Raw genomic sequence first — 107,898 nt, 5'->3', positions numbered from 1 at the left:
TTGGCATTCCATCATACAGATTCTTGATGGTAACATGTGTGCTCTTACTGATGTTAAGTACTGCATGCAGCATTCTGGTGTAGCACCCATCTAGAGACTTCTGCAGAGTTGGCTTCAGGGTCCAGCACTCACTGCCGTATAGGAGAACAGACTCTACCGTTGTGTAGAAGAAGCTGAGTTTGTGTCTGACACTGACCACCAACCTGCCACTGACCACCACTGACCACCAACCTGACACTGACTAAGGCGACATGTTGCGAACCGATTTGAAAGTTTATTGCAGATCTCATTGTCTCTCATAACGTACAAAAGTATTGTCATCAAAATGTACTTATTGTACCAAAAGTACTGTATAAGTAGCCTACTCAATATATAGAATATGTACAATATTGGGATTCGAGATGTAGTGGAGTAGAAGTAAAAGCATTGGAAACTAGATAAAGTGCCCATCGGCACAGGTCTCCACCAGGGCAGGTCAGGTTGTGGCCTCCTGGTGGCGCTATAATAGGCCAATGTGAAAAGGGTGCCATTTCTTCTTGCCTTGGATTGCAATTGGATGATTTGAGGCTTTTTGTTCAAAACGGGCCAATCCTGCAAACGTTGAAAGCCAATGTTAGCCAATTAGGATGGAAAATGATATATCGGACAGATCCGTCTTGAACACATGACTATAGAGATAGTGTGTAAGCCAATCAGTGTAGAATCTGAGAAAAAAAGACTTGTCTTGATCACATGACTACAGAGATCATGTTGACCGATTCGCGTGAGATTTGGATGAAATCTGTGCGACTAACATAAGCATTGTGTTTTACAGAAATCGGCCTCATGGTGGCGCTATAACCGGCAGATGTGGAGGGATGCAGGGACAATGTTTTTCCATGGCCTCTAGGGAGTGCGCATACATAAGTTGTATACAGATCGATGCAGTTATAGCTAAAAACAGGAATTGGCCTGTTATAGCACCACCGTGAGGCTGATTTGGGGGGGGGGGAATTGTGGCATGTCGTCCTCGGCCTAGTGGAAATGTGCGTGTATAATTTCACGGAAATTGCACACTGTGTTTGTGATTTGTGATGGGAAATGGTGCCGCTCCATGTTGATCACATGACTATGGAGATAGTGTATACCGAATTGTGTGATGTATGGATAAAATTTGTATGAGTAATCTACAGAAATGTGTTTTGCCTAAATCGGCCTCATGGTGGCGCTATAACAGGCGGTTGAGGAATATTTGGGGCAGAAGTTCATCGTTGGCATCCAGGGAGTGTGTGTGCAAAGTTTGGCATGGATCGGGCCAACGGTGCCGGAGATTAGCTGGTAACGGACGGACGGCCTTTGCCCTGGTGGAGACAATGACAAATGCTCAAGTAAAATACCTCAAAATTGAACTTAAGTACAGTACTTCAGTAAATCTACTTTGTTCCTTTCCATCACTGATACCTATATGTTAAGCCCTGCCTCTGATCAGGGTTTGTGAAAGATTACATGATGTCGTAATCTGGCACAGGGGACGGCACTGCACTGTGTATAAAACCTAACAACTGGACAATGGATGGAGAAGCTGGGGGGGGGGGATTGTTAGACAGAGGATGACAGTCATGAGGGCTTCTTTAGACATACAACTGTTTTCATACTTGATGATGTTCTCTTCCTTCTCTCCTTTGTCTTCATCCTCTTCCTCTTCTTGCGAGTTGCAGGCACCGTTTAATCCTGGCAGAATGTACAAGGCTGGAGATGTGCTTCTGGGTGGTTTGTTTCCATTCCACCTGGCTTCTGTGTTCCCCGAGCTGACGTTCACACAGTCCAAGGAGCAGAAGCCCTCTTGCAGTCGGTGAGTATCACGAATATCCAGCAAGACAACACCAACCTTGTTTTGATGTATAGAAACATGATTAGTTGATGTGTATATTTCTACAGAGATATAGGCTGTCGGGAGGAAACCTTCTCAGAACATGTGTTTGGATGGACCTAGGGTAGTTATTATTTAGTCACAAGCACTTTCACTTAAATATTTTCTTCAAAAATAGCAAAAGAAAAATTGTCACACTGTAGCATGACAAAGTAAGTAATATATTAAACAAAAAAACAGAACGTTTAAAATGGAGATACAAGGTTTCTGCCCGACAGCAATGATATTCAAGGCTACAGTGTAATTGTGTGTGTTAGTTTTTCCATTCCAGCGTTCAGAATGGCACAGATCATGGCTTTTGCCATCACTGAGATCAACAGAGACCCCAGCCTGCTCCCCAATGTGACTCTGGGATACCGTTGCCATGACACCTGTTTAACGCTTGGAGTTGCAGTCCCTGCAGCGTTGTCACTGATCAGTGGGAGAGAGGAGCAGTTTACACTCGATCAGAGCTGTGTTGGGTCTCCTCCAGTACTTGGAATTGTGGGTCCTAGTAGCTCAAAAAGTTCTATTACCCTCTCTAGAATATTAGGTGTATACAGAGTGCCCATGGTAAGTTTCCAATCCCCTTTCACCATAGCCTGTTTTATTTAATTTTGCTTACTTGGCTATTTGCAAATCTATAATATGATCAATATTAAATTTGGTCTTTTTGCCGTTTGAAAGACATAATCGTTACTGTCGAGAAGAAACCTTGTGTCTCCATATTTCAACTTGTAATGCTTTTTTAAAGCCCTATTTCTTCATTATGCTAGTGTTAGACAAAAGTATCAAACACAGCCGATCAACAAGGTCACAGTGTAACATGTTCTGAGCTTGTAGTCTGCAATTTTGTCTTTCTTGTTCTGTCTTTTTTCCCCCTTTGTTTTAAGTGAAAGTGGTAAGTAACTGCCCTTGGTCTGTGTTGTTGGTTCATGGTACAGAGTCAATCACCTCTGTACAATTAGAGCCTGTCCTTAAAGACAAGGCAGGTCTAACAGACCTACAGATGTGCCATTCCAACTCTTCACACTTTACAGATCTTTTCTTGAAGGTTTCTGAAAATGCATGTTTTCCCTGCAGGTTTAATTCACTGACAATCTACTGATCTGTTCTGTTTCTGACAATGTACTGCATTCTACTGAATTGCCAATGGCAGGACATGTAAAGTTCTCAAACAGCACATCCGAATCTCTCTGGCCAGCATCCTCTCCACAGTATTGGAAAGAATCATGTTTGTACATCTGGACATGTTTGTCTTTACTGCAGATAACCAGTTCAGATTAAAAAAGAAACCCGGGCACATGTATTATACAAAGATTTTTGCCCCTCTAAATTAAACCGGAGGCTCCCCTAGGGCAGGGTTACTCAACTTAAGATGGCTAACGCCAGGGCTCCACCGGGCGCGTTGCGTCTCCGTCGCGTGCGTCAAAAAACGAACCGGGGCAATTTTAATGGTGACGGAGACGCGACGCAACGCGGGCAGTGGAGCCACCCTTCATTGATTAAAAAGGGAACATTCTGTGACGGTGACGGAGACGCGACGCTGACGCGCCCGGTGGAGCCCCTCAGCCCTGGTGTAAGGGGCCACTCCAAAAGTCCAAGGACCGCAAACTAAAAATGTCAGTATTATTTTGAAACATTTACAAATGTATTTTGTAACATAATACACAAGTCACGACTAGTCTAAAGATGAAGGAAACACAGAGTAAAAAGCCACATTTCAATCTATGAGGCCCAACCTCAATGAACAATGCATGTATGCTCTATAGTGCTATGTCTACATAAAAATGCTATAAGTCTACATAAAATGATATCTATAGTCTACATAAAAAATGGGGCTAGGGCAAGTGCTACATGCCATGATGGAGTCTGAAAAGGTGGGTTTTCAGACGACGGCGGAAGATTGGGAGTGAGGCTGCAGTTCTGATTGTAATGGGAAGTGCATTCCATAGTTTTGGAGCCAGAAGAGTTTGGGACGTGTGGAGCGTTGTCCCGGTGTTTTTAGTGAAGGTACTTCCAGCTTCCCTGCGTTTGTGTGAAGAGAACATATAATGAACAGATTATCACAGGTGATGAAGTACAGTAAGTGGTTAATACTGAGTTGACATCAGGCCATACAACTCTTTACAATACAATAACTAAAATCTTGTTCAAAACTTGTGAAAATAACTAATATTATATTTTCATTGTTGGCCGCATAAGCAGGGGCCGCGGGTTGAGTAGCACTGCCCTGAGGGTACGAGACGCACTGTTGAATACCTATGATCTAGTACATTACAGAATAGATATTTTGTATTTGTTTTTATTCTGTTTTTCCAGATAAGTTACTATGCTGGTTGTTCCTGTCTGAGCGACCGGACTCAGTTCCCATCCTTCTTCAGAACAATGCCAAGTTTTGTTTTCCAGGTGAACTTCTATAACAATAGATGTGTTGGTATCTAATAGTTCATGTTTCACAAACTGGAATACTCAAACCCATGGGGTGGGCAACTTTGATGTAGGAGAGGGCCACTATATTTCTACACTCACTCCAGAGGGCCACTATATTTCTACACTCACTCCAGAGGGCCACTATATTTCCACACTCACTCCAGAGGGCCACAATTATTTCCACACTCACTCCAGAGGGCCACAATTATTTCCACACTCACTCCAGAGGGCCACTATATTTCCACACTCACTCCAGAGGGCCACTATATTTCCACACTCACTCCAGAGGGCCACTATATTTCCACACTCACTCCAGAGGGCCACTATATTTCCACACTCACTCCAGAGGGCCACATTGTGTATACCGTTGGGTAGAAATAACTAGCACGCAACACGTTTTGAGTTTGGGATCTTATATTTTAGCTATTTTTTAACAGACTCCTGAATTATTATTTGCTATTTTTGCTAAGATTAATTGAAATCCTGAAAAGTAGGCCTAACATTTTTTTTTTAATTTCAAATGCATGTATTTATACTTATGTTAACTTAAATTAAACATACTTAAATTCAAATACATTGGACATAAAAAGACAATTGAAATTGTAATTATGCTACTAATATTGACCATTATAGATATAATTAAAGCGGGTCATGTTTGCGTGTTTGGAATTAAACAGCTGAAATCAATAATATAACAGTATTCCAATATTAACCTGCAGGCCACATAAGTGAACACGGGGGCCATTTGCCCATGTATACTGTATGATCTAACCTAAGTACATTTCCGTCCATTCTTCGTCCACTCAGGTGCGAGCTATGCTCCAGACTATGAGGTGGTTCAAGTGGACGTGGGTAGGACTGTTGTTCAGTGATGGTGACGCTGGCCGTGACGCCGCCCGGTTGTTCCAGACTGGCCTGGACCAGTCTGGGCTGGGCTGTGTGGCTTATTCAGAGGCTCTGCCCTTCCACAATGACCTGGATAAAGTCCAGCGGATCGTCACTGTGATGAAGACGTCCACAGCTCGGGTGGTCATTGTGTTTGGATACGGGCCCTATATTTATAATGTCCTGGATGAGGTTTGTGTTATGATACATCTGTGGAGGATGTAACACCCAAATTAATTTCTACTTGCAAAAAAGAGATTTCAACCGTATTACTACTTTTTACTACTAGGACTTATCAGAGGAAATGATGTAAGAAATACAATTAAATAAAAAGTTTTATGCAAATTGTATGCACATTTATAATAATTATTAAAATAATAATAATAAATTAATAATTTACATTTGGGGGATATCTTTCACAATAATAAATAAAACATGTTCTAGACATTCTAATGATCACAAAAAATATATATATTACAGGCATTTTAATTACTTTTATCAGGGTTAAAGGTCAACGGTCATAGGTAAATATTCATAATGTTGTATATGTCCAGAGATTTTGAAGTTGTGTAAATTTATCTAGGGATTCGTAATTAGAAGAATCTAAAATGATAATGTATTGAAAGACAGACATGCCTTTCATTTCTTTCGAAACGATGAACAGGTGGTTAAGCAGAATGTGACAGGTCTGCTATGGATCTTACCTGCCACTTCAGCTTGGTGGGGAGACGGTTATCTCCAGTCTCCTCACTACCTGCCATACCTCAGAGGCACCCTGGGTTTTGCCATCCGTCGTGGAGAGATGCCAGGTCTCAAGGACTTTTTGTTAAAATTACGTCCTGACAATGACCATGAGGATAACATAGTAAGTATTTTTGTTTAATTTGATTGTATATTTATTTAATTGTATCTCTTTAAATGTCTCAATAAATTGAATACACAGGACCACAATGGACACAAGCCCTTAAAGGACATTTTGTGTTATCCTTTTTGCACCGTTGTATAATTGTACCACTGTAGTATCTGCAAACTGTGAATGAAGTGAATAATCAATACATTAATCAATTCATTGTATTTACCGGTATATATGAATTAATTGTGTTCTTTCAGGTGAGGCAGTTTTGGGAACACACATTTCGTTGTACATTTTCACCCCTTCCACCAGAGTGGGTGGACGCTGGTGGAAGGGTGTGTACTGGACAAGAGGACCTGGGAACAGCAGAAACTACCCTGTTGGATGTGTCTGATCTCAGGGCACAGTATAATATATACAAGGCTGTGTATGCTCTGGCCCACGGCCTCCATGACATGTTGCAGTGTGTGCCAGGAAGAGGTCCTTTCCCTGGGCACAGCTGTGCCAGTTTGCAGACAATACAGCCATGGCAGGTGGGATATATAAATGAAAAAAATACATATTAGTAGTGTGTAGGTGTCACGGTGTGAATCAAGAGGATTAGGACCCAAACGCAGGACAAAGGCAGAGAGGCAGAGCAGTCGAAATTGCAGGCGGTTCGCGCCGGTTCAGTCTCTATCCTTCTTTATAAATACAGAGGGAAAACAGGGCACAAGTGAACATAACTAATTAATCAACACTGGGATAGGCTGGGGAACTAACAGGACAAGGTGGAAACACTCCTAATCGTGGTGACACAGGCAACAAAAGCAACAGAAGAAACCAAGAGACAAAACGTACTACACACTACACATGTTCTTCTGAAGGTGGTCTGTATAGTGTATTCTTTAAATAAAATACACGTTTACCACTGTGTCTTCTTGTTTAGAAATGCAGTCATGCCTCTCTTCATTATGCAATAGTCACACAAGATACAGAAATCTTCCTCACTCCTAATTCTCAACAAATGTGGGTGATATTCTGAATATGGTTTTGTTCAAAGGCAATGCATAATGTAAGGGGTAGAGCACATGTTTTAGTAATGAGGCTGGTGGCGGAAGATAGCAACTCAGCAACAGGAACACCCCTTGCACAATGCTTAAATCCCCAAATAGTGTGTAGCGTGACTTGGGCTGCACATAATATAGCCTCGGTAGCCTACCAGGCTTTCATTTTTGTTGGTGCAAAAATTGAAAGCCTGGAGGAACGCATTGGCCGCTCTGGTCTAAAAGTGGGAGTCAACCCTTCCGGGTGGGCGTCGCTCCAAATGATGTGACGTAGCCCTGCACTAGGGGGGAGAGGAGGGGCCGGGGGTGACGGACAGATCGATGAGATCCAATCAGGGCGTGCGCAAATCTGAGCCGCGACCCGTCCCTCTAGACCAGAAACCTAACACGTTAGCTCAGGCTACACATAATAGGACCCTTAAGTATGTTTTTAAAGTCTCTTGCTCTTCATGATTCTGCTCATCATCATTTCTAGCTTCTCTATTACCTGGAAAATATCAACTTCACCACATCTGGTGGTGATCGTGTATACTTTGATGAGAATGGTGATGCTTTACCAATCTTCGATATATTGAACTGGGCGTGGCTCCCTGATGGAAGCACAAAGATGCACAATGTAGGTGTGGTCAAGAAGACACCCTCCGGAGATGAAGAATTCACCCTTGATGAAGACAGAATCTTCTGGAACTTTCAATCTGCAAAAGTAATTTCAACTTTCTAATGTTTTAATTGAGCTCATGATGTGATTGAAATTTACATTTAAACTGATCATTTTTACTTTCCTCTGCAGCCTCCTCGTTCAGTGTGCAGTGAGAGCTGTTCTCCTGGAACCCGTGTGGCCAGGAGGAAAGGAGAACCGGTCTGCTGCTTTGATTGCATTGCTTGTTCTGAGGGAGAGTTCAGCAATGAGACAGGTAGGGTTACATAATGTAGCTACATATGTACAGAAGGTTATAAGAAGATACGTGTCTGTCCCTTTAATCTTGTCCTATTTATTAGACTCTACAGAGTGCACCAGTTGTCCAGAGGACTTCTGGTCCAGTCCCCAGCGTGACCACTGTGCCCCTAAGAGCATTGAGTTCCTGTCCTACCATGAGGCGCTGGGAATCTCCCTAACAACCATCTCATTGCTAGGAACATTTGTCTGTGCTATTGTCCTGGGGATCTTTGTTTATTATAAAGAGACGCCCATGGTGCGCGCCAACAACTCAGAACTCAGCTTCCAAATCTTGCTTTCACTCAAACTATGTTTCTTGTGCTCACTCCTGTTCATTGGCCGTCCCAGACTTTGGACTTGTCAGATGAGGCATGCAGCATTTGGGATCAGCTTTGTGCTGTGTGTCTCATGTATCCTGGTAAAGACTATGGTGGTGCTGGCTGTGTTCAAGGCCTCCAAGCCTGGGGGTGCAGACATTATGAAGTTTTTTGGTGCTCTACAGCAGAGAGGAACAGTTCTGATTCTTACTGCAATCCAGGGAATAATCTGCACAGCCTGGCTTGTGTCTGCCTCACCAACTCCTCATAAAAACACACAATACTATTCTGAAAAGATAGTCTATGAGTGCAATGTTGGATCAACAGTTGGTTTTGCGATGTTACTAGGTTATATTGGCTTACTAGCACTCCTCAGTTTCCTCCTAGCATTCATGGTAAGGAATCTTCCAGACAACTTCAATGAAGCTAAGTTAATTACTTTCAGCATGTTGATCTTCTGTGCTGTGTGGATAGCCTTCATACCAGCATATATCAGCTCTCCAGGCAAATATGCAGATGTAGTGGAGGTATTTGCTATTCTAGCATCTAGTTTGGGCATTTTGGTGGCACTGTTTGGACCAAAGTGTTATATAATCATTTTGAAACCTGAGAGAAACACTAAGAAGTCCATCATGGGTCGAGGTGCCACCAAGACGTAGAAGCAGACATTTTTTAATTCACATTGTGTGTATTTTATTACAATATGTGTATTGGATATATGCGCAAAGGTCAGCATACATGCGGTCAATGCAGGTCCAAATGCCAAGAATACCAAGACTGAGGATGCAGGGGGCCTGCAGAATGTGTTACAGGGCCCATTTCAAATGTTCCTTCACAGAGAAGCTGCATGAGATTTGACAGTTTGAAGTGGTCGACAGTAGGCTACTTAATAGGCCATACTAGTGTGCAAGAAGCAAGTAGGCACTCGACAGAGTGCAGTTCTAGTTAAAACATGTTTTTATATGTTTTCTCTCGTTTTAAAGAAATGCATGTGAATAAAAGTGTGCCACATTGTAAATAAATATCCTCTGACATTATTGTTATATAAAACTTTCTCGGAGAGAGATTGGCGGAGTTGCGGAGTTTGGTGTGATTCTGTTGCTGCAGGTAAAAATGGACAATGGGTAGGGCAACTCATTTATGCAAATGATATATACGGGATGCCAGAAATGAGGAACAGACAGAAATCATGTCAAGCAAACGGCAAATGCAAAGATTGACACTGACAGGCAGCCTAATGAAGATGAAGTGAGATGTTACTTTCTCCACGTTCACGCTTAATCAACCACGTCGTAATTGTTTATCACTGAAGAGCTGGTGAGTTTTTAATCGGTATTGTCAAATATTATTAACTTCGTACCGGAAACGGTGAATCGCGAGCAGTAAACTACGAATAGCGACAATAACCTGTTATAACGTTTCAATATCCTGTGTTTTATACATACAGGTTGTTCGTGTTTGACCAGTGTTGCTGTGGAAAAGTTGTAGCTGTTGTAAGTGTTTTAGCCTTTTTGTTTCAGCAACTATTTACCACCACTATCCCACACACGTTTACTATTCTAGTCTAAAACATCTTGGAGTTGGAAAGAAGGACATTGTACCAGTCGCGCTAGTCAACAAGTGAATGTTGAAACAATGTGTCCACTGTGTTGTGTCAAGTGTCATCATCACTTAGTGTCGATCATTGGCCGTGACTGGCACCCGAGACGAGAGAGCTACTGTCAGAGTAATGATGAACTCACCGCCGAGACGCGCGTATGTGCGCGTGTGTGTGTGTGTGTGTGTGTGTGTGTGTGTGTGCAGACTGCAGTGCAGTGCAGTGTGTGAACAATTTCAATTGAATCTTATTTGCGTCTTCTCTGTTAGCCTACAGCCCTACTACACTGTACAGGACAGCGGCCCTGTGGAGAAGGAACACACCATGGGGGACTGGAACCAGAGCATTGGGAGTTTGGGTAATAGGGCTTTGGGCAGGCTCTCCGAGATGCTGGACAAACCCACCTGTGGATGGAGGCAGCTGGCTAACGTAGTGACCGTCGAACAACCTCGATTCAGTTGCAGGTGGGTGTCGTGATCGACTAGTCCAGCAGCCTGGGGTTGTGGGGTGGGAAATTTGGTATATCTTTTTTTTATTGGCCTAAAATATTGTCTATATAATACATACATTCATGAATCCACTTGCTGACCGACTGTCAACATTAAGCAATTATTTTTTATAGGGGTTTATATGTGATCCTATACCATTAACATCCTATATAAGGCAAAAATGTCAAAAGTCAGAAATGTCAATTTCAGTATGCTTTAAGTAGCATATGTGACATTGATTCTGACCCATAGCCATAGCCGTCATCACAAATGTGATTACTAAATTAGTTGACAACTAATTGAATAATCGATACCTTGAATAGCAGATCTGGCATCTCAATCACTTTCCTTGAACTGTACTACAAACTGTTAATAACATAATAACATTTTCAACCAATTACACACGTACGCACGCACACACACACACACACACACACACACACACACACACACACACACACACACACACACACACACACACACACACACACACACACACACACACACACACACACACAAGTACTAAGGTATAAGTACAGTGAAGAGAAGAGAGTCCGCACACAGATTTGCTCCAATGGTGTTTTCTTTTATTTAAAACACCATAATATAAGACACGATGTTTCAGCCGCAGGCGGCCTTCATCAGGTGATCCTGATTGAATAGCCTACTTTATTAACAGTTTGCATGGACGGACAGGCACAGGGGAGTAGGCCTACATTACAATACCGGTCTCAATACTTTGAAGATGAATTGACCATAATATAATTGGCCATATAATGAGACTGATACTTCCCGGTTTTAATGGGTTCAAATTATTATATTGAGCTGTTCCTTATAGTTTCAGAAAGGAAAATAAAACTAAATACATGATGAGAATGATCCCATATCCCATTGATTATTTCCCCTGGCCGGCCTGCAGTGAGACCGAGCTGACCAGCTGCTCTCTCCAGGTGATGAGTCCTACTGGCAGCCCAGGACGATACCTCTTGGCCAGGCTGGCTGACCGCGCATGCTCCGTGGGCTTCCTGCTCCACTGTCTGAAGAAGATAGACCACCAGGGGGCAGTGCAGTACCTGACTACCACAGGTTGGTGCGCTATAGACCGATTCCGTACCGGTTTCATGGTCGCAGCCTACGTATTTCCTGTAGGCGGACTCGACGTAGCTGCGGGGGTAAAACCCTCACCAGGCGCATCTCTTCCACTACAGTGAACGGCAGAGTGACTGATGTTAGTTTGCCTCAAACTTTACTCCTTTACCTGCTTTTTTACTAACACTAACATTACAAAGATGCCCAGAACATCGAGATGAACCTGTGTAGTTTATGGCTGCTCCAACAGTAGTGGCAACATAACAAATAAAATAAAACGGAATGTCTAATATCCACCGCGATGGCTGAGACCAGAGCCATTGAGTAATGGTTGAGACAAAGCAGTGAAGAATCCTGCAAGATACATAATTTCAGTCTTACCCAATACCCAATCTTTCTGTTTTATGAACACAAGGCTGCTGTATTTTATACCTCATACTAAGCATTTAAAGTATGAGGTATAAAGTACAGCAGCCTTGTGTTAATAAAACAGAAATATTTGGTATTGGGTAAGACTGGCGTTATGTATCTTTCACTGCTTTGTCTCAACCATTACTCAATGGCTCTGGTCTCCGCCATCGCGGTGGATATTAGACATTCCGTTTTTATTTTATTTTTATGTTGCCACTACTGTTGGAGCAGCCATAAACTACAAAGGTTCATCTCGATGTTCTGGGCATCTTTGTAATGTTAGTGTTAGTAAAAAATCAGGTAAAGGAGTAAAGTTTGAGGCAAACTAACATCAGTCACTCTGCCGTTCACTGTAGTGGAAGAGGTGCGCCTGGTGAGGGTTTTGCTCCCGCAGCTATGTCGAGTCCGCCTACAGGAAATACGTAGGCTGCGACCATGAAACCGGTACGGAATCGGTCTATACGTATTGGTGGAAAAGGTACTAGGCTACTCAGATTTTTTTAATAAATAGCCAATCTACAAGCTTGTAGATTGGCTATTTATTAAAAAAATCTTTATTAAAACGTAACTAGTATAACTCAGGTTTTCAAATAACTGTAAAAAGAAAAGTATTTTTTTTGGAATCGAGATGTAGAGGACTCGTCTCAAATACTCCAGTACCAAGTACCTCAAAATCATGTTACTTCAATTAGTACAGTAGGCCTACTTGAGTAAATGTACACCACACCAAAAACACACATAAAATTCAGCATAAATTCATGTGTTCTGAAATATCAGATTAATTCAGCTTTCAAAGACGTATCGGCTAATGGACCCGGCCTAAGCTAACACTCAGATAAAGTGCAGCTGTTATATTAGTCACCAATGTTTTCATAAAGTGCAGATGTGGCTGCCTTCAGGTCAGCAGAAGTTAAGTATTGATTCCCTTGTCTGTTGAAAATTGAGTACTTCATGTTTTGTGTGTGTGTGTGTGTGTGTGTGTGTGTGTGCGTGCGTGCGTGCGTGCGTGCGTTGAACAGTGACAGAGCAGGTTCGAATCACTGTGCAGCCCCAGTCCCAGCAGGTGTCGGAGGGAGGCAGGGTGCTGTTGACGTGTAAAGCATGCGGTCCGCCTGGGCTAAGTTACCAGTGGTTCAGAGGCAAGGAGGAGGTCAGTTTACATTTTGAACAAGCACCCATACACTTGGAATGAATCCAATATTGTTTTTGTTCATTTTTCATTTTACATCAAGAGCAGCCCATTTTACTCATGCAGCAACTTGTGTCACGACGACAATAGGACTTACATATCGGTTGTCTGCATGTGTGCAGAACACATGCACAATCCCCCACCTACACGTCCTGTCACTTATTTCCCTTTTATTTTTACACACTACACACACTACACAGTCACTTCACTTCTTCCCTCCCCCCACTTCCATTATGACTACTGAGTATGTGACGAATATTGTTGAACATTGTTGTTAAAAAAGAGAAGTTTAGACATTCCTCACCCAAGGGGAAAACAATGACCTTTATTCATTAGTCTTCCACTGCCATCGTTGAAATCTTTTTTTATCTTCCTCTCCACTTCTTCTTCCTCTTCTTCATAATTTGCATAATGTTATGGTCTACATTTTGAAAGGCATATTGTTATTTGACCTTCATTCATGTTATACAACACATATTTTGTATGTATGCATATTGATGCTTTTCCAAGCGCTTTGAGCACTTGGAAAAGCCCTATAAAAATGCAATGCAAATTATTATTATTCTTTTAATGTTGGCTGTAAAGATTTTTATTTTATGTTTTTCTCTGTAGATATTGGGCGGCACTGGAAGTGCTCCAGAGTTGGTCCTGTGCCCTTTGTCCCCGTTGCACGTGGGCCACTATATCTGCAGGGTTAACCATGGAGAGCACTGCATCTTCTCACAATGGGCCCAGGTTCGCTTCCTCCACAACTCAGACACCAGTCCAGGTACCGTTCTGTGTAGACGGACGGGTTCATGTTCTCGTAAGGTGTTCTCTTCTTCATTATACTGTCAAAAGTTTAGTTTGAGTTCTGGCATGAGAGAAAGGACAATGGGCAGGTCCGCCGCGGAGGGTGCCCCTGGGCGTGGCGGTCGCTGGGGTGCGCACTGATTTGCTGCACCTGGCCGGCAGGACACTGCCTTCCCTGTTGGCCCGGGTGTGGCCATAGTGCTATAGCTGGTGCCGGTTGCGCCTCGGTGATGGATCTGCCCCCTCCGCAGATTTGTCTATAGCTGGAAGCCTGGAGGAGAGGGGCAGTGACTTGGCCAATCACTGCTGACCCGCCAACTGGAGAGTGTAGTGTCTGAGGGTTGAAACACTCTAAGAAGGTTGGAGACCATTAGAAATGGATTATAATAATCGCATCTTTGATGTGTTAATACAAACTCAGTTCTGTTTTGTGGTTCCTGCAGGCTGCAGCAGCAGTCTGTTCCCGGGCTCGGTGAGTGGTCTGCGGGTGGTCTGTCAGCCTCAGAGCCGGACCCTGTCCGAGGGGGACGCTCTGGTTCTGAAGTGTTCCGCAGACGCCAACCCCCCGGCCCAGTACCAGTGGTACCACAACATGGAGCCCATGGCACAGCAGAAGCAGGGCACGCTTGGGGTATGTCTTTCTCTTCTGACCGTGACCAGTGGTGGAAAGTAACACAAAGTACATTAAGTACTGTTCTTAACTACAATTTTGAGGTATTTGTACTTTTACTTGTGTATTTCCAATTTACAATACTTTTACTTCTACTCCACTACTAAATCTACATCTTGGATCCAAATATTATACTTCTACATTTATTTGAGAACTTTAGTTACTAGTTGCTTTGTTTCTTGGCCAATGCATACCTCAAAATGTTCAATTAAATTCAAAACACATTGATAACTTTGACTTGGTGTTTTGTCAATAGCCCACATATATATCGCGTCATTGTTGGACTGCATTGTTTTCTGTGATTGGTGTCTTGTATAGATCCCTTGTGTGACCACGGCATACAGAGGACAGTACAGCTGCAGGGTGTTTAACCTTTACCATGAGACATGGAGTGATACGGTCCAAGTCTACATTGGTAATATACGTATACACTACAGTATATATCTGTATCTGTACAAGTAGAGTGTTGTTCTAAATTTAACCCATTTTGACCTGACCTCGAAATTAAAAAAATAATCTTCTACAGTAAATCCTCCAGTTTTCTGAAATAAATATTTTCACGATTTATCAAAAATAGCAGACCTACAAGCTCGTGACCTACGCGCCACTCGGTGGCGCACTATGAGCTTGTAGATCTGCTATTTTTCAATAGCTCAATTATAACATAATGTTTAAAACAGCAAAAGGGGTTCCCGCCCAAAATGGGTTTTAATTTAACTTCTGTCATCTGTTCGCTCCTACCATATCAGTTACTAGTTCGCTCCTGTACATTCAATTCAAGTAATATTAACATTCTCCTTTACATACTGGATGTTGTATTTATTTTTCTTTCTTTCTTTCTTTCTTTCTTTCTTTCTTTCTTTCTTTCTTTCTTTCTTTCTTTCTTTCTTCAGGCCCCAGCTCTATCAGTGATTCCTCCTCCTGGTCAGAAGTTGACCATGGCACAGGTATTCCTGGAACCATTGTTGGGGGCGGCTGTGGCTGTGGTGAGTTTAGTGGATGGTTACATGAATATATGTCTCACCTCTTTCTGTTTGTTTGTTTTCTGATTGATTGATACTTTATTAGACATAAAATATGTAAAACAGCGACAGAACAGTCCAGCACTGGTCAACCCAGCCAGCCCTCACCCCGCCAGGCAGAAAACTAGTTTCCATGGTGAGTTTTCAACCGTTCTGGACACAGTAAAGATCTATCTCCAAACATCTATTATAGTGAATACAGTTTAAGCATTCAGTGAGCAATTTTTGTTTAATGATCAGTCAAGTCCTTCCTTCCCGTCCACAGCCACAGACAAAGTGGCTCTCCTGATAGGCAACATGAACTATCATTACCACAACCCGCTGTGTGCGCCCATGGCGGATGTCCACGAGCTGGCCAACCTCCTCCGACAGCTGGACTTCAAGGTGGTCTCCCTGCTGGACCTCGACTGTCAGGAGATGCACCGTGCGGTGACGGAGTTCCTCCTGCTGCTGGACAAAGGAGTTTACGGTTGGTCTCCGAACCATTCTTTTCTTTTTTTTTATAACTTTGTTTATTGGTTTTTTCACAGAAGCATTATTTAAATACAGGAGTTGAAAAATAATGAATGGTGGCATTAACAGCTTCTCTTAAATAAACCCCACAAGTATGACATACAAGAGTAAACACATTGAATTTTCACCCCAAAGAAAAAAGACAAGACAAACAAACCTTAAATACAGGATCAGTAAAGGTTAAAAATAAAAGGCAGACAAAAACAGACAAAACAACAGTACACAACATCCTATAAACAATCATAGGTACATGATACATCCATAATCTGCATTACATCACAGCAATCCAATCACAGTATAGGCTACTTCTAAATCAAAAGTCCAGCAGACCTCACCCATCCCCAAGCAGAGACGGATTCAAATTCTGAATGAATTGAAAGAATGGACCCCATAGTCTCCGAACCATTTTTTTTTTTTTTTTTTAAGATATTTTTTGCGGCTTACGCCTTTTATTGATTTTTGAAGGGACAGACAGTAGGCTGACAGGAAACGGGAGAGAGATGGGGGGATGACATGCAGTAAAGGCCGTGTCGGGCTCGGGAGTCGAACCCGCGGCACACTGCGACTGGATTACCAGTCAGGTGCCCAGACCGTTACGCCACGGCCTGGGCTCCGAACCATTTTTGATTAATTTAGTCAACTCGTTGAAATGTATGCTTTATTTTCCAGCATCAAATTGATCTTAATTGGTTTTCAAGAAGAGATTTGTATTATTTGCATTAAAATCCTTGACTCATGAAACATCGCTAAAGGCCTTTTCAGACAGGGAGCGTGTGACGAAGACGTTGCCGCCCGGGGTAACGACAGGTCTGCTCATGACTCATGAGAGGTGACTCCCGTTGCGTAAAAAATAAGCTTGACACAATCCAGGTCTAGTCAGTCGCGGGAGTGGTGCACGAAACGAGCATGCGCGCGACAATTTCACGGAGCTCAAAAAATATGAATATGACTATGTTTTTCCTTTTTTTCCAATGGAAATATCCTAAAAAATCTAGACTATTTGACATTCAATGTTCTTTTTCCACAAATTAATCAGAGTCTTATAATCAGAGTCGTCTGCACAATACAGTACTAGGCGCGTCGGTCGCTGCCCGTCTGAAAAGGCCCTAATGTTGCGTTCACACTGGCAGATGGAAAAGATACAAAGATGCAAAGCTTTGTAGCTGAAGTTGAAACCAGCTCAACGTTTTTTTAATATATGTTTCACTAGTAGGAATAAACACGCCATTGGGGAGGTTTAAGGAATTTATTGACAGTGAAGAAATGGAGGGATGAAGGAGGGATGAAGGAATGCGGATGTGTAGGTTCCGGGGGGGTCGCCGACCCTGGAGTCTTTGGGGAGGAGGTCGAATGGCACTCGCCGTGTGGCGTTCGTCGTAAGGCGTTCGTCTTACGGTGCGCATGGACGATATCCCCCCGCAGGAACCTGATAATGAGAGGAGAGAGTTTTGTTTTAATCGTTTGATCCACTTTTGGCGAGGTGGATGTAGTAGCTCCTTTGGGGGGAGCGGGGAGAGGAGCTGCTATGGAGGTGAAGGGGTGGGGGTGGGTTGCGAGAAGCCTGTAGGAAGGCGGCTGGTGTGCGACGCAGCGAGGCGGGCGAAGCATGGAGGATTCTGGGTGGTACTGGGCAGGTATAAATGGGGACAGGTAGATTGACGTGGAGGGCGGAGAGTGGCATGAAGGGCAGGGCCAATGCGCGTTTCTCCTCCTCCTGAACATCAGTTGTTCCAACTCCATTTATTGGTAATAGCCTTAGGTTTCAACAATTTAGTACAGTTTGAACATACCATTTTTTTTTCATTTTCTCCCTCACCCCATCCCTCCCCCCACAGTTATCGTCATCATTAAAACAATATAAGAAATAACATTAATAATTGAGTACAGACATACAAAAACAACAACCATGCATATTTGACATATAATAAACAGTAGGATACAAAAATAATAATTTAAGCACAGATGACAAAAATATAAATAACAAAAAATGAAACAAAATAAAATAAAATAAAACAAAATAAATACAATTATGAGTTGGGTTATTCGAGTTCAAAAGATAGTCACAAGTTATGTTGGAAAAGATTGTGTTGAAGCTCAACGTTTTTTGTAGCTTTGTTGGAGCTTTTGCAGTAGCTACAAACATCAGATGTATTTTTATGTCGCTGGCTTCCATTGAAAATGAATGGTAGACTGTATCTTTGCATCTGCCTGTGTGAACGCAGGATTAGAAAGCCTTTACTCAAATACAAAATCTGGAAAGTAGCTTTAGCTAAGCTAGGCTTAGGTAGGCCATGTTAGCTTTTCTTTAAAAAACAATACCATTTCATTCAGATTTATTTAACGCTATAGATTAGAATTACTGTCCTCCTGATATAATTTTATTCTCAAACAAATTTGATTTGTATGAAACTTTTGCCCTATGTGACATAATGTGAGAATCTAATCAATACATCATCTGTGTTTGGAGGGTGTCCTGTATTGACACAAAATGATGACACTATTAACAGTTTAAATAAACTGTGGAATATGGTAATTTAACCCATTTCGGGCCCCTTTTGGTGTTTGTTTTTTTTTATTTTTAAGATATTTTTTTTTGCGGCTTACGCCTTTATTGATTTTTTAAGGGATAGAAAGTAGGCTGACAGGAAACGGGAGAGAGATGGGGGGATGACATGCGGTAAGGGCCGTGTCGGGTCCGGGAGTCGAACCCGCGGCACACCACGACTGGATCACCAGTCCGGTGCCCAGACCGTTACGCTACGGCCTGGGCCCCCTTTTGGTGTTTTAAACATTATGTTGTAATGTAGCTATTGAAAAATAGCAGCTCTATTTGTGGCGCGTAGCGAGTGGCGTGCTACGAGCTTGTAGGTCTGCTATTTTTGAAAAATCGTGAAAATATTTATTTCAGAAAACTGGAGCAAAATGTGCAGTTAGTATATACCTTATGGTAGTCTACATATGTCCCTTCCTCTTCGGTGTCCCTTCCAGGCTTGCTGTACTTTGCTGGCCACGGCTATGAGAACTTTGGAAACAGCTTCATGGTGCCCATCGATGCCCCTGCCGCGTACACGTCTGAGCACTGCCTCTGTGTGCAGAGTGTCCTTCAGAGGATGCAGGAGAGAGAGACGGGACTCAACGTCTTCCTATTGGACATGTGTCGCAAAAGGTATTATTTATTAATGTTCTTAAGTTGTAATATATTCCTAACATATATTCTAACTGTAGATAAGGCTTTTATTGAACCAACAATGATACATTTTGTTCATTCTCTTCATTATAGGAACCTAAACGATGACGTCGCTACTCAATCGCGGCCACTGAAAGTGACAGCCAACATAGTGTTTGGATATGCTACGTAAGTCATTGATCCCCTGAGACATGACTCTATATATATATCGGTGTTTAATTAACTACAATAAGCATGTGTGTTATTTGTAATGTTAGAAATAATTGTAAACAGCTCTCTGGATACAGACCATAAATGTAAATTTCTGTCTTTCTATTTAAGTGCAATCGCTATTAGGCTACAGATAGATCTGATCTTCAATGCACAACATTGTGATTCTCATTATTTAATATTCTGTTCAATTGATTTATTTGCCCAAATAAACAATAGGCATTGTTTATTTGTAGGCTACATTTAGTCAGATGTGATGACAAAATCTGATCATCAATTGTTAGAGATCATTTTGTGCACCTGCCAGTTATGACTGAGCCATTCTTGTTTTCTGACGGCTCCACTCGGATCTCGGTAACAATTTCACGGTTCGGTTCAGTCATTAAAAAAGATCTCGGAACCAGTCGGGTCTTGGAACAAATTTCACGGACACCATAAGGTAGGCTACTACTAATAACCTCATGCATCACCACTCACAAGCCTTTACCGGTAGTTTCCCCACAAAAAACTTCACAGAGACAATGAGAACAATGCTTGAGCATGTGTGAGAGTTTACACCTTTCTGAACAGGCCTGCGTCTGCCACCTTGGAGAGAGGACCCTCTCCCAATGATGTGTATTCGTTTCGTGGTCATGGAAGACCATGAAGTCGAGTATCCTACAGTTGATTTAGTCGACTAAAATGTGTATTTTGGCGGGCCTTGATGCCGTCGTAATGCCTGATTTTACACTTGCTGTCTTAGTTTTAATCATCATAGCTTAGTTTTCATTTAGTTATCATCAGTGGAAAAAGGTTTAGTCGACGAACATTTTTCGTCATCATACTATAATTCAGTCAATGTCTGTGTGTGTGTCTGTCTGTCTGTCTGTCTGTCTGTGTGTCTGTGTGTCGCTGTGACTGCCGTAGCTCCTCACTGCCTGCACCAATCACTCACTCACTTTTCACACAGGCATGGACCATAATAATATGGAGGTCTTAACGAAGCCCTTTTTTCGATTTGAAACATTAATGATTAATAATGAATTTATTAGTGAATTAAAAATGCGAAAACGCACCCAGGGAGCAGTACCCCCCACGGCCACAAGAGGGGGGATATCTCACAACGGGTAAGGGCTAGTAGTTTTAGTCGACGAAAACAACACTGACTCAGAGTACTTCTCTAAAACAAATGAAAAAAGAGAAAAATTAAATGTCTTGTTTACCGTATTGATATTTAGGTGTGTGGACGCAGAAGCGTACGAGGAGGTGCAAGGAGACGACCTGTCCAACGGCATCTTTATAAGCTTCCTCAAACAACGTCTCAGAGAGGACGAGAAGGTCACCGTCATGCTAGACAGGGTGGCTGAAGGTGTGTTCTACAATATCTATTTTGTCACAGAGTGTGTGTGTGTGTGTGAGTGTGTAAGCATGCACTCTTGCTTTGTGTATAATGTATTAAGTGCCCAAGTGGACACAGGCAAATAAATCGTTTTATTTCCTTTACTTTTACCAGACATGGGTCAGTGTAAAATCATGCGAGGGAGGCAGGCTCTGGAGCTACGCAGCAATCTGTCTGAGCGACGGACACTCGCTGACCGCATACGGAACTCTGACTGTCCTGCAGCCACGTCGGCACGAAACCTCCAGTGGTCCATCGCACATGGTACTGTTCAAACCTCCAGTATAGGTCCATCGCACATGGTACTGTTCAAACCTCCAGTGGTCCATCGCACATGGTACTGTTCAAACCTCCAGTATAGGTCCATCGCACATGGTACTGTTCAAACCTCCAGTAGGTCCATCGCACATGGTACTGTTCAAACCTCCAGTATAGGTCCATCGCACATGGTACTGTTCAAACCTCCATCCACATGTCCATCGCACATGCCATTTAGACCTGAGGACGATTCTACAAATGTCTTCTAAATCCTGACAGTTTTCTGAAAAACCTGTTTCTCTGTCAGTCGTTTTCTCAAAATTATATGTAATTGACCGCCGACCCCCATCTGAAAATATGTTGTTCCAGGGACCCCCCAAGAAGCAAAGATTTGAGTTCAAAACTTTCGCTCTGAAATAATATATATATTCAAAGATTTGCGCCACATTTTCACGATTTTTAGCAGACCTACAAGTTTATAGTGCGGCGATCTGCTATCCACACAGACACAAAAAAACAGAGCAGGCAGTCCGTCTTTGTATTGACAAATTGGAGCTTGAGCACGTCTATATGTTATTTGACTTTAGTATAAGGTCTGTACAGGTCTGTGATGATGCCGCACTGAATCAATGCACCCTGTCTCTTCACAGTGCTACCCGAGAGCCGTAGTCTACAGTTTGACTGTGGAGTGAAGGTTCAGCTGGGTTTCGCTGCAGAGTACTCCAACACCATGATCATCTACACACGGATACTGGATAAGCCCAAGAACATCACGTCCTGCTCCGCGCAGCTAACAGACTTCTCTGATGTACGTTGGTTGGCTGAATACGTCCACATATTTCACAGATCATCCTTGTTGATGTGTTGTCATGGCCCAGTGACTTACCTCAAGGTTGTACTTTATTGTTACATCCTGAGTACAGGTTCATAAGAATAAAACGTATTTACTATTTGGGCTTCCTTCAGACAATTAAAGCATTAGCATAACAGTAGAATAATGAGTATACCTTTCTAGCACGTTGGGGCATAAACAGGTTTAGCCCCTGTAATATATAATGCTCTATATCTACGGTATTCATACAATGTATGTTACATTTTATATAATGCTCTATAGAGCATTAGGCTATATAGGCCGTGACCGGAGACTCTGTTTTCGTGTGTGTGTGTGTGTGTGTGTGTGTGTGTGTGTGTGTGTGTGTGTGTGTGTGTGTGTGTGTGTGTGTGTGTGTGTCTGTGTCTGTGTGTGTGTGTGTGTGTGTGTGTGTGTGTGTGTGTGTGTGTGTGTGTGTGTGTGTGTGTGTGTGAGGGTGTGTGTGTGTGTGTGTGTGTGTGTGTGTGTGCGCGCAGCTACTCTCTGGCACCATTTGACCAATCAGCGTGAAACTTTGCACACACACTCCTTGGAGACCAAATATTTCACATCGCGGCCTCATGGTGGCGCTACAACAACCCACTTTAACATTCATAACTCTTGAACCGTAGCTCATACAATACATTTTCTCCTGGATTCCTTACTCACTCTCCATATTTGGAGAGTAATAACATGAAGTGCTTTTGGCAGGGTCCAGCTGTTGACCTGAAGAAGAGCAACCAGGAGAGCTTGGCCGAAGCAGGCAGTTTCTGTCTGTTGTCCATGGTGGACCTGCCGTCACCAGACGTCCCCAGCCTCTACACTCGCCTCCACAGCCTGCAGAGACTCAAGGTTAGTTATCCATGTTTGGCTATCTGCTCTGTGTGCATGCACTTTTTTTTACAAGGATATAGGAACAAAGACTGAGACATATTCCAACCAATTTCCAACAAATTTCCAATCCTGGAGTAGTCGGAAAGCATTAGGTTAGCAGGGATAATTATCCCACAAATCAGCTACATACCAGGCCTGTCATGTAAAAGCAAAGTATGCTGGCTATATTTTAGCAATATGTAATTGTTATTTGTGTCATCACACATCAAGGAAACATTTTGCTTCCTATTCCCTTTATAGACAGAGCTCACGTTCACTGTTTGTCTTCACTACCGGTACACAAACTTGGACGAGGAAGTCCAGGAACAACAAAGCATCTCGGTCGGTAAACCCCTGGTTTCCAAACTCAACCTCCACGAAGCCAGATTGCCCCGCTCCTCTTCCGCGTCTTCCTGTGACCCGAGCTCCTTCAACCTTCCCGAGTCGTCGTCCTTCACCGAGGGCTTCGAAACAGGCTTATTGCCCAATTCTGAAACGTCGTCTATTGGCTCAGCTTTGACTACGTGGTCATATCATCATCCAGAGGCTGTGAGAGAAACTGACTCCACTGCCTCTGCGACTTCACCTGGGAAACTCAACGTCCCCGAGGAGACCGACGGTCCTGAGTTGTTTGACTCTGATGCTCCCAAACCTCTTACCGCCAACAGGAGCTTGCCTTATAGCCAAGCAGATGACAATAACTACAAGTTTAGTCATGCTTATGATTTTCATTCTAGTTAGAGGGGCACACTACAATTATGTGCTTTTTACAGCAGACATTTAAACCGGTAAACACAGCTGAAGGTTTTATAATTAATTGTGGGTGTGCTTGATATAGGTGTTACGGCATGGTGCATGCCAGATTGACATTTGTATTCACAGTTTGTAGAATGGAATGGGCACAGTTCAAACGAAAGTTGTAAAGTTAATTTGAGTACTCTCAAAATGTAAAAAAATTAAATAAAAAAAAGATGTTTCTGTGGAGTTTGAGAAAGGGAAAATTCTTAACCCCTTATTAGTTTGTAGAAACGTGTATAGATGTATGCTAAAGCCTATTGGTATTTGGTACAGACACAGTATATTGTTTTGACAACTAATAAAAAATGTATTTACTTCATCCTATCCTTTACCCATCTGTAAAGCAAGTAATTGAAATAGACATATTATATTCTGAATTCCTGATAACATACCTATGTTGTGGTTTGTAGATATCTGAAATTGAATGCTCATGAATGGCAAAATGACATGCTGACATAATTTATCCTAGGAAGAATGCAGTGGTGGAAAAAGTACTCCAATGTTTTACTTGAGTTAAAGTATCAATACTGCAATATGGAAATTGTCCGTTACAAGTAAAAGTCTAGAATAAAAAATGTAGTTGATTAAAAGTACAAAAGTATTGGCATCAAAATGTACTTAAAAGTACCAAAAGTAAAAGTAGCCTACTCATTATGCAGAAAAAAGCTTTTCACCATGATCATGTAAGATGACAACTGAATGTATGTGACTGGTTAGCCGATTTGCTCGTCTACATATGACACAAATGTTCCTTTCATTGTCCAGTGGCATTTAATGTTTTTGTTGCCACAAATTTATGTCATATTTCAGGCACATATGACGACGTAAATTCTCCTTTCATTGTCAAATGTGAGTACAGTAGGCCTACAGTACAGTACAGTACAGTACAGTACAGTACAGTACAGTACAGTACAGTACAGTACAGTACAGTACAGTACAGTACAGTGTCTACAAGGTCTGCTAAAAGGATGTTATACTAGAGCGGTGCCGTTGGAGCCTCTACAGCGGTGCCCGTTGGGCACTGGCCTACAAATGCATGCCCCACCCAGATATTATGTCTGTGTCCCTTTTATGCCCATATATGGAGTATATGGGCGTATATGGGAGTGTCAGCCATGCCCAAATATGGAGTCTATGCAGATGTCAGAATGATATCAGAACAGGCCAGCTCCATATATGGACACATGGGCAGGGGCCCTGTCCAGAGGCCTTTTGTGCTGCAGGTTCTGCTGTTCTGCACTTGCGCAGTGACATCTCTGGATCACGGAACACCCAGCCATAGAGTAAGACAGAGTTACGACAACTCCGTTCACTTCATGGGGCCAGACGGCCAGTCCAATGGCGCGGCTCTTATATTGTCGATAATGGCGAATAGGGACACCGGAAGTTTACGGAATGCCGAGTACATGATGAACCACGTGACCGGGCTGTTTTCTGCCCCCTCAATGTGCAACTCTGTCTACACTCTAAAAGGCAAAATCTCGTCCACTCGCTCACTCACACTCGGTCACTCCAGCATGGCGGTGTTACGGGGAGATTGGTGCCTGTCGAAATATGTGAACATCTTGTGGAGTTCACATAATGTACATGGAGGTTTTTTAAATATGTGGCCTAAATGCCGCTACTCCGCTAGGTTGGACTCTGCTAATAAACTAACTTTTACGTTCAGACACTGACGTTACGTGATGTCTACACACGATTGTCACATATATCAGCAGCCAGCAGGTCACCAATTTCACTGTCACACCGCCATGCTGGAGTGACCGAGTGTGAGTGAGCAATTAATTGATTGAAATATTTATTAACAGTTTGCAGAATTACAGTACATTTCAAGCACAACTCAATACAAAGACTGTTAACTGTGAGTGGACGACCCAATAATAAAGCATTGCACTTGTTTACAAGAGGGTCCACCTTGTTCAATTCATCAAAACATTTAGAGACGTACTACAAATATACACTTCTATATAGCCAAAGAACAGAACAGGAATTCATCATAAAGGAGGTAAAAAGGGAAAAGAAACATATACAGTGAGGGGGGAAAAGGGGTGGGTGGTGGAGGGAAAGTGGACGAGATTTTGGGAATTGGAATTTGGCCTTGTACTGCCTGTGCATAGACCACAGAAAGATGATATATGTCTACTATGAGTCTTGGTCCCAGAGTCGGGGAACACCAGACCAAAGCCGTAGAAGAAGAGTCGCGGCCGACACGCTGTGTGGGCTATAGTAGCTATAGTTCCAAACATTGTAACTATCCCATTGAGATAGAAGGAGCACTTCCGCATTCCATTATTACAATGGGAGTCAACGCTATAGTGTCGTCACTCTCATACTAGCTTACACTGGGGTCTGGTGGGAAGGAACACCGCCGCCATCGCCATTTTGCAGTGGAAACTGGTGGTGGTGTGTGTGTTTGTTGCAGAGAGAACCTAAAGGGATCGGATCGCTTGCGTGCTTATTTAATCGAACCCCCTGCGGTTGTTATTATCATTTGAGACGGAGTGTCCGAAATAAGCACACATACGGGTCAAAACCATGACTGACTGTTCTTCTGCAGCAGAGCTAGACGTCCCGGGGCCGGAGTGCTCCGCCGTGGAGGTCCGCAAGCTGTCCGAGCTGAGAGTCATCGACCTGAAGGCCGAGCTGAAGAAACGCAACCTGGACGGGACGGGCAACAAGAGCGTGCTGGCCGAGCGCCTCAAAACGGTCTCACCATTACGTTAATTTAAACATCACTGTCTGTTTGTTATATATGTCAACGTTGACGTGTCGGCTCCCCAGAGCTCTAAATGTGGCCGACCGAAGCTCTAGCTGGGACAGTTTTGTTATTAAACCACCATTATTTACAAATAATGAACGAAGCTAACTGGCTAGCTGAAGGCCCCTGTGGCTGCATCGTTAGCATAAGCTAAGCTAATTTAGCAAGGGCTGCTCAATCAGCGCTTGTGTGCCTGGAAATGAAAACGGAAATCATGGGGTATAAACATGTAATTGTCGAGTTGTTATTGTCTATTCTGTCCCATAAATGTGCCTGCTGAAACGTATTACTTTGATAGTTGCATCATGCTTTCTTTACTAGCATTGGAAAATGATGGGTACATTTTGAGCCATTAAAACGCAAAACGTAGGCCTACAGAAATTGATTTGATGACTGAAGCAATGTAAGACCCATCTTACATTAGCAGTGCATGTTCGGACTAACGGGGCTTCGGATCTATGGGCAGTTTCCACATTGTTGGACCCCCAGAGCTGGGGGTCGTTCCGCAGAAACCTTTTAATATAGCAGATGTACCTACAGTTAATGTGTTCTGGTGAATTTTGGAACCAGGAGAAATCCTGGAGAAATGACAATGCAGGGTATGTGGAGGAGGAGACTCCTGCAGGATCCAGGAGTGTTGGCAGCCCTGCACTATGTCATGTTGATAACTGCAGTGTTTTAGCAGATAAAACACCTACAATTTAGCTGACCCTGCGGATGTCGTGTGTGTGTGTGCACTATGTAGGCGATCGATGAAGAGGGCGGCAATCCAGATGAGATTGTCGTTGCCCAGGAGCAGACTCCGAAGAAAGCCACACCGAAACGAGCAGCAGCCAAAGGTAAAATCACACTTTGTGTGAATCATACATAATCATACATCCCATTATGCGCTCAGCCAATCATATCATCACTATTGACACACAAAGCTGGCCACAGGAGGAGCTAGCGCCCCTCAAAAATACAGACGGAATTACTTCTGAGGAATATTTTGTGTACTGTAGAGCCTATTTTGGATTGCCTTGTTGAAATATGCTCATAATAAGCATGCCTTCCCTTTTTCAAGACCGCAATCGGCGCAATGAAAGAGTCAAATATTGTCTTATAGATGCAAGGCCAGACGGTGATGGACCAGAAGACAGCCCCGCTGAGGATGATGCTGGTGATGATGAACAGGTGAGTTCATTGAAGGGTGATATCCAATAATCTTTTCACATAAATATTGCAATACTTGTGCAAGAAGCAATTGGCTTGTCCTGGCTCCCTTGAAGCTATTGTAGGACACTAGCCTGGGTCAAGGCTTCCCAAATCTTAACCATCCCTTTGTTTCTCCAGAGCTCTACATATCACAAGTCACAATTATTACATACTCACAATGATTTGAGAAAAATATTTGAGATAATCCCAATTTCTTTAGTTACTATAATTGTCAATCGTTTCCATGTTGAAAAATGTCCATACTTTTTTTCAGAAATAGCAGATCTACAAGCTTAACCACACATGGCGTGTTGTAAGCTTGTAGATCAACCATTTCCACTATTCCGTAATTTTTTGGAAATAAAATAAATAAAACTTAAAAAATGTAAATGTGTCAGTTATTTATCCTATCTGCCCTGCACAAATTGTAATAATGAAGCCTAAAAGGCAAACAGAAATACAAATCCAGAGTGGCTGGATTGTAACCGCAAGGTTGCCAGTTCGAACCCGGGCTCTACAGTTGGTGTCGAAGTGTCCTTGAGCAAGTGCTCCTGATGTGCTGGTTGGTGCCTTGCATGGTTTCCGACGCCATCGGTGTATGAATGTGTGTGTGTGAATGGGTGAATGTAATGCACAATGTAATGCACAATCTATGTAAAGCGCCTTGGATAAAGGCGCTATACAGTATAAATGTACCATTTACCATTTTACCACGCCAGCAGGAAGAGCATCCAGACGAACAGCCCAACATGCAGGAGATGGACATCCTCGACATGAGCGTCGTGGACGACGCAGAGAACGACGACGGAACGCCTTCTGTCAAAGACGAGGAAGAGGAGGAGAAGCTGCTCACCATGGAGGAAGGCAACGAAGAAAGCGAAGACGCTGCCGTAAAGGACGAAGAGCCAATGGAGTCAGAGGAGCCTGAATCCAAAGTTGAAGAGGTGAGAGTCTGAAGTCACACGAGGCCCTGCTGGCCTCGTAACCTATACAACACTGGCTTAAAGAAGGCTTTTTGTTCACTTTCAGAGTTCTCAAATTCTGCCAGAACCCGAACTGACGTTTTTGGGGCCGGGCCTAAAATGTATACTAATTAGTAGTTAGCCGGGCCTCGTGCTCCATGAAAAGAAACGGAACCGTTGCACCCCTAGTGGGTGGGTCGGTAGGACTAATATGTGCCGGCTGCACTTGGATAATAATGGATAATTTGTATTTTATAATTAAGTATTCCTCTTGATTTATGTTTAAACAGATGACTGAGTCCAAGTGCATAGACGAAGATGAAGACCAGACCTGTTTATCACCCAAAAAGGTATAATTTTCAGACGTTATTCTGTAAAGCATAGAGATGTATCGATTTCATTTTTCTCCCCCTTCCCTATACCGATATCTCTAATTTGCTTGTCGTTCAGAATACGATACAGTGTGTGGGGGGGGGGGGTTCAACCTAACAACCGATTTGAAATGTACTCGGATACGGATCGCTGCAATGTGAAAGCATTGAATACAGTTGAAGTGTAAGTGTACCTCGGGTGCAGAAGAATGAAGGCCAATGTGAATCATGGCCAGCTGGGACCAGGCAATCGTATTCGGGAACAGTTTGAATCAAACGGACTCGGTGTGAATCTGCCCTAAATTCCTTATAACACATTACGTGGCATCGGAATCACATAAACTGGCACACTCACCGATACCAATGCCAGTATTTTAGGCAGCATCGGCGGCTTTTCCGATGATGGTATCGGAACAACTCGAGTAAAGCTGCTCATTTAAAATGTCATGATAACCTAGCCATAACATGTTTTAATAAAATATTTGTTTTTATTTTTAGGCACAAGAAAATGATCAAGATGTCGAGGACAAAGAAGTAACAGGTAATACTGAAATACGGGTTGGAAATTCACTTGAACGCAGACCTATCTTTTAACCATGGTGTCTGTGCTTGAAATGCAATCCTTGAGTGTAAATTCAACCAGGGAAGGGAGACTGGAAACCCAAAGGGAATTGCTGGCCTTGTGTTGAAAGTTGGTCAACCATTACATAAGAAATGTTTTATTGAATAAGCATATCGATCAATATATATCTTTTTAAAGGTATAATCAAATGGTGTTGAACTATTTGACGCACATTTTCAGCAATCAATTGTCGAGGTCAGGGAGGCTTTAGTTGTTGAAGGTGATTGCAGTGTTTCTAGGTCGCCCCATGAAGATCAAGATGAAGAACAACGGTCATCAAAGAACAATAGCGTTTTTAAAGACTGAATTGTGAATGCACTGGAAATGAAACTAATGGACTTGATACGATGGACTTTGTCAAACTATCATGTTTTCAACATGCGCGCTCGCTAATCAAGGAAGACGGACTACATCAATGTGCCTCCACTGCCGATCTTGTGGGGTCTACTCTCTTCTGGACTGAACTCTTCAGTCCGTCTGAACTCTCTTCAGGTGAAATGTGGAAGTCGAGTGTTTAAAACGTGAGTGGATGTCTTAATCCCCATGGTTGTTTGCCCTCCCCCTGTCTCAGCCTTTGGGTTCCATTTCCAGTCTCCCGTTAGGTTGTGCCCCCATCCTCATGATGCTAGAGCTAAGAGAGCACAGGCCAGGGGTCTGCCTGTGGCCTTCCTAATCACCAGGCTTGCCAAGTTCCTCGTTAACCATTGCTGTGTTTCAGAAGTGATTAAACTGTGCCATTCTATTCCTGTTAAATCCGTAGAAAATGACAAAGTAGCCGGGTCTTGTATATCTGAGCCGCTTTACGAAGATCGCCAGCAGATCCAGGAGGCGGCTGTTGAAGATCAAGCTGCCACCACCGCTGACGGAGGAGGGGAAGACACTGTGAGTGACATTGGCAACAAAGGCGACAGCGAGGCCACCTCTGATATTGCGGTTGATAAGGACACTGTGGCGACTGATATTAAAGAGTCTGGTGACACGACCGATATGAAAGAGTCTGGTGGGGACACGCAAAACGTCCCAGAAGAGACAGTTGAAAGCGAAAGCATTCAAGCCGTTAGCGTAGGTGAACGGGACCCCGCGGCGGGCGAAACGGTCGATTCAGAAAATGACTCTAAGAAGAAGGCAGAGGAAGAAGAGAAGAAGACAGAAGACATAGCTGACGCAGATTCATCCTCGGCAGCGAAAGAGTCCTCTTCTGTTGAGGGCGATGATCAGAAAAAGAGGTTTGTCGTTTTCTGTCTACTAGAAACCAAAAGGGATTATCTCTGTTGCATTGGCTCCCTTTTACTAGCAAAATTTGGGTGCTCTTTGGGAGGCAAAAAACGCCTCTGCATTTGTCCGAAAAGATCGTCATTGTTTACACCCCCGCCCCCACTAACTCCCTATAATGAGTAATGCAATGGAATCCTCTTTGGGCTTAGGTCCATCCATTCACTGTTAAATGACTCCACAAAACATACATGGCGGGTTTAGCGCTCTGTCAGTTTGTATTCTAAAAAGCCATGATAAAGTTTCGAACTATAAAAGCAATGGTAAGTATGAGTTCCTGGACGAGAAGAGAACAGAGCTGTATCCTCACCGCTGTATATTTATTATTTGTTTGTTTTGTTTGTCTCTAGCTCTGAGGATAAAGATGCCAAGGACGACTCAAAAGAAGAAAAGGGTAAGTGTAGGTGATGGTGCACATATCCGTTTTATTCCCCACAGACAGCTTGGTAGACTATTTCTCACTGTGTGTGTGTGTGTGTGTGTGTGTGTGTGTGTGTGGGGACAACGCTCCACACTTCCCAAACTCTTCTCCCTTCTGGCTCAAAAACTATGGAATGCACTTCCCATCACAGTCAGAACTGCAGCCTCACTCCCAATCTTCCGGCATAGTCTGAAAACCCACCTCTTCAGACTCCACCATGGCCCGTAGCACTTGCCCTAGCCTAGCCCCTTAGATAGCACTTTATGTAGACTTAGATAGTATTTTAGACAGACTTATAGCTCGTTACGTAGACGGCACTAGAATTGCATTTTATGTAGTCATAGCACTTGCACTTAGCTAAATGCCTAAATTGAAAAATTGTGTGTGTGTGTGTGTGTGTGTGTGTGTGTAGCTGCAGGCACTGAAGGCGCTGGCAATAGCAGGAATCTGTGGGTCAGTGGTTTGTCCACCACCACCAGAGCGACTGATTTGAAGACCCTCTTCAGCAAGTATGGCAAGGTTAGTCCAGACCATCACCAAAAATGGTAATGATAGAATTTGATATACCTATACTTTCCGTGCAATTGTATTACATTTCGCAGCAACGTGAGCTTTACATTCACATGATGGGATCACTGTGCCAGCATTCCCAGATACTAGACATTTTCATCTGTTCCGTTATTTGTGCATAACTCGTCGCTCACGTCCAACGCCATGGGTCAGTGGTGTTTCTCCGTGAACATTGTGTCAGAGTGAGACACACACAAAGCGTACATTTTTGAACGAAGGCAGACAGCGATGTGTCTTTGGCCACTGATGGTGTTTTGTTCACTCTTGTTCCTTGACTTGTTTAGTTTACCACTCCCTAGACTAACTCGTCTCTCTTTTCTCCCGCTCCGTTCAGGTTGTCGGAGCCAAGGTGGTGACCAACGCCAAAAGCCCCGGGTCTCGCTGCTTCGGCTTCGTCACCATGTCCTCCACGGACGAGGCCACCAAGTGCATCACTCACCTTCACAGGACTGAGCTGCATGGCAGGATGATCTCTGTGGACCGGGTGAGCGTTGTGGACTTTTGTATAGGTTTTGTGGGGAGAGAGTGGGTTAGAGACGGGCCTTGGAGAGGGTGCATGGGAGGGCGTTCAGGGAACAGGTTGAGGACTTTGTGGTTGCAAGCGGGGAAATAGGTCAGTTTGAGGGATGTCTAATGAATGAAGGACTGATTAGTCGTAGTGGGGAGTTGAGTTTGGGGACCAGCGGTAGGAAGCGGCCTGCAACATTGATATATTTCTCCATTTCCACTGTTGAGCACATGGTATTGTCTATTGTGTACATATACGATTATGATATATTTCTCAATTACATGAATTTTGCAGGCCAAAAATGAGCCTGCTGGAAAGAAGCCAGCAGACAACAAGGACGCTAAGAAGCCTGGCAGTGACAGGAGACAATCCACAGACTCAAAGTAAGCCTGAGAAACATTTTAAATTGAACTGTCATATTTAGTTTTCATATATGCATTAAGACTTAAAAACTAGACAACTTTGAAATATTGCCACATATTCATTCATGTGTACTGTAAAAGTTATTTCGCTTTTTTTGTATTCGTCCTGAGAGAACTAACTATATACTATGGCAGCATCATTAAACTCCAAAATGAGAGCTGCTAGTTTTCTAGGGGCCTGTGCAAACAGAGGTTTGTGCTCATGTACAAAATGGTCATACATGGTGACATACTGTACATTGTGTTACATCAGAGCCATAGAGTAAGACAGAGTTACGACAACTCCATTCACTTCATGGGGCTTTGTCCAATGACGGCTACATGAGGCACAAAGAAACCATTCCTCCTAGATCTAATGTGGCGTTGCCTCCTCTTCCAGGTCTGATATCAAATCTGAGGGTGAAGGAAAAGACGGCAAAGGTGAGTCACTGAATGGATATTGGATACCAACAGTATCACCAATCTAAGATGTGATGAGAATCTTCCTGAATATTCTTTATTTGGATCCCCATTCGCTGCCGCGGTAGCTAGTCTTTCTGGGGGTCCACATAAAACCTCACAACATAAAACAACATACAATATTAATTCAAACAACTGACACCATTAAATGCCAATGATATATATATGATATACAGTAGGTCAAACGTGTGCAAAAACACATTGATCATTCCAATTGTGTGGTCTCCAATTAATATTTTTTGAAGAGATTTGTTTTTGATTTGTTTAACATTTGCACATAATGAGTTCCACTGTTGGGTGACCCTATAAAGTATGTCTGCATTTGGTTTTGGACGTTCCAAATACCCCAAGCTTACCTGTCTCGTGTGATCCATGTTTTAGACCTGAACTAAATAATTTAATTGAATATGAACTGGTTGTTTTTGTAGCGCGTAATGAGAGGACTGTGGTGATGGACAAGTCCAAAGGAGAGCCTGTAATCAGTCTGAAGACAAAGAGCAAGGAGCGAGTAAGTCACATGCAGAAAACATACAGAACTCTGAAATGGTTAAATAGTAAGTCACTAAAACATGCAGAACTCTGAAATGGTTCAATAGTAAGTCACTAAAACATGCAGAACTCCGAAATAGTTCAATATTAAGTCACTAAAATGTGCATACGGTCCAAAATATAAATTTTTCAGAAAAAAAACAAAACATCCAGCTTAAGTGGATGGTTTTTGTCGAAGCACTTCTTTAGTTTTTTTTTTGTGTAACGGGTCGTACAGTTCCAGGAGAGTAAGGGAACCCTCTTTGAGTAGTTTCAGTTCGTCTTAGTCTGTTCGTTCCCAGTTACAGGGTTCATGATAATTATACAGCGGTAGAATACAAATAAAATAAAAGTAATCAAAGCACTTTTTATTAGGGATGTATTGATGAGACATTTCTGCCGATATTGATATTGCATTTGACTGTCTTTTTTGCTAAAACCGCTATATAAACACTTGAACGCTTGAACATTTGAACTCATTCTCATTCCCCCTCTGTCCTCTCCTCATCCAGAGCACCAAGAGTCGCGATCGCAAGTCACCCAGTAAGGAGAAGAAAGACATCCTGTCGTTTGACCAGATCAAAGAGCAGAGGGAGAGAGAGAGGCAGAGGCAGCGAGAGAGGGAGATCAGAGAGGTGGAGAGACGTAGACACTCTGGGTATGTAGCAGCAAATGTTAAATTAACTACATTAATACAAATGTACTTTTATTTATTTTTTGCCACTTACCGTTTTGTTTTATTGCATTGTTCCTCCCAGAGACCGAGATCGCGCTAGAAGTGGTAGTCGTGAAGGAAACCGGGATAGCCGTACGGAACGGGAACGCATCCGTCTGTTCCGGGAGAGAGAGGAGCGCGAGCGCTTGCTAAGGAAGAGGAAGTGGCTCGAGGTAAGCTAGCTTTTATTTATGTATGAACATAAGAAATATTTAGTTTATTTATATTTTTATATATATATATATATATATATATATATATATATATATATATATATATATATATATATATATATATATATATATATACATATACATATACATACATACATACAGACACACACACACACACACACACACACACTCCAAAGCCATTGCTTTTCATTACATGAATGTAGAAAAAAAGACTGAATAGGGTTCCTCCTGTGGCTGAAACACAAAACCAAACGTTACTTTAGTAACCCCAGTTCTTTAATCAAATGAGCAGAATGGTTCGCTTGCGGGGAGTGCCATCTCCTGGCACAATCACAGAAAACGGCCAAGCTACACCGGGCAATTTTGCACGTGTGCGAATGTGTTTACTGTGCGCTTTTACTGCGCGCTTACAGTGTGTTTGGATAGGACCAATATATGTCAATGATACCAGCTACACCAGCCGCACGGATACCGCGGGCCATCCTACGCGTGCTCTAAAAATAGGATCGGTTCTAAAAGTTTTACGTGCGTATGCCCCATACATCCTCCCGGAAGGTCCCGCACAAATCTGCCGCGCGCCACAGATCTGGTGTAGCCAGGGCATTTCGCACGCATACTTTGTGTGCGCAGTGCGCTTACGTCAAACGCACATATGCCCGGTGTAGCTTGGCCGAAAGGCAGAGCCATGTTCTCTCCGGAGAGGGACTACGCCCTATGCCCAGGCTAGAGGGGGATTCCAGATCAGTTTGCCAGTGTGTGTTTTTCTGTGATCGAGATCACATCCAGGAGACGGTGCTCCCTGCAAGCGAACCATTCTGTGAAATTTATTTAAAAAATAAACCTATATTTAATTGTGTATGTCGACAACCATTCTGAATTCGCTCATTCTGAATTCGCTCATTCGTTGAACGGCGGCCATGTTCATCCGCCAAGGTGGAGAAGCAACGCCTCGACGCCGACCGCATGGAGCGCGAGTTCCTGGAGCGTGAGAGGCTGAGGATAGAGTACGAGCGACGCCGCGAGCAGGAGAGGATCCAGGAGCTGCGGCGGCAGTCGGACCAGCTGAGCTTTGAGCAGAACCGCCGCGGCGTGAAGAGGCCTTACGACATGGACAGCAGGTAAACAAACGTCAGCCCAGTCGGAGGGAGCTCATCGGGGCAAAGCTACGGTTATTTATTAACCCATTCTGACCTGAGATCAGATTCTAAAAATGTCTGACATCCTGACAGTTTTCTGAAAAAGCCATGTTTCTATGTCAGTCGTTCTTCGATTTTTCAAAAATAGCTAAAGTATAACATAATGCTAACACCAAAAGGGGTTCCCACCCAAAATGGGTTAAGTCATCAGTCATCATAATGGTGATTAGGGCTGTCTGCTGTCGCCATTACAAATTTAAGTTGCCGATTAATTGTCACACAAGTCATTGCGATTAACGATTTCATTGTGTTTGTGGTATTGAACATTGGAACATTTGAATAAAGAATACATTTATGTTTGCCTGGTAATAAAAGAAATGCAGAGGGCAGATATGACGAATAACTGAAATATACAAAGTAATTACTGACATTCATTATTTTTATACTTGACGAAAATTGCTGAAATAGCAGATCAGACTACAAGCTTAGAACTGGTCATAAAGTGACACGTAAGCTTGTAGATCTGCTATTACCGCTTGTTTTTATGTATGAAAATCTTTCAATATGAAAATTATTATTAGGACAATAATTGTGGATTATCTCAAATAGATTATTATGTAATAAGGCCTAATGCTAATTTGAATCGTTGAGCTTTAAAAGCCTGATGGCAAATTAACTATCTTTTATAGTGGATGTTTTTATTTCTAACTCGTTTGTTTTTGTTTTGTTGCTTGTGCAGGACGAAAGACGATTGGGCAGAGAAGCGCGTCAGCGGTGTGGAAGACCGGTTCAATCGCTACCAAGACTTTGACCACCGTGGCCGTGGTTACCAAGACGACGCGATACTGGACCGGTCGTCATCGCGTACCCTGAGTGGAGACCGAGATGGCCAGGTTAGTGGCTTAGGAATATATCAGGTCGTGTGGGTACTAGTACGCTTTGTCTGTTACATCATAGATGAACTCAAACATTGAACAATCCCATTAAACACTTAACACCGCCATTATATGAACATTGTTTCTGAGAGATCTGTCATAAAAATGTGCCGTCATGAAAATTAGCTGATCTGACCGTAGTTGCCATGATGTAGTTTGACTCCGTTCTTGTGTTCTCGTCCCCCTTCAGCACTTCTCAGACAGGTCAGACAGACACGGCAGGGATTCTTCTTGGAACACGGGCTACGACAAGCGCGTGAACTCCAGGTTAGTACTTAAAAGGTGGGGGCGCCCGCTGGCCTAGTGGTCCGGGCACATACCACATAGGCGCATGCCTGACAGCATGTCACGGGTTCGAGTCCCGATGCTGCCGACCTTTGCTGCATGTCATTTGATCATTATCTCCCTGTTTCCTGTCTATCTCCACTATGTCCCGTCAACAAACAAAATAGGCCCCCCAAAAATATCTTTAGTTCTTAGCAGGTTGCTGCAGTTAACACAATCATTCCCGGGTTAGGGTTAGCGTTAAGGTGACAAAATTGTCAATGTATTTAGTCATATTTGTGTATGTGAAAAGGTAGACGGCAAACATTTCTTGTCAGTTTTGGTCAACAAAATGTACATTGCCTACTAGTACTGCCTACATGTCAGGCATCACGGATTTGGGTTTTGGTCAAAACTTTGACAATTACTGCGTGACACAAATGCCTTAAAAAATGAATATTTGTCACTTGACATAACATTTGTCAAGCATTTATGTGAAGTTTATCTCAAATATATCTTTTAGAGACGGAGGCCGTGACTGGGACTCCGGGCGGAAGATGGATGGAGACAGATCGTGGCAAAGTAGGAATATGTTTTTGTTAGTGTGCTAACTAGTTCTTAGGACAGAGACTGATTCTTAAACGCCTTGTAAATCCTGACCTAGGTTTTCTGAAACATAACAATTGTTTTATGTTGCTATATACTGTACATGGCAACATGAACCCCAAAAGGGGTTCCCGTCCTGAATGGTTATTGCACTGTTAAAACCATGAAACCCGATAGCTGTTGCATTAAAAGTTGTAGTGTAATTTTCTAATTGGATCCACCGGATGAAAATGTTATCAGGCTGCATTAGTACAAATGTAATTCCATATCCACATTGTATCGATTGTGCGACATGATCTAAAAACTCTAGTTCTCTCACTCTGAATGGTTTTCAGCCATACAGTACTGATTGCTGACTTGTGGTCCGTCTGTGCCTGATTGTCCTGTTGGTCTTTTCTAGGTAGAGACGGTGCTATTCCAGGCCAGAGCCACATGACCAGAGGAGGAATGGCCAGGTAATTAGAGGCGGATGTCTTGTGTGGTGGTGACGTGGAGGACTTAATTAGCTTGTGGCATGGAATTCATAAGCTTTTGCATTTGGTGTTTTTCAAAGAAAAAATATTGTAGAGCTGTAAATTACTTGCAACAGACGGTGAAGACGGTGCCCTTTTACTACAGGCAATTGTGTCTTCCACCTCATGCAAGATTACCGTCATACATTTATTCCATCATCGTTTAATAATTTATCAATTCATTGAATCATGTTCCCTTATTAAAATTATGCCAGTGTCCCTCAGGATAAAGTGAGAATAACGGTGTCCTTTTTTTTGTTTCCCCCCCTCTCTGTCTCCATGCAGCAGCCGTGGTGGAGCGTACATGAACACAGGAACGTCCCAGTCTCTCTCTGGTGCTCTGAACAGACAGAACCAGATGATGCAGGGTAGCGGGCTGCAGGGTGGGGGGGCCTTTGGCCGACGGTACTGAGACTGGCCTCTCTCTGTCTGTCTGAAAACGTCTTTGTTTTTTGTTGATCCCAAGGTAACACATTGGAGACTTGATTTTTTCCCCCTCTCACCAGGGTTCTAGTAGGCACTCAGGCTTTTATTTTCGTTTGCATTTGACTCAAAAATGAAAGACTGGGGAAACGCATTGGAAAGTCTGGCATAGGAATTTCACTTCCCACTTCCGTGTATTTCGCTCACCAATGACAGTGCAGAGGCGTGTCACGCCAAATTTGGTGGGGGAGGGGGGCTGGGGCATGATTGATTTGAATTAGGCCACGGACCACCATTTCACAGGTGACAATTTTAAGTTCCGCCACCCCAATCAAACACTGTAAAATCCTGTGTTAATTTAATCTGAAGGTGTACTAATGGAAACAAATGGACCCATACCGTGCACCCACACCAAAAAGCGACTTGATCATAATGTCACCACGTCTCATGTCGCCAAATCCTGAAACGATAAGCGGTTGGATGAGATCTCCAACCACTCCACCTTTTGTGGGGAAGGTGTGCCTCACCATGCTTATGATATTTCGCATCGTGCCTGACAAGGGATGTCTCGTTCACATTTCTTTTGCACCCGATCCGATTACCATCATTTGATTTTGAGACATGCCAATACCGATCTTTCCCGATCCGATCTTTATATTTTTTATATAACACTTATGCCATATCACAATAGCAACTATCTTAATGTATGTCACTCTATTCTAGTCTGTTGTGTTGCCTATCAGTTATTGAAAGGCAAAATGTGACTATACTTTTATTTTCATCATAGGTGTCTTTCACTAGTGTGACTAGTCATTGTTTGATGATCTCTGACTGGGAGTTTTTTTTTTTTAAACAACTCATTGCTTTTACAGAGCAAGTTTATATTCGGTGCTTCCCGTTGGAAAAGAATGGTGTGAGTGCACAGTTACAGTCCATTTGGTTACTAATAACTTAAGCACTAATGTAGCCACCTTAAATTAACCTTGTTTTTACACCGTGGCTGTCTGCTTGTTAAATGCCAGATCTGTTTTCAGTTGAATTATTTCTGTTAGAAGTCATGGGCAGTACTGACCTCTCCTAGCCCTGGTCCAGTGCTTACAGCGAGTCTCTCTCTGACGCCCTGTGGAAGTCCCTTCCACAGCCCTCTGGTGATATTCTCACTCCCGTGCGAGTGTTTACAATTCCCAGCAAATAAACAAAACGACGTAACTGACACAAAGCCTGCTAGACCTTGGTAAAAGTCTATTCTCGAAGCTGGGAAGCATCTCAGGTCCCCAGCTTCTCTCTAAAATGCACTTTGTGCCATTTTAATAACGCAATGTACCCTGAATTTTCCGGGCAGAGTCATTTCTTCTACTACGGCATTTCCGGGTTTTGCCTGTGCCGATCTGGTTGGATTGACCTGAGACGCTTCCCAGCTCCGAGAATAGACTTTTACCAAGGTCTAGCAGGCTTTGTTTCGGCGAGTAGTTACGTCGTTTTGTTTATTTGCTGGGATTTGAAAATCCTCGCACGGGAGTGAGAATATCACCAGAGGGCTGCGGAAGAGACTTCCGCAGGGCGTCAGAGAGAGACTCGCTGTAAGCACTGGACCAGGGCTAGACCTCTCCCAGCCTTCTATAATATGGGTTTCCGTCTGCGAGCCTATTGAAAGCCCCCCAGCCACCACATCTGACGTGTTCCTGTTTGCCTGTCACGATTATATTGAAGTGCACCTTGTCCAGCTGCATGTAAATCGCTCTCTGATGCTTTTTGTGAATTTAAGACCTTGTGTTTTTATTCTCTTGTCATGTAATTTGTATTTGAAGACGCGGGCAGTACAACTTGACTGTGTAACGTCCATGAGATCATACTTTATTTCAGTGATTTCTTTTTCAGATGATTACATTTCCTATTTTATTTACTTTAAATTGTAATTCCTGCGAATGATAGTTTAAGAAATGTTCCAAGAAGTAAGTCTTGAAAACAAACAAATCTGGTTAATTTATAACTGTATAACATTTCTGGTAACCATCAAACCAAGCCTGTACATAAAAGCTGTTTTTTTTCTTTTTTTTATTGTAACTTGGTTCACTTGAATATGTTCATTGACGAGCCATACATACGTAGTGGTGATGAACCAGTGATGTAGTAAAATTAGTTGATTTAATAGCTGCTTATAATAAAATATTTTTCATTTCATTCCTGCTGTGGCAACTACTTAAATATCAATTGGCGTGACAGAAATTGCACTGCAGCTCTCTCTCTAGGTCGTCCTCGGACGAGCCCTTCATCGTCTCTTGCAGTCATCCCGGTTCTCATACTGTACATCTGTTCACTGAGTTTTCCAGTTAATTCACTAGATTTCCATTACTGGTGTGCATTCTTGGGAATTGCAACTGGACTTGGATAGATATATTGTACTAGAAATAACTTCACCAATAATATGTATGTAATAATGGAGAGGAACTGCCAGTTCCTTCTGTGCTTTCTATTGGGCATAAGTTCCTCCTTTTTATACAAATGTAGTTCCTCTCCCTAACAAATTAACAATACATGTTCCTATGTGTCATTAAGAGAAAAGGGTATGTCAAAGGGGGCTTCAAGTTGTTTTGAAATCCTTGCCATACACGGCATCTCCAGTAGATAAAGAGTGCAGGCTTGCGCCCGCGCTTGTAGATGTGCTATTTTCGCTATTTTGGGCCAAAAATGCCCTCTTATGGGATTTCAGCCCCTGCCTCTCCAACACACTCTGCACGTGCCTGTTCCCCTCCCCCCAATCATGTGGGGATCACCTGGGAGTCCTGACCCACAGGTTGAGAAGCACTGGTGTACAGTATCTATAATGAACCGCCCTGGAATTCATCATGCACCAGCTTGAGGATCACCATCTGATGTCTGTCGCCATCTGTGTTGGATAACAAGGGCAGTGATGCAGGTAGATTAACATGAATGTCACTGATCTGCATGGAGAACGGCGTGGATGAAATGATGAAATGCGTTGAGCTTTAGCTTTAACTTGTGGGATGATTATTCACAGATGGTGAGAGAGATATGTAGAGTGGAAATGTTGGCAATTATTCTCTTTACAAATGGGGAGGGGAGTGCCACACAACGACAACGCACAGACATGACCCTGAAATAATTTGTGGATGACCCTCGTCTGAAAAAGATGGTTGAGAAGGGTGACTGTTTGAGAACAACGGCAGCCGGTATATACGTGAAAGCCCTAATGCAGAACCTTTGAATACTTTGTATTATAACAGTAAAGCAGTAGTTAGGAAAACTGACTTCCAGATGATTACAAGGGCCCATATGGTTTTCTAGTCGGTGTCTCGACAGTCATGAATCGACTCCTTGCAAAAAACTAAATATTTTAGTTTTGTAGTATTTTCAGGAAATTGAACAAGGAACCACATGCGTTTGATTATAATTTAGTTATTTAGTCACAAGCTCTTGTTAATCATTTTCATTGGTTAACTATTTATAAAATCCACACTAGTCTTAACTTCTTTCAATTGTTTCCCAAATAAGTAAGGCATTCATCATGGCTTTGTTTTGCAAACGAAGATCTAGGGAGGCGGATGTCCACGTCTGCTGCAGACATGTTGACTGAGGCCTGCTTTTGACCGCCAAACTCAGCCGCTGCAGGAAAACGAGTGCTCTGATGTTTGTGCTGTATTCCAGTTCTTTCTTTTTCTTCTCTTTTCTTCTTTTTCGGAGGGATTTCTTTAGGCAATCCTTATATCAGAGGTCACCGTACAGTACAACCTTTGCAGGCGACAATCCTCCATCCTAACGTAGCTGTGACTTCAACAGTAAGGCCTCTATGCTGATGGTCTCCGCCTGCACAAGACCTTCAGTATTTGTAATGAAGTCACTCCAGTGGATGTTGAGGATGGTACAGAGGCAGTGCTGGTGGAAGTGCTCAAGTAGTCGCAGGTGGTGTTTGTATAATGCCCATGACTGTGAGCCACTTTGTGCCATTCTTCAGGTCCCTTTTTTCCCAAACTCTTTTGTACAGCTTTTGTTAACCTGTCTGTTTTTTTTTTCATTATAATTTTTTATCCCACGATTTTGCAACTCATGTTTTCACAGACGGGTTGAGCGCCCCTCAACCTGTCTGTGTTTAGCTTTGATTTACAATCATTCTTCTGCACTGTAATGTTAGGCTTATTTTTGTTTTATTGTTTGTAGTTTTTATTTGAAATATTCAGGTCTATTCTTTAAAATGTCTTTTTATAACATGTTTATTTTTTGCTCTGTCTTGATCTCTTAAGTTAATACTTCATGTTTTATGTAAAGCTGTTGAAATGTGCTATACTAAACTTGCCTTGCCTTATAGACCATTTCCAATGCTCTGTCACTGTGACAGACTAAACACCATAGAACTTTATAGATTTAACATAGGCCTACTCCACATAAACAACTGATCTTGTATTGTATATCATGTATGTATCGTCATGTATTCAAAGATTGGGGTTTCTTGGGTTATTTTGTCCTTTGATATTGTTCAATTTAGAGGTATAGTTCTCATCAAAGTTCAAAACAAAGTCTGTTGACAGCCTATTGTGGGATACTTAAGATTTTCATTTCACCAAGACAGATATTGCTACATTTTACTACACTACATTATTTTCTTGGAAAATTCTATTGGGCTATTTCAAATATAGTGAAAATTGCAGATGTACCAGCTCCCAACTCTGTCAGAAGTGAGCTTGTATATCTGATATTTTACTACACATTGATATTAAAAAGGAATATGTAATTTGTACTTTGTATACTTTAGGTTTAACCCCAGTACGTTAAACTTAAGTACACGTTTGACTGAGCAACTTACACGTGTAGTTGAGTAATGTTTTAGCAGCATTTTGACACCTTGAGTACCGGGGTGGTTGAGTTGGCTACTGAGTACTTTATCGACCAGTGCTGACGGGCACAAAACCAGCATGCACTCTGCAGTTGAAATGTCTTCTTGACTATCAGCTGCCTGTAGATGGCAGCATTCCCAAGCTGATGCAGCAAAAAACACAACATGACTGACTAGTGTAGGCTATTAACTTAGTGCAGCCTCTTGATTATTTTATTGACTGAGCAGTCCAAAGTGTTTACTGTTGTTATACCCCCATCATTATGTGGTTCGATAAAGGTTTACTTAATCAGACCCGAAATAGAAATGTTTGCCTGGGGGTCGGTACACAAACAGTGACAAATTTAAAAATAAATAATGGCACCCATAAATATGTGTCCACACATTTTTACACTCCCCAGTGTTTGGGAAACACTGGTACCGTGAGTTAATTAATGGATCGACTGTCCTGGGGAAGCCTCACTGACTGATCTATATATCTGCACTTCTTCTCACAGAAAGTAAACTTCACTCTAATATTTATCCGAGGAATCCATGAATCTTATTGACAGCTAGCTCTGGTCTGGTCCATTGGCTATAGCTCTAATTCCTTCAGCAAAGGGTATTAGGGGCGGGCTATGGACCAGAGGGGCTATAATTGACAGCCAATTAAACACTTCCACTTCTAGTCGCGACCACAATCCTCTGCTCTATATTCAAATGGCTCTCAAACTTTATGAAGGACGCCCAAATTGATTGATTTGGCCGTGGACCCCCCCCCCCCCCCCCCCCAATCCCCCATCTGAAAATATGTTGTGCCAGTGACCCCGAGTATCGTTCTTTCTTTCAGCAACCCCCCCAAGAACCCCATGCCCTGACCCTGGGGGGCCCTGAGCCCCACTTTGCGAACCATGTAAACTGTCTGTCTATCGCCTCTCTCTCTCTCTCTACTGTGTGGCCATACAGCTAAGTGCAGTGTAAGTGGAGACAGCCCAGGGCAGGGCAGGCAGTGTGCAAAGTGCACTGTGCAGTATAATATTTCACAGAGAGAGAGCAGGCCATTGTAAGTTTATAAGTGTCTCTTTAAGAGGAAATGCTTCTGTAGCGGTAGCGCCGTGGTGTGCGGATCAGCATGCCGGGCATTGTCGGCCGGCTGTGTAGCGTGCTTGCTGCCCTGCCTCAGTGCGTATAGCGTCGTCGTCCACATATAGAACCGAACCCGAGCCGTCGCTGCCCAGCTGCCACCGTCCGCCTGCAAGAGCAGCTCCGTTTTAGCACCGTGTGCGATGGTCAGGAATGGATCAGTATGTTGTTGTGCGTGTGATTGTATGGAGGGAGGGAGAGCAGCACATATCAGACATGGATCTGTTGTAGCCGCCTAGCTTTGATGGAGGCTTGAGACTGAGGAACACAATAAGACACAGACTGTGTGTGAAGTTGGAGAGAGAGAGAGAGCCGCCCCGGCCGGCCGGCAGCACGAATGATGCGCTGCTATGCAGGTGTATAGGCTAGAGGAGATGATGACGCGCTGCCCCTCCGTTGCTGGACAACATTAGGAAGGATTCTAATCTAACATACCTCCGGAAGAAACGCAGCACTAAAAGCTGCTTCTGCCTGCTGGAGTGCTTCTCTTTTTTTTTTTTTATCAGCCATGTCATTTTCGACTAGTTTGCCAAGGACGACTTCTTCCTCATCATACATTTTAATCACCTGGATTTATAATCGCTAAAACTGACAGGAACGATATTTTAGGCTATAGCCCACACTGCGCAGCCTCCTCGTCTACAACTATCCATCTGACCGCATGTAAGTATACTACTGTACAGTATGTTACATTGTTAGAGAGCTACTGTTTACAATTCCCATTGCTGCTGCACCTCAATAGGAATTCCATGTCATAATGTTGTATTTAACGGTTAATAATCTGCACATAATATTCTAAATGTAACCACTAACCACTGTGACCACAAAGTCAATGCCTGATGTATTGTATGTCGGGATAATGTCAGCATTGACAATGGAAGCTGTGGTTAAAAGTACTTGTGTACATTTACTCAAGTAGGCTACTGCATACTATTTACAGATAAGTACAGTTTTCCTTTTTTTTTGCCTCATGTAAAACATTTCAGAACATTGACTTCTACTCCATTACAACTCAGAGGAAAATATAGTAGGCAACTTTTTACTCCACTACAGTTATTTGACAACTTTAGTTACTTTGTAGATTGATACTTTTTGAGTACTTCTTCAATGGAAGTAGCTTATAACATTAGAATGGACAACAATGTTATTTCCCTGACCTGAGCAGGTCAGCAGTGGTGGAAAAAGTCATTTTTTTTACCAAAGTAAAAGTATCAATACTGCAATATAGAAATACTCGTAGAAATACTTACTAGTAAAAGTCCAGAATTAAACCAGTACAAAAGTATTGGTATCAAAATGTAGAAAGTTCAAGTTCAAGTTTTTGAATGTATGAAATGTATAAAAAATATTTAAAAATAGCAGGTAGGCTATTTTCAAATGTCCCAAATGTGTATATAGTATATAGGGCTGAAGTGGTGAATTGTGTTGTAATAATCAAAATCTACAACGTACCTAGTAACTAAAGTTGTCAATGAATTGTAGTGAAGTAAAAGTATAATATTTGTCTCTGAGATGTAGTGGAGCAGAAGTGAAAGTATGCTACTGGAAATTGGAAATATACTCAAGTAAAGTACAAACACCTCAAAATTGTACTTGAGTACAGTACTTGGTTTATACTTTCCACCACTGCCGACGACTAATCGGACTCATTTGTGGACGCGACCAGACGCCGATGTCATCCGGAGTGAACGAGACCACCCTGAAAGGCCTGCCCATGGAGAGCTGGATGGCTGACCTGCCGTGTCCACTATGGGACATGCCCCTATGCAACCTGGCCATCCCAGGTAAGCACCGTGTCCACTGTGTGTGGGACATGCCCCCTATATGCAACCTGGCCATCCCAGGTGAGCACCGTGTCCACTGTGTGTGGGACATGCCCCCCTATGCAACCTGGCCATCCCAGGTAAACACCGTGTCCACTGTGTGTGGGACATGCCCCCCTATGCAACCTGGCCATCCCAGGTAAACACCGTGTCCACTGTGTGTGGGACATGCCCCCCTATGCAACCTGGCCATCCCAGGTAAACACCGTGTCCACTGTGTGTGGGACATGCCCCCCTATGCAACCTGGCCATCCCAGGTAAACACCGTGTCCACTGTGTGTGGGACATGCCCCCTATATGCAACCTGGCCATCCCAGGTGAGCACCGTGTCCACTGTGTGTGGGACATGCCCCCCTATGCAACCTGGCCATCCCAGGTAAGCACCGTGTCCACTGTGTGTGGGACATGCCCCCCTATGCAACCTGGCCATCCCATGTAAGCACATTATGCATGTTGTATCTTTATCCCGCTCTGCTGTTATTATTGCGAACGCAATGAGCACTAACTATGAGACCCTGCAGATCATGTCTGTCTGTGTGTGTCTGTCCCGCTGTTACACCACCCGCCCGCCACCAGAGGGCGCAGCTGTATCACACAAAACACACACACTTACGCACACACACACACACACACACACACACACAGGCACACACACACACGCACACACACACACACACACACACACACACACACACACACACACACACACACACACACACACAACTTAACTTAAAAAAAACTTAACTTAAAAAAAACTTTAAAAACACTTAACTTCAAAAAACGTAACTTAAAAATAAAATAAAAAATAAACACAAAAAAGAGAACTTTAAAAAGAAAACCTTAAAAAAGTATGTAATTTATTCTAATTGTTGTTATTGCCATTTACGAGCTGCGTTCGCTTCCCGCGTTTGCGCGTCTTACTTGTTTGTTATTATGAGTTATTTTGGGACCTTTGAAGACTGTGTGCAGAACTCTTCTTTTCCTTCGCATGCTCTTTATGCAACCTGGCCATCCCTAGCCTGGGAGGTATACGGTATACCATTTTGGGGTTTATGATCCGTTCGGGAGTGGATGGTACCTTACGTTATGTTGTAGTCACTGGTTTGTAGTAGGCATGTAACGATTCACTCAACGTCACGGTACGATTCGTATCACGATATGAGGTTCACGATACGATTTTTCACGATATTAAAATAAGTAAAATTACCGCTCATTTTATTTTATATAATTTATCTTCCCCCCCCTGAGATTCTTTATTTAACTACATTGCAAAAGAAGTAGCATTACTTTTGACAGTGCAGAAACGTAATTGCCTTCCTTGATGAGCATCAACGACCATCATCACCTGGGCACAGTCACAGACACACACAGCTCCCCTCTACAGTGCTCTACTACTGAAAGTGACTATCATTTCTCTCCAAAAGCACTTTAATATGATGGAATATGACTAAAGCTCACATTTCACATCATACACTAGCCCCCCTAAAAGAATTATGAATCGATTCATATCGTCGGGATTAATATCGATATATATATATACGATATATCGTTACATGCCTAGTTTGTAGTCATCAGGCACAAAATGGAATTAGAAGTACGCATCAAGGGCATCATCATTTCAGGGCCTACCCAGAATCTGACACGTCTCTTCAAGTACTTCTAGGAATGCGGTATAGTTTGTTTGGTATATGCATAATTTATTCCAACTCGTAGCGACTGGCGAGACAAAAAACAGCCTAAGGGGACCAAAACAAAGCGACGCTGAAGAAACCCGAAACCACAAACCGGAATAATTTCAATAATTACCACTAAAACGCCTTTTGGCACTCATCCGCAACTCATCGCATCCGGTCTAGACCAGATCACACGGGTCACACAGAGACCAAACTTTCCTCTGAGGTGGAAGGTCTGATGACGCGAGGTTGGGCCATCCCAGGTAAGCACCATGTTAGTCCGGCAGCCGGGCTTGTGGGGTGGGACATTTGGTATATAGTCTTTTTCATTGGCCTAAAACAGGGGTTTTCAACTGAGTATGAACCAGGGACCACCACCCTGACTGAGAATCAACCTGGGGACCACCACCCTGACTGAGAATTAACCTGGGACCATGACAGCCCTCATGACAAATGTGATGAGGTCATTTTGGGCATATTTGGGAAAGTGGCTATGGCTGTTTTTAGCCCAAGCGGTGTTTTTCTGTGCAAAACTAATGATTGCCAGAATCACGAAAACCCCCTAGTTTTCACATACTTTCACTACTTAAAGCATAAGGAAAGTTTGACATTTTTGCCTATGATGTAAATGGTAGGGTCACAAGAAACACCTATAAAAATATATACAGTTAATATGTGCATGTGTGTTTGTGTGTGTGTTAGGTGGTGAAAACCAACCATGCTCTTTTCGTGCTCAGACGATGCAGACTAGTCCATTCATGTTAAACCGGTTTGGGTGGGGAGTCGGGAGTGCCACCAGCCCACATGCACTGGTGTCGCGTAAACACACCACTTAAAATCATCACTTAAAAAAAATAGATGCCTCACTGGCCGCTGCAGTTCATTGGAGCGACGCATGTTGACGTGAGTGTGGAAGTGCGGAAGGCACGCTATGCCACGCAAATGACTACTGGCCAATCACAGAGCATCTTTTCCGGGGACTTGTCGTCAGACCTGAACATCCGCTCTGTGACACACATGGAAGGTTCTGTGAAGCACTAGTCTCACATGGCCAGACTGTTGTCTGGCTACACCAGACTAGTGAAGCACCAACCGAGGAAGCTTGCACTCACTGTTGCACATACGTCTCAGATCCGAAGGAAGCGTCTAGCTTTCTATGTCTATGCTTGGCCGTGACCATGAAAACAATGCATGCATTAAAAGTTCCTCGTTCCTCGTTTTCTTTTACCCCAGCCTCTAGAATCTAAAGTGCTAGTGACACAGGCACTAGTACTATCTCACTTTATATATATATATATATATATATATATTTTTTTTTTCAACATATATTTAAAACAATCCCTTAGTACATACATGTCAAAGTAATAATATTAATAATGACAATAATAAACAAAATCAACAAAAACAGACAAACAGAGCATTGCCATACATTGTGCACTTCTTTCACCTTGTACATTACATTCATGTGGTTGATCTTTGTTTTCACCTATCCTTTTAGCTAGTCTGTGAAGGGAGTCCATATTCTTATGAATGTCTTGTGGGATCTGATTCTCTCCATATCTGTATGATTACAGTCATCTCGTTAAGCCACTTCGCGAAGCAAGGAGGAGAGGATGGTTTCCAATCCAAACAGTACTATCTCAACCTTGATTGCTCTGCGATATGGCCGGGGCGCAGACCAGATCTGTCTAAAGCTTAGATAAACTAACTAAATAGCTCAGAATAAACTAAGCTGCAAGGCTTGCACTGCACTGTCCACTTGGTCCAGTGGGTGTGAGATAGTGCTGAGAGAGTACATGCCAACGCTCAGAGTTGAGGAGAGGTTAGCATGCAATTGAGTGAGTTTCTTTAGGAATATTTGTCACTGTAAACATCCAGTTGCAACCAGCTGCGGAGCTCTGAATCAGTCTCGTTTGAGTCTACCTGAAAAGTAACTGTTTTGGACGTTACACGTTTTTCACCCGACAGCAAGCAGAGACATTATGCCTCCAGTGTTGAGTGTTGTCGTGGGAACAAATTTGATATATCAAGGACTTTCATAAATCAAGCATATAATCTTCAGGCTTCATCTGGGCACAGAGCCCAGTCAAAACAAACTCGATATCCTGTATAATAAGCCGCCCTGCAACAAATCGTTTATTCTACAACTTGTATACACTGTCTGTGTTAAATGTTTAACTGTTGCACAAAATGTCTTCTCTGATGGCATAAAATAACCATAATAATCGTCTCTGTCCGATGTCCAAAATGGTTACTTTTGTAGCATTCAAAATATGAAAAGTAGCAGATTTACGAGCTCAAAATGGGTCGCTTCGTGCCGCTTTTCGAGCTTGTGGAGCTGCTACTTTTGATGCTTTTGCGTGACGCTGTAGTATGATCAAGTAGGGCTTTGATTTACGAAAAAAAAACACTCAAGTTCAAATATGGAGATACAAGGTTTCAGCCCGAGAGCAAACGATATGTATTCATATAAACTGTTTGTTTGTTTTCCAGGAAGCCACAATGCCATAACGTACTGTCTGGACATGAACGACAGATCGCCCGTAGATCTCACTCAGCCGGACATGCTGCAGAAGCTCGACAAGTTCATGAAGCCACTCATACGTCCGTTCGTTTACAAGTGGGCAAAAACCCAGGTAAGGTCATGATCATGGGAGTGAAATCGTTGCTGTCATGTTGCAGGCACTGGTTTTGAGTCATTAGGCCGGAAACCATCAGCCCCAAATCATAGGGCCTACCCAATAAAACCCAAGTTGATGCGGCATAGTTTAGCTTATAGAAATAGTTTGTTTGGTATATCCATCTTCTATTCCAACTCGATTCAGCATTTAGATGGCGATTTGGCGAACCAAAACAAAGAGGCTAAGAGCTAACCGGAACCACAGTTTCTTTGAGTATCCTTCCGTGACCCATACCGGATCACATGGGTCCGTTTGGAGCACATACCAGGCTTTCCTACGAGGTGGAAAGTCTGGTAACGTGCGGTTATAGTCGGGCAGAAACCTCTTATCTCCAGTATTTTACTTTTTGTGTTTTTTCGTGAATGAATCATCATCATACTACAGCGTCACACTTCCGAGCTTGTAGATTTTTGATGCTTTTGAATTTGAATCCTCAAAAGTAACGTAATCAGTTACTAATAAGAACGAGACGCCATGTTATCCGCAAGCGCAGCAACTGTCTGTTGCTGTAGAGTGAAGGGGTCCCACCGTGCCACACTTCAACCAGACAGATGTGGGAAGCAGCTGTCCTGTGGAACAGCCCTCCACCGTATAACACAAAAATTGCAGTAAATCTATCCCAGTTTCTCCAGTGCCTCCTCGATCCTTACCATCGCTCTAGAGCAGTGGTTCTTTAGCCTTTTCAGGCCGCGACCCCCCCCCCCCTCCCCCCACCCCCAATTAATCACATTTGATTAATTTACAAGCACTTTAAATTGTAGGCATTCCGCTTTAGTTTGACTCGGTTCCACAGTTAAACATTCAGATAAACATTTAGAAAAATAGCACATTTACAAGGTAACAACCTACACCTCACACCTAAGAGGCACGAAACACGTCCTCCAGGTGGTCACTTCCTGGTGTTTAGACAGCTGGTGGATGGAAAATGAATGGATGGAAAATCATTTTCTCACTGCTTTCTGTCCCATGGTGCCCTGCAGGAGTTCACTATCAAGCAGCAGTTGGACTGTGGGATCCGCTACTGTGACCTGAGGATAGCACACAGACCCAACGACGCCTCCACCGACCTCTACTTCTACCACGGTGTCTACACCACTGTCACTGTGGAGGTATACATGACACAACACTACACTACACCACGGTGTCTACGCCACTGTCACTGTGGAGGTATACATGACACTACACTACACTACACCACGGTGTCTACACCACTGTCACTGTGGAGGTATACATGACACTACACTACACTACACCACGGTGTCTACACCACTGTCACTGTGGAGGTATACATGACACAACACTACACTACACCACGGTGTCTACACCACTGTCACTGTGCAGGTATACATGACACAACACTACACTACACCACGGTGTCTACACCACTGTCACTGTGGAGGTATACATGACACAACACTACACTACACCACGGTGTCTACACCACTGTCACTGTGGAGGTATACATGACACAACACTACACTACACCACGGTGTCTACACCACTGTCACTGTGGAGGTACATGACACTACACTACACTACACCACGGTGTCTACACCACTGTCACTGTGGAGGTACATGACACAACACTACACTACACCACGGTGTCTACACCACTGTCACTGTGGAGGTATACATGACACAACACTACACTACACCACGGTGTCTACACCACTGTCACTGTGGAGGTGTACATGACACTACACTACACTACACCACGGTGTCTACACCACTGTCACTGTGGAGGTATACATGACACTACACTACACTACACCACGGTGTCTACACCACTGTCACTGTGGAGGTGTACATGACACTACACTACACTACACCACGGTGTCTACACCACTGTCACTGTGGAGGTGTACATGACACTACACTACACTACACCACGGTGTCTACACCACTGTCACTGTGGAGGTATACATGACACTACACTACACTACACCACGGTGTCTACACCACTGTCACTGTGGAGGTACAGTACATGACACAACACTCTACAGTCTACACCACTGGTTGCGGACCCCCATTTGAAAAAGATATGCCAGGGACCCCCATAAGAGAAGATGTTTATGGCTCTAGCAGTGATTCTCAACCATTTTAATTTCAAGGACCCCCCAGTTTGACATGCATTAAGGCTACGGACCCCCATTGAATGGCATTTCTATCTCTGGGACCCCCACAATTTATATTGTAAAATCAATGTTGATTTGTACTCTTTGTACTTCCATTTGTACTCTCTGAGTTACAGACCCATAAGGGTCCAGATTTGGTTCCTATCTATCATCTATAGCTAGGGGCCCCCTGAAACTCCCTCCAGAACCCCTTGAGGGGACATGAGACAATTAGTCTCATGTCGCGCAGCTGCGTCTAGATTCTCCCGGCGGATCCACAAACCATAGAAAGCCATAGAAAGCATAAGTGGACCCCAGGCTACTGTCACAGTAGAGGTACATGACACAACACGCCTGTACAGTTACAAGGGTTTCAAGCCACAACCTGTATTCACAGCCACATTGTGACATTGACATAATTTACTGGTTATAATAATAATTCCGTTGCTGTTGTGGGCAGAAACCACTTCTTGATCATACTACAGTGGCACACAGAACTATCCAGAATAGCGGATCTGAACGTTTGAAGCGTGTCGATCTTCTATTTTTGCTACTGTCGAATTTTAATCCTGAAAAGTAACAGTTTTGGACATATGAGGTTTCCACCCGATTCATATCTAAGCTTAAGGACCTAAATACCTGTCAAACGACTTCCTAAACGCCAACGACGTCCACAATCACCAGAGAGAGCTCCACCAATCACGTTCAACACAGATTTGACCCCATCAAGGGGTTAAATTCATTTTGCTAATCCACTCCTATGCCACACAGACGTTGAACCCCCTACCAACAGTCATAAAGGAATGTGAATCTTTACTCTCCTTCAAAACCGCTCTCAAAGAGCACGTGTGGCTGCAATTCCAAACATGCCCCAGTAAAAAGTCAGAGTCCCCCCCCCCACTCCCCTTTACTGTAGCCTACAACGTTTATATGATGTTTCTGCATAGTACTGTATATTTGTATGTCATTACATGTTCTGATGAAGTGAATATGAAGGACCCCAATGGAAACAAGCCATGGGTTTTCTTGCGTTATAAATCCTCTTAGCAGACCTTGTATTGAACTGTACTTTCCTGTGCTTTTTTCTGCAAACTGTTAATAAAGTATTCAATCAATCAATCAATAAATCAATCAAAGGAACCCAACCAACACGTTCTCCATCTGCCACTGCTACGTTGCCACTACGTTGTAAAAGGGGAGAATGTATAAAAAGAATTGGCTCGTGCTGCAAATATATTCATGCCTTAGTGTTGAAGAAATAAAAAAAAGTGGTGAGACTTAAAAGAAAGTACTCACAAGGAAAAGTGAGTCACGGTCGGCCGCTGTTGGAGGAGAGGTGACTGCAACACTCTACTCTCTCTCTACTGCAGTGCTTCTCAAAACGTTTCATTTCAAGGACCACCACCCCCACCGCCCCAGTGTGCTATTATACATTAGGGGCCACGGAACCCCATTAACCCATTTACCCATTTTGACCTGGGAACGATTGTACAAATGCCTTCTAAAGCCTGACAGTTTTCTCGAAAAACCCATGTTTCTATGTCAGTGGTTCTCAATATTCCATGTCAAGGACCCCCAGAATTATATGAAATTGGCCGTCGTCGACCCCCATCTGAAAATATGTTTGTTCAAAAATAGCAGACCTACAAGCTCGGGGCGTGCCACTCGGTGGCGTGCTATGAGCTTGTAGATCTGCTATTTTTCAATAGCTAAATTATAACATAATGTTTAAAACACCAAAAGGGGTTAAGACCTGAGGCCGATTCTACGAGTCTTCCAAATCAGTTTTCGGTTTTCTGGAAAACGTATGTTGCTGTATCAGTGGTCATCATGTTGAGGTCTGCCCCAAAATTATGTATTTGGCCGCGGACCCCCCCATCCCAATTTTCTTTTTTTACCAGGGACCCCCCTGAAGTAAATATTATTTGCTTAAAATTAGTTTAAATGTTCGCTTTAGAAATATATACACTATATATTCAAAGATTTGCAAAGATTTCCAGGATTTTTCAAAAATAGCAGATCTACTATGAGCTATAGAGCACCGAAGTCCTGACTAACTAGCTCATCCCTTCGATTCCCCTGGTTCGCGGAAGTAATTTCTCTATGGAGAATAACATGGGGTGATCTTAATATCGTCTACTATAAGCGTTGTGGTCCAAAAATAAACAAGCTGTCTCGGCGTTATTGTCAGGGAGGTGTCTCTGTATCGTTTGCAACAGTCAGTCACTCATATATGATACAGTCTGCTTCTAGCGAAAATGTAACTAATTCAGTAGCAGTAACATTAGCGTTTTCTCTCAGTCAGTTGATTCTTCATATCCATATGAGTGAAGCGGCCGGGATGACATGTTTATTTTTCAAACACAGTTCTTATATGAAGCAATCTAAAAATTCTCCTATGGCGATTTCAATGCAACTAAAAAAATACATGAACCTGGGGACTGACGCCCTCTACTGAAAGTGACGTCAGACTTCGGTGCTCTATAGAGGTATAGAATAGAATATTGCCACTTTTCAACAGGTGGTCCGTGGACCACTGGTGGTCCGTGAAGGTGTTGCATGTGGTCCCTGACCATGCATTTAGTAATGTAGGAAAGTGAAGATTCGTATTTGAATTTATTGTATTGGGTTAGGGTTAGAGAAAGTTGAGAAACAATGCAGTAAATGTTCTGGTGACAAATTATGACGCATCGATTTTGTCAGTTACTGGGAAGTCGGATGTCAAGAACTTCCACAGAAAAGTGAGTTAGAATCTCAAGGGAAACCATACCGGATTGCCTGGTTGAGTCACCATTACAAGGAACTGTGCCCATAATCAATCGCAAGTGTCTGCTTACTCATAGAATAAGTTACAATGAACAGCAACATGAGTTTAATATGGAAGGTTAATTTCTTTCCCCCACACCATGACCATATCCCCCCTCCCAACACAACAATGGTCCCCAGGAATTTCCTTCTTCCGATCTACAAGATCGGGCATTTAAAATTTGGTATGATCATGGCATTAAGTCAGTCAAAGATTTGTTTGATGGTGGCACGTTCGTTTCGTTTGACCAGATTGTTCAAAAGTATAAGCTACCCAGAACCCACTTTTTCCGTTACTTGCAAGTCCGTGATTTTGTTCGCCAAAAGTTTACTAGTTTCCCGACTATTCCACCAATTTCACCTATAGACATAATTATAGCGTCAGCTCCTCTTAGTCTTAAGGGAAAGATATCGTCACTCTATACCTCATTATTTGACCTTCAACCTTCAACCACTGCCTATAAGAATATTTGGGCCCAGGACCTGGAGGAAGAAATTTCTGATGAAACCTGGGAGGCCATTATGGGTCGTGTTCATTCTTCATCAATATGTGCTAAACATGGGGTGTTGCAATGTAAAATTCTCCACCGGGTGTACTGGACCAAGGTTCGGTTAGCCAGGATCTATGATAGTGTTGATCCAACGTGCGATAGATTTGACTTGCCAACCTGTCTTGCCTGGATGATGTTTGTGAACGAGATCTGCTTTGTATATTGACTAAATTGGAGTGCCTTTTCTATCTCATGTTGACCGCCTTACACTTGTGCCCCCGATTGAACCTGTATAACTGTCGCCTGACAGCCCAACCTGCCTTGTCTGGACGATGTTTGTGACCATGATCTATGAATATTGACTATATTGGAGTTTTTATTTCATTTTTTATATATTGTTTTTATTGTTTTGTTGTGCTTTGAATGTTCTTTGGTTGTCTTGATTTGGAGTTTGTGTTTTGTTATTGTGTGTGTTTTAGTTTCTTTTTGTATTTGTCACTTTGTATTTGTCACACTTCTATTCTATTTTTTTCTATTTTGTAAAAAACAAAAAATGAATAAACAGAACATTAAAAAAAACTAAAAAAAAACAATGATCCCCAGGTTAATTCTCAGTCAGGGTGGTGGTCCCCAGGTTGATTCTCAGTCAGGGTGGTGGTCCCCAGGTTGATTCTCAGTCAGGGTGGTGGTCCCTGGTTCATACTCAGTTGAAAACCCCTGATTTAAAACAACAGAAGCTGACCAAAGTGCTGTACAGGTTAAAACAAAAACAGAACCTCAACAGAGCCCATCAGCGCACAAAAAAGTAAGGACAACATAAAACTCATGTTTTAAGACAATCAAGTGCAATTAAAAGCCAAGGAAAAAAGGTGAGTTTTCAATAGGGATCTGAACACTTCAATGGACTGGGCAGATCGTAGAGGGAAAGGTAGATTGTTCCAGAGTGTGGGGGGCGGCTGATGCAAAGGCACGGTCACCCCTGGTTCGTTTTGTTTTTTCAAGTACAGTTAGTAATGACTGATCAGTGATCAGCAGACCTCAGAGCATGGCTGTACATAATTGTACATGGCTGGAATGTAAGGCCGCAGAAGCTCGGTGAGGTATATATCGGGGCTATAGCCCGTTTAGGGATTTAAAGGCGAATAAAAAGGACCTTAAAAATGACTCTGAACTTGACAGGGATGCCAATGAAGTGAGGCCAAGACAGGGCTGATGTGTTCACGTCTCTGTGTGCCAGTGAGAAGGCGCGCTGCTGAGTTCAGGACCAGCTGCAGGCGCCTGAGGGATGACTGATCTAGGCCGATGTACAAACATACTGCACAGTATGTTTGCACATACGTGCAATTTGGCCTCACGTATTAGGAGGGCTGTATGCTAAAATTAATATCAAATATCTAAATTCCGAATCAAGCAACTTAAAAACGGTGTTCACATAAGCCCGAGTAGACTATACAATGATTTTATTATTCTTTTTTTTAAGTGAAATAATATATAATGTATATTATTTCACTTTATATACACAGTATATATTTTATATATTATATAAAATATATAGGCTACTGTGTATATAAAGTAAAAAATGTGATTACATGCACCACTATACAGATTAGAACATACATTTGAGATATTGTGTTGGTCAAGTGGGCACCTTGGACATCTGGGCACTTTGATGTAAAATTGGCTAGTTTGTCTAAAATGTTAAAACATTTATTTGAAAAATGGTCTTAAGTAAAAGAACGTACACATGATCGTTACATGCTTAAACATTCAACAGTTAAGGTACGATATTTCTACAATTGCTAGAAAGTAGAAATTGCTAGAAAACCTGTATATATCCAATCATTTTTGGGCATAAACAATAAGTTAAAGGACAAAATTGAGTTTCATAATGATGCACCACAGTACATCATTATGAAACTCAATTCCACCAATTTCATATCGAGGTGCCCAGATGTCCAAGCGGTGCCCACTTGACCTCTATCCATTGTGGTGTTGTCTCTTTGACAGACGTCCACCACTGTACAGAATGTACATTGAGGTCTTGTGTTAACCCATTTTGGACTTGGACTAATAAAAGGCTTCTAAATCCTAAAAAAAATCTGAAAAACCCTATGTTTCTATGTCAGTGGTGCTCAACCTTTTTCATGTCAAGGACCCCCAGAATTATCTCTATTGAGCCACGGACCCCCATCTGAGCTTGTAGATCTGCTATTTTTCAATAGCTAAATTATAACTGGATTAACGTCGTCTCTTTGACAGACGGTCCTGCTGGAGATCAGAGAGTGGCTGGACGCTCATCCCAGAGAGGTGGTCATCCTGTCCTTCAGCCACTTCCTGGGCCTCTGCCCAGACCTGCACGCCCGGCTCATCTCCGACATTCGCCAAGTGTTCGGCTCCAAGCTCTGCCCCAAAATGGTACAGTATGTATATTATCCCATTCTGACCTGAGATCAGATTCTAAAAATGTCTTCTATACATCCTGACAGTTTTCTGAAAAAGTTATGTGTCGTATCTGCCCCGTGCACCATTTGTTTACGAAGCCTAAAAGCCAAACGGAAATGTATTGTTTTTTCCCATGTTCCCATGTTTCAATGCCAAAAACAACAATTAAATCATTAAGCATTTATTTTTGTGAGAATTAATCGTCAAGTACAATGTGGTAATCATGATTCGTGACAGCTCTCTTTGTATCGTTTATTGTTTTGCTTAGTTTGAAAGACCTGATGCTGATTCTACAAAATGTAAATCAGTAGTTCTCACACTTTCAAGATTTCCCCACAAAGATTTTCAAAAATGGCAGATGTAAGAGCTCACAGTGCATCACTTTGTTCCGCGCTGTGAGACTGTAGACCTGCTATTTTGTTCAGGCTTTTCTGCCTTTATTGATAGGTTGAAAGTAATCTGACAGGAAATGGGGAGAGATATGGGGGGAAGACACGCGGCAAAGGCTGTCAGGATCGGGAGTGGAACCGGAACCCAGAACCGTCTGGGAGTCGAACCCGCGGCACGCCGTCGGGCTGGCTCAGCAGCCTATAGGTGGTCTTTTTCAGGCCAGTTTGTAAATAAACCGGTGTTACACTGGTTTTAATATATCAGTCCATTCTCTCATAATGATTTACACTAGTGAGTGGGGGGGGGGAGTAAATGTAACTGAAGATAAATGACCTCCTGTAAATATAACGGGCAACGTGCAACAGCAAATCCTTATCTGCTCCTGAGCAGAATGCAGAACGCACTGTGTACAAACAGCAAGAAAAGCATTCATAATTGTTTCCTTCATACTCACTGAACGCTGCATTAGTTTGGACTCAGCATAATTGTTATGCGTACACGACACGTTGCAGCACTTGCCACACAGATGGAACAAGTCAGGACCTTTTATTTGTCGCTTACGAGCGTTATGTGAGGGTGGCAGGTTCCGCAAGACTGCTAATAACAACACAACAACAATAACTATTACACTGGATATTTTATTAAAAATAAAGAGAGCAAAAAGAGAAAAGTATTTAATGCAATTCAAAGAAATAGTGCAGAATCTATTTAAGCAGTATTGAAGCACTTCTTTCGCCCCAGTATGTCTCTTCTTGCTACCTTTTTCTTTTGATTGATGCTAGCGATGTATCGGATATGGTTACTATATGCAGATATCTTGGTCACTTGTTCTCATGTTTTTGATGCTTTGTTTTTCTCGACCACAGAATGTGATTTAGGGGCCTGGGCCGTGGCTCAGCGGTCCAGGCACCTTGGCTGGTAATCCAGTCTGGCAGTGTGCCGCGGGTTCGACTCCCGATCCCGACGGCCTTTACTGCATGTCACTCTCCCCATTTCCTGTCAGCCTACTGTCTGTCCCCCTATAAAAAATATAAAATAAAGGCGGAAGCCGCAAAAAAAACTAACATTTAAGAATGTGATTTAGATAGCATGTTTTTTAGACAGATGCTACTAGGTTCATTGATTACGTGGTATCCCATAGTTTCAATTGTGCAGGATTTTATTTAGATGTTGTTTAGGGGTGGCAGTGGCTCAGGAGGTAGAGCGGCCGCTTGTTCGATTCCGGGCTCCCCCAGAGTTAGTGTCAAAGTGTCCTTGAGCAAGATGCTGAACTCCTAACTGCTCCCAATGAGCAGGTTGGTGCCTTGCATGGTTTCCTCCACCATCAGTGTATGAATGTGTGTGTGTGTGTGTGTGTGTGTGTGTGAATGTGGTGAATGCAATGCACAATCTATGTAAAGCGCCATACCGGATGGTATAAATGCACCATTTATCGAAAGTGGGCTCGATAAGAACCCGGCTCGATGAGCCTGATCGATAAGCTGTTTGTTATCAAAAAGAATTAACGAGCTCCATCCCTATTGTTTACCTTTGGTTTATTGACTGGAGTTCTTGCTTACTCTGCCTATTCCCATTTCTTGCTTGCAGTGTTGTTTTTGGCAGCAAACTTTTCTATTTTAGTGTTTAGTCTAGTTTTAGTCGACTAAATATCATAAGATTTTTGTCGAGATTTAGTCGACTAAAATGTATTTCATACAGTCATAATGGCTGATTTTACACGCCATGAAGCGCCATGTATAAAATGACTTATACTGGATCTCTTGTCCACGTAGTCCCTTCCTAACATTTTAGTCTAGTTTTTATTTGTTGACAAAAATCGACAGTATATTTAGTTAGTTTTAGTCATCATAGCTTAGTTTTCATTTAGTTTACAAACTTTCCATTTAGTTTTCGTCAGTGAAGAAAAGGTAGTCGACGAACATTTTCCGTCATAGTTTTAGTCGACGAAAAGTGGCTCTGTATAGGAGTGTCTGCTAAATACCTGAACTGTAAACCGTGTTGGGGAGGTCGTGGGTTGTAAAGAACTGTGTTGTGGAGGTCGTGGGTTGTAAAGAACTGTGTTGTGGAGGTCGTGGGTTGTAAAGAACTGTGTTGTGGAGGTCGTGGGTTGTAAAGAACTGTGTTGTGGAGGTCGTGGGTTGTAAAGAACTGTGTTGGGGAGGTCGTGGGTTGTAAAGAACTGTGTTGGGGAGGTCGTGGGTTGTAAAGAACTGTGTTGTGGAGGTCGTGGGTTATAAAGAACTGTGTTGGGGAGGTCGTGGGTTGTAAAGAACCGTGTTGTGGAGGTCGTGGGTTGTAAAGAACTGTGTTGTGGAGGTCGTGGGTTGTAAAGAACTGTGTTGTGGAGGTCGTGGGTTGTAAAGAACTGTGTTGTGGAGGTCGTGGGTTGTAAAGAACTGTGTTGTGGAGGTCGTGGGTTGTAAAGAACTGTGTTGTGGAGGTCGTGGGTTGTAAAGAACTGTGTTGGGGAGGTCGTGGGTTGTAAAGAACTGTGTTGTGGAGGTCGTGGGTTGTAAAGAACTGTGTTGGGGAGGTCGTGGGTTGTAAAGAACTGTGTTGTGGAGGTCGTGGGTTGTAAAGAACCGTGTTGTGGAGGTCGTGGGTTGTAAAGAACTGTGTTGGGGAGGTCGTGGGTTGTAAAGAACTGTGTTGTGGAGGTCGTGGGTTGTAAAGAACTGTGTTGTGGAGGTCGTGGGTTGTAAAGAACTGTGTTGGGGAGGTCGTGGGTTGTAAAGAACTGTGTTGTGGAGGTCGTGGGTTGTAAAGAACCGTGTTGTGGAGGTCGTGGGTTGTTTGTTTGCGTCCTTTTGTTAAACATGTGACTTTGAGAGACCTCCTGCACCGACCGTACAGTGAGAGTGAACGGAGTCGCTACCTCCAGCTCATCATACAGCCCAACGTTCTGCTGCCAAAGTCCAACATCACTATATATAGGGTCCTTTGTTTGTCTGTGAACGCACAGGCGGTCAATACAGGGAGTTCAAAGCAGTTCAAACTAGGCCACTGGTTCCCAAACACTGGGTCGAGACCCATTTGTGGGGCGCGGACACATTTTTTTTTCAAATTTATTTATTTATTGTTTCCTACATTTTGTTTTTAATAATTTACTATTTTAAAAGATTTCATGATATTTTCAGTAATTACAAGAAGATAATTTGAAATGTATAAGTGCGTCTGTGGGTTTTATGAATATTGAACCAATTAAATTGTAATTGGAACACATTCTTGGTTCTTGTTCCAATTTCCAGAGAAGTAACTGTTTTGGATATATGAGGTTTACCCCCGACAATGGCGACATTGTATTGCTACAGAGATATTTGGCCTTAACTATTATTTAAACGTTCCCCATATTGTGCAGCCCCAGCATGACCAAGGACCCCCTCCCCCACCCTGACAAGCACTTGGAATTGGAGGATTGTAGCAGATTTAGTTCGACTCGAATTGTGAAAATAGCTGATCTACAAGTTCACAGAGCCTCACACTGACAGGCTTGTTGAGCTTGCTGATTGGCTATTTTCACAATGTTAGCCTCTTTCTTAGCTAATATTTGACAATTTGACCAACACCGCTGAAGTGCCCTTGAGCAAGGCACTGAACCCCCAACTGATCCCCCTGGAGCTGCTTAGTGGCCAACAGTATAAGACTGCGGTTGTACTGGTCAGCTCCCAGGTTTTTGTGTGTGTGTGCGTGTGCGTGTGCGTGTGGGTGTGGGTGTGGGTGTGCGTGTGCGTGTGGGTGTGCGTGTGCGTGCGTCTGCCTGCGCGTTTCTATGTGCAGGGCGTTGCTGAAAATGAGCACTTGTGCTCAGCTACTACCCTGGGTAAATAAAGGATAAAAAGACAAACAAAACTAAAAATAGACAGAAAGGAAAGGTCTACTGAGTCACTGCTGTTCTCTTGTGGATTCATGCAGGAGGTGGTGACCCTTCGTAACCTGTGGAGTTTGGGCTACCAGGTGATCGTGTCCTACGAGCTGCACCAGGCCAGCTGTGACGGTGACCTGTGGCCTCACATCCCGTATTGGTGGGCCAACAAGTGCAAGGCCGAGGCTCTCATCGAGGCCTTCGAGGAGATGAAGAGACACGGACGGCCAGGTATAGACCAATTATTTGATTACTAAACATCGAGACTGGACACACGGGTGACTGTCTCATCATGTCATCAACAGATCCCAAAACCAGTTGTTTTGGGGATCCTCTTGTGTGTTGTTGGCCAGTGAGGCGCACCCTATAGCGAGACACGTATACCTCATCGCTCAACGGTATTGCACGCCCGAGGACAGCTGATATACAAGCGTTGTGAGCTAGAGGTTCTCTGCTGTTCTACTGTATGCGTGTGCGACACCTTCACGGGATGAAGCATAAATTAGGCTTGATGGGCTGCAGCTGCAGCTGCGCGAGCACGAACCGCTCTGGTACCGTGATCATTAGAGCGCTCCCTCCGGGTCTGATGACAGCGACTGGAAGGTATGGTTTTGAGGAAAACTGCTTTGAATTGCTAATGTTGTTTACAAGAAACTAGAAACAGAAACCGAGCACAATATATTTCAAGGGTGAGAGATGACAAAATAAAAATCCTAAGCATTCTTGCTCCGCACACTGGCAGAAAAAACCCAGCTGAAAGTTTGATGTGATGCATTTACACGTGAGTGCAGCCAGTGACCACTTTTACATTGCATCTCTGAGCTGTGAGGTTCATGTGCTGTCTGCCTGCGCGCGGATTCTGATGCTCATCAGTGATTGGTTAATACAGTTGCAACCACTATATTAATGGCAAGTATTTCATACAGCTTAAGTAAAAAAAATCTGAACTATCCCTTTAAACGGTGATTATATTTTCCGTCCCATAGCTGGAGCGGTGGGGCCTTGCCATAGCAACCGGACCAATGTTAAATGTTCAACAAGGAGACAACAGGCAGTGGCTAAAATCAACGGGCACACAAAGGGCTCCATTTGAAAGGTGCTCATTTAATTGCCTGCGTGGCACGTTGTGGGCGCAATTAATGCGCATGTTTCAACCGCATGCCCTTTCTGTGGAAGGTGATTGTTATCTTTTCTGCTCAGCACCTGCCTAAATGTTCCTTCAGTTACTTACAACAGCAGACACTGGCAACACAGAGATGTGTGGGAAGGAACAGGGGCGTCATTAATCAGGGCATGACAATTGCCATCTTATTTATAAGCCATCTTTAGTTATTTAAAATTGTCCCCGACTCTGAATTGTTTTAGCAGATTAATCTGATTGTGCGATTGATGCCCGTCCATCTACATTTGACGCCTGTTATAATTTAGATTGGACTGTTATTGTACGCAACCATTCATTTATGACACACTTTCAAAGTGGCATCGCTATTTTGGGAATGTCATTATAGTCACATTTCTTTCTTCTCTATTTGCCCCTAAACAAATAGTGGATATAGTGGCTCTACAAGCTCTCAGTGCATCGCTTAGCGACACGTTGAGAGCTTGTAGATCCACTATTTTTGCTATTTTAGAAATGGGGCTATGGTAACTTATTTTTTGCCACCCCCCCTATTTCTTTCTGAAAAATAGGGGATAGGAATCAATTGGCATAACGAATAAATTGGGGGAGGAAAAAAGGAGTAAAACATAGTTGGCTACTGACGGGTCAAATAATGTTACTGGACCTGTGGTTCTCAAAGTGGTGTCCTTGAGGGGGTTGGTTTCATCTGTATGCTCTCAGAGTTATGGGGGTCCTTGAAATAAACAAAACAGTTTGAGAACCACTGCACTAAAACAAAGTGATGAATTGGAACACCCGAGGCCGTTTCTTCAAATGCCTGGCTTCTAAATCAGTTTTCTGGAAGACTTATGTTGCTTTGCTGAAACCTCTTATCTATTTTTATTTGATCTTTTTGTGTTTTCTTTTTCGAGTAAATCAACGCCGTACTTGGTCATACTACAGTGTCACACAAAAGCATCAAAAGTAGCAGATACACAAGCTTGAGCTTCTTCTTCTATTACTACTTTTGAATCCTTATTCTGAATAGTAACAGTTTTGGACATATGAGGTTTTCCACCCGACAGAGATGATATACAGCTTAAATAAAAAATGACACGGATGCTTGTGCGTGTGTGCGTGCGTGTGTTCTCTCCGCTACAGCGAGTTTCTTTGTGACGGGCATCAACCTGACAGAGGATCTGAAGTACATCTGCTCCCACCCGACAGAGTCCCTGAAGGACCTGGTGATGTCCACGTACCCAGCCCTGCTCAGCTGGGTCCGAGAGCAGAGCCCGGGCTCCAGGATGTCCTCGCTCAACATCATCGCCGGCGACTTCATCACCGAGAGCCACTTTGCTCCCGCCGTGGTCGCGCTCAATGACAAGCTATTGAACTGGCCCTCGTGAATCTTTATTGTGTTTTTTTATTTATGTTTTGCATCAGAAACTTCTCACATTGTCACCTTCCTAAAATAATGGCCAATGTCATTGGCCAATCATTTCACACAAACGGGGGGCGGCAGTGCCTCAGGGGTAGAGAGTCCGGATGGGAACCGCGAGGTTCCCAGTTCGATCCCGATCCGGGCTCCCCCAGAGTTAGTGTCGAAGTGTCCTTGAGCAAGACTCTGAACCCCTAATTGCTCCCGAGGAGCAGGTTGGTGCCTTGCATGGTTTCCTCCGCCATCGGTGTAGGAATGTGTGTGTTTGTGTGAATGGGTGAATGTAATGCACAATCTATGTAAAGTGCTTTGGATAAAAGCACTATATAAATGCACCATTTGCCATTTTATGTAACACAAGAGGTTTCAATTAGGTCAATTTGTGTTTTGTCTTGAGACTCACGCATACTCCAGTTTTAGGTGACAACCTACTCACAGCAGTGGTTGGAAAACTACAACATCATGTCACTTAAGCCGTGGTGATAAGCGCCTCATCTCCCTGTTTTTACTAACAGACATCACCTAAAAGGTGAGTACTGTAGGTTATCTTATCACCTAAAAGTTGAGTATGTATGTGTTGGCCTTTAGGCAGTTGTATACGTGACTGTCTGAAATATAGGCGATTTTACGTAAGGTGCGTAAAATCAAAGAATTACATAGGCCGTTATTTTAAGAAGTCCCTCAGGGCTCTGTACTGGTGTATTTTCTGTTATTATGGGGAAAAGCTTTCGCTGAAAATAGCAGATCAACGAGATTGTCAATCTGCTATTTTCCTGCAAAAGCTTTTCTCCACCATTTACGGACGCTGGGGTTTAAGCGGGTAAAGGGCCAGTAAGTGGTATTGTTTTGTTAAAGCAAAGTTTTCTAATAAGCTCTGTGTTCTGATTATAATGCTGCGGCTCCTGAGGCTATAGTGCTTACGTACAGTAAATGGAAAAATGCGTTTTCGAGTGAGGATATCTGTTCTAATCTGATCTGATCTAATCAGTAATGGAGAGAGAGAACTCGTACTGGTTGTGAAATTGGACGACAGAAAAGGAAGTGAGCAGACAAAATTGGAACTAGAAGACAAAAAACTGAAGCCAATAAATGTGTACTCTCTCCTGAACGAATTAAATTAGCCTGAAGTTGTATTTTCTGTTTTTACTAAAGTGTTGGAGAGACGGGGCGACTCTATAGTGATGATTATTATCAGAATAAAGAGCTTTAACTTTACTATTTTATCCATAAAATATCACTTACTTACACTACCTGTTGAGCATGATTTATGGTTCGTCGTACAACAGTGTCACGCTCCGAAAATAGCCGATCTACAAGCATTGTGAGCTTGTAGGTCGTCTAAGCATAAATCAGGCTTTACAGAAGTAAAAAAAACAAGAAACATGAATTCACGGCATGAAATGCACATGTGCTTGTTTTGCTGAGCGAGAAAACATTTCCAGTGACTTGAATCATTTAAAAATGTTAATTTTGCTTCCTGGAGACAATGGTGTGGTGACTGCTTGAAGAAGAAAAAACACATTTTGCACAGAAAAATCCAGATTATTAACTCTGGGAGTGTATGTGATTGGAACATTATGGGACTAGGCTATTATAGTTTAGAAATTATTCAGTAGTTTCTTTTTTCTTTTCTTTTCAGTTCATTCTTCTAATTAATTTTTTTTAAGTTCGCAAGATTTTCAAAGTATTATCTTGGAGAAAAGGCTTGGTTTTAGGTTTTTTTTATTGTAATATGGAACATTTGTCAGGGGGCGATAGATCATTAAAGGTATTATGTAATTGTGTTAAAAACTATACCATAAAATACATATTTTCACAGTTAAAACTGGTACATTTAAAGGTATATTCAGTGATTTCACTTAATTCAAATATCACTTATTTTTTTGTTTTGTTGTGATAATCCTCCCTACTATAGAGTGTGCTGGCCATATAAGGAGTTCCTCCCTGTCCCCTGGGTGTCAAAAAACCTTAGGTTTCGTTTTTGACTCTCTATCCTGATTGGACGAAAGGCTGGGTCCCACAGCCAAAAACGAAACCTAAGGTTTTTTGAGTGAAATCACTGAATATACCTTTAAAGAACCAAGGCCATAACGTAGCTAACATTATTTTTTTGATCTTTCTTGTTGTTTTCTTTTTGCGATGACAGCCTCGTGTCAGAGTCAACTAAGGGTTCAGGATTTCACCTGTGCGTGCGTCCTCTCGATGTGTGCACTGATGTGTTTACCTCGGCCTGTTGTCAAATCCGTGCCACTCTTTATGCAATGTACTGTTTTCACACCTCAGACAATGTGGTCTGTTTTACTATGTTACTGTGACGAGCAATAATAATAATATATTATAGACTTATTATAGCTTTGCAAGCACAAGACATGTTCCATAAGCCAAAAGGAGCACATACAAGCAAGGTTAGAAAGGTTAACAAAAAAAAGCAACAAATTCCATTTCTTAACCAACTCTAGCGTCACCTATTCTGGCGACGGACATTCGCGGGAAAATAGCAGATCTACAAGCTCACAGCGTGCCGTGTTGCAGTGCATGTGCATGCTCATTCATAGTCTGGATTTTCGGTGGTGAGGTGACCACCGGAGCTGAAATAACGTTGAGCGGTGGTGAGTAAAAACAGAGAGAAGGGCTGGGGCGGTGGCGGTGGTTTGCTCTTCACCGCGGCTCGTGATGTCATGTTGTAGTTCGGTGGGCACCTCACCACCAAAAATCCAGACTATGTATGAGCCTTCACACATTTTCAGCACAGAGATTTGGTGTAAAGAGAAAAGACCACACCAAAAAGGTCACGTTAAGTATAGAGGGCTTCAATGAGTAAGCAATATTTAAGAAATATTTGGGTGGGTGGTGGGGGATATACGATCTATAAGCTCACAACGTGTCGCGTGGTGATGCATTGTGACCTTGTCGATCGGCTATTTCCGGAACAGTCCGAAGATCGTAAATCAAATAATTTAGAAAATGTCGGCCTAAGGTGACATATACCCAAAATAGGGACGCTATAGGGTTGAAGTGGTGGAATATGTCCAGTTATTTATTATGTAGAATGTTTTATTCAATGATTGAATGTTTCACCGACATGGAAGTACATCATGTGCATGAAGAAAACCTCACACAGCATGATTGATCACAACCTGGACTGGACATTTTGAACAGCTAAAGGCTAAATATGTGTTGTTAGTCCACAACATGCTTACATTTCAGACCAACCCGCACCTCCGTGCCTGTGGAGAACAGCTCGTCAATAAACATGAGCTTTTTTAAGCAAACCGACACTGTCATTTTGGCGCCTCTGTTGTTCATGAATATATCGCCGCTGCCGTGCAGACAGGCTAGGCTGCCTCTAAGCCAATGGGAGACATAAGACTCATAAGACCTATAGTCTGAATGTCATAAAACCCATACTCTGAATGCTGCAAGTAAAGCCGCAAGCTGAGGCAGGGGCTGCGGCACACAGACTGATTATATGTTCATAAACGAGAACTTGCTGCAGCTGGCAATAATGACTGAGTCATTCTTGTTTATAAATGAACGGCCTACTTGATCATACTACAGCATCTCACGAGAGCATCGAAAGTAGCAGATCTACATGCTCGACATTGACCTTGTAGATCTGCTTTTTTGGCACCATTTTACTGAACTCATTTGGGGCCACAGCGCCATCTGGTGGAGGTCTCTCGCCACACCAAGTGCATTTTCAGTCAGGAAGTTAAACATTTGGAATGTAACATGTCCCGCGATTGTCATTGAATCCACCCAAAACATACTTTTTGTTATAAGCGAAATACTAACTTAATTTTGATAAATCAGGCGTGATAAGGCGTCATACGAAAATAGGCGAACTTGGTGACGGGTGAGTTAATTCTAGGAATAAGGTTAGATTTAGTTAACCATTTAAGCATAGTTTACTTAGGTTACGTTTAGGAATACTTATACCAGGCTGAGCAGTTCCGCTGGCTGTACGCCCGGGAAGCTTAGCAAGCTTTACAGTATTCCAGGAACCATGTGTTCTGATGCAAACTAACCAGACCGGTTCAGGGACGACACGCTCTGTTGACACTAGTGCTAATGTTAAGTTGCTGTCGGGCAGAAACCTGTTATCTCCATAGTCTAACTTTTGTATTCCTTTTTGACCCATCTCTTTGGAGCGGTGAGCCACAGGGTGCGCCGCGCTCGGGAATCATTAGTTGATTTGACCCCCAATCCAACCAATTGAGTGCCAAGCAGGGAGGCATTGGGTCCCATTTTTACAGTCTTTGATGACCCGGCCGGGGGTCGAACCCCAGACCTCCCGATTTCAGGGCGGACACTCTAACCACAAGGCCACTGTCTGGTTGATTCATGTTGTTTAGGTTGATATCTGGTAACCTAGTTTCTCTGCTTTAATTGCACTCCAAGTGACGATTTGCGTTCATCATTTGTTGACTATAACAGTTGCTCTGAACCAGTGTTCCGGCCTGGGACCACCAGTGGTCCTTGAGGGGGTTCCTGGTGGTGGTCCCCACCTATATGATGGAGTTTACATTATAAGAGTTACATTATTGTTAAACCTCTGCATTACTTAAATTACATGAAGAAATCTAGAAAATGTAGAATAATTGTTATCTTGATAATCTTGGCAACGTTTGCCTGTTGTTTCTCCTATGGTATCACATCACATCACATCACTTTTTCCCCAAACTGTAAATAAAGTATTCAAACAATTAATAAAAAAAGGGAAAAAAGACCCCATCATCACATCGGAAATGGTCTTGCCATACTTTTGCGACGGTCCCTTGTTTCCAAAAGTAGGCATGAGTGTTGCCATGTCTGGTTATTTTAAGCGACTTTTGGCTTGTTGCTTAATTTGGCCTTGCTTCTTCAATGTTTTTAAACCAGTGTTTCTCGAACATTTTTAATGTCAAAAGGACTCCCAAATTAATATTTCTTTGTCTGCAGTGTGCAGAATCTGCGGATCCCCATCTGAAAATATGTTTTGCCAGGTATATAGCTCTGGTCCATAGCATTTAGATTAGCTTATTTCTCTCACGAAATCGATCTGGCAACATTGGTAGGTATGTTCTCTCTTGACAAAATGACAACAGAGTCCACGTTGTTCAGATTGTAATGTATCGCTGTCAGTAAAAGCGAGTACACCACCCTCAAACTTGATTGTTTGGACTGACAAAGCAACACAAATCCATCCAGACACATGATCCTTAGAAAGCCGGCTAGCCTCAAGCTTTAGAGCTATGGAACAGAGCTAGCCTCAAGCCTTTTTTTAAAGCCTGACCCTGGCTGAGAGCTGCACGTCATATCACTCCAATCAATGGATTATCATCATAGGAATCAAAACAATGAAGAATGGATGACACGTTTACCAGAGGAGCTGTGGGACATTCCCATAACACACCTGTCTATACCTGGTAAATATCTACAGCCTTTTTTTAACACTTTTGTGTTATTGCCAAAGTTTTCATGCCGTTTTGGTAAAACAAAAAATACTTGCCAAGTAAACCCAGTGGTTGAAGAAGTAGGTGTACAGGCTTAGGTAGCCCCATATGTTCCCTCTCCCATATGGGGCTAAGGCTTAGGATACTCTAATTTTGTACTTGAAGTAGTAAAAGTCCTGTAGGCTATTCAATATTTACTTGTCTTGAATGCAATTACACATATAGGATATGGATATTGTTTTCAAAACAATAGGCCTATACTTAAAGTACCAAAAGTAAAAGTAGGCCTATAGTCAATAGTCATACTCATTGTGCAGAATAATGTCCCATTTCAATTTTCAAATAGCCAATCTTAGATTGGCTATTTTCAAATGGCTAAAGTATAGGGCTGAAGTGTGCTTTTTAATAATATTCATAATGTAAGTAACTATAGTAACTATAAAGTTTTCAAATAATCGTAGTGGAGTAAAATACAATATTTGTCTCTGAGATGTAGTGGAGTAGAAGTATAAAAGTATTGGAAAAAATACACCAGTAAAGTAAAAATAATAATAATCTCAGAACTTGAGTACATACTGTACATGTACTTAATTACTGTGCAAACCACATCACACTTAATGACATGAATCTATAATGTTTGTTTGTATTTAATGTAATCTGTTGTTCGTATTTAATAGGAAGCCATGATGCCATGAGCTACTGTCTGGACATCAACTCTCCGCTGGTCAGGTCCGAGTCGGACACCTTGAGGCTGGTAGATGGAATGTTTCACTGTCTCACCAGACCGGCCATATTCAGATGGGCAACAACACAGGTGGATAAATAAAATGCATAACATTCAACTCCACCCGGACGGGGCATTGCCTTGGCAACAGTTACACTGTGCACTTTTATATCTGTTGGATCATAACTTAGCCTACTTTTGTGCCCAACCCAACTTCCCAAGACCATCTGTAAACAATTCCCCCTCTATCAGTAATGTGATCTATTACATCACATTACCCACACTGAACATCATTTTCTGTTCATATATTTCTGTTATATATATATATATATATATAACGGGTAAGGACTAGTATATAAAATGTTCATTGCAAGGATGCTGTTGGGCAGAAACGTCCTACCTACATATTCTAACTTTTTGTATTTTTTTCTGTAAATGCTCGCCCTACTTGATCACACTACAGCGTCACACAAAAGCAGCAGATATAGAAGCTCAAAATGTGACACGCTTTGAGCTTGTAGATCAGCTACTTTTGCTGTTTTTAAATTTGGATCCTGAAAGGTTTTGGACATAGGAGGTTTCTACCCGACAGAGACGATATGTATGTGGCTGTGTGGACCGCTAATCTGAATATATTTTGTGCCAGGGACCCCATAAAACAAGATTTGTGTCAAATCTTTCCAAAATGACCACAGACTTTTCAAAATGTGTCAAATAGTGGGGTTTTGAGGGGGTTCCAGGGAGTCCCCCGATCTACAAGCTCAGAGCTTGTACTGTAGGTCCGGGGACTCCCTGGAACCCCCCTCAAGGACCCCTGGCGGTCCCCGGCTGGCCCCCACTTTGAGAGCCACAGTTATGGCATATAGGCATGGGAACTATCAACATTTTAACCAGGAAGTGAAATTAAGTACCAGGAAGTGAACCTGGACCTGGTTTTGTTACAGGTACAGGTCTACTAGACCTGTAACTAACACCACAGTTCAATGAACTTCATTCATTTCTCCTTTCATTTCATTTCAGCATTGTCATAACTCGTGTCACATTTGCCATTGACAATGAAAGGAGAATTTACGTCACATGTGTCTGAGCAAATCGGCTTTTTGTTGACATTAAATAGACAGATTTTTTTTAAACATTGTATGATGGTTAAAATATAGTAACATAAGTTGACAAATGAATTCATGAGGAAGTATATTAATTTTTTTTATTGGATGATGTACGATGACAAGAGCGCCCCTCACTTCACACGGGTGTGATTTGAATGTTATTTGGATGACCCTAAGAATCATAAAAAACCTTGAACGATTTACTATTCCAAATTACTTTGGGTCAAATCTTAGATTGACTGGCCTATTAGGGGAATGGGTTACAGTATTTGCCATACACACACATTATAGAAACACACCCCAATAAAGAAAATAAATTCCCAGGCGCATAATAACAAATACTGAAAATGTTGTTTCATGTTACCCATATCTTAAGTTTGATTGGCTCGACAGCAGATTTGAAACAGAAACAAACATGAAGGTACTGTCATCATTGATATGTTTTTCCGTTTCATAAGCCAATGGTTCTTGTCATTTCATGGACCCCCAGTTTGGTATCCATTAAAGCAACAGGCCCCCATAACTTGGTGTACACATGGAACTGGTCCATTTGGCCACAGAACAGAACACTGTCCACCCCTCTCCTTAACAGTAACAGTAACAGCTTTTGTATTGGCTTTCGTTTAAATGTACCCATTCCACAAATTTCAATCAATCAGTCCTCTGGAGTTATAAGGGTCCCACTAGAATCCCCCCCCCTACACCCCATTAATGTGGGCGCATGCTGGGAATCCTTCCTCAGCTCATTTCAGAGTCTGAACGCAACAATATATGCAGTTGAAATATATGACCCACACTGATGTGTTATTATAAATGGTTCTCCTCTGTTCAGTTGAAACCTACTTCTAATGCTTCCTTTGATGGGTTGACCTCCGTTCAGATTAAAGTTTAGCCTATTTCTATTGCTTTGTACCGATGGGTTCTAAATGGTTGTCTTCCGTTCAGGATAAAAGCATTGTGGAACAGCTCTCAGTTGGAATTCGCTACTTCGACCTTCGCATTGCACAGAAACCTGACGAGTCATGCAGCTACCTGCATTTCACACACGTCATCTACACACATCTAACAGTTCTGGTGAGTATAGGGGCTTACACACTATTTATTATCTTAGCGATCAGTCTATTGAATACTTTTTGGATTAATCGAATCATGATCAAGAAGCACTTTTTATCATTTGTAAAATATTTATATATCAAGAAAATCAACCTGGGGACAAAAAGGCAAAACAATATATCCAATATTATTCCTCATCATATAATTATTCAGTGACACACAAAAATAGCATAAACAAATAGCACATCTCATCGACACACTGTTGCACCACTATTAGACCAATAAGGGTTGTATTTACATGACGCACCCAATTAAAGATGTTATAACTGTCATGGTGTCTTTGTAGGAAACGCTGACATCAGTGGCGTCATGGCTGGACTCTCACCCAAAGGAGATTGTTATTCTGGCTTGCAGCCATTTTGAGGGACTGAGCGACCAGCTCCATCAATCCTTCATTAGGGCTCTGAAGAAACTCTTTGGCTCCAAACTCTGTCCAAGTGAAGTGAGTTTGCCCTGCTTTCATTTTTTCACTTTAGATTAAACAGTTCAAGCAGCACTTCAAGCACAGACCCTAGTGTCACTATTCTTGGTCACAGATTTGGTTCAAATAGAAGATCTACCAGCTTATGGCAAAATTTCGAAAATAGCCCTGCAATGCATTGTGAACTTGTAGATCGGTTATGAGCTGCCAAGGCCGATTCTACAAATGCCTTCTAAAATCAGTACCGGTAGTTTTAACTTTTTCAAGATAAAAAAAAGAAAAAAATCACAGCACGTTACTTCATGCATCTGCTATTTTGGAAAAATGTTTAATTGCTTCCAAGGCGGGCTCTCCACTCTACCCATTCAGCTGTGGCTGCCCAGTAGCTAACGCATAACGTTGGTTAGGCAGATCAGATGCTACGCTTGATGTTTCTGTTGTGTTGACTACAGGGCTCGTTCCATTTACTGTGATCTTACATGAGTGGCTTTGCATGATAAGAGCATCTGCTGAGTGCCTGCATTTTTAATTGCAGTGTTCTTCAGTTCAGACAGCATTCTGCTCTAGTGTGCCTAAGTGCTGCTTCTTGAACCCAGTTCACTTTTGAAGTAGTACGAACTAACCCATAACAGCCACAGGGGCATGGTGGCATGGCTGTGTGGGTAGAGTAGAGCATAGACATACAGTAGAAAGGTAGACGCCTCATTCGGTTCTGTGGCGTCTGTAGTACTCCAGTGAGGGGAAGCTTCCACGTTGGTGACAAGGAAAGTACCAATGAAAGGAAGGGACGGGAGTCACATGACTGGACACCGGGGATGCGCCACCATGCCACTCACTTCCGCCCTCAGGTGCGATACAGGTAGCTCCAATGAATTGCAGCCGCGCATGAGGCATCTAGGTTTTTATATAGAGAGGACATAGTGGCATGGTGGCGGCCATGGCTGTGTGGGTAGAGTAGAGAGGCCACCTGCTGGAAACAGTAGGTTCCCGGTTCATGTCCCAGCCTACGGTAGGTGTCAAAGTGTCCCTGAGCAAGAAGACACTCAATCCCAAACTGCTCCCTGAGACACTACCTTCGCGTAACCAGACGACATCACTGTGTATCACTTATTATTAGTAGTATGCTAGTAGTAGGTGGAGGGGTAACACAATTGAGGAGCCTCCTACTTTTTCTTACGTTTTCATTATTTTGGGCCAGTTTGGAACTTGGAAGCTGATCTCCCCCAACTGGTAGTTTACAGAATGTCCCTCTCTCTTCCCCCTCTCCTCAGGACTCGGCGGTGACGTTGAGGACATTGTGGTCATGTGGTCAGCAGGTGCTGCTGTCCTATGAAGACCAGGCAGCGGTCAGCCACCAGGAGCTGTGGCCTGCCATCCCTTACTGGTGGGCCGACCAGCCTACAGCCCAGGGGGTCATCACATACCTGGAGAGGAGGAAACACCAGGGACGACCCGGTAAGAAACACCTGGGACGGCCAGGTGACTAAGAAACAACTGGGACGACCAGGTGACTTTCACACTGTTTCACAAATCACATGTTAAAAACATTTTCAGTCGTGACTCGTGATATTTAATTTAGTCATTGTTGTCAGATTGCCACTGGGATCTAATTGGTCCATTCACTTGGACAAACAAATTGATCCCCGACTTTCCCTCTGTTGAATAGACTGTTCCAAACAAAATATCTGAGAGCATGGCACTGGCAGGTGTTGCAGGCCATTTTAGTACGCACAGTGAACTGTGGAAGGTCCCTGTATAGCTGTTTCATGTTAGTGCGCACAGTGAACCGTGGAATGTCCCTGGCTGGGTAGCTGTTTCCGGCTCTGTTTTGGCTCCTTTGCTCCTGGATACACACCAGTGTCTTCTCAGCCGTGAATCCTAACCACACTGACTGTGTTTGGCAGGCAATATGTGTCCATGTTTCCACATGTTGAAGTCCTCACACCAATAGGCTAGGTACTGTATACAGTATGTGATTAACCACTTAGTTTAGCATACCTACTTTGTCGTATAACGAATAGAGAAACGGCAGTTTCTAGACTACAGTACAAGCTCACAACACATGGAAATTGTTTTGTTGGAAATTCTCGCCTGTAATGACATGACCAAAATAGGGACGCCAGGTTGGACTGAATCATATTTGAACTGGGGAACCCCCAAAACAATCACATTTGAACTGGCGTCCCCCATATTTGAACTGGAGACCTCCCACCCTGACAAGCAACCGGAATTGTAGGATTTGAGGCACATTTAGTTTGACTCAGTTCTCATAGATAAATTGGTCAGAGAGGCTTATTGTCTATCCCTATGACAATGCCATAGATGGAACCCATGAACTATGTGGTGCAGAGGCGAGTGCAAAGTAACTGTTAATAAAGTATTCAATCAATCAATCAAAAACCCACTGAACTACCAGGACACTAGCCTGCCGCAGCCAGTGTGCTTTCTGGTCTAGAGGGGCTGGACGTCACTATATTGAGAGCGACGCCCCTCTGCACTAGTTCACTCCCACTCCTAGACCAGGAAATGTCTCACGTTTCCCAGGGCTTTAATTTTTTGAGCTGTAGCGAACGAAAATAAAAGCCTGGGTACCGAGACCACCGGGACACCAATATGATTATGAGCTAATTAACCACTTCTAATGCTACATTATAATGCAGTAGAACAATTGTAGTTTAGTGACTATAGTGTGTACTGTACATTTGATGTTGAACTTATTGTGTGCTGACCGTTCTCCTGTCCACTTCAGGGGGCTTCTTTGTCTCCGGTCTGAACCTGACGGCTCAGAGGGGTTTCATGGCCTTCCACCCGCAGCAGTCCCTGAGGACGCTGACCGCCACCCACTGGACGTGCCTGAGAGAGTGGCTGCAGGAGCAGACGCCCGGACCCCACTCCCACTGTCTCAACATCGTCGCCGGGGACTTCGTAGGACCCACCGTCCCCTTCTGTCCTCTGGTCATTGCGCTCAACTACAAACTGCTGAGGAAAAAGACCCTTTAGAGATACAAGCACTTTATATGGAGTAGTACCGAAGGTCCTGACATCACTTGTTCATCCCCTGGTTCACGGAAGTAATTTCTCTATGGAGATTAACATTAGGTAATCTTAGTCCACATTTTTTAAATCACACTTGTGTGAAGTGAGGGGCGCTCTTATCATCATACATCATCAGCCAATCAAATCATCACATTCCACGATACACACAAACACACAAAGCTGAGCATAGGAGGGGGCTAGCACCCCTAAAAAAAAAATATTGTCCCGGCGATATTGTCGGAAAGGTGGCTCTGTATATCGTCACTTACTCATATTTGTTTCTGGTGAACTTGAGGGAGTTCCAGAGGGTCCCCAGTAAAAGGAGTTCATGTAGCATCAAAATCAGTTTAACATCTTTTAATCTTTTAAATTTTATGCGTCGGCCAAAATAGCCTTGTGAGCTTGTAGATCACCTATTTTCGAAGGAGAGAAAGAATAAAAGATGACATTACAAAAGTAACATTATACAACTATTTATGCTAATATTGCTGTTGTGGTAAAAGGTCAAACATAGCTGCTATGTAGACTCTGTCCGTCCCCCCTGTGTTTCTCTGATATTGTAGCACTGACCTTTGAGAAGGGCCAGAGAGTGATCATTTCTTTGAGCATAATACAGGCTACCATTGATTTATTAGTCACGAGACAGCAAGGAAATAGTGTCTGTTCAGCTGAGTTTGACATGGTGACTTCCTTCTACAGCGAGGTCACTCGCGGTCAAAGCTGCAGTACTTTAGCTGTTTGGCAGTGGTGGAAAAAGTAGTTAATGTTTTACTTAAGTAAAAGTAACACAATGTACTGTAGAATTACTCTGTTACAAGAAAAAGTCCGGAATTAAAAATGTACTTGAGTAAAAGCACAAACGTATTGGTATCAAAATGTACTTTTAAGTACCAAAAACGGTAGCAGTAGCAGGTCTACAAGTAGATCTACTTCGACCTTTGTAGATCTGCTACTTTTGCAAAAAAATTATGTTTTTTTTTTACGCTTATGGTTCTCGAGTTACGTGCATTAAGTTTTTCTCAAAATTGAACATTTTGTAGTTGGGCAGTTTCCCCCGGACAGCGACGATATTTTTCTTTACCCATCGTTTTCCTCTCTACTCCAGTGGATGATAACTGCCGGTAGGCATTATGGGTAATTAGGGGATGTTATGGGTATTAACAATATATTTTTTGTTTTGTAAACACAGGGAAAAGTTACAGTACATAGGTACAGTATTCCATACTAAATATATATCCAAAACTGTTACTTTTCAGGAAATGGAAAAAATAAACTGGAATGTAGTTACGGTAGTTGGTCACTCACAAGCAGCTGGTTGATACTGTCATTAGTTTTAATACAATATATACACACACACAGTCACACACACACTTTCAAGAACAAGCACTTTCACTTACAAAATCTTTTTTACAATGGGCTGAATCCCATTGTAAAATAATCTAGAGTTGCAAATTGCGGCTATCATATGAGTATGACCCTCTTGTCCTACCCAGAGCAAATATATTTCTAATGCATTATGTTATAGGAAATACAAAGTTATGGTCAAATTGTTTAGCAGAATATACGGTATGTGGCAAATATGCCTTGCTGTTTTTGTTTTTACAATAATACACACAGTAACAATAATGTGAAGTAGGCTACTGTATATAATGTCAACTTGTCAAAAGTTGATAAAGTGCAGTCAAATTATTCAATGTGCATTTCATTATTGTATGTGCCCTCATTGATGGTGGTGGTAGCCTTCAAATGCTGTCAATTCAAATGACAAAGTATTTGTGTTTCATGGGTGTGATTTTTTCCCCTAAAAATATTTAATTTAAATGCCTGTAAATACACTTTAACATGAATCCAACATTTTAGCAAAGAACGCGTAACCGTAAACAAACGTGTGTGTATTAATAAAGAACTTGGAAAGCATCTAATCTGCAATGCAATTTTATACAATGGAGTGATGATCAAAACGTCGAAAACCCCTGCTCCCTCCCTTGCATATTCTCAGTTGAATTCTTGAATATGAAGGACCCCACCCAAATTAATGGAAACAAGCCATAGGCTTCTTGGGTTACAAATCCTCTTAGCAGGCCAGATCTTGTATTGAACTGTACTTTCCTGTGCTTTTTTCCTCTGCAACTGTTAATAAAATATTCAATCAATAAATCAAATGTATTGCATGGATGGCTTTATAGAAGTGTCTATTTGTACTTCTAAATCAATGTTTTGATGAATTGAACAATTAAGGACCCTCTTGTAAACAAGTGTAATGCTTTATTGGGTCGTCCACTCACAGTTAACAGTCTTTTGTATTGAGTTGTGCTTGAAATGTACTGTAATTCTGCAAACTGTTCATACATATTTCAATCAATCAATCAAAGGATAACGGGTTAGGTAGACCTATTCCATTTTTACATTTTCTTCTCGGTGTGTCATTTTACGACGGTCCCTTTACAGCCCTCACATAAACAAAGCTATTTCCTGAAAAGAAAGAGACCTGCACTGCACAGGAGGAACAGTATAGCCTTTGTGTTTCACCACACCACTCAAAAAGACCAGTTATATAGCTCATAAAAAACGAATATGATCCAATAACATAAATGAGGAATGCATGTAAAAGGGGACAACAATTGCAATGGATCATCATCTTCGTCACAGCGACAACAATAACAATAATGATGCAGAATGGATGACATGTCTACCAGAGCAGCTGTGGGACATTCCCATAACAAACCTCTCTATTCCTGGTAGGTTTCACAAGCCTATAATATTAACTCTTATTGCTTCAGCTTAAAGTTGTGATTTTCCGCCTTTTAGTTCTGGGTAAAACGTTGTATAAAATCGGACTGATGATGGCAAAACACTAGCAGTTGCTGCATGTCAGCCTGTCACATGAGTGTAAGCAGTAAAGCACTGATATGAGCAATCATTTGAATCCAGGGACCAGATTTGCTATGCAATATGCTACAGTGCAGTCTATGCAGACTCATATCTCTGCATGGGAGACCAATCTAAGAACATTTATATTGTTGTCTCCACCAGGCCGAAGGCATGGGGGGAGAGTATGTTTTGCACTCCGTCCGTCCGTCCGTGTGTCCGTGAGCAGCTAATCTCCGGCACCGTTAACCCGGTCGATGCCAAATTTTGCACACACACTCCCTGGATGCCAACGATGAACCTCTGCCCCAAAATTTCCAGAACGGCCTGTTATAGCGCCACCAGGAGGCCGCTTTGTGCAAAACTAGTTTTTGCACAGTACACCTACAGATTTTGTCCAAACATCGCGCAAATTGGTACACAGTCTCTCTAGTTCACATCTGGCTTTTAGAGCGCCACCAGGAGGCCGACTTTTGTAAAACACATTTTTGGATATTAGGCCTACTCCTCCGGATTTTGTCCAAAAATCCCGCAAATCGTTACACAGTATCTCCATAGTCATGTGCTCAAGACGGATGTGTCTGATATTTCATATTCCATCCTAATTGGCTAACATTGGCTTTCAAATTTTGCAGGATTGGCCTGTTTTGAACAAAAAGCTTAAAGCTTAAAGTTGTGATTTTCCGCCTTTTAGTTCTGGGTAAAACGTTGTATAAAATCGGACTGATGATGGCAAAACACTAGCAGTTGCTGCATGTCAGCCTGTCACATGAGTGTAAGCAGTAAAGCACTGATATGAGCAATCATTTGAATCCAAATGAATATTTCATATTCCATCCTAATTGGCTAACATTGGCTTTCAAATTTTGCAGGATTGGCCTGTTTTGAACAAAAAGCTTAAAGCTTAAAGTTGTGATTTTCCGCCTTTTAGTTCTGGGTAAAACGTTGTATAAAATCGGACTGATGATGGCAAAACACTAGCAGTTGCTGCATGTCAGCCTGTCACATGAGTGTAAGCAGTAAAGCACTGATATGAGCAATCATTTGAATCCAGGGACCAGATTTGCTATGCAATATGCTACAGTGCAGTCTATGCAGACTCATATCTCTGCATGGGAGACCAATCTAAGAACATTTATATTGTTGTCTCCACCAGGCCGAAGGCATGGGGGGAGAGTATGTTTTGCACTCCGTCCGTCCGTCCGTGTGTCCGTGAGCAGCTAATCTCCGGCACCGTTAACCCGGTCGATGCCAAATTTTGCACACACACTCCCTGGATGCCAACGATGAACCTCTGCCCCAAAATTTCCAGAACGGCCTGTTATAGCGCCACCAGGAGGCCGCTTTGTGCAAAACTAGTTTTTGCACAGTACACCTACAGATTTTGTCCAAACATCGCGCAAATTGGTACACAGTCTCTCTAGTTCACATCTGGCTTTTAGAGCGCCACCAGGAGGCCGACTTACATGAGTGTAAGCTTTCAAATTTTGCAGGATTGGCCTGTTTTGAACAAAAAGCTTAAAGCTTAAAGTTGTGATTTTCCGCCTTTTAGTTCTGGGTAAAACGTTGTATAAAATCGGACTGATGATGGCAAAACACTAGCAGTTGCTGCATGTCAGCCTGTCACATGAGTGTAAGCAGTAAAGCACTGATATGAGCAATCATTTGAATCCAAATGAATATTTCATATTCCATCCTAATTGGCTAACATTGGCTTTCAAATTTTGCAGGATTGGCCTGTTTTGAACAAAAAGCTTAAAGCTTAAAGTTGTGATTTTCCGCCTTTTAGTTCTGGGTAAAACGTTGTATAAAATCGGACTGATGATGGCAAAACACTAGCAGTTGCTGCATGTCAGCCTGTCACATGAGTGTAAGCAGTAAAGCACTGATATGAGCAATCATTTGAATCCAGGGACCAGATTTGCTATGCAATATGCTACAGTGCAGTCTATGCAGACTCATATCTCTGCATGGGAGACCAATCTAAGAACATTTATATTGTTGTCTCCACCAGGCCGAAGGCATGGGGGGAGAGTATGTTTTGCACTCCGTCCGTCCGTCCGTGTGTCCGTGAGCAGCTAATCTCCGGCACCGTTAACCCGGTCGATGCCAAATTTTGCACACACACTCCCTGGATGCCAACGATGAACCTCTGCCCCAAAATTTCCAGAACGGCCTGTTATAGCGCCACCAGGAGGCCGCTTTGTGCAAAACTAGTTTTTGCACAGTACACCTACAGATTTTGTCCAAACATCGCGCAAATTGGTACACAGTCTCTCTAGTTCACATCTGGCTTTTAGAGCGCCACCAGGAGGCCGACTTTTGTAAAACACATTTTTGGATATTAGGCCTACTCCTCCGGATTTTGTCCAAAAATCCCGCAAATCGTTACACAGTATCTCCATAGTCATGTGCTCAAGACGGATGTGTCTGATATTTCATATTCCATCCTAATTGGCTAACATTGGCTTTCAAATTTTGCAGGATTGGCCTGTTTTGAACAAAAAGCCTCAAATCATGAACGCAGCGTGCAATTTGACGTGAAATCTTTCACGCACTTTCCTACTAGGCTGAGGAATATAGCCCACCCATTTCACATTGGCCTGTTATAGCGCCACCAACAGGTGGATTGTGCATGCGTGCGATCAACACGGATCTGCACCATTTCCCATATTCCATCCTGATTGGCAAAGATTGGAACAAACAAACAAAAAACATGTTTATATTACTCCTAAACATTCCTATCCTCCTGGTGGAGACCTGTGCCCAGAAGGGCACTTTTTCTAGTTAGACATGATTTAGTTAGATCTCTCTCTCTCTGTTCTGTATATCTTTGATGACTGATTTATTCATTTATATTCTGGATTTTCCATATTCTGTGTACACCCTAGTTAATAATTTATTCATACTTTTTTCTCCTATGTGTAGGCCTATATTCTATATTAGTATATTCTCTACATTATCTTAGCCTATTCATCTTGCTGTCAAGCTTATATAACTGTCTTATATAACTGTTTGTGGGGTTTTTTGTGTTTTTTCTTTCCTATTGACACCCTACTTGTCTTGATCATATACTACAGTATCACACAAAAGCATCTTGAGCTTGTAGATCTGCTACTTTTGATGCTTTTTAAATTTAAATCCTGAAAAGTAACAGTTTTGGGACATATATGAGGTTTCCAACTTTCCACCCGACAGTTCTATCCGAATCTCTGCTTTATTCACTACAACACCACTGATGCTGCTTTTCCCACACTAATTAGGTTTTTATTACTTTATACTGTAGTACTGTACTGTCGTACTGTTCCTTATTAGTAAAACTGACAAAAGCCCCCTTTCCACTAGCAAGGTGGAACCAGAACTTTCCATAACCTGAACCTATTTTTTTAGTTCTGGTTCTTGTTCCACGTACCCATAGTGGAAAAGAGGCCAAAGTGGGAGACATACAGTTAGAAGCTAAGCATATAGTATGCAACGTTGCCCTGTGTTTACTGTTTACATAACCCAATCAATGAATAAATGTTTTACCATCATCTCCCTCTATTAGTCTATTATAGGCCTACCAGCAGTCCGTAACAACCTTCCCAATCATGTAACCAAAGTAAAACGAAAACCCCAAAAGGAACTAAAACTGCATGATAAAAAGAAGTGTTGCAAATGAGACTGTGTTATAGGCTACTGTAACACACTGTAGTCAGGGATATTAAAATCTGGGAATAAATTCCTTGCCATTAAATGTCTTCACCAATGTGTTTGTAAATGTTTCTAGTAATACATCTCACAATTAATGGAATTCAGTTTCCCCTAGGAGAATCTATGACAGCTGCTGTACCATTAACATTAACAACCTATATGCAGGCAAAATATACAATTTTTCATTCTGCTTTAAGTAACACGTGACGTGAGGAGCCAAACTAGGGGGTTTTCATGATTCTGAATCCATTGCAAAGCATTTGTTTTGCACGAAAAACACTCCTTGGGGGCTAAAAACGGCCATAGCCATCATCACAAATGTGATGAGTTAGAAGTTTGGAAAAGAGTTTAGCCGTTTTGGGGAATTTATTCCCAGATTGGACATTGTTTTGATAATAAAATTATTCCCTGACCAGTGGTTGTTCACGGTCCATTGACCACTTAACACAGCATTTACATTAATTTAGAAACGTATTAATTAATATTTTCAATTAAAATCTTAGTGTTATTCCAATTTTTGTAGGAGTCTTGCCCTATAAAAATTGGTCTGTGACCCACAAATGGTTCCCGACCCACTGTTTGTAAACCAGTGGTTTACTTTAGATCAAGCTGGATGTCTCGTGGGGGAGGGCGAGGAACAAGCACAAAGACACCTTTTCAGTGCTGAGCTCATCACTAATGTCACTAATGTCATGAGTCTGCACTTTCTGCTCACATAATGACTGTACTTATACCTCGTCTTGTTTTGAACCTTAATACGCTTGACTGTTCCTATAACTAAACTCATGGCGGTACTTTCCATAAGGTAGTAGGTACTGTGTGGAAGCTACTGATAATGCAGCTGCTGACGCTGTATAATACAATATGCCAAAGCAGACGTGCATCATTACATTTGCTGATGTGTTTTTAATATAAAACTACTGACTCTTTCTTTTTTTTCCTTTTGTCTGAAGGACGTAGAACACAAAACTAAAGTAAAGTACAACCTTGATATTGTCATTGTCGGGCACAAACCTCTTATCTGCATATTTAAACATTTTGTGTTTGTTTCTTTTGGTAAATTAACACCCTCATTTTCTCATCTTTGCTTTTGGGTGGTCCCTGGAACAAAATATTTTGAGATGGGGGGGGGGGGGGGGGGGGAACGGCGGCCAAATACATAATTCTAGGGGTTCTTGACATGGAAAAGTTTGAGAACAACTGACAGAGATACAGGTTTTTCAGAAAACTGTCATGATTTAGAAGACATTTAGTTGAATCTGGTCTCAGGTCTAATTGATTAAACTTATTGCTTTTAGGAAGCCATGATGCCATGAGCTACTGCCTGGACATCCACTCTCCTCTGGTCAGGTCCGAGTCGCTCTTTCTGAAGTTCCTGGATAAACTGTGCCACTGTCTGACCAGACCTTTCATATTCAAATGGTCCAAGACACAGGTACAAGACACAATGCACTGTACTGTACTGTACTGTACTGTACTGTACTGTACTGTACTGTACTGTACTGTACTGTACTGTACTGTACTGTACTGTACTGTACTGTACTGTACTGTACTGTACTGTACTGTACTGTACTGTACTGTACTGTACTGTATGACCAGATCTCTCATATTATTCAAATGGTTCCTTTATACAGCACTAAGTGATACGCTGCAAGCTTGCAGATATGCTATTTTTGGAAAAATCTTGAAAATGTGTTCTTTGAAAATAATCTTTGAATATATATATATTCAAAGATTATTTTATACATATTATTTTTGTTAAAGCGTACATCTTTCTCTCATGGGGGTCGGCAGCCAAATACAGTACATATCATTTTGGGGTCCTTGACTTGAAATTGTTTGAGAACCACTGAAATGAACCACTGAAGGATGTTTAGAGAATTTAGGATTTAGAAGGCATTTGTAGAATCACATCAACCACAGTCTTAACGGGTTAAATGAATTCCCCTAGTTGAACAGGTCTAACATTCCTGGTGCGCATATCCGAACGCACCCTATATGTCTCAATAGGAGATCAGCGAGACACCAATTGTATAGATGGATGCACCTGGGACGTATCCTCAGTGATGTATCCCAAGGTCATCAGGGTTTCGGGTCTCTCGAACATCATACCCCTCGCTCAGGCGATCAAGTCGCGACTTACGTCCCAGTAGCTACTCTCGATCAGTCCCATTAGGGAAAGACCAAGGCCACACAATCCGTTGGAACTACTCCAGAACTACTCTGCCAGGGCTGGGAGGTACGCTTCTGGTGCATGGAAGGCATAGGCTCTGTGGGTTGACTCCTGTCCGGGCCCCTCCTTTTTTTAATTTTTTTTATAATTTTTATCCCACGTTTTTGTAACCCATTTTTTACCCCTGTGTCAAATTATCTAATGTGATCCTGGGCTCTACACAATGCACCCTCCACCAACCTGGGGAGAGCAACGGACTTGAACTCATGCTTCCTTCATGCCTGAGTGTCCAAGTTGCTCCTTTACACCTGACAGGGGGGAGTTTCCCTGGTTGGACGTAGCGCGTGGAAGGAACACGTTATTCCAACCAGTTCCTTTCCCCTCCATCAGGCACCCCGGCTGTCCAGCGGAGGCAGGGGTCCGGGCCCCTCCTACGTCTCACCAGGTCCACTCCTGCTCTCACCAGGCCCAGGACCCGTGCGTTGCACCAGAGTCCCAGCACCAGACACTTCATTCAGGAGTGGTGGATTCCTAAGCCGCAATGGTTATATTGTATTAACATACTTTATCCACACAGATTGGACAACCATGCATTTAACATGCATCTAAGACTGAAAAGCTGAGCAAAGCAAAGCAAAGTTACCATGTTTACCCAGGGTAACTGGACTAAGCTCAAGAACTTGTTTACAGCCAGGCCCTACTCATAGAACATTTCATGGTAGGGGTTCATTTTAACGTGCCGGTCCGGGGATACGAACTAGCGACTTTCCGATATCAAGACCGCTCCGCAAACCGTTCGGCCACCGCTGCCACCATTAGACACCATTAGACCACCTTATACTACTGCAATGCTCTAAGTCAGATATTTGGAGATGGAAATTAAACCATTTCTTTCCTACTTTGTTCTGATGTATTGTGCATGTTTCTCCTTCTTTCAGGATAACAGCATCGTGGAGCAGCTGTCGATGGGAATTCGCTACTTCGACCTCCGCATTGCACAGAAACCACATGATTCAACCCACTACCTGTATTTTGCACATGCCTTGTACACTTATCTGACAGTTCTGGTGAGTATACAGGGCTTAGATATTTTAATATCTTGTTCCACGGTAGGGCTTTCTGCAATTATAAAATATTTTATTCATGATTATTTTATTGATTACTTTAAGATGAATTGATTAATCGAGAAGCATGTTTTTATTTATTTTTCTATTTCTGATACCATGTCATCATTCATTGGTGTCAGACAAAAGTACAGTACAATATGTCGCATAGTGATGCAATGTGAGCTTGAAAACATGTGAAAACAGCAGATCTGCTGTTTTCGCATTTTTTTAATATGGGGAAATCATGACATGCCCTCCATCCAAAAATACATATTTAGGAAAAATAAGAAAAATGTTTCATTTATTAAAATCTATTTTAATAGATGAAATCGAGTAGTTAAATGACCGGTTGCAACCCAAGTTGTATTTACATCTGCCAATTATGTCTTTGTAGGAAACGCTGACATCAGTGGCGTCATGGCTGGACTCTCACCCAAAGGAGATTGTTATTCTGGCTTGCAGCCATTTTGAGGGACTGAGCGACCGGCTCCATCAATCCTTCATTAGGGCTCTGAAGAATCTCTTTGGCTCCAAACTCTGTCCACGTCAAGTGAGTTTCATCTTCTGTCAAAGTTTTATTGGTCAACATTATTTTCACTCCTTTCAGATTAGATATGCACAGATTATGTGTTAAATAGCTCTATATTGGGTGCACGGTGGCTGTAGTGCACTCGCCTCACAGCTAGAAGATCCTGGGTTTTTCCCAGCTGGGGATGCTGTGTGCGCTGGGGGCGTGTTCTCTCCTCTGCGGCATCAGTGCCCATGCCATATCCTAGGTGGGGTTGACAAAAGGGCCTTTCTGTGTGGAGTCACCGTGTCCCCTAGGGGGTGGCATGATGTTGTTCACATCATTTCTGTAGGTCAAAGGCCTGTGCATCCAATAGCCTTGAGAGTGATTTTACATACCTTTTTATAAAACAACTTATTTAGTGCTCAGGATGACCACGGGGCTGTACATACAGTATAAGACCTTCGGTTTAAACTTCCTATAAGGACCTCTGTTCACTCAAGATTCATTTCCATCAAACCATTCTCCCCCCCGAGTGTCCTCAACAACACTGCGTGTACTGTAAGTGATTTCTCTCTGCCTACTGTTAGTGTTGCAGCACAGACTATATTAATGCACCATGTCTCTGTCTGTCTGTCTGTGTGTACGGCTGTAATGCACGTATAACTCGAGAAACGTTCGCCCCACCGACTTCGAATTCGACACCCGCGTTCCACACCCCCACAGGGAGTGCCCGGTGTCGAGTCAGTCGGACCCACGGTCGTCCAGAACCGCCACAAAAGGCCTCTGCCCGGGCTCTGGACAGGGCCCCTGCCCATGCTCCATATAGAGCGTCGCAGTCCCGCCCCCGGCGAGAGGCCCGGAAAAGAATTCCCTGAGAGAGAGAGAGAGAGAGAGAGAGAGAGAGAGAGAGAGAGAGATAATCAATAAACCATTTGGCGTCCTCTCTTTCGAGCCTCATGTTTAGATTTTAGATTAGGTTGTTTTTGGTGTGAAGGGAGAAATGAGATCAATAATGGAAAAAATTGGAACTTTAACATTATACAAATGAACCTGATAAAAGAGTACTCTCTCCTCATTGGATGGAATTATTGTCTTCAATGCTTGTGAGCTTATAGATTTCTTCTCTTCTGGGTTCACTGGCACAAACAAATTTTATACGGCGGTCTACGGCCTAACACATCAATTGGGCCGGGAACCTTGACATTAATATGTTTGAGGAACCTTACAGAATGTCCCTCTCTCTTCCCCCTCTCCTCAGGACTCGCCGGTGACGTTGAGGACATTGTGGTCATGTGGTCAGCAGGTGCTGCTGTCCTATGAAGACCAGGCAGCGGTCAGCCACCAGGAGCTGTGGCCTGCCATCCCTTACTGGTGGGCCGACCAGCCTACAGCCCAGGGGGTCATCACATACCTGGAGAGGAGGAAACACCAGGGACGACCCGGTAAGAAACACCTGGGACGACCAGGTGACTAAGAAACACCTGGGACGACCAGGTGAGAAACACCTGGGACGACCAGGTACAACACAACGCTGGAATACCTAATAATACACAAGTCCAAACAGAGTCCTGACGAAGCAACAGTAATTGGTTGAAATAGCTGTCCAGTAGCATCGACTGCGGGCACCCACTGCCGTTATAAGAACTCTTCGCACCCGTAGCTGTCTACCCATGCTTCAAATAAGCATAACAGCACACCATGCTTCAAACGAGCATGATGGCACACCTAATCAAAATACCGAAAGAAATCCCAGCTTTGCTGATCAGACAGATCGAGTCTCGCAGAGCAGACTTGCAGAAAGTTTGTTAGTTACGGTATTTTGCAAGAGTAATGTCCTGCCATATGAATTCATTTTGATGTGTTGTATTGTTTTGGTAACTGTTGCATAATTGCTCAGCTTGTAGATTGGCTATTTTTGCATTACAAAAAAAACATATAAATATATATACAGTATATTCACCCAAAATAAGAAAGGCAGGTTGAAACTTGGGGTTTATTATGTTCCAAAAAATCTCTTCATTTCGTCCAGAGGGGTTTTTCGTCTCTGGTCTGAACCTGACGGCTGACAGCTTCTACATCGCCGCCCACCCGAAGCAGTCGCTGAGTTCTCTGACGCAGAAAAACTGGACGTGCCTGAGGGAGTGGCTGCAGGAGCAGACGCCCGGACCCCACTCCCACTGTCTGAACATCATCGCCGGGGACTTCGTAGGACCCGCCGTCCCCTTCTGTCCTCTGGTCATTGCACTCAACTACAAACTGCTGAGGAAAAGGCCTAAGACTACTTAGATATGTACAATCTATGCACTTTATTGACTGTACGTGTAAACATGCCAGTTCTCCATAGGCTATGTGCCTCTTGGACACTTACTTTCTGTATTTCTGTCAATGGAAATGCATCGTCGACTTTCTCGAGCATTCTCTCTCTGCATAATTCCTAACTTGTGAATGGGGGGCGGGGGACCACATCCTTGCCATCAAATCAGTTTGCTGTTTAACCCGGTGGAAACCACATTATGTCCAAAACTGTTACAAAAAGCTTAAAAAGCATAAATAGTAGATTGACACTTTGTGCCACGTTTTGAGCTTGTGGATCTGTTACTTTTGATACTTTTGTGTGATGCTATAGTATATGATCAAGTAGGGCGTAAACACAAAAAGTTCAAACATGGAGATGGGAGGTTTCTGCCCCGACAGCAAACTAATATAAAATGTTTACATACAGCACATCTCAGTTTACATAAGATCCATGTTGTACAGCCCTGTAGTATTTTGTGTTCCATGATAACGGCTAAAATGATCATCCAGATTATTAGTTGATCGGTGTGTACTAGTGTAGCTATTGTAAATTAGGTCAATGTTTTTGTGTCACTTTATGACACTTGTTCACCATGGAGTTCTGAATATGCCAAAACAAACATCCAAGTGGTTATATGTGCACCTGTAGATTTAACATTATGTATATTTTGTAGTACGACAAATAACAAAAGTAGCTGACCTATATATTCTCACGATGCACTGCAATGAATTGCATTTTTATAGCGCTTTTCCAAGTGCTCAAAGTGCTTTACAATGGTTCATTCATTCATTCATACATTGGGAGCACATTGTAAGCACAATGCAGCACATTGTAAGCTTACAGATAGATCACCTGTTTTTGCCAAAGGTTCGTCCATTTTGGTCAAAGGATCATTAATTTTTGCCAAAAGTTCATCCATTTTTGCCAAATGATCAATCATTTTTGCCAAAGGTTCATACATTTTTGCTAAATGATCGTTCATTTTTGCCAAAAGTTCATACATTTTTGCGAAATGATCGTTCATTTTTGCCCACTGTTCTGATACTAATTTATGACATGCATACATTCACATACATACGTTCATGTGGTTAATATGATGACTGTGATTATTAATCACAGTTGATAAAGGTGTTTTTATTATTTTCATAGTTTCTCTTTGCTGCTCATTGCTGTGAACAGTCCATCTATTCTAGAATCGTGATTTATAATTAACATTATTCTTACTCCACAGTGCATAATACTGCATTCATGGCATTCATGATACGACTATTACAGCCAATGCATTATGTATGTACTGTACTATAGCATACAGTTATGGTCAAAGATTGTTCCAGTGCATACACATCACAATAATCTTTAAATTATACATACTCATACGCCTCTCGTTTTTACTGTTTTGTTTATAACACTGTCATTAAATTACATGTATGCAACCAAGCTGTGTCATAAATGAATATAAGTAATTATGACTAGTTATAAATCATTCATATAATGTAATAATGCAGTATAACAATTTGTTACAAAGCTTCACCGCACTCTGTCTCATTGACCACAGCATATAGGCTCAGTCATGCTTGCATCATTATGTAGCCTACATTGTACAGTGGTTGAAACTAAGTAACTACATTTATGAAAATGTAAAGTAAATTTTGGGTGTCAGCCAGAGCTAGTAATAGCATTGCAAAGAATGTTGACACATTTTCAAAACACATTGGAATAAAACAAATGTAAAGAATGTATATAGGTAGTCATTTGACATTTGGCTGTGGACACCCATCTAGTAGCCTGGTTAATAAACCAGACCGAATCAGCCGTTGGCAAAAAGAATTTACCCATCTAGATCTGTGTTAGATATTATGTTCAACAAAACAATTAACAGTGCAAGTACACTGTTTTTGATTGATTGATGTATTAACAGTTTGCAGAATTACAGTACATTTCAAGTACAACTCAATACAAAAGACTGTTGAGTGGATGACACCATAAAGCATTACACTTGTTTACAATAGGGCCCACCATTTTCAATTCATCAAAAACATTTAGAGACGTACGAATATACACAACTAGTCAAAAGGAAATCATCATAGGAGGTAAAAAGGGAAAAGAAACATATACAGTGATATACGTGGATATCCACGGTTTTGCAAGCCGTGGATGGTCACTGACTGGCCATTACGGGGATCGACCCCGCGACCGTGGCGTTATCAGCACTGTAGTGTCTGGATGTCACCACTGGAGGGCAGCGGAGCAATATTGAGTCACCCCATAGCCTGGAGCGATGGTCGCGTGTCATTGGTGGTTGTCAGGACAACAGCTAGTTAGCATTTCATGTGTTATTGTTATTTGAACATTCTAGTTTCTTATTCATTAAATACACTTTATAATCTGCATTCATGTGTTAAATTGAGTCACATGTGTTTTTTATCAATATAATAATCAAACACGATACGGTTACGTTCGTCTCCTGGACAACTAAACGTCCAATCAGTGCGACCGTCCCTTCTCTGGGCTATGGGATCCGGTGACGTTCAGAACGTAAACACGTCGTTAGGTTAGTGTGACGCGTCAGCGTGATCTGGGCTCTATTCTGCTTTGCAGGTTGCACACCCGGTCGGGAGCGGATACGGAAACCGATTGTGAGCGTTCATGTGTGTGTGCGTGGAAGAACCGGATACAGTAGGGGCGGGCTCTAGACCGGACATGAGCACTAAAAGGGAAATGGAGTAAAACCGATTGAAACCTCAGTGGATTTTCGTTCTGTCACTGGTTTAAACAACAGGGCAGGCGTTTTTTTTAATCTTCGTTTATAGGAACTTTAACATCAAAATAATACTTATACAGCTGAACCTGATCAACGATAACCATTAATCAATAATCAGTTCAAACTGTCACAGTGAGTGAGATGTCAACACACTGGTGAGTTTTTACAGGCTATTAAACTAACATTAGCTTTAAAGGTAAACACACTTACTACTCCAGTGTGAACTTTAATTCCCTATACACCAATATGTTTGGAATAGGGATAGCAATGAGTACTATCACAACAACATAGAGCTATTTAACACTGTTACTGAACAAACACACTATAGCAATGATTACTATCGGATTAGAATATAGAGCTACTTTAAAGCTACTCTAAACTAAAGCAATGATTACTAACTATCACAACATAGAGCTATTAAAACTGTTACTGAACAAACACTATAGGAATTATTGATTACTATCACAATATATATCTATTTATCTTATTTTAATAACATCAATATCAACCCTTAAGCCATTCAAACACAGGAAAGCGATTTGTGTAATTTTAGATTTTTAGATACGTTGCTGTCTGGCTGAAACCTCTCGTCTCCATATTTTAACTTTTTGTGTTTCTTAAATCAACACGTACCCTACTTGGGGACCATACTACAGCCTCACACAAAAGCATCAAACGTAGCAGATTCACAAGCTCGACCTTGTGGATCTGCCCCTTGATGCCTTTGAATTTGAATCCCGAAAAGTAACATTTCTGGATCTGGACATATGAGGTTTTCCACCCGACAGAGACAAAATATTTATAGCAAACTGCTTTAGAAGGCATTTGTAGAATCGGCCTCAGCAGGTCTTGATGGGTTAATGTTCTATTTCAGAGGTAGAGAGAGAGACCCAGCCAGGGCAGGTTCTGAACTTCTGACCCAGTGAGTCATCATGAACATGGTGGGCTCTAAGGCCAAGAAGCGCGTGGTCCTACCCAGCCGCCCAGACCCGCCCACCGTGGCCCAGGTTCTGGAGGACATCCAGAGAGCGGCGCCCTTTGACCCCGTGTTCACCTTACTGGACGACACCACCCAGGGTAGGACCACCCTCTAATATCCATACCCCTCGAATCCCCTAGTAACCCTACGACCCCGTGTTCACCTTTCTGGACGACACCACCCAGGGTAGGACGGTATCCAGAACGCTCGCCTTAAAACACGCTCGTCGCACGCCCTCGTTCTTTTTTCCGCCGACCGCACGATGGGGAGGTTCTCGTATTTGTTATACTGAGAATAAGGTTAGAAATAAGTTTAGGTTAAGGCATAGTCTTACTCGTGCTGTACTCGGGCACCAGGAATACCTGGCTGAGCAGTTCCGCCGGCTCTACGCCCTGGGTGACTGTGTTTTGAGGTGTGCTTTCCAGTATTCGGTAGGACCACCCTGTGTTCAGTGTACTGGACGACACCACCCTCTAATCCCTCTAAACCCTACAACCCTGTGTTCGAAATCAAATGGCTACTTTGCAAAACAACAACGTACCTGCGCGTGCACGTGAAAAAGATACTGGTCTCACGCCGCGTTACCCTGTGCAGCGACCAAAACCCCACTGCCTGTGATCCTAGTTTACTGAGGCACTACCCTGACTCTCTGCATTTGATGTAATAGGCTTGTGCTTAATGTAAGACACACGTTTGAATAAGGACGCGCTGTGATTGGCCAGTGCACTTGTGCAAGGATGCGCTGTGATTGGCCAGTAGCCACTTTGAGTGGCAGTCAGGGCAAACGCTCTCGCCAGAACATTATTACTTACGCAAGCAGAGCGCGCAAGTAATGTTTTCGCCCGGTTTTGCTGGGACCAAATGACCACAAATGACCATATTTCTTACGTCATCATTTAGGGCTAGTCATACGTATACTATATACATAATCAGTAAAAATAAAATAGCAAATTGTGCCTGATCTGCTGGGACCAGAGTACGTGGTGTGTATATGTATGACTAGCTCTTAATGATGACTTAAGAAATATGGTAATTTGTCGTCGTTTGGTCCCAGCAAACCAGGCACAGATTTGCTGTTTTCTTGCATAAACATCAAATGGCGGGACAGCTGTCACAGTTTTTGGCGCAAAGTAACCACAGTATACCGCTAATCAACTTACAACTACACACTCTATATAGTATATATGTATACGTATATAGTATATGCCTATATACTATATATATTTCTTACGTCATCATTTACAGCTAGTCATATGTATACTATATACATAATCAGTAAAAAATAAAATAGCAAATTGTGCCTGATCTGCTGGGACCAGAGTATGTGGTGTGTATATGTATGACTAGCTCTTAATGATGACGTAAGAAATATGGTCATTTGTGGTCGTTTGGTCCCAGCAAACCAGGCACAGATTTGCTGTTTTCTTGCATAAACATCAAATGGCGGGACAGCTGTCACGTTTTTTGGCGCAAAGTAACCACAGTATACCGCTAATCAACTTACAACTACACACTCTATATAGTATATATGTATACGTATATAGTATATGCCTATACTATATATATACTATATATAGTATATGCCTATATAGTATATGCCTGCTTTGCTGGGACCAAACGACCACAAATGACCATCTGCTGGGACCAGAGTACGTGGTGTGTATATGTATGACTAGCTCTTCACCCAAACTTATATAGATAGAAACTTGAATCATACTTAATAATACTAGGTGTTTATATGCATAAAGTAGGTAGGTAGCAAATAGTTACATCTAAAAAGTATACATTTCAAACGTTCCTTCACAGAGATACTGAGATTTGACAGTTTACAGCGGTCGAAAGGACTTGCGCACTCTGCTTGCGCACTAGTTGGCCATTTAGTGTGCAACAAGCAAGTATGCACTCGAGAGAGTGCAGTTCTAGTTTACTATTCTGTCCATATCGGGTCACAACTCGAACTGGGCTGAGTCAGCTAAGCGAACATTGCAACGTTCGACAGGCAACTTGCAGGCTTTAGCGAGCACGGTGGTGTGTATCATGGCTCAAGTTCACTTGAGACGGCGCTCCTTCGTAACTGTAACTGTACTTTACCCCCTACTTACTAGTAGGAGGGGGGCGTGACCATTTACTCAAACGCGAAGATTCCATGCTCGCGTCACTCTGGAGTTAGAGGTCTGCTAAATGCCTACATTGTAAATTTGTGTCTCAGATCTCGAGGGCACTTGATGGATGATGATGATGATGAAGTGGTTGAAAATATATATTTTGTTGTTGTGTGTTCAGATGCCAGGGGGCAGTGCGGAGACACTGAGGTGGAGTCCAGGTACCAGCAGAGTCGTCTCTACCTGGACCTGAATGAGAGACTGCAGGAGGTCAAGGGTCAACTGGCCCGTCAGAGGGAGGAGCTACGGACATCCGGAGAGAGACTGGACCATGATGTCAGCGAGGTGAAGAGAGGACTAATGCTCTGACATGATGTCCCTATGACGTCATCTTGATGTCACTGTGACATTGTGAAGATGTCACCGGGGTATGGACAGGACTGATGATGACCTCATGATGATGTCACTCTGACCTCACAGTGATGTCACCGGGGTGAAAAGACTAAAGTGGACTGTTGTTGCTGTAAAGTGAATGTTAAGACGATCAGATGTCTTCACCTACTGACAGGACTTTTAACATCTCTAAAGTCAATGAATAGGCTCTGTGCCCCGCAACTCCGAGAGTGTACAAATTGAACCAAATGGACCATTTGCACACTCTCAGAGTTACACACCTGTAAAGGGCCATTTGGAACCCCCTCGAGGAACCATGAGGGTCCCTGGACGACACTTTGATGTTTTATTCATTATGCATTTTTTGGTCAATAAAGATCACATCAAATGGAAGCCATCTTCTCATGGTTTGTGAAACTGAAAATATTGTTTTTTGATATGTTTTGGCCTAATTTCTCAGAGCTAGTCTTTGCTATGTTAATGGTTATATATTGAACATAGTATAGTATCACATAAGGTTTTCATGTTGTAATAAACACATGAAATAGAAGTGGTCGTTTGTTAATTTCAAGTCAAACTGACAAGATGAAGATGCTCTGTCTAAGGGCACTGTCACATCGCACTTTTATTAGTGTGGTTGCCCGAATGGGCAACCAGACTCTTGTAACTGTGACACTTTATTATTTCACTGGAGTAGTCTTTATTTTGACGCTTTATACCTCCCACACTGTACGCTGTACGCACTTGAGCCATATGTCAAATTGACCGGAAAAATCGGGAATCGTGTGCTTGTATTTTGTTAAGAGAAATGTTGTATAGTTTAATTGATATGAATTTATTAGTGAATTAAATTTCCCCATTGACATGAATGGGAAAAGGCAAAAATTCACATTCAAGTATTTGTTCCTCGGAGACTGTAATCACTATAGTTACAAAACTTTTAGGGATAATTCCACATTATCCCTAAAATTATTTAACCTTAAAATTTTATCGGTCGGCCTCATGGTGGCGCTATAACAGCCCACTTTACCTTTTGGCTTATAACTCTTGAACCATAGGTCGTAAAATAAAAAATATTTTTTCCCTGGATTCCTTGGGTCATGACGCATCTCCTCATATAGGCCACGCCCATTTCCGCCATGATAGATTTTCCGCCATTTTGAATTTTGTCCAAAACACACTTTTTGCTTTTCCTCCTACAGATTTTGTCCAAATCTCACAGAAATCGGCACACGTGATCTCTGGACCCATCCAATTAAAACTGAACTGCAGAATTTTGAAAGTGCGTATCGTTCGGCCGTAATCGTCTTCCGAAGTTAGTAGGAGGGGCCTATATCACAAAAAATGCCATAAATCACGAACGGAATGTCCAATCCATCCCACATTTCAATCACATGTCAAAGCAATTCCATTTTCATCCATAGGGGGCGCCGCAAATGCGAGAAATGTAACCGTTTGTCGCAAAAACATGAATTTCGGGGGTTAAATCCCCTCCGAATTACTTACGCATGATCTAAGGCGTGACTTGAAATTGTAATTGGCTGGCAATACTAGTGGGAGGGGCATATGTAAGCCACTGCGGCAACCACACTCTGCAATTTTTTTAAATTTGTGATGCCTTTGACAGATGTTTGTAGAAGTCGTTCAGTTATTGTTACATCATTTTGTAATTAACCTCTTAAGTCCTACATAATATATACACTTAGTCGCACAACAATGTTCAATTGTAAAAATGGCTGATCTACAAACTCACAACACAGCATTGTGAGGCTGTTTTTGAACATTTGTAAAGGATAATTTCACATGTTTCAAGTGATTAAAGGATGGATGGCTTTGCTGGCATTTAATGTGAATCACCACCAGCCCAGGTGAAATGTATGCATAGTTCTTGTGAGGCTGGAATCTATTTTACAGTATGGCTCTAGATGCGGAACATAGAAATGTTATGTCAGATTTTCACATTCAGAACCGTGTTAATCAGACCAGTGTGTGTCCATGTGGAAACCTCGTATGAATCTGATCTCAGGTCAGAATGGGTTAATCAGACCAGTGTGTGTCCATGTGGAAACCTCGTATGAATCTGATCTCAGGTCAGAATGGGTTAAATACTACTGAAGTTTCACTTGTAAGTTTGGGTAAGAAACTGTTTTTTTTTTTTGCAGAGACTTTTTGTCTAATCACGTGGTCTGGTTCTTTATTTTCTTTACTTTATACGATAAAGCGTCCAGTACAGGAGTTATGTACAATTTGTCAATTTGCAGGTATTTAGAACAAAATTATAGACTCAAAATCTATACATGCTGCAAGTGCTCCGTCTTCCAATAAATAAGGTTTATCAAGTAGAAATACATGTTTGGTTATGGTGACATACATTTTGTGCGTTGTACATTTACATGACATTGGCAGTTATAAATAAAATTGATATAAATTAACATGTTTTGAGTACTGAGTTATTTCACCGAGCTGGTCAGTTCAGGTGAAGAAGTTTAAATGGTTTAATGTTTGAAATTATGTTAATTAATTTATTATTAGCCAAATTTGTTTGATACATATCAAGTAGTGTCTAATGGGGGTCTAATGGGGGCTCAACAAATGTGGATTTGGGAACAACTGCAGACTGCAGTACAGTATTACGTTATTAACAGATCCCTGATTGATCTAAAACGAATCCACAAATCACCAACAACACAGCAATAAGGCATTAAAACGTTTCCTTTGGAAAGTCAGAAAGTGACGTGCAAAATAAAAAATAAAATCTGCCAATTTATACACACTATGTTACACGTATACCGACGGTAGGATACCGTGTCTTTTAGGGGCGTTTCTGTGGTCAAGATAGGGCTTTTTTTTTGTACTGTAGCCTACCTGTCAGTTCTGCTGCTGGAGTCGGGTCTTCATGTAGGCTATCCTATGTGGTCTTCAATGTATAGCCTATGTGGCGTGAACACTAAATCCAGGCTAAAATCGCGAGATAGTCAGCAAGTCATTAATTACAGAAGTATTTCACACACCTTTGATTCGCTGTAATAAAGGAACTAAAAGGTGATCATGAAGCAGAGGGAAACACAAAAGTCAGTTGGCAGCGCCACAGCCCAGCGACACCCACGTTGTGGCCAGAAATGTCACTCCGTTTGTAAGCTAAAGGATCCCACATAATGTAGGTTTGTAATAATGTTGTTTTTTGATGAATTGAACAATGTGGACTTTTGATGAATTGAACAATGTGGACCCTCTAAAACAAGTGTAATGCTTAATTGGGTCGTCCACTCACAGTTAACAGTCTTTGTATTGAGTTTGTGCTTGAAATGTACTGTAATTCTACAAACTATTAATAAAATATTTAAATCAATCAATCAAACCAGAGCTAGACTACACCATGATATATTATTAGGAGTACAATAACTTTGCATTGTGAATAAAAAGGTATAGCCACAGTGGGGTTGCAGTGTAATGTAATGCTGAAGGTTTAATCACAGGGCTGTCTGCTTTATGTACTATGATTAAACGTGCATTCTGGTATTGTGAATCAATGATTGAGAAAAACATCAGAGGGGTTTGAACCCGTGAAGTTATATAAAGTTTAATTCAAAGTCGGGTGTCTAAACCGCTAGACCACTGAGGACGCTGCCAGGAAGGGGACTCATGTCTGTATTGACTATTTATAAGCCGTGACGTAACCCGCTTCCGGGTCTTATTCAAGAAAGCTCCACGTCCTCGCGGGCGTGGCCTCACGTCATACCCGGAAGGAAGTGCCGCCCCCCCTCAAATCAAGAAAGCTCCACGTCCTAGCGGGCGTGGCCTCACGTCATACCCGGAAGGAAGTGCCGCCCCCCCTCAAATCAAGAAAGCTCCACGTCCTCGCGGGCGTGGCCTCACGTCATACCCGGAAGGAAGTGCCGCCCCCCCTCAAATACGGAAGAGACGCGTGGAGGGGGTTTTGCTCAGTGTTGTTTTGCCACGTCACCATGTCGGTCGTCGTCGTGTCCGCAGCAAGCAGGTACGTTCAATGTTATTTAATACTTAACGTTGTTGTTGTTCAAACATCTGTGATCACTTTATGTTAACTTGTTGTGATGTTTATATATTATGTTCGTGCCACTCTGTAAAACCGTGTTCCAGTAGCCTAATGGTTACTCTCGGCGCCTAGTAGACAACAGGGCCCGGGTTCGAGTCCCCATCGAGGACTGAGAGTTAGCTTCATTCTTACCAAACTAGCACAATTGTTTTAGCTTTTCTCGTCGAGGTCCATTATTCATTCAGTATTTGAGTCTAAAAATGGTGGTCCCGTGGCTCAGATACGGAATGAATAAAGGACCTCGACTTGATGCAAACAAACAGTGTTGTGTTTGTTAAGAAGAAAATAAACTCGGTCATCGACTGGGAAGTGAACCCGGGCCCGGATGTTCACATACCATCGGCTTAACCATTTGGCTACTGGATCATGGTTTTATAAAGTAGTAGTAGTAACATATATGAACACAACACAGTAGGAACAAAGCATTCTGGGATGCACGCTAGTTCGTTAGCTAGCTAGCGTGCTGCCGTCGTGAACGTGCACAATGATAGTCAACGGACCAGCGCGTTCATGTGTTTGGGGCCAGGCTGCAATACCTTCATTCGGCCACTATGTCCATTTCGCCTCAGGGTTTCCTCTGGGTGCCTTCTCTATTCATAATATACTCTATGCTCACAATGGTGGTCCGTGGCTGAATAAATAATCGACTAGAGGTGAACAGAGTAGTGTTTAGATGGTTCTGTTATGACTGCATGCTGTAGTGTTTAGATGGTTCTGTTATGACTGAATGTTGTAGTATTTAGATGGTTCTGTTATGACTTCCCCTCTGCATGTTGTAGTGTTTAGATGGTTCTGTTATGACTTCTCCTCTGCATGCTGTAGTGTTTAGATGGTTCTGTTATGACTGCATGTCGTAGTATTACTATTTAGATGGTTCTGTTATGACTTCCCCTCTGCATGTTGTAGTATTTAGATGGTTCTGTTATGACTTCTCCTCTGCATGCTGTAGTATTTAGATGGTTCTGTTATGACTTCTCCTCTGCATGCTGTAGTATTTAGATGGTTCTGTTATGACTGCATGCTGTAGTGTTTAGATGGTTCTGTTATGACTGAATGTTGTAGTATTTAGATGGTTCTGTTATGACTTCCCCTCTGCATGTTGTAGTGTTTAGATGGTTCTGTTATGACTTCTCCTCTGCATGCTGTAGTGTTTAGATGGTTCTGTTATGACTGCATGTCGTAGTATTTAGATGGTTCTGTTATGACTTCCCCTCTGCATGTTGTAGTGTTTAGATGGTTCTGTTATGACTTCTCCTCTGCATGCTGTAGTATTTAGATGGTTCTGTTATGACTTCTCCTCTGCATGCTGTAGTATTTAGATGGTTCTGTTATGACTTCCCCTCTGCATGCTGTAGTGTTTAGATGGTTCTGTTATGACTTCTCCTCTGCATGCTGTAGTATTTAGATGGTTCTGTTATGACTTCTCTGCATGTTGTAGTATTTAGATGGTTCTGTTATGACTTCTCCTCTGCATGCTGTAGTGTTTAGATGGTTCTGTTATGACTTCTCCTCTGCATGCTGTAGTGTTTAGATGGTTCTGCTATGACTTCTCCTCTGCATGTTGTAGTGTTTAGATGGTTCTGTTATGACTTCTCCTCTGCATGCTGTAGTGTTTAGATGGTTCTGTTATGACTTCTCCTCTGCATGCTGTAGTGTTTAGATGGTTCTGTTATGACTTCTCCTCTGCATGTTGTAGTGTTTAGATGGTTCTGTTATGACTTCTCCTCTGCATGTTGTAGTGTTTAGATGGTTCTGTTATGACTTCTCCTCTGCATGCTGTAGTGTTTAGATGGTTCTGTTATGACTTCTCCTCTGCATGTTGTAGTGTTTAGAATGGGGGTGGGCAACTTTGACGATAGAGACTATATTTCCACAGTCCACTATATTTCCACTCTCACTCCAGAGGGCCACGTTGCATATTACTGTTGTAGCAAAAATAGCCGATGTACAAGCTCAAAACGCGTCGCAGTGCAACGCGTTTGGGGCTTATTGATCAGCTATTTTTTCCCCAAGACGGTGGATTGTGGCCCATGCCTTCCTGCTGTTATTTGTCATGTTGGTGTTCTCTATATCTTTTCGTCCTGGGCATGACGTTAAACTGTTCTGTTCGAGAGGACCGGCGACCCTCGAATGTAAACAGCCACGAAAGGAAACTATGTGTGTGTGAGGTGTTCTCTATCATTTCATTCCAGTACTACTACTTTGGGTAGTGGCTGGACGTTTGTGTAGATATTGAAAAGGAGGGGGCGAGCAGGCTACCTTGTGGTAGGCCGTTCTTTTGGGCTTTCCATTTACTCCTCTGGTCATTTAACTGGACATAGAAGCGCCTGTTGTTGAGGAGGCTTTTCCTGACCATTGTGCGGTGTTGGACAGTGTCGTAGGCAGCAGAGAGATCTCTGAATGCTGCTCCAGTTATTTGTTTTCCCTCAAACCCATCCTCAATGTGTTGGTTGAGGTTGAGCTCTGTCCAGCACAGGAGCGGCCAGGACGGAAACCACCTTGGTCTTTAGTCAGCTTGGTGTCTATGAGTGGCAAGAGGCGTTGGAGTAGCAGCCTCTCTTCTAGGTGATGCAGAGGAGGGAAATGGGTCGGTAGCTCTTTGTGGATAATGGGTCTTTGCCAGGTTTAAGGATTGCAACCACTTTGGCCTTTTCCCAGACAGAAGGGATGGTTTTCTGTGCTATGCATGTGTTCAGCATCCCCACAAGCCAGGTCTTTGCGTTGGGTCCCAGGTGCTGTAACATTTCTGCCAGTAGGTCATCAATCCCTGCTGCTTTTCCGGGTTTCAACTTTCCCATTGCAGTTTCAAGTTCTTCTAGGTCGAAGGGTTTGGTTTGAGGGCTGGCTGATTGTGCTTGGTCTGATACCACTGCGCAATGGTATTCTCCTGTGGGTCGGTGGCGGTCTTGGTCACAACTGGTGGCCAACAGTTGTAACCAACACCGCCACCGACTCACATAGAATACCATCGCACAGTGGTATCAGACCAACCACAATCAGCCAGCCCTCAAACCAAACCCTTCGACTTAGAAGAACGTGAAACTGCAATGGGAAAGTTGAAACCCGGAAAAGCAGCAGGGATTGATGGCATACTGGCAGAAATGATACAGCACCTGGGACCTAACGCAAGGACCTGGCTTGTGGGGATGCTGAACACATGCATAGCACAGAAAACCATCCCTTCTGTTTGGAAAAAGGCCGAAGTGGTTGCAATCCCTAAACCTGGCAAAGACCCATTATCCCCGAAGAGCTACCGACCCATTTCCCTCCTGCATCACCTACAAGCTCTATGAGAGGCACTAACATTTCTGAACAGACTATATTTACATCAATATGTCTGGGTCCCCACCTACTCACTCAGGGTTGACGTGTCACACCTGCAGTGATGGGAGGGGTACCAAAATGTGGTGTTTTGATTGGTTGATGGGGGCACTCCCTTAGTATAAAAGTGTATGTTTTGTGTACACATGACCTGATGAAGATCAAATAGATCGAAACGTTGTCAGTATTTCAATACAGAACGTTTTTTTTATACCTGTGAAGTGCGGGCTCCATCCAATACCTACACCAGTTGTGATGCAACAGAGTTTGCTGTGACCGTTGTGAATTATGGGTGGTGTGGTTTTTGCCAAGACGGTGGATTGTGGCTCATGCCTTCCTGCTGTTATTTGTCATGTTGGTGTTCTCTATATCTTTTCGTCCTGGGCATGACGTTAAACTGTTCCGTTCGAGAGTACCAGCGACCCTCGAATGTAAACGGCCACGAAAGGAAATTATGTGTGTGTGAGGTGTTCTCTATGGGTTGGGTTTCAGGTGGTTGTATTGTAGTAGCTTGACATTTCTTGGAGGGCACTTTCAAGGACAGACTCAATCTTCTGGAAGTCTGCTTGTTGGGTCGTAATGCAGAGGTTGTCGGCGTAGATGAAATGCTGGCATTAGGCATTGGGTAGTGGCTGGTCGTTTGTGTAGATATTGAAAAGGAGGGGGGCGAGCACACTACCTTGTGGGAGGCCGTTCTTTTGGGCTTTCCATTTACTCCTCTGGTCATTTAACTGGACATAGAAGCGCCTGTTGTTGAGGAGGCTTTTCCTGACCATTGTGCGGTGTTGGACAGTGTCGTAGGCAGCAGAGAGATCTCTGAATGCTGCTCCAGTTATTTGTTTCCCCTCAAACCCATCCTCAATGTGTTGGGTGAGGTTGAGCTCTGTCCAGCACAGGAGCGGCTGGGACGGAAACCAGCTTGGTCTTTAGTCAGCTTGGTATCTATGAGTGGCAACGAGGCGTTGGAGTAGCAGCTTCTCATATAGCCTTGTAGGTGATGCAGAGGGAAATGGGTCGGTAGCTCTTTGTGGATAATGGGTCTTTGCCAGGTTTAAGGATTGCAACCACTTTGGCCTTTTCCCAGACAGAAGGGATGGTTTTCTGTGCTATGCATGTGTTCAGCATCCCCACAAGCCAGGTCTTTGTGTTGGGTCCCAGGTGCTGTAACATTTCTGCCAGTAGGTCATCAATCTCTGCTGCTTTTCCGGGTTTCAACTTTCCCATTGCAGTTTCAAGTTCTTCTAGGTCGAAGGGTTTGGTTTGAGGGCTGGCTGATTGTGCTTGGTCTGATACCACTGTGCAATGGTATTCTCCTGTGGGTCGGTGGCGGTCTTGGTCACAACTGGTGGCCAACAGTTGTAACCAACACCGCCACCGACTCACATAGAATACCATCGCACAGTGGTATCAGACCAACCACAATCGGCCAGCCCTCAAACCAAACCCTTCGACTTAGAAGAACGTGAAACTGCAATGGGAAAGTTGAAACCCGGAAAAGCAGCAGGGATTGATGGCATACTGGCAGAAATGATACAGCACCTGGGACCTAACGCAAGGACCTGGCTTGTGGGGATGCTGAACACATGCATAGCACAGCAAACCATCCCTTCTGTTTGGAAAAAGGCCGAAGTGGTTGCAATCCCTAAACCTGGCAAAGACCCATTATCCCCGAAGAGCTACCGACCCATTTCCCTCCTGCATCACCTACAAGCTCTATGAGAGGCACTAACATTTCTGAACAGACTATATTTACATCAATATGTCTGGGTCCCCACCTACTCACTCAGGGTTGACGTGTCACACCTGCAGTGATGGGAGGGGCACCAAAATGTGGTGTTTTGATTGGTTGATGGGGGCACTCCCTTAGTATAAAAGTGTATGTTTTGTGTACACATGACCTGATGAAGATCAAATAGATCGAAACGTTGTCAGTATTTCAATACAGAACGTTTTTTTTATACCTGTGAAGTGCGGGCTCCATCCAATACCTACACCAGTTGTGATGCAACAGAGTTTGCTGTGACCGTTGAATTATGGGTGGTGTGGTTTTTGCCAAGACGGTGGATTGGGGCTCATGCCTTCCTGCTGTTATTTGTCATGTTGGTGTTCTCTATATCTTTTCGTCCTGGGCATGACGTTAAACTGTTCCGTTCGAGAGTACCAGCGACCCTCGAATGTAAACAGCCACGAAAGGAAATTATGTGTGTGTGAGGTGTTCTCTATGGGTTGGGTTTCAGGTGGTTGTATTGTAGTAGCTTGACATTTCTTGGAGGGCACTTTCAAGGACAGACTCAATCTTCTGGAAGTCTGCTTGTTGGGTCGTAATGCAGAGGTTGTCGGCGTAGATGAAATGCTGGCATTAGGCATTGGGTAGTGGCTGGTCGTTTGTGTAGATATTGAAAAGGAGGGGGGCGAGCACGCTACCTTGTGGGAGGCCGTTCTTTTGGGCTTTCCATTTACTCCTCTGGTCATTTAACTGGACATAGAAGCGCCTGTTGTTGAGGAGGCTTTTCCTGACCATTGTGCGGTGTTGGACAGTGTCGTAGGCAGCAGAGAGATCTCTGAATGCTGCTCCAGTTATTTGTTTCCCCTCAAACCCATCCTCAATGTGTTGGGTGAGGTTGAGCTCTGTCCAGCACAGGAGCGGCTGGGACGGAAACCAGCTTGGTCTTTAGTCAGCTTGGTATCTATGAGTGGCAACGAGGCGTTGGAGTAGCAGCTTCTCATATAGCCTTGTAGGTGATGCAGAGGGAAATGGGTCGGTAGCTCTTTGTGGATAATGGGTCTTTGCCAGGTTTAAGGATTGCAACCACTTTGGCCTTTTCCCAGACAGAAGGGATGGTTTTCTGTGCTATGCATGTGTTCAGCATCCCCACAAGCCAGGTCTTTGTGTTGGGTCCCAGGTGCTGTAACATTTCTGCCAGTAGGTCATCAATCTCTGCTGCTTTTCCGGGTTTCAACTTTCCCATTGCAGTTTCAAGTTCTTCTAGGTCGAAGGGTTTGGTTTGAGGGCTGGCTGATTGTGCTTGGTCTGATACCACTGTGCAATGGTATTCTCCTGTGGGTCGGTGGCGGTCTTGGTCACAACTGGTGGCCAACAGTTGTAACCAACACCGCCACCGACTCACATAGAATACCATCGCACAGTGGTATCAGACCAACCACAATCAGCCAGCCCTCAAACCAAACCCTTCGACTTAGAAGAACGTGAAACTGCAATGGGAAAGTTGAAACCCGGAAAAGCAGCAGGGATTGATGGCATACTGGCAGAAATGATACAGCACCTGGGACCTAACGCAAGGACCTGGCTTGTGGGGATGCTGAACACATGCATAGCACAGAAAACCATCCCTTCTGTTTGGAAAAAGGCCGAAGTGGTTGCAATCCCTAAACCTGGCAAAGACCCATTATCCCCGAAGAGCTACCGACCCATTTCCCTCCTGCATCACCTACAAGCTCTATGAGAGGCACTAACATTTCTGAACAGACTATATTTACATCAATATGTCTGGGTCCCCACCTACTCACTCAGGGTTGACGTGTCACACCTGCAGTGATGGGAGGGGCACCAAAATGTGGTGTTTTGATTGGTTGATGGGGGCACTCCCTTAGTATAAAAGTGTATGTTTTGTGTACACATGACCTGATGAAGATCAAATAGATCGAAACGTTGTCAGTATTTCAATATAGAATGTTTTTTTTATACCTGTGATGTGCGGGCTCCATCCAATACCTACACCAGTTGTGATGCAACAGAGTTTGCTGTGACTGTTGTGAATTATGGGTGGTGTGGTCTTTGCCAAGACGGTGGATTGTGGCTCATGCCTTCCTGCTGTTATTTGTCATGTTGGTGTTCTCTATATCTTTTCGTCCTGGGCATGACGTTAAACTGTTCCGTTCGAGAGTACCAGCGACCCTCGAATGTAAACAGCCACGAAAGGAAATTATGTGTGTGTGAGGTGTTCTCTATGGGTTGGGTTTCAGGTGGTTGTATTGTAGTAGCTTGACATTTCTTGGAGGGCACTTTCAAGGACAGACTCAATCTTCTGGAAGTCTGCTTGTTGGGTCGTAATGCAGAGGTTGTCGGCGTAGATGAAATGCTGGCATTAGGCATTGGGTAGTGGCTGGTCGTTTGTGTAGATATTGAAAAGGAGGGGGGCGAGCACGCTACCTTGTGGGAGGCCGTTCTTTTGGGCTTCCCATTTACTCCTCTGGTCATTTAACTGGACATAGAAGCGCCTGTTGTTGAGGAGGCTTTTCCTGACCATTGTGCGGTGTTGGACAGTGTCGTAGGCAGCAGAGAGATCTCTGAATGCTGCTCCAGTTATTTGTTTCCCCTCAAACCCATCCTCAATGTGTTGGGTGAGGTTGAGCTCTGTCCAGCACAGGAGCGGCTGGGACGGAAACCAGCTTGGTCTTTAGTCAGCTTGGTATCTATGA

The 107,898-nt window shown here is 42.8% G+C and overlaps 7 protein-coding genes across 11 annotated transcripts; all 7 read left to right on the top strand.

Annotated features, from left to right (window-relative positions):
* Window positions 1–1,718: 1,718 nt before the first annotated feature.
* LOC310860806 (extracellular calcium-sensing receptor-like) lies at window positions 1,719–9,018 on the top strand (the record flags this gene model as incomplete). The annotated part of the gene is made up of 8 exons (XM_083767996.1): window positions 1,719–1,831; window positions 2,188–2,251; window positions 5,129–5,358; window positions 5,975–6,071; window positions 6,317–6,592; window positions 7,581–7,808; window positions 7,896–8,019; window positions 8,105–9,018. 8 exons carry the CDS (start codon window positions 1,719–1,721, stop codon window positions 9,016–9,018), a joined length of 2,046 nt encoding a protein of 681 aa, XP_083624122.1.
* Window positions 9,019–10,280: 1,262 nt separating this feature from the next.
* malt2 (MALT paracaspase 2) lies at window positions 10,281–24,303 on the top strand (the record flags this gene model as incomplete). The annotated part of the gene is made up of 16 exons (XM_083767174.1): window positions 10,281–10,420; window positions 11,364–11,530; window positions 12,964–13,094; window positions 13,746–13,912; window positions 14,376–14,556; window positions 14,914–15,010; window positions 15,489–15,542; window positions 15,664–15,753; window positions 15,883–16,086; window positions 19,119–19,296; window positions 19,411–19,485; window positions 20,745–20,875; window positions 21,020–21,169; window positions 21,814–21,971; window positions 22,725–22,865; window positions 23,148–24,303. The coding sequence occupies 16 exons, from the start codon at window positions 10,281–10,283 to the stop codon at window positions 23,625–23,627; spliced, it is 2,544 nt and encodes an 847-aa protein (XP_083623300.1). The 3' UTR covers window positions 23,628–24,303.
* A 1,729-nt stretch (window positions 24,304–26,032) lies between these two features.
* Window positions 26,033–40,746, top strand: safb (scaffold attachment factor B). 3 transcript variants are annotated; one of them, XM_083767140.1, is made up of 21 exons: window positions 26,033–26,390; window positions 27,188–27,281; window positions 27,548–27,615; window positions 28,359–28,580; window positions 28,889–28,948; window positions 29,468–29,510; window positions 30,352–30,817; window positions 31,214–31,257; window positions 31,697–31,803; window positions 32,189–32,338; window positions 32,657–32,745; window positions 33,164–33,204; window positions 33,672–33,751; window positions 34,284–34,429; window positions 34,530–34,659; window positions 35,614–35,798; window positions 36,556–36,709; window positions 36,942–37,018; window positions 37,539–37,597; window positions 38,022–38,076; window positions 38,419–40,746. In XM_083767140.1, the coding sequence occupies exons 1-21, from the start codon at window positions 26,220–26,222 to the stop codon at window positions 38,543–38,545; spliced, it is 2,568 nt and encodes an 855-aa protein (XP_083623266.1). In that variant the 5' UTR covers window positions 26,033–26,219; the 3' UTR covers window positions 38,546–40,746. The 3 variants fall into 3 exon arrangements, with proteins under 3 accessions (XP_083623266.1, XP_083623265.1, XP_083623267.1); XM_083767139.1 differs by having other exon boundaries at window positions 28,356–28,580; XM_083767141.1 differs by lacking the exon at window positions 28,889–28,948 and having other exon boundaries at window positions 28,356–28,580.
* Window positions 40,747–44,385: 3,639 nt separating this feature from the next.
* On the top strand, window positions 44,386–68,621 carry plcxd1.1 (phosphatidylinositol-specific phospholipase C, X domain containing 1, tandem duplicate 1). 2 transcript variants are annotated; one of them, XR_014569335.1, is made up of 8 exons: window positions 44,386–45,190; window positions 46,194–46,311; window positions 50,517–50,659; window positions 51,685–51,813; window positions 58,374–58,529; window positions 62,859–63,039; window positions 65,069–67,185; window positions 67,423–68,621. XR_014569335.1 is itself a non-coding variant. In XM_083766443.1 (7 exons), the coding sequence occupies exons 2-7, from the start codon at window positions 46,200–46,202 to the stop codon at window positions 65,311–65,313; spliced, it is 966 nt and encodes a 321-aa protein (XP_083622569.1). In that variant the 5' UTR covers window positions 44,386–45,190; window positions 46,194–46,199; the 3' UTR covers window positions 65,314–68,621. The 2 variants fall into 2 exon arrangements, 1 of the variants encoding a protein (XP_083622569.1); XM_083766443.1 differs by having other exon boundaries at window positions 65,069–68,621.
* A 1,834-nt stretch (window positions 68,622–70,455) lies between these two features.
* LOC310859837 (PI-PLC X domain-containing protein 1-like) lies at window positions 70,456–78,256 on the top strand. Its single transcript, XM_083766602.1, has 6 exons — window positions 70,456–70,753; window positions 71,458–71,594; window positions 73,556–73,684; window positions 74,010–74,165; window positions 75,416–75,599; window positions 76,894–78,256. The coding sequence occupies exons 1-6, from the start codon at window positions 70,657–70,659 to the stop codon at window positions 77,142–77,144; spliced, it is 954 nt and encodes a 317-aa protein (XP_083622728.1). The 5' UTR covers window positions 70,456–70,656; the 3' UTR covers window positions 77,145–78,256.
* Window positions 78,257–79,673: 1,417 nt separating this feature from the next.
* On the top strand, window positions 79,674–90,570 carry LOC310859836 (PI-PLC X domain-containing protein 1-like). The gene is made up of 6 exons (XM_083766601.1): window positions 79,674–79,918; window positions 85,040–85,176; window positions 86,853–86,981; window positions 87,415–87,570; window positions 88,790–88,973; window positions 89,561–90,570. The coding sequence occupies exons 1-6, from the start codon at window positions 79,807–79,809 to the stop codon at window positions 89,815–89,817; spliced, it is 975 nt and encodes a 324-aa protein (XP_083622727.1). The 5' UTR covers window positions 79,674–79,806; the 3' UTR covers window positions 89,818–90,570.
* A 2,009-nt stretch (window positions 90,571–92,579) lies between these two features.
* On the top strand, window positions 92,580–96,455 carry cUnh19orf25 (chromosome Un C19orf25 homolog). Of its 2 annotated transcripts, none has more exons than XM_083766920.1 (3): window positions 92,580–92,743; window positions 93,463–93,665; window positions 95,851–96,455. In XM_083766920.1, exons 2-3 carry the CDS (start codon window positions 93,521–93,523, stop codon window positions 96,036–96,038), a joined length of 333 nt encoding a protein of 110 aa, XP_083623046.1. In that variant the 5' UTR covers window positions 92,580–92,743; window positions 93,463–93,520; the 3' UTR covers window positions 96,039–96,455. The 2 variants fall into 2 exon arrangements, with proteins under 2 accessions (XP_083623046.1, XP_083623045.1); XM_083766919.1 differs by having other exon boundaries at window positions 92,580–92,747; window positions 93,465–93,665.
* Window positions 96,456–107,898: the final 11,443 nt, after the last annotated feature.

Source organism: Protomyctophum parallelum, assembly GCF_964188405.1.
Source record: "Protomyctophum parallelum genome assembly, chromosome: 6".
In the NCBI taxonomy this organism is placed as follows: Eukaryota; Metazoa; Chordata; class Actinopteri; order Myctophiformes; family Myctophidae; genus Protomyctophum; species Protomyctophum parallelum.
This window is presented reverse-complemented; position numbering and strand designations above follow the sequence as displayed.

Excerpts from the sequence above, each read along its gene's own strand:
- safb (XM_083767139.1), top strand. The coding sequence starts at position 26,220 with ATGACTGACTGTTCTTCTGCAGCAGAGCTAGACGTCCCGGGGCCGGAG. Across the intron at positions 26,391-27,187 it reads TGGCCGAGCGCCTCAAAACG|GCGATCGATGAAGAGGGCGG; the intron begins GTCTCACCATTA and ends TGCACTATGTAG. Across the intron at positions 29,511-30,351 it reads CGAGGACAAAGAAGTAACAG|AAAATGACAAAGTAGCCGGG; the intron begins GTAATACTGAAA and ends TTAAATCCGTAG.
- cUnh19orf25 (XM_083766920.1), top strand. The coding sequence starts at position 93,521 with ATGAACATGGTGGGCTCTAAGGCCAAGAAGCGCGTGGTCCTACCCAGC. Across the intron at positions 93,666-95,850 it reads ACTGGACGACACCACCCAGG|ATGCCAGGGGGCAGTGCGGA; the intron begins GTAGGACCACCC and ends TTGTGTGTTCAG.
- LOC310859836 (XM_083766601.1), top strand. The coding sequence starts at position 79,807 with ATGGATCATCATCTTCGTCACAGCGACAACAATAACAATAATGATGCA. Across the intron at positions 85,177-86,852 it reads TCAAATGGTCCAAGACACAG|GATAACAGCATCGTGGAGCA; the intron begins GTACAAGACACA and ends TCCTTCTTTCAG. Across the intron at positions 87,571-88,789 it reads CCAAACTCTGTCCACGTCAA|GACTCGCCGGTGACGTTGAG; the intron begins GTGAGTTTCATC and ends CCCTCTCCTCAG.
- plcxd1.1 (XM_083766443.1), top strand. The coding sequence starts at position 46,200 with ATGTCATCCGGAGTGAACGAGACCACCCTGAAAGGCCTGCCCATGGAG. Across the intron at positions 46,312-50,516 it reads ATGCAACCTGGCCATCCCAG|GAAGCCACAATGCCATAACG; the intron begins GTAAGCACCGTG and ends TTTGTTTTCCAG. Across the intron at positions 58,530-62,858 it reads CCAAGCTCTGCCCCAAAATG|GAGGTGGTGACCCTTCGTAA; the intron begins GTACAGTATGTA and ends GGATTCATGCAG.
- LOC310859837 (XM_083766602.1), top strand. The coding sequence starts at position 70,657 with ATGGATTATCATCATAGGAATCAAAACAATGAAGAATGGATGACACGT. Across the intron at positions 73,685-74,009 it reads ACACACATCTAACAGTTCTG|GAAACGCTGACATCAGTGGC; the intron begins GTGAGTATAGGG and ends GTGTCTTTGTAG. Across the intron at positions 75,600-76,893 it reads GAAACACCAGGGACGACCCG|GGGGCTTCTTTGTCTCCGGT; the intron begins GTAAGAAACACC and ends TGTCCACTTCAG.